Source organism: Mirounga angustirostris, unplaced genomic scaffold (genome assembly GCF_029215605.1).
Source record: "Mirounga angustirostris isolate CCGP_5_RB_7025 unplaced genomic scaffold, mMirAng1.0.hap1 SCAF_8, whole genome shotgun sequence".
Classification (NCBI taxonomy): Eukaryota; Metazoa; Chordata; class Mammalia; order Carnivora; family Phocidae; genus Mirounga; species Mirounga angustirostris.
The window spans coordinates 32328610-32434906 of record NW_026991716.1 but is presented as its reverse complement, the minus strand read 5'-3'; the positions used below and the strand labels follow the sequence as shown (position 1 = coordinate 32434906).

Here is a 106297-nt window from a genome sequence, read left to right as displayed (position 1 = left end):
ATACATAAGAAAAAAAAAAAAAGGAAGAAAATAAAATTTGTGGAGCATACATAAGAAAAAAAAAAGGAAGAAAATAAAATATACAATTGAAGCAGTCCCACAGATGATCCAGGTGTCATCATTGGTGGTGAAAGACTTCAAAATGACTATTACAAATAATCTAAGAAAGTGGAGTAAAAGATGGACAAAATGAATGAAAAAATGAGTAAAATGAGTATTTCAAAAGAGAATTATATATATATTTTAAAGATTTTATTTATTTATTTGAGAGAGAGAGCATTTGAGTGAGAGATGAGAGAGAGCATGAGCAGGGGGAGGAGCAGAGGGAGAAGCAGACTCCCCGCTGAGCAGGTCCCTGGGATCATGACCTAAGCCAAAGGCAGACACTTAACCGAATGAGCCAGCCAGGTGCCCCTCAAAAGAGAATTATAACTGATAGGAAAAGAATGAAATGGACATTCTAAGACTGGAAAATGAACACTCATTGGACATGTTTAACAACAGACTGGACATAGCACAAGATAGGACTATATCACTCAAAGATAGTAAACACAAGGTATTCAAGATGAAGTACATGAGAAAAACAGAAGAGAACATTGAAGACATGTAACACATAGTCACATGGCCTAATATATGTGTTATAGTAGTCCAAGAAAGAGAGAAGAGAATGGGGGAAGTAACATTTGAAGACGTAATGACTCAGAATTTGCCCAAACATGAAAGATAACAACTTAAAAGATTCAAGAAGGTCAGCAAAGGGCGCCTGGGTGGCTCAGTTGGTTGGGCGACTGCCTTTGGCTCGGGTCATGATCCTGGAGTCCTGGGATCGAGTCCCACGTCGGGCTCCCTGCTCAGCGGGGAGTCTGCTTCTCCCTCTGACCCTCCCCCCTCTCATGTGCTCTCTCTCTCTCTCATTCTCTCTCTCAAATAAATAAATAAAATCTTTAAAAAAAAAAAAAAGGTCAGCAAACTCTGAGCAAAATAGAAAGAAAACCAAGCACAGGCGTATCATAGTCAAATTGCTGAAAACCAAAGATGAACAGAAAATCGTAAAAGCAGCCAGAGAAAAGAGACACATACTTGTAGCAGTACAACAATAACACTTACTGCTGACTTTTTAACAGAACCCATGGAAAGCCAGAAGACCAAAGGATGATCTCTTTTAAGTTTTGAAGGCAATGAAAAATCTGCAGACCTAAAATTCTGTTCCCAGTGAAAATATCCTCCAAAAATGAAAATGAAATAAAGATTTTATTAGACGAATAAATTGAGACAATTCATTACCTTCACTCTACAAAAAATATTAAAGTTCTTGAGGCTGGGACACCTGGCTGGCTCAGTTGGTAGAGTATGCAACTCTTGATCTCGGGGTCATGAGTTCCAAACCCTATGTTGGGTGTAGAGATTAGTTAAAAATAAAATCTTAAAAAAGATAGAAAAGAGAAAGTTCTTTAGGCTGAAGGCAAATTACTGCAGGGGGAAGCTCAGAGCTATAAAAAGGAATGAAGAGCATTGGAAGGGCTATATATGTGGATACATATAAAAGAATATTGCTTGTGATTGTTTAAAGCAATAATAACTATATCATGTGCAGTTTATCACATGTAAAAGTATGCTATATAACTACAAAAATACAAAAGACAAGATGGTAAATGGAGGTAAGCTATTCACAAAGTGGTAAAGAACTAATTTAAGGTAGATTATAATAAGTTAAAGATGCATATTATTATGTCCAGGAAACTATTAAAATAATAATGCAAAAAAGATATAATTAAAAATTAATAGAGAAGAGGGGCACCTGGGTGGCTCAGTCAGTTGGGTGTCTCACTCTTGGTTTCTGCTCAGGTCATGATCTCAGGGTCCTGGGATTGAGCCTCATGTCAGGTTCTGTGCTCAGCAGGGAATCTGCTTGAGGATTCTCTCCCTCTCCCTCTGCACCTCCCCACTCTCACATTCTCTCGAGCACTCTCTCTCTCTCTAAAAAAAAAATAATAAATCTTTTAAAAAATTAATAGAGAAGATAAATGGGATAATAAAAATACTTGATTAATCCAAAGGATCACTGGAATAAGAAAACAAAGAATGTATGGGACAAGAAGAAAAGAAATACCACAATGGTAGTCAAACTCAACTATATCCTTAACTAAATAAACTAAGTATTCTAATTAAGATACAGACTTTTTTGAATGGATACTTTAAAAAACCCAACTATATATATATATATTTATGAGAGACACACTGTAAATATAAATATGCAAATATATACACAGTAGAAGGATCGAAAAAACATAACAAGCAAATAGTAACCAAAAGAAAGCTGGGGTGACAATGTTAATGTCAGACAGAGTATAAGACAGAAAGTATTCCTAAAGGTTAAAGGGGGCCATTGCGCAGTGATGAAAGATGAAAGGGTCAATGAAACAGAACAACATAACAATCCTAATTTTGTGTGCACTTAATAACAGTTTCAAAATACATAAAGCTGGCTCAGTCGGTAGAGCATGTGACTCTTGATCTCCAGATTGTGAGTTCATGCCCCACTTTGGATGTAGAGCTTACTTAAAAATAAAATTAAAAATAAACAAAATATGGGATGCCTGGGTGGCTCAGTCGGTTAAGCATCTGCCTTCAGCTCAGGTCATGATCTCAGGGTCCTGAGATTGAGTCTGGCATCCAATATCCAGTTCCTTGCTCAGCAGGGAGCCTGCTTCTCCCTCTGCCTGCCACTCCCCCTGCTTGTGTACTCTCTCTCTCTCTGACAAATAAATAGATAAAATCTTAAAATAAATAAACAAAATATATAAAGCAAAATGACAAAAATAAGAGGGGAAATAGGCAAATCTCAGAGCACAGTTGGAGATTTTTAACACAATTCTCTCAGCACAGAAAGGATTCTGAAGTCCTTGTATTTTTCAGGAAGAGGATAGAGATGGTGATTAACACCATATTTCAGATTAAATATGTATAGCAATATTTTAAGGGTAACCACTAAAATAAAGTATGTAATCTTCAAACCAGTAAAGGGAAAAATGGGGGAGGAGGGACTCAATCAAAAAGGAGGGGAAAAGGAAAAGAGAAAAGAAAGGAGAAAAACATTTTTTAAACAACCAATATGTGGTGGGACACCAAGAAAAATCTTGAGTTTTGCTATTCTTTTCTTGAGTAAATCTCAAGTTCCCAGCATACAGTAGGTGCTCAGAATATGTTTACTCAGGATGTTAAGCTTATTTATTCATTCACATACCCAATCTTTTTTTCTCTTATTCATCCATGCATGCATGGATCAAACATTCAAGATAGTCCTTGCCCTCAAAGTATTTCTAATCTGAATGGGAATAAATAGAATAATAAATTACAACACTACAATGTGATATGTACAAACCAAAACTTTAAAAAAAAGAAAGGAGTAGATACAGAGGGAGGAAGGAGGAGAGAGACCAGGTTTTCCAGATTCCCATTCTTTTGGCTGCAGCCCATATTTTATATCACAACACAATACACATACACACATATAACTGAGACAAAAGTTCCAAGAGATAATAGTTTCCCTCTTGTTATCTGATATTCGTCAATATTTTCTGTTCTATTTCTCTGAGTGTATGTGTGTTTTAATGGTCATGACCCATCACATTTATTTCATGACTCACTATCTTGATCAAGATCCATGGTCAGAAAAACTGTCCTTGTGGTAGCTAAGCCTGAACTGAGTTCTACTTTGCTGTTTAATTTTAAGGTAGTAAAAATAGGGGCACCTGGGTGGCTCAGTCAGTTAGGTGTCTGCCTTCAGCTTGGGTCATGATCTCAGGGTCCTGGAATAGAGGCCGACCTTAGGCTCCCTGCTCAGTGGGGAGTCTGCTTCTCCCTCTTCCTCTGCCCCTAACCCGGCTCATGCTCACTCTCTCTCTCACTCTCTCTCAAATAAAATCTTTTTAAAAATAAAAAAAAAATAAAACTACAATCTAGGGCTATTGTTTTAAAAAAAAATAAAATGGTAAAAATAGTTACATAGTTCAAAAAATAAGAACTACTCAAAAAGTTAAGTCAGTGAAAAATCTTGCTCCTAGCCCTGTTCCACACTCCCATTCCCAAATTCCTTTTTTCTTACCCCACCCAGATAACCACTATTATTACTTTCTTTTGTGTGCTTCCAGGTCCTTCTAATATGTCTTTATGCAAAAACAGCAAGTATGGCTATTTTTTATGCAAATAGGTGTAAGTATGAATATTTGAACATACAGTCTTACGTTCCCCTTTTCTTGCCCAAATGGTAATTAAATATGTTGGACAACTTTCTTTTTTTAAAAAAAACTATCTTGGAGATTTCTAATATCAATACTGTTCTGAAGGAGGGTTTTTTTGTTTGACTAATTTTTTTGTGCTGGACTTCAGGTCAGTTTTTATTTTAAACAGCTTTATTGAGCCGTAACTGACATACAATAAGTGACACATTTTTTAAGTGCCCAATTTGATGTTTTGACCTGTATATACACCCACGAAACCATCACCACAATCAAGATACGCATATTGGTCACTCCAAAAAACTTCCTCATGCCCATTTGTAAGCCCATGTTCCTGGCCCTCCCCTACCAAGTCTCCACTCCCAGACAACCACTGAACTGCTGCCACCATGCATTGGTTCTTATTTTCTAGACTTTGCATAAATGGAATAATACAATATGTGCTTTTTCTGGCAAGGTGGGTGAGCTGGCTTCTTTCACTCAGCATAATAACTTTAAGATTCATGCATGTTGCCGCATGAACCAAGGATTCATCTCTTTTTATTGTTAGTTTTCCATTGCACAGATAACTCACATTCTGTCTATCCATTCATCTGCTTACGGACATGAGTTGTTTCCAATTGGGGCTATTACAAATAAGGTTGCTATAAACAATAATGCAGAAGTCTTTGTATGAACATATAGTTTCACTTCCCTTAGGAATAGAGTGGCTGAGTCATATGGTAAGTGTGTGATTAACATTTTAAGAATTTTCCAAAATGTTTGTACTATTTTATATTTCCACCAGCAGTGTATGAGAATTCAGTTGCTCCCTATCCTCATCAACACTAGTTACGTTCAGTCTTTTTAATTTAAGACTTTCTAATAGCTATCTAGTTACATCTCACTGTGCTTTTAATTTGCTTTTCTCTAATGACCAATAATGTTGAAAATTCTTTCATATGCTTGTTTTATATTCATGTATCTTTTAGTTTTATTGATTTGCTCTATGGTTTTTCTGTTTTTTATTTCATTGATTTCTACTCTGATCTTTATTTCTTTTCTTTGCTTATTTGGGGTCTCATTTGCCCTTCTTTTATTAGATTCTTTTTTTTTAATATTTTATTTATTTATTTGACAGAGAGAGACACAGCGAGAGAGGGAACACAAGCAAGGGGAGTGGGAGAGGGAGAAGCGGGCTTCCCGCGGAGCAGGGAGCCCGATGCGGGGCTCGATCCCAGGACCCTGGGACCATGACCTGAGCCGAAGGCAGACGCCCAACGACTGAGCCACCCAGGCGCCCCCTTTTATTAGATTCTTAATGTGGAAGCTGAGGTCATTGATTTGAGACCTTTCTTCTTTTTAATACTGGTGTTAGAATGCTATAAATTTCCATCGGCATACTGCTTTTGCAACATTCCACAAATTTTAATATGTTATGTTTTTATTCAGTTCAAAATACTTTATGATTTCACTCTTGATTTCTCCTTTGACCCTGGATTATTTAGAAGTATGTTATTTAGTTTCCAGATATTTGGGGGATTTTCTAGATACCTTTGTTTATTTCTAACTTAATTCCTTTGTGGTGAGAGAACATACTTTGCATGTTTTGATTCCTTTAAAATTCTTTGAGACTTGTTCTATGATACAAAACAGGTCCATCTTGGCAAATGGTCCAAGTGCACTTAAAAAGAATGTGTATTCTGCTGTTGTTGGGAAGACTATTTTATAAATGTCAATAAGGTCAAGTTGGTTGATGGTGTTGTTCAAATCTTCTAAATCATTACTGATTTCCTGTCCACTTATTCTATCAATATTAAGAGAGGGGTATTGAAAACTCCAACTACTGGGGCACCTGGCTGGCTCAGTTGGAAGAGCATTTGACTCTTGATCTCAGAGTTGTAAGTTCAAGCCCCACGTTGGATGTAGAGATTACTTAAAGTAATATAAATAAAATCTTAAAAAAAAAGAAAAAGAAAACTCTGACTATAATTATAGGTTGGTCTATTCCTCTGCATTCTGTTAATTTTGTTTAACATGTATTTTGACGCTCTGTTCTTAGGGGCTTAATATTTAGCTTTGTTTGTTATGTCTTCTTGATGAATGGACCCATTCATTCCTTATGAAATGGCGCTCTTTGTGCCTGGTGATATTTTTGCTCTGTAATTTACTTTGTCTAATATTATTATTGCCATTACAGCTTTCTTTAGAATAGTGTTACCATGGTAAATCTTTTCTCTATCCTTATATTTTTAACATATTTGTATACTTAAATTTTTAAAGTGGATTTTTTGTCGGTGGCATATAATTTGGTCTTGTTCTTTCCTCTGTCTGAAAATCTTACATCTTTATTTGGGATATCTAGACTATTTGCATTTAATGTGATTATTGATATGGTTAGGTTTGAGTCTATAATCTTGCTATTTGTTTTTATTTGTATCATTTGTTCTTTTTTTCCCCCATTTTTCCTTTTTTCTGCTTTCTTCTGGATTAAGTGAATATTTTTATTGATTAAATTTTATCCTTTTTGTTGGGCTGTTAGCTACAACTCTTTGTTGGGTTGTTTTAGAAGTTGCCGTAGGGTTTATAGTATGCATATTTAACTTATCACAGTCTACCTTCAAGTAATACTGTGACTTCATCTATAAGAACCTTACAACTATGTACTTCCATATCTTCCCTTCCAGGCTTCGTGCATTTTACTTCCATGTATGTTGGAAGCCCCCAAATATATTGCTATTATTTTTACTTTAAACAGTCACTTATCTTTAAGAAGATTTAAATAAGAAAAAAAAAATTACCATTTACCCACATTGCATTCTATTGTTCTTCATTCCTAGGTATAGATCCATATTTCCACCTGGAATTGTTTTTCTTCTGCTTGAAGGATTTCCTTGAACACTTCTTGTCATGCAGGTCTTTCAGATTTTTTATGTCCGAAGAAGTCTGCATTTCATCTTTGTGGTTGAAAGACAGTGTTACTGGGCACCTGGGTGGCTCAGTTGGTTAAGCGACTGCCTTCAGCTCAGGTCATGATCCCAGGGTCCTGGGATCGAGTCCCGCATCGGGCTCACTGCTCTGCGGGGAGCCTGCTTCTCCCTCTCCCACTCCCCCTGCTTGTGTTCCCTCTCTCACTGTGTCTCTCTCTGTCAAATAAATAAATAAAATCTTTAAAAAAAAAAAAAAGACAGTGTTACTAAGTAGAACCTAGGTTTGACAGTATTTTAAAGAGGTTGTTCCACTCTTTTGTGGCTTGAATGTTTTCTAAAGAGAAATCTGCTGTCATCTTTTCCTTGTTTCCCTGTATTTAATGTGTCTTTATCTCCCACTGCTTTTAAGATTTGTTCTTTTGTTTGTTTGTTTTCAAGGACTACCAGAACTTTTATTTTTGCTTTGTTTTATTAAGGATTTGTTCTTTATTGCTGGTTTTAAGCAATTTGATTATAATGTGCTTTGGAATAGTTTTTATGTTCTTTTTTTTTAAAGATTTTATTTTTAAGTAATCTCTACACCCACTGTGGGCTTGAACTCACATCGCAGAGATCAAGAGTCACATGCTCTACCAACTGAGCCAGCCAGGCATCCCTGGTGTAGTTTTCTTCATGTTTTTTTCTGCTTGTGGTTCATTGAGCTTCAGGGATCTTTTGGTTTATAGTTTTCATCAAATTTATAAAATTTTTGCCATTCTTCTTCAAATATTTACTGTCCCTCTCCCTTCTTCTCCAGGAATTCCACTAACATGTGTTATTAGTCCACTTGAAGTCATCCTATAACAAACTGATACTCTGGATTTCTGGTTTTGGTTTTCCCCTTTTCTATTTATTTTCTTTATTCTTTCTTTCTGTGTTTCATTTTGGATAGCTTCTGTAGTTATATCTTTGGGTTCACAGTTTTTTTTTTTTTTCTTCTACAATGTTTACTCAGCTGTTAATCCCATACAGCAAATTTTTTCATCTCAGATATTGTTGTTTTCTTTTCTAGAATTTCAATGTTGGTCTTTTTCATATCTTCCACATCTCTACTTAACATATTTAACATTTCCTCTAGTGTCTTAAGCATACTGAATATAGTTATAGTTGTTTTTGTGTTCTTTTCCACTAATCCTATCAAGGAACTTTCTGGTTTGGTGTCAGTTGGTTGATTTTCCTTCTCATTAAGGGTCATATTTTTCTGCCTCTTTGCATATGAATTAACTTTTATTGGATAGTGGACTAATCATGTTAGATATTGTAAATTTTACCTTTTGGGACATGAGATGTAATTGTATTCCTCTAAATATTCTTGAGCTTTGTTCTGGGATGTGGTTAAATGACTCAGAAACATTTTGATCACTTTAAGTATTACTTATTTATGCTTTGTTAGGTGAGACCAGAGCAGCATTTAGTCTAGGGCTAATTTTCCCCCTAATATGAGACAAAGTCTTTCTAAATATACCCAATGCTCTGAACATCGGATTTAACATAGTCAAAGGAGCCCCGTGCTTTAATTAATTTCTGTTATTTTATAAATCTGCAGATGGAGACTTTTTTGAGCTCATGATATAAGTTTGTTAAAATAAAGTTTTTCATTATAAGCATAATACTTTTATTTTATTTTTAAAAAGATTTTATTTATTTATTTGACAGAGAGAGACACAGCGAGAGAGGGAACACAAGCAGGGGGAGCGGGAGAGGGATAAGCAGGCTTCCCACAGAGCAGGAGCCCGATGCGGGGCTTGATTCCAGGACCCTGGGATCATGACTTGAGTCGAAGGCAGACACTTAATGACTGAGCCACCCAGGTGCCCCCATATAATACTTACTTTTAAACAAAAATCTACAAAATACTGAAAAGCAGGAAAAAAAAAAATCCTTTGGACTTCTACTCCCTAGAGATAAATTCTGTTAACATTCCGGGGTGCTTCCTTTGCTTTACTAGAGAGCTTGGGCATTCTCATGGTAATGGAAGGATTCTCCCCTCCCAAAGTTATAGAACTTTCTAAAATCTCAGCAAATTAGGGAGTACTTTGATTAAATCTAAAAGAGAATAACCCATGCTAACATGCATTTCTTGTTCTCAGGTTGGCTGATTGATAAACAACCTGAGAAGTGCTGCTGGCTACCCACACCTGGCCCCAGCCCTCCAGGCAGCTCCCAGGCCTGCAAGTTTGTTTCTAGCTCCCTTTCTTCAGATTTAATAAGCTCGAGGAACTACTAGCCAGTAGACAGACACTATGACCATGACCATTCTCTGACTCTCTTTTTTAGGAAGCCTTGGGTCATGTCTGCCCCTCCAGTCTCAGGGCAAGTTGTCCTGGGCCAACCAGGGATGTCAGCAGTTTATCTCCAGATTTTTTTCACTTAGGGAACATTTGAGTGCTTGCCAATTGCTGAGCCTTATGCTTGTCTGGGTTTTTACAGAATGACTCTCTGCTCTGGAGGAAATCATAGGCGAAAGGAGAAGACAGCATATAACCCAAGGACTGTAACGCTAGATACTCTCATACCGTGTTTGAAATTGCTGCTGGGCAAAGCATGAGGCAGGACTCTAAGTCGCCCTCTGCTGGGAGCATCGGGAAAGAATTTTAGTTTGGGCCGGTTGGTTGGTTTCTGTTTTTTACAAGAACACCAAGCATACTTCACTGGTACAAAAGTACAGCCATTACAAGGCCCATTAAGTAGGAACATACATTAGCAGTGGTAGAGTTAGTGTTATATACAAATACAGCTTTTCTCTTTTGTAGCCTTGGCAATAACCATAGGGATGTAAAACAACATTTTGCAGCAGTAAGTTAGGAAACTGAGGAGCACCCACCAGTGGTTTTGAGCACATTAACAAAAACACACAAGAATGCATTCAACAACTTCAGTGAAAAATGTCTAGGACAGAACTGTAAATTCAATTCAGTACTAAGAAGCAAACACTAGAACTCGGTATTACTTCCAAAAGAGCTCACTCAAGTAGTATTGCATACTGTTCTAAGTGACAAAAATGTGCTACGTAAACTAATTTACAGATACAATGACTATACAGTACCTTTTTTTTTTTTAAGATTTTATATATTTATTTGACAGAGAGAGTGATAATGAGAGCAGGAACACAAGCAGGGGAAATGGGAGAGGGAGAAGCAGGCTTCCCGCGGAGCAGGGAGCCCGATGCGGGGCTCGATCCCAGGGCTCTGGGATCATGACCTGAGCCGAAGGCAGACGCTTAACGACTGAGCCACCCAGGCACCCCTATACAGTACCTTTTAAATCTGCAATTTAGGTTTCAGATTTTCCATGAAAAATTAACTGTACTGAAATTCTATAGATTGTACTTAAGCAACTCAGCTATGAGAGTTTACAAGCAAAGAGAAATACTGCCATCCAGATTATTAATTACAGTTTAACAATAACCTCAACATCAGCAGCCACTGTCGTTACTATTATCTGACTTGTTTGGGCATCTTCTAGTCTCACTTCCTTCATGGTTCACAAACTCATCATGGGAATAGGAGCTCAGCATGGGAATCCATGATTAGACTGCACATGTCAACTTAAAAGTCATACACAGGGAGCACCTGGGTGGTACAGTCAATTGATCGTCTGACTCTCGATTTGGCTCAGGTCATGATCCCTGAGTGGGGCTCTGTGCTGAGTCGGGCTCTGTGCTCAACGCAGAGTCTGCTTGTCCCTCTCCCTCTGTTCCTATCCCCCACTCCCAATCGCTCTCTCTCTCATAAATAAATACAATCTTTAAAAAAAAAAATCACACACAGGATTACATTGCAGCAGCTATTCCAAATGTCTGGGTTTTTTGTGTGTTTTGTTGCTGTTGTTTAGTTTTTATTTCATAATCATAAACTTAACTCTATAATCCAGCTAGACTTGGAGGGGAGTAAGGAAAATATGGAACCCATAGAACTGCAGTGAGAGCACAAAGATTATAGGATATTTCAAGCAGATGGGGGTGAAGGGTGCTCTCCTGAGCTACAGAAGGAATGGTCTGGTAGTTCAGAGAAAACACAAGTCAAATGTATTAGATTTGTCCACAGTCTGCAATGGTGATCTTCTTGCTGGTCTTGCCATTCCTGGACCCAAAGCTCTCCATGGCTTCCACAATATTCATGCCCTCTTCCACCTTGCCAAAGATCACGCACCTGCCAACCAACCACTCAGTGTTGGCAGTGCAGATGAAAAACTGGGAAGCGTTTGTGTGGGGTCCAGCATTTGCCATGGACAAGATGCCAGGACCCATGTGCTTCGGGATGAAATTCTCATCATCAAATTTTCCCCCATATATGGACTCGCTGCCAGTGCCATGATGGCACGTGAAGTCACCACCCTGGCACGTAAATCCTGTGAAAGCAGGAAACTTTATAACCAAATCCTTTCTCCCCAGTGCTCAGAGCATGAAAGTTCTCTGCTGTCTTTGGAACTTTGTCCCCCGACAGCTCAAAGGAGACGGGGCCCAAGGGCTCGCCCTCACCAGTGATGTCAAGGAACACCATGGTGGGGTTGACGGAGGCCGGCTGGTGTGGGTGGCTCCGGGGCAGTGGCGTCTACAGGGCCCCAAACGTCTCTTTTAAGTTAAAGCACTCATTACACTCATTAATACCTAACCTATCAATAAAATTTTACTACCAACCTTTTAAATCTGGAATTTTAGAACTATTATTTATAAAACCTGGTTTACAAACAGTACCTTTTGCAGAAGAGACAAGGAGACTGAATATAAACTATATCAACACGTAAGAGAACGCCACTATGCCCTCGTGGCCAGAAAATTGCTTTTTTTTTCTAAAAGGAAGATAGTCATTATTTTTTGGACTTTCAAATCTTAATTTATGGAACTACAAGCATCGCTGCTTTCAGAAGTTTATAGAAAGATTCTTTAAAAAAAACTTAAACATTAAAGTTGAAATACTCATCCAATCTTAGTAATTCACTTTTCGGTAAGAAATAGAATTCTTCATAGCAAATGCCCCAGAGTTGTCTCACTCAATTACCAAGGACGTTAAAAACCAAATTGTTGGTTAAATCGGCAAAATATTTTTGTAGCCTTACCGAACACCTGTACCCGTAGCTTTATTCTCTGTATTCTCTTTTTAAATCATTTTTTTAAGATTTTATTTATTTATTTGAGAGAGAGAGAATGAGAGAGAGTACATGAGAGGGGGGAGGGTCAGAGGGAGAAGCAGGCTCCCCACCGAGCAGGGAGCCCGATGCAGGACTCGATCCCAGGACTCCAGGATCATGACCTGAGCCAAAGGCAGTCGCCCAACCGACTGAGCCACCCAGGCGCCCCTATTCTCTGTATTCTCAATAGGCACCACACTTATGTAAGTAACCGCAGATCACATCTGACAGATACTAACACCAAGCTTATATATTGTACTGAAAAAAGCCTAAAGGGACATGTGTGCTTATTATAGGTGGACTCTCCGATGCACATAAAAGCAGATCTAGTTAATGCCCTTTGAGAACAGAAGAGTTCTCTCTTAACTTTTTGTTTATAATGATACCTTTTTTTTTTTTAAAGATTTTATTTATTTATTTGAGAGAGAGAGAATGAGAGACAGAGAGCATGAGAGGAAGGAGGGTCAGAGGGAGAAGCAGACTCCCCGCCGAGCAGGGAGCCCGATGCGGGACTCGATCCCGGGACTCCAGGATCATGACCTGAGCTGAAGGCAGTCGCTTAACCAACTGAGCCACCCAGGCGCCCCACCTTTTTTTTTTTTTTAAGATTTATTTATTTAAGAGCGATCGCAAGCAGGGGAGGGGCACAGAGAGGGAGAGAGAATCCCCAGCAGACACCACACTCAGCTCAGAGCCTGACGTGGGGCTCAATCTCAGCACCCTGAGATCAGAACCTGAGCCAAAACCAAGAGTCTGACACGCAACCGACCAGGCCCCCCAGGCACCCCATGTAATGATATTCTTTTAAAAAATTCTGTAACATTGATGGTAAAGGAAGTCCATCAATTCCATTTCATGTAGTGCATCTGCAGATTACTGCATGGCAGATACATTGCAGGCTAAAAGGGAAATTCCTGTGATATGGGAAGCAGTGGTTCAAAACACATGCAAGAACTGGGATCGTTTTAATGTTCCAAAAGTCCTGTTACAGCGGAGGAGTGAAATACACACAGGTCATGAACATCAAAACTAAGGTTGTGGTTCAGCTGTTCGGTTTGGGCATGCAGGGATCTGGTGTAGGGACGGAAGCTTACAGAGAAGAGGTAGTCCTCTTGCAGAGTCCCTGAGCAAAAATATGCCTGCAGCTGTCCCTTCAAGAAGGGCTTCTGCTTTGTAACGGCCCATCACTCCCCAGTAACGGGGATCACCTGTAATCTGAAGCAAGTCCGACATGAGGCAGTGTATGTAATCAATCTGTGGATAGACTTCCCAAGCTCCCAGTAGGTTAACGTGGGCACAGGTGCCTCCAGATACCTGACGTTGTTTCTGCCTACATGACCGCAAAACAGGGTGGTTGTGTCCTCTTCTGAGTCACAATTAGCTTGTGAAATGGCAAAATTGTCCCCACTTATTTCAGGCATTCCATGAACTAACTTTGGTCCCAGTTAATATATCGAACTAACCTGTGCAATGGCTTCACCGTATGTATTTGGGCATTGGGAGGGGTGTCAACCCCTTCCGTAATATTAGGCACCCTCTCTCTCTAAGCTTATCTTTATCCTCTGTAGAAGCCAAATATGGATCAAATGTTTCAAATAATGTTGAATGTGGTTTCATAGAGCCTTCATGCTACGTAATCAAATGCCATTTTGGAGCTAAATCTGAGCCAGCAGATTAATTCAGACAGGTGTATTTTTCTTTTACTAGAAAAGAAGGGCTTAAACTATGGAAAGAGCCAAGATGTCCATCAACAGATGAATGGATAAAGAAGATGTGGTGTATATATATACAGTGGAATATTATGCAGCCATAAAAAAAGAAATCTTGCCATTTGCAACGACATGGATGGAACTAGAGAGTATTATGCTAAGCAAAATAAGTCAATCAGAGAAAGACAAGTATCATATGATCTGATATGAGGAATTTGAGAAACAAGACAGAGGATCATAGGGGAAGGGAAGAAAAAATGAAACAAGATGAAACCAGAGAGTGAGACAAACCATAAGAGACTCTTAATCTCAGGAAATAAACTGAGGGTTGCTGGAGTGGTGGGGGGTGGGAGGGATGGGGTGGCTGGGTGATGGACATTGGGGAGGGTATGTGCTATGGTGAATGCTGTGAATTGTGTAAGACTGTTGAATCACAGACCTGTACCTCTGAAACAAATAATACATTATATGTTAAAAAAAAAAAAAAAGAAGAAGATAGTAGGAAGGGAGAAATGAAGGGGGGAAATCGGAGGGGGAGATGAACCATGAGAGACTATGGACTCTGAGAAACAAACTGAGGGTTTTAGAGGGGAGGGGTGTGGGGGGATGGGTTGGCCTGGTGATGGGTATTAAGGAGGGCATGTATTGCATGGAGCACTGGGTATTATACGAAAACAATGAATCATGGAACACTACATCAAAAACTAATGATGTAATGTATGGTGACTAACATAACATAATAAAATAAAATTAAAAAAAGAAAAGGAAAAGAAGGGCTTTAACTACGTGTTGTAAATTCTCATGGAAAAACACAAGCCCATAGTATCTGGCAACTTTTGCCCCGAGACTGAATTCCTTTCAGGGGTCCAAACAAAGGGACATATTGAAATACTGGTGTCTGGATTGAGAAAGTAAATAACTTGAATGACTTGAATGAACACATCTTTTTGCAAGTCAGATGGTTTCCCATTATTTGATTTTGACAAAATTGAATAAGGACCTCCTGGAATCATCAGTTGATAAATGATTACAATAATCCGAGAATTATATTACTATAGCAAAACCCTTTCTATTCCCATCTACTTGTTTTATATGGGCCAGTTTTCTTGGCCACTACTAAAAAAAATAGAAATGGAATGACACAGGACTCTGAGAAAAATCACCTACCATTCTACTGAGATGCATTTGCAATAAAATTTCATTTATCAAAAAATGATGCTATACATTATTTTGATTAATCCTGCAATAAGAATACTTGTAACAACAGGTAAGAAAGTTTTTAGAAGATTATGATCTCAGGAAATTTTTTTTTTTAAGATTTTATTTATTTATTTGCAGAGAGAGACACAGTGAGAGAGGGAACACAAGCAGGGGGAGCGGGAGAGGGAGAAGCAGGCTTCCCACTGGGACCCTGGGATCACCACCTGAGCCGAAGGCAGACGCTTAATGACCGAGCCACCCAGGCACCCATAAAATGTTTTTAAATTAAATATCGGGGTGCCTGGGTGGCTCAGTAGGTCAAGTGTCCAACTCTTGGTTTCAGGTCAGGTCATGATCGCAAGGTTGTGGGATCGATCCTGCATCGGGCTCTGCACTCAGTGCAGAGTCTGCTTCAGATTCTCTCTTCCTCTCCCTCTTGCTCATGCTCTCTCTCTCTCTCTCAAATAAATAAATAAAATATTTAAAAATGTTTTAAAATTAAATTTCAATGTAAACGCACATTTATGTGGTAGAGAAGTATGATAGGATGATCAATAAAGACTTTTTTTCTCCATTGTAAATCATTTGGATTTTATTTCCAATTCCAGTACTTTGCAGTTATTTTCTTGCCCAGGTGAGGTTTTATTCCTGTTTCATACCTCCTTTTTTTTTAAATTTAAATTCAATTAATTAACATATAGTTTTTTATTAGTTTAAGAAGTGGAGTTCAGTGATTCATCAGTCTTATATAATACCCAGTGTTCATTACATCACGTGCCCTCCTTAATGCCTATCACCCAGTTGCCCCATCCTCCCACCCACCACCACTCCAGCAACCCAGTTTGTTCCCTATAGCTAAGAGTCTCTTATGGTTTGTGTCCCTCTCTGATTACATCTTGTTTTATTTTCCCCTCCCTTCCCCTATGATCCTCGGCCTTGTTTCTTAAATTCTGCCTATGAGTGATATCATATGATAATTGTTTCTCTGATTGACTTATTTCACTTGGCATAATACCCTCTAGTTCCAGCCACATCGTTGCAAACGGCAAGATTTCATTTTTTTGATGGCTGAGTAGTATACCATTGTGTATATATATATACCACATCTTCTTTATCCATTCACCTGTTGATGGACATCTGGGCTCTTTCCATAGTTTGGCTATTGTGGACATTGCTGCTATAAACATCGGGGTGCAGGTACCCCTTCAGATCACTGCATTTGTATCTTTGGGGTAAATACCCAGTAGTGCAATTGCTGGGTCATAGGGTAGCTCGATTTTCAACTTTCAGTAAAGACTTTAAAGCATAACATTATATCACTTGAGGATAAATTTCTGTGACAGTAAAATGGACTAGAAACACAAGTTCAAGGAGAAAAAGGAGTAATGTAAACTTTCATGTAGTTAACAAAGTGATTTTAGTTTTTTTTTTTACATATATTAATGGATGATGGTGGGTATCAAATTGGCATTCGAAGCTGATGTAACACTTTTATTTCAAAGTGTCAATTTCCTTCCCAGTTTGTGTGCTTTTATTTAATTTTATTGCCTAGTGACCCTGGCTGGTATTTCCAGTACACTACTGAATAGAAGCAGTGAGAATGGACATCCTTGTCTTATCCCTGATTTAGGGGGAAGGCATTCAATCTCTTACCATTAAATATGATGTTAGCTGTCGGGTTTTCATAGATGCCCTTTGTCAGATTGATGAAGTACACGTTTGCTTCTAGTTCGTCGAATGTTTTGCATGGCGGTAGTTTAAAAGTTATTTCAGCAGGTAAGGGAGCAAAATGTTGGAAGTTTCAAGTTCAAGCTCCTTAGATGCTCTAGCCCTGCTATAGTCCTGCACATAGAAGAGGCCCAACAAACACGTGAGGAGCCAACTCTCTCCCATCCACCCCCTTGCATTTTATTCTCCAGTGGTTCTGTGGTGTCTATGCCCTCCCCCACCCCACTCCCCAGTACCATGCTGTCTTATCTGGCTGGCGTTTCCTTTCCACTCTCTTCTATTCCCAGCTCCCACCTCTTCATGCTTCCCAACGCTGTCCAGGTGTCATCTCATTCAGGAGAAACATCCTTCCTCAGATCCTGAGCTAAGTGGGCCTCTTTTTTGTGCTCCCGTGGTACCTTGCGCTTCTACCATTATGCACTGTGTGAACTATTTATCTATATGTCCATCCCCCACTAAATGAGATAGGTGATATGGTGTGTGGCCAAGAGTGTGGATTCAAGAGTTGGATGGCCCGGATTCAAAACCCTGCCTCTTACTAGCTTGGGTGACCTTGGTTGTGCCTCTGTTTCCTCATCTGTCAGAGATGATGATAATAGCACCAGTTTGGTAGTGTTGTTTGACAGCTGAGGGACAACAGTGTCTAGTAAACAGTAATTATTATATGAGTTAGCTATTGAGTCCCATAAGGCAAAGCGTTGGTTTTTTCCCTCCTCTGCTTCTCACAGCCCTGGCCTGCAGCTGGACGCTCAATAAATGTTTGTCACGAGGGTGAGCATGGTGGGAAGTATCTGAAAGAAGGAAAAGTAAAATGGATTCAACATTGCGCAGCAGGTAGAAATCAGAATTCAAGTGCATAAGCCATTTCTGTGTATTTCCTACCACTGTTTTTGCTCTGACCCTAGGATTGCCAAGCTGGAGAAATTAAATCCCTGACATTATGTATTTCCTCTACCTGGGGTCCCATGAGAGCCGGGGAGGTTTATGCACTGCTCAGAAAATAGGGAAAATACTTTTGATCTTCAGTCCATTATTTTTCTTGTCCAAGTCTGCACAGCCCCTTGAACATATTTAGTATAGCAGAGCATCTTGGCCTGGCCTCCACCTCATGAAGTTTATAATTTGCCTTAAAATATTTTGGGATTCCCCCCTGGAATCAAGGTAAGATTGATCCTCTAGATCATTCTACAGATAGATCCTCTAGGTGAGGATGTTCTTCTGGTACTTACAGAACCTTAGAGAGGATTCGATGTGTCCTTGTTTTGGCAACTCATCTAGAGGGGATGTGCTATGAACTTTTTAAACCATTCCCCTAGTGTTGGGCTCCTGTGGTTTTGTATTTTTTTTTAAATTGGCAATTTTCAAGAGACGAATCCACCTTTTCCAAAATAAAATACTTGGGCATATTAAAACTTCTGGCAAAGACCGGATAACATCTGTAGGTGCTCGTTACTTATACTTACACCCAGGTGCAGCTTGCACTCTAATCTGTGATTCCTGTGTCAGGAGGGGCTTGCGAACATTCTAATTGGAAGGTGGCTTTGACAAAGGGGTTCAGAGTCATTGATTACCGCAAATTCTGCCCACGGCCACTTTTTTTTTTTTTAAATAACATCCATTACACAAATTAATAGGCAACTCATTTCACGAGTTTCTGATGACACCTCGTGTTGATCAGGATTGGAACAGCATAATGAATTATAAAGGAGACTCCGTCTCTGGTTCCCTGATGCTGACTCTGTGGGTGACGGAGTCCTGCCTCTGTGATCTGTTACCCCACCTTGAGTAAAGCAGTAAAGCATTCACGCAGTGGCCAGAGTATCCAAAAGGACAGAGAGACCTCAAAGAACTTACAGAGTCATAGGAGTTGTTTTGTGCCTGCCTGCTAATGAATGCTTAACAAAGGTTGTTGGGTGGGGGGGAGGGCAGATTTTAGTCTGCAACATTTTTCTTCATATTCTGGGAGTGAGGATGCGGAGCAGGCAACTCCTCATCACTTCAAACTTCTCTGGCGGGTATGGTTACCAACAAAAAAGAACACACAGTTGGACATGATCAGCTCATTTCAGTTTGCAACATCTTGCTGTCTCCCCAAGCACTTGCAGGGAGCAGAGCAAGGGCTCTACCTGCCTCTGGAACCACCAACTTCTGTCACCTCCTCATTGCTAGAGAATCTCCTCTCCCCTCCAACTTTCCTGCTGTGGGCAGAGGACCCAAAAGGACAGAGTTGAGACCTCAAAGAACTTACTTAGTTTCCCATTCCACCAAGTCAAGGGTTTTATTCTTTTCCCTACCCTCCCCAACCCTTCACTCCAGCACAATTTCCTTGTGAAGCTTAAGCTTTTATAGAAAGAAAAAAGAAAAAGCCAGAAAGGGGGTTATCTCCGAGCAGCTTCTGTTCTCAAGCCTCTGCAGGGGCCAGGGAGGCCAAAAGGCTGACTTACTTGCTTGGAAAGTGCTAGCCACTTTGGGTGTATCCTCTAGACTGCCCAGACAGGCTGTGCTGGATATTCTGTTTGCCCCTCCAGATGAGCCCTCCACCCTTCTCCACCCTCTCTGTGCCCTGGGAGGCTGGCTTGCACGGACTGCATCACCCAGGCACTCTTGTCTTCTAACTTCCAGTTGGTTCAGTCAGTGGGAGGTGCTAGCCTGAGAGGATGAGGAGTAAGAAGTTGGGCATTGAATGCCCTGCTGGGCAGTGGTTATCCTTTTACCAAAGGGTACAGCTGCCCTCCGGCAGATCTTTCTTATCACTACAATTCTGATATGGATTGAATTGTGTCCCCCCCCAAAAAGAAGATATATTGGCATCTTAACCCCCAGTACCTCAGAAAGTGATCTTATTTGGAGATGGGATCTTTACAGAGGTTAAAGTTAAAGAGGAGTTAGAAGTTAAGAGATCGTTAGAATAAGTCCTAATCCAGTGTGACTGATGTCCTTACGAAAAGGGGAAATTTGGACACAGACTGAGACACACATAGAAGGAAGAAAATATAAAGAGACACAGAATCCTCTACAAGCCAAGGATAGAGGACAGATCCTTCCCTCAGAGTCCCCAGAAGGAACCAACCCTGCTGACACCTGGATTTCTAGCCTCCAGAACGATGAGACAATACATTTCTGTTAAGCACCCAATTTGTGGTACTTTGTTATGGCAGCCCTAAGCAGACTAATATATAAGGGATTATTGGGTTCTGGTTAACACCTCCACCCCTTGTCCCTTCAGGCCTAGGGGTGGTGAAGACTCCCACTGTTGCTAGTCCTCGGATGCCTCACCATTCCCTCTTGGTTTCCCTTAACCCTACCCACACCTCAATCCTTTCATTCAATTCTCTTCAATTCTTCTGTTGAACGTGCCATGTGATTCCTGAAACTCCAGCCTAGAATATAATTATTTTCCCAATATACTTCACAAAACTATATAAAATTCTGTCGGGGTTCTCCAATTATGCAGACATCTACTGGGAATCTGCAAAATTAAGCATCTGATATATTTTCACTTTGTTCTGTTGTCCTCTTCATCTCACAAGACAAAGGGGAAGCTATAAAGGGAAATGATATTTTGAATTTAATTCAGATCAACACTTTGGACAAACTGTAGGAGTTTGTGGTAACCAAAGTAGGGAATGTTGGGTTTGATGAAATGTGTGTCCTAAACTCTAGGTGATCACATTTCAAAAACTTCAAAGAAGCATTAGGGAAGATCCCAGGGAAGTCTTAATAAATTAGCTCACGGGGAATGGGATGTTTTCAGAAATTAAATTCTGACACTGCTCCTGAACAGTTCTCCAAATAATTCTACTTTTAAAAGAATTTGAGAAACACAGTTGTGCAAAAGGGGTATGCATGCAAGAATGCTGCCACTTGAAGAGGAAGGGTGAAATCCAGAATAGGACAAGCCCTGTGAAATTGGGGATGAGAGCGTGGGGAGAGATTTTTAAAGTTACATTTAAAGCAAGAAGCACAAAAAAGGCACAGGCTTTTTTTTTAATTTTTTCAAGTTTTTTTTTTTTAATTCCAGTTCATTAACATACAGTGTTATATCAGTTTCAGGTGTAGAATTCAGTGGTTCATCACTTACATACAACACCCAGTGCTCTTCACAAGTGCCCTTCTTATTACCCATCACCCACCTAATCCATCCCCCTGCCCACCTCCCCTTCAGTAACCTTGTTTGTTCTCTATAGTTAAGAGTCTGTTTCCTGGTTTGCCTTTCTTTTTTTTTCCCCCTATGTTAATCTGTTTTGTTTCTTAAAGGCATAGGCTTTAGAAAGGGGGGAAACAAACTAGCTCATATGAACAACTATACAGATTTTAGAAAAAGTGTGGAGAACTGAACATGCTGAGAGAATGGGGAAAAAAAAGGGAGAAAGGGTCAATTCAGGGAACTCAATCCAGTGAACTTGACATTGACTCTGGAAAAATTCTCAAATGAGCTATTAAACAGTAAGCTCTTAGAGAAAGAAGCAGTATCAGTCAGAGCCAGAATAGATGTGACAAAATCATGCTAAGTTAAACTTATTTCCTTTTTGATGAATCTGCAGTAACCCACTTGGGTGTTAGCACAGCTTCACGTTGTCCCACTGTGTTTTCTCTCTCTCGTCCAGAATTTCTCATAAACTGCACATCATTTATTCTTTGATCAGACAATATTTAAGCACCTCCTAAGTGCTGGATACTATGCTAGGCACTGAGGACACCTCAAGGAAAATCCAAACAGGGTCCCTACCCTCATAGAGTTCACTTTCTGTTGGAAGAGTACTTTGCCAATTCTGGGACTTTTCATCAGCCACCACAGCTCTCCTGTCTTTTCTAAATCACACGAGGTTTTCCTGAGCTAGTAGAATCCTCAGGCTCCAGGGCCTCACTATCTGTCCCAACTCTCCTTTTGTTCTCAAGTAGAGTGGGGAGGAAACTGGGATGCAGTTTTCCTTGGCCAACAGGTGCTGTCCTCTTTTGCAATATGTCCAGAAATGCTATCATTCAGGTTCCATGCAACAGATATTAATTATCTAAATATCAAATTTGGCCAACCTGCATTTCTAGCCTCAGGTTCCACTGGATCCACTTCAGTCATTACCAGCTCCGCCCCCACCCTTAAGTTTCCAAATCTGTGCCTTTTTGCTCAACTGATTTTCTCATTCAGGAATGCCTAACATCTTTCTCCACCTATGGGAACCCTACACATTTCCCAAGACCCAGTTCAAAAGCTGCCTCCTCCCTGGCTGAATTTAATTACTTACTTTGCTCAATAAAATCCCGCCCAATCCCCCATGCTTCACGTGTGCAGTACTATTATACTTTCATTTTCCTTTCTTAAGTCAATGAATTACTTGTCTGTCTTCCCCATAGAGTTTAACTTCTTTTAGGGAAAGGGTCTTCAAAGCTTACACCCTGTTCAGCTTTAGTACTTTACAACAGGGGTTGGCAAACTAAGGCCTGAGCCAAGAATTATTGAAATAGTTGAAAAAGATCAACAGAAGAATAGTATTTCATGACACGTGAAAATTACATGAAATGCAAATTTCAGGGACCATAAATAAAGCTTTATTGGAACACAACCCCTATTTTCTATTTTCCTTTTGAGCTCCAGGGGCAGAGCTGAAGAGCTGAGAGAAATCTTATGGCCCACAAGCCTTGATGTTTACTATATGGCCCTTTACATAAAAACTTTGCTAACCTTGCTTTACAATATGGGTTTGATGATTGAATCATTGGATCAGGACACCCAAGATTGGGTACACATACACTCCAACTTTTAGTTTCTTTGTATAGTGGAGGTAATATTTTGCTTTAAGTTGTCATAAATATCAAATGAGATAATGCACTTCGAAAAGTATAAAAACATCCTACAAGACAACTATATTCATCACGTACTGAAAAGATGATAAAGTGGTAAAATGAAAATACACTGTTTTTATTCTCCCCCTTCCTTCCTTTAGAGCCTTCATATAAACGTGAAATTTTTTTTTTAAAGATTTTATTTATTTATTTGAGACAAAGAGAATGAGAGAAACAGCACATGAGAGGGGGGAGGGTTAGAGGGAGAAGCAGGCTCCCTGCCGAGCAGGGAGCCCGATGCAGGACTCGATCCCGGGACTCCAGGATCATGACCTGAGCCGAAGGCAGTCGCTTAACCAACTGAGCCACCCAGGCGCCCTTAAGCGTGAAATTTTAAGAGAAAATTCAGTTATAAGGTTTTTTAAAAAAATTGTTTCATTTATTTAAGGTTTTCACTTTTAGAGTGAGGATAAGGTCACAGGCTCCTTCTTTCCAGGCTTTCCTTTGTGCTGCTCCAACTTTCTTTTCTTTCTCACTTGTAATTTTCCCCGCCCGCCCTCATTTTCTTTCTATAGTATCTGAACTGACCCCCACAAGAGCTCAGCAAAGAAACTAGGACATGCCTGATTAAATCCACTTTACAGACCAGGAAACTGAGGCGGGCTCCTGTTGGCTGCGGAGCACTGACTCAGCACACAGGCAACCCTCAAAGCCACGCTCTTCTCCTTTCCTTAGGCGCAAGAGCCCTGCAGAGAGAACGAACCTGACCGCGCCAGGCTTCCAAGCTGGTTCTCAGCACCTCTTTAGCATTCACACTCGGCGTTCTTTCCTCCTCCCATCCCCCGATTCTATACAGCCCCCCCTCTCCTGGCGAGCAGGTGGTAGGCTCCGCGCTCAACGCGCAGGCGCGCGCCGTCGTGGGGCGGGGGCGGGGCGGGAACTGGGGGGCGGGGTGTGCGCGGGCTTGGTTTTGGGCCGCGGCGGGAGCGGGAGTCAGCGCCACTCGAGTGCGCAGGCGCCTGGCGGTTACCGGTCTCGCCATGGAGCGGAAAGGTGAGCGGTGGAGCGGCCTCCGCCACGAGGGGCAACGGCCGGCGGGGCGAGGCCCGGGTCAGCGCTGGAGCTTCGCCTAACCGCCGCAGTCCGGTCCCCGGGCGTCCGGCGCCCCCCCCCCCGAGGTGGCGCCGCCCCTCACCCCCCGCTTCTGGGCTGCGGGTCCGCGCCCCTCAGCCCGGGCGTCCTTCCGCGCCGGCAGTCATCGCCCCTTGTTCCCCGCCAGGCCGGCCCGCGCCTTGGGGCCGCTGCAGGGCCTGGCGCTCGGCGAACCAGACAGACCCCCGCCCGCCGGCCCCCTGACGCGGCCCGAGCCCCCGCCGGCGCACCCCGCCTGGGCGCTGCTCTGCGCCCCGTGGGCCGCCCGCCGCCCGGCCGGCCGCCGCGCCCCGGAGCCGCCCCTCCGGCAGGCCCCGCACCCGGGCCTCGCGCCCCTGCTGGGTCTCCACCCTCACCTTGGTTGCCTCCTTTCCTCCACATTCGCCCTTCATCCATCCCTCTCTCCTGCAGTGCTTGCGCTCCAGGCCCGAAAGAAAAGGACCAAGGCCAAGAAGGACAAAGCCCAAAGGAAGTGAGTCTTGTACCCCAACATCCCATTCTTTGGATTTCCTCCCGCACCTCCTCTCCTCCGGTTTCACCTCCTGAGCGTGCGCCGGGTTTGGGCACCGCGCGGCCCCGGCCACATGGCCTCGGAGTGGCCTTGGAGGGTCGCACTCAGTGAAGCATGTGGAACGGAGCCGAGGTTGCCGAGGGCCAGGCCTGGGTCTAGCAGCCCCGGGCCTGCTGGAAAGGGCTGTTGGCGGAGGACCAGCGCCCGTCCGGTACATTAGCTCCCCAACTCCGGAGAGGAGGCACCCCTCCCCGAGTCTGGGCCTCCGGGCGGAGCTGGTAGATCATTATCAGTTCGTGGACTGTTGGTCTCTTCCATACCTGCTTCCCCGAGTCCGAAGTGGACTCCTGCGTCGGCACGGTAGGCCGGCAGGGAGTTCTCAGATGAATTTTCCGCAGTTGGCTCTGCCAGCCCACACGCTCCCGTTTATAAAGGAGGGCACGGAGCTTTCCCCGGGGTTAGTCAACTTCCTGAGCCTGCTCGGCGCGTCGCCTGCCCTGCAGTGTGCGGGCAGACCACGGTGTATGCAGCCGGCTTCTGCTACTGCTTCTCTTCTCTCGAAACCTCAAGTCCTCGCGCTCGGTGCACAGACCTTGGGAGCGGGCCTCTCGGTAGTGACGGGAGAGTTCTTGAGCCCCCACCGTTGGCGATTCTGGTTTGCTGTGTTCAGTGCCACATGTCCGGCTTTATCAGCAGGATGCATAACCGTGGTTTAGCGCTACTGTGGGAAACACAAAAGTTGGTCGCATCTTAGAAACGCCCAGTAGAGGGCTTCTGCCAGTGAGGCTTAGTCTAAAGAACTTTTAGCTCCGGCTAACGTTTAATTGCACAGTGTCTTGGAAGTTGTCTTTTAGGCAATTTGTATTGAGAAAAAGAAACGCATTATTTTCTTGACACTTTCCCATTTACTTGATATGTGGAGTTGCATGCAGCTTCATTCTTCTTAGGCTGATAAAACGAGCATTTCTGAGGTTTTCTTAGGTTACTTTTCTGAATGATATTACCAGATGTGGTGTGTCTGTCTCGTTTTTGGTGGCTATCTAATGTTTGAGAAGAGCACATAATGACTTCTATCAGTAGAGCTAAAGTGGTAGGTGACCTCACGTCTTGCTCCATTTCCATCGGCTGTCTTATGAAGTTTTTTTATTTTGTAAAGTGCTTGGTAACCTACGCATTTAAATGTGAGTTTATCTATGTGTTTGTGTGTGTGTTTGCCTCTTGATTATCCATGTATGGATTATTTCAAAACCAGTTTTTAATCCCAGATTGGCTTAACGGAAACAGCCGAGGAGCTAACCTGGTTCTTGTCTGCAGTGGGAATTTAAAGGTTACTCTTTTTTTGTATGTGCCTTAGTTTTGTTATTCCCTGTGGAGCTGATATGACTGTGTTATAAAACGTTATCTTTTCTGCTGATGTAGGGAGATGGTAATTTTATTATTTACTGTATTCTGTCCTGGTCTCTCCACATGGAAATTAATTTTGTATCAACCTGAGTAGCCTATAACTTGGGAAGAAAATATATATAGGTGATCTTATTTATTTATTTATTTATTTAGTTTTAAATAGGCTCCACACCCTATGTGAGGCTTGAACTCACAACCCTGAGATCAAGAGTCAGATGCTCTACGGACTGAGCCAGCCAGGCACCCCGATCATATATTTTTATTTTTTATTTTTAAAAAAAATTTGTTTTTAAAGATTTTATTTATTTATTTATTTGACAGCACAAGCAGGGGGAGCAGGAGAGGGAGAAGCAGGCTCCCCTCCAAGCAGGGAGCCTGATGCGGGGCCTGATCCCAGGACCCTGGGATCATGACCTGAACCGAAGGCAGTCGCTTAACCAACTGAGCCACCCAGGCACCCCGGATCATATATTTTTAGCACTAGCGATTCATTACTTTGGATTATCTATTTAGACCATGTGCTTTATTTCTAAAGCGGAATATATGTGCTTTGGATTATCTGTTACTCCTTCACTCCCTGCTGGATAATTTGTATTCATTATTTACATACTTGCACAAAAGCAAATGAATAGCACAAGATAATCTAGCAGTTATTTTACTATTTGATCTTGTACAACTTTAACTCTTGAACTTTTATGTAAATGAGCCACCCTCATTTACTTGTGGTTTCAGAGGTGCTTTATTTTTGTTTTTGTCTTCAGTTAATAGTTTTTCTTGACAATTTTACCTTTCTTTTTTTTGTTTCTCCAGACTCCTTTTAAGTAGCTGAAATGTCTAATTAACTTGGTTAGAGTACTGTGTGAGAAGTTCAAGCCCCACCTGACTCAGGTAACTTGACTCTGCTCCATGACTCCTGACTGCACTCCTGATTTCCAGTCGTTTTGCAAAGGCATGCTGCTAGTTACCAGATTAGTCAGGGAGAAGGTCTGAAGAAGCATGCCATAAAATTTGGTCTTCGGAGTGAGTCAGATCTGGTTTGAATTGCGATTTTGCCACTTTTAGCAATCTGACCTTGGATAATTTAGGTAAGGAAATGGTCCTATATATTATGACTAGTTAGCTTAGTCATGATGAAAACTGATTAAGAAGTTACAAAAATTAACCATTTAAATGAAAAATTTTGGAAACTTTTGGAAGTACACGTCTTAGTAATTTAGTCATGGTATAGTAGAGGTGGAAAGGATTTCAGTCCCCTAATTTTGTAGATCTTAAAACTAGAACCTACATACATGAAATATGTCCATGGAGCTGGAGCTGGTTGTAGCAGGGTCAAAACTGGGATCCAGGGCTCCTGCCTTCCAGCTCAGTGCTCTCTAGTATTTGTTTCCTTTGGGTTCTTTTGCTGTGCTGAAAGATTTGACTTTGGGGATTTTTAATTGTCTTATTTGAAGAATTTTGTCTCCACTTCACTTTTTCAGACACTGTACTCTTATTTACTAACATTAACTAGTGGATGATAATCTCTGTTTTACTTTACAGATAAAGAAATTGAGATTTTCCAGATTACTCCCATAGAAAATTGTAAAGCTACGATTCAACCCCGGGTACAATAGACCCCAAAGCCCTTGGTACTAACCATTGCTGTCACCCAAATGACAGTTCTTCTGATGTGTCTGAGGACAAACAAGGTAGAAACTGAGCAGACTGGGGCTTCTGCTAAGGTACCTCAGGATGCCTGGGTTAAAATTTAAGTACCCTTTCATGGCCCACTGGCTATATCTCTAAAAGGGCACAAATCTCTTTCTTTCTTTCGTCATTCAGTTTTCAATATATGTATCAGTAGGTGTGTGCCTTTATGTTTGTCATAAGCTTTTATAATTTAACACTATGTTTGCTTTTGACGTTATTTCTATGGAACATGATTCCAGAATGGATTTCATATCTAATAATTTTGTTACTTAGCTTAGGAAGTTAGTTGGGACAGTAATTTTTACTTTCTTTGAAGTTAAAGAACTTTATAAATTTGGTAGTAAAATTATTTGCACTGGAAAAGTGATTTTGCTCATTTTAGCACTCCCTGATCTATGGAGTTAAAGGAAAGATGGCTTTATTTCCTAATTTTCCAAAAAAATTGTTGTATTGAAAATTTAGAAGAAAAGATAGTTGAAAATTTCTAACATTTTTATCCAGTAGAGAGTAGAGTACATAAACTTGAATTTTTTAATTAAATGGTATTGGATGCTTTTTACACTTAACAGTGTACCTTGGAAATTGATTCTGTATCAGTTCCTTATAGTGTAGCCTTACTATTTTTTTAGTATGCCTTTTTCACTAAGGCTTAGAAATAGTTCCGTAGCAGGGCACCTGAGTGGCTTAGCTGGTTAAGCATCCAACTCTTGATCTCAGCTCAGGTCTTGCAGGTCTTGATCTCAGGGTCATGAGTTCAAGCCCCGCATTGGGCTCCACACTGGGCATGGGACCTACTTAAAAAAAAAAAAAGAATGGTTCCATATCAGGACACAGTGAGTAGCTTCATCTAGCATTCCATCATTCCATTAATTGGATGTATCATAATTAATATTTTAGTTCCTATTAAGCATATATATACACACATATATATAGTTCCTATTAAGCATATCTATATATACATCCAAAAGTGGAATCATTGGGTATACTTTTTCCCCAGCTAACATTATCATGCATGTTTTTCATAGCATTAAATATTCCATATCCTTTTCAGTGTTCAGTGTATGTTGTTTCCAGTTTTTCACAATTCACAGCTAAGATGAATAAGTTTTTGGATAACCATTGCTCACATCAGTGATTATTTACTTAGGATAAATTCTTAGAAGTGATATTACTGGTATGTACATTTTAAAGGTTTTTAAATTTGGGGCACCTGGGTGGCTCAGTCATTAAGTGTCTGCCTTTGGCTCAGGTCATAATCCTGGGGTCCTGTGATCGAGCCCCACATCGGACTCCCTGCTCAGTGGGGAGTCTGCTTCTCCCTCTCCCTCTGACCTCCCCCCCCCGCTTGTGCACGCACTTGCTCACTCTCAAATGAATAAATAAAAATAAAGGTTTTTACATTCATGTTGTCAAAGTTTTCTACAGAGACATTAACTAGTTTAATTAGGAATTAACTAGTTGCATTTTCCTATTCATTAAACAGATAATTTTTGAACACCTTTCATATCCCAGCAGTTTTCCATCCTGTGATACATCAGTGAAGGAAAAACATCTTTGTCCTTGGGAACTTTATTTTCAGGGGGATGGAGGGCAGAGAATAAACGCACATAGTAAGTACATTATGTGGTGTGTTGGGCGATAAATTGAAAAAATAGAGGAAGATAAGGGGAACTGAGAAGTGGGGATGGGGGTGCAATTTTAAATAGGGTGATTGAAGCCATATTGAGAAAGTAACACTTGAAGGAGGGGAATGATGGAGGACTGCTCCAGTCATAGTGTTGGAAGTGGGAATATTCTTGCACATCCTGCTTGGCCACCAGAACTGGGCAGTGTTACTTTAAAACCTTCCCGAATTTGGTAATCTATAATTTTAATTTTTTTGTGTTGATCTATAATCTATATACCTATAGATAGGTAATCTATAATTTTAATTTCTTTTGTTACCAATAAGGTCAGCCATTTGTGGGATGTGTTTATTGGCCTGCTCCTGGCTTTTACCCATTTTTATATTGGATTGTTGATCATTTTCATGATATTAAGAGCTATTTATTAAGAATATACCTTTGTCGGGCACCTGGGTGGCTCAGTCGTTAAGCGCCTGCCTTCGGCTCGGGTCGTGGTCCCAGGGTCCTGGGATCGAGCCCCACATCGGGCTCCCTGCTCCGCGGGGAGCCTGCTTCTCCCTCTCCCCCTGCTTGTGTTCCCTCTCTCGCTGTCTCTCTCTCTCTCTGTTGAAAAATAAATAAAATCTTTTAAAAATAAATAAATAAATAAATAAATAAATAAATAAATAAAAGAATATACCTTTGTCATGTGGCAGATTTGTATTTCTCAAGCCTTTCTGATTTCATTTATAATGTGTTTTGACGAATTGATTTTTTTTAAATGTGGCAAATCTGTCTTTTCCTTTGCTTTTTATCTTTGAAATTTTCAGTGTCAGTTGTCATCTTTAAAAAAGCTTTATATTTGTGATTCCATTCAAGTGTGCAGTTGCACAATTGCATTCCTAGAATTGGGGTTGTCAGAAATACTTTCTCGTCCTCTTTTCTTCCTCAGTAAGTTTATGTTAGTGAATTCTGTTCACATGTCTTTCTGCTGCAGTGCGGCCCCATTACTGTGTTCCTCTAGGTTACCTGAAACCACCGACTTACAGAAGTGCTGAAGTGGTGGTAGGTACTTAGGAACTCCTTTATCAACAATGAAGAAAAGACAGGCTAGTCAACTAGATTCAGGTTTTACTATAGTTTTACACCTGGCGAGATAACTGTGACACTCTTTCTCCCTCCCCCCCACCCCCCCAATCTTAGGGAGACTTTTTGCTCCATGCTTCCCAGATCTTCTCTGTTACTGATGCTAGTTTAGGGGCTAATTTTATTCTTATATTGGCTAACGTATTATTTTAATGCTTCTCTTACTGTAACTGAATTAATTCCAAGCAAGTAAGAAAATTCAGCCAAGAGGTTTTTTTGAATTCTTCGTTTCCGGTACAATGCAAATAATGATTTAGTTAAGGAGAGATAGATAACTAGATGTATTTAAAATCTTGCAGGTTTTTTTCATTGAATTTGAGACACTATCAGTTTTAAATTACACCATCTTATATGTACCATGTAGAGAAAATACTACCAATTAAACTGATACACCATTTGCTGTAAGATGTGTCTTGATTTCAGAGATGTGGGAATGGTGGGAGACCCTTTTTGTGTTTGAATTTGTGAAATGCAGTAATTCCAGTGATGTGTGGAATTGGCAGCATTTTGTCTTTTTAAGCGTTATTGTGGAAAACTTCAAATATATACAAAAGAGAAAATGGCAAAATAAACTTGTGTATCCATCTCAACTTCAACAATTATGGTTAATGTTTCATCTTTATTTCCTGCTTCTACTCCCCTCCATCTTTTTTTTAAAGCACACCGCAGACATCATATCATTATGTAAGAAATGGACTCTTTAATTTTCTAAACATAGCTACAGTACTATTATCACACTTAGAGATTTTTGAACCAAGACCTTAATATCAAATATCCAATCAGGGTTCAAATTTCCCTGCTAATTTTAAGTTTGTTTGAATCAGGATTCATAAGGTCATTATATGGCTAGTGTTTGAAAAGTCTCTCTGGTCTTTTTTTTTTTTTTTTTTTTTTTAAGGTTTATTTATTTATTTATTTGACAGAGAGAGAGAGACACAGTGAGAGAGGGAACACAAGCAGGGGGGGTGGGAGAGGGAGAAGCAAGGCCTCCCGCCGAGCAGGGAGCCCGATGTGGGGCTCGATCCCAGGACCCTGGGATCATGACCTGAGCCGAAGGCAGACGCTTAACGACTGAGCCACCCAGGCGCCCCTCTGGTCTTTTTATCTATAGGTTCTTCAGTCAGATTACGGAGTTTTTTCCCTGCAAATTTGTTTTTGCTAGACTGCTTCATAGGTGGTGGTGTATACTTCTACCAGGAGACACCTACTGTCGAGTTAAATTTTTGTGATGTTAGTGGCCACTGAGCATTGCCTAGATGCATTTTATTTAGGGTTGCAAAGTGGTAATATTCTGTTCTTTAATTTATTAATTGTTCTATAAAGAGAAACGTTACCTCATCTCTTTGGTTACCCAGAGAGACATTTCATATATGTAAGACACAGGATAAATACTTTCCAGTTTTCATATAATGAATTAGATTCCTAGCATCCTCCAAAATGACCAATAAAGATTTAATACAGACTCACAGATATAAACATATTTGTGTTTCAGTCCTTTGTAGTTGGGTTTTTTTTTTTCCATAGTACAGCTTTATGGAGGTATTATATACCATGAAATTTGCCTGTTTAATGTGTATAATTCAGTGGTTTTTAATATGCTCACAGAGTTGTGCCACCATCACCGTGATCTAATAAGTTTGAAACATTTTCATCACCCCGAAAAGAAACCCTGTACCCATTAGCAGTCACTCCTCATAACCCCCCAACAGTACCCCACCTCTAATCCTAGGCAATGACTAATCCACTTTTTTGTCTGTCTGGACATTTCATATAATGGAATCATACAGTAAGTGGTCTTTTGTGACTGGCTCTTTACCTTAGCATAATGTTTTCAATATTCATGCATTTTGTAGCATGTATAGTCTTTTTTTGTTTGGTTTTTTTTTTAGATTTTATTTATTTATTTGACAGAGAGCACAAGTAGGCAGAGAGGCAGGCAGAGAGAGAGGGAGAAGCAGGCTCTCCGCTGAGCAGGGAGCCTGATGTGGGGCTTGATCCCAGGACCCTGCCAAAGGCAGCCGCTCAACCGACTGAGCCACCCAGGCACCCTGTATAGTTATTTTTATTGATTGCTCCATCTTTGGCCAGTTGGAGTCCCTTCACAGTGGCCTGGCCCCAAAGTCCGTTTGACTTAATCTGAGGCATCTTTTATGGCTTTTTTTGCTCTCTGGTATGACAGTTTTTCCAGACTTACCTTGTGCATTTTCTGCCCAGATCAGGAAATAGGCCTTTCTCTCTAAGAAGCTTTTTAGTGGGAAATGGCATCTCAGGATCACAATCTAGGCACTTAAAGTGCTTATTCCTGCTGAGTTAGTCATTGTTTCTAGGCCTTGTCTGTGATTGGAGCTAGGCAGTCAGTTGTGTTTTTCCTTTTTAAAAAAAATCATGAGTTCGTGTTATACTTAAAAATCAAATTAGGGGCACCTGGGTGGCACAGTCATTAAGCGTCTGCCTTCGGCTCAGGTCATGATCCCAGGGTCCTGGGATCGAGCCCCTCGTCGGGCTCCCTGCCCTGCAGGAAGCCTGCTTCAGCCTCTGCCCACTCCCCCTGCTTGTGTTCCCTCTCTGGCTGTCTTTCTGTCAAATAAAATCTTAAAAAAAAAAAAAAAAAAAACAACAACAAATTAAATGGGCAACCCTATGGGAACCCCTCTCACTCTTGAGAGCTTTTTCTTTTTTTTTTTTTCTTTTTAAAGATTTTATTTATTTATTTGAGACAGAGAGAATGAGATATAGAGAGCATGAAAGGGAGGAGGGTCAGAGGGAGAAGCAGACTCCCTGCCGAGCAGGGAGCCCGATGCGGGACTCGATCCCGGGACTCCAGGATCATGACCTGAGCCGAAGGCAGTCGTTTAACCAACTGAGCCACCCAGGCGCCCGAGCTTTTTCTTTATCTTCACTTGATAAACTTCATCGCTTTACTCACAAAAAAAAAGGGAAAAAAAAATCAAATGACATCAGGGACTTTTTCTTAACCTTTGATTTTTCATCTCCCGTCTCCCATACTGGAAACCCCTTATTCTCAACAGCACCAACATGATTACTTGTTTTCCTTTTCCCACAGTATAAATACAGAATAGTCTCAGAATGATAATGCGAACACTACCACCAACATATGATTATCCAAGAAAGCTAATGATTTTTTTGTTGTCTTTAAACCTTAGGATATATTTCCCTAGGGATGTAGAGTCAAATTACTGAGTTTTGAAGTTACTTGGGCTAGTTTCTTGCTGTGTAATTATGTTACCCCCTGGTTAGCACAGATTCAGTTGTCATTTTGCTTTCATTTTACATCATCTTTGGCATTTTTCAAGATTCCAAATCTTACAGAATTTGGGTCACCTGTGTTTTTAATTTAAAGTGAATATTGTATGTAATTTGTGATTGTGTTGGTTTGTTTTTAGAATGTGGCTTATAAAGCATCCTCTGAGTAAGCCAAAAGGGAATAGTGATTATTAGAATGTGTGGAGTGGGCCTCCTCCTTTGTATCTGAAGAAGAAAAGACTTCTTAGCTCTCCCTCATTGTCCTGTGAGAAGATGAGTCCAGTGTAATCAGATCTTCAGATTTTTCAAGAGACCCTGGAAATCTTTGTTTTCCTGTAATTCTCCATATTATTTGGTGTTCACAACTATTTTGATTTTTTTTTCTTTTTCAACCATTGTAAACAAAAGTTTAGGGGCAGGATTTGGCTTACGGTCTGCAGTTTGTAATCTCTGCCATAGATTTTGAACAGGGTGAGGGTTAGGCATTAATAGCCTAATTAATTGGTTTAATACTATCTCAAGTACCCTTTCCTAAAGTTACAGTAAACACAGTTGTGGAAAAGCCCTGTGGTTCTGTGTACCTCTTACTGGAGAATTAACTTTGGGAATTTGGAAAAAAACATGAGATCAGCTATGAAGACTGGCGTATCCGGTCTTTCAACTCTTTTGACAAAGAATGATTTCAGAAAGTTATCAGAAGCCACAAAATAAGTTAAATATACTTTTTCATTTTCAGAGAAGTAGTACTGGACACAAAAGTCAGTTGGCAGGAGCTAGATAAATAAAAATCACGTTCATTTGTACCATGACAAACCTTCAGTTGTATAGATGAAGATTAAAGTCGGGGGTAATTTGTTGCTATTGGGTAATAAGTTTATTGGTGGCTTAAATGCCTTGGACAATATGGATAGGTATTTTAGGATAGCTTCTCAAGAAGTTTGAGAACCTTTAACATATGTTTTTTAAAGATTTTGGTTTTTTTAAAGTAATCTCTACACCCAACGTGTGGCTCAGACTTACAACCCTGAGATCAAGAGTTGCACGCCCAACTGACTGAGCCAGCCAGACGCCCCTTAAATACATATTTTAACTACCATATAAGAATTGTCACCAGTAGTGATGAACAGACATCAGTGCCATGAAGTATTTATTTATTTAAGAGAGAGAATGAGAGAGAGAGAGAGCATGAGATGGGGGAGGGTCAGAGGGAGAAGCAGACTCCCCGCTGAGCAGGGAGCCCGATGCGGGACTCGATCCCGGGACTCCAGGATCATGACCTGAGCCAAAGGCAGTCACTTAACCAACTGAGCCACCCAGGCGCCCCAGTGCCATGAAGTTTGAATCACCTTTGTATATTTGATTTATTCAAATTCTAAATTCTTAGTTCTGAGTGGCTAGGCATTTTTAAAAAGGCTGCCAGTACTTTTGGGGGTGATTTTGTGAACTTTTGTTTCTTGAAATACCAACGTAGTCTTATTTTTTTTTTTTTAAGGTTTTATTTATTTATTTATTTGAGAGAGAGAGAGAGAGAGAGAAACAGCATGAGAGAGTATAGGGTCAGAGGGAGAAGCAGGCTCCTCCCCGCTGAGCCGGGAGCCTGATGTGGGACTCGATCCCAGGACTCCGGGATCATGACCTGAGCCGAAGGCAGTCGCCAACCAACTGAGCCCCCAACAGTAGTCTTATTTTGTAACTGATTATAAATGTAATTTATGGCAACTGTATCTTCTCGTTGACTTTGTTTTTAATTATGGTGCTGCTCCAGTTTGTGAATGTTCTTGAATGTCCTTTTAACCAAGGAGTTTGATCCAAGATGTCAGGTTCTTTCTACACATGAGCTTGGTGGCAAGCTCCCTTGATACTCCTTTTCTCTTCTACAACTCTGTATGCCTTTGAGAATAGATTTAACAGGAACTATTTTGCATTTTTCTTTGCTAATAGTAACAATGTAATGTAATTAAATTAGTTAACTTGTGCTCATGTTTCTAGGTGGAAGGTTAGTATAGGTATATGCTTATATGCTGTTTACCAAAAAGAGCTTGTCCTTTTTAATCACACAGCCCCAGGTTCCTGCTTTTCTCCAGCACCATTGCTGGGTGAACTTGGACAATGTCATTTGACTTCCCTGAGTCTGACGTGGCTTATCTGTAGATGGTGAGATCCTGAGGGTGAATTTGCATGTGAGTGCCTAGGCTAGTTTAGCGTTAAGCCAGAGTAAGGTACTGGTTACTCCCTTCTTCGTGCTTTCTTCCTTACCTTAGATGGGTTTACCTTTGACTTTTATGTGACATTTCTTATTATTATTCATGTATGAAACTAATTAATGGTTTTAACTTACCTGTTGGTGTTTCCTCTATATGAATCTGTACATGTAAAGTCTGATTTGGGGTATAATTGCCTAAAGGTAAGGGATAATTTACATTTAATTAACACCTGATAAATTTAGGCACTCAAACTTTTATTTTGATGGTGCCAAACCCTAGCTCCAGTTTAGGATTACTGAGTTGAGATTACTACTTGAGTATGTCTCAGAAGTTAAGTTTAGCTTGTCAGTTTGCAAAAGAAAGAAATACCTGTCAGGAAAAATATATATGGAAAAGTAGTGCAGTGGGAGAATTTGAGTACTTACTGAGCTCTACTGTGTGTAGGTGCTGGAACTTAAAATAGTATCTTACTAAATTTTTGCATCAGATCAGGTAACTTCAGAAGAGATGCAAAGATGATTTCAAGCACGGTCAGCTCTTCCCCTCAAGGGGCTTATGATCTTTTAAGGGAGGTGAGTATACAGATATGATTTTCTCTTTATCTGTATTAGTTTTCTAGGGTTACTGTAATAAAGTACCACAAACTGGGTGGCTTAACCCACAGAAATTTATTGTCTCACAGTTCTGGGGGCTGCAAGTCCGAAATCAAGATATCAGCAGGGTTGGTTCCTTCTGAGGGCTGAGAAGAAAGACTGTTTCAGGCTTCTGCCCTTGTCTTCCAGATGGCCATCTTTTCCCTGTGTCTGTGCATCATCTTCCCTCTGTGTGTGTGTCTCAGTTTGTGTCCAGATTTTCCCCTTTTATAAGGACACTAGTAATTGGATTAGGGTTCATCCCAATGACCTCATCTTAACTTGTTCACCTCTATAAAGGTCCTGTCTCCAAATAAAGGCACTTTCTGAGATACTGGAGGCTAAGACTCCAGTGTGTCTTTTCGTGGGGGCAGAGCGGGGGGGCGGCAATACAGTTCAACCCGTAACACAGTCTCTAGACTGCATTAGGAGATCCTACAACTCTTTGTTCCCCACAGTCAAAAGAAATGAAGACTTAAGTTTACAAGTATGCAACCTAGAGTTGCTAGGGTGCTTTGTCTAAGTCAGCTTTTAGTTTGTCTTTTGAAGCCAGAGCTAAATCATTTCTAAGACCCAAAACCCATCATCTTCAAATCAGTTCTTCCTCCTGGATTTCAGTTTTATTTTGAATCATTCCAGATTAAACTCCAGCATCTCTCATCTCTTTACTCAAATGTCACAACCCTATTTAAAATAACATCAGTATGGGGCGCCTGGGTGGCTCTGTCGTTAGGCGTCTACCTTCGGCTCAGGTCATGATCCCAGGGTCCTGGGATCCAGCCCCGCATCGGGCTCCCTGCTCAGCGGGAAGCCTACTTCTCCCTCTCCCACTCCCCCTGCTTGTGTTCCCTCTCTCACTGTGTCTCTCTCTGTCAGATAAATAAATAAAATCTTTAAAAAATAAAATAAAGTAACATTAGTGTACTCTGTCCCCTTACCTTAATTTTTCTTCATAGCCCTTCTTGTAGCCTGACATTATAGAACTTGTATCTCCTTGAGAGACACTGAGGTAGGACTTTGATGGGACTTTGCTGTCCCAGCTTTAGCTACTCACTGGCAAAAACTCAAGAACCAGATAGATTCAGATTATTTAGGGCTGTTTTTTGTAACCTCATGCTCAAATGTAAACATGATGAAGACCCTAGACTGTTTTTTTTTTTTTTTTTTGCTCCTGGCTGCATTTCTGGTGCCTAGAAAAGTGCCTGACACAAATACTTAGTAAAAATTGACTAATGAACAGATAATTGCTTATTCCTTTTCCCTTATTTCCTACGTGCAGTGCTACAATTTATGTATCAGGCCCTGTACTAAGCATAGGATAAGCATAATCTCTATAAGGTAGATTTTTATGCTGTCCTCTTTTTACACACTGGGCAGCAGAAGGACAAAGAGCTTCCTGAACTAGCAGTTTATCCAAAATCATGGAGCTCTGGTAAACTATAGAGCCGGGATCAAACCTAAGTCTCATGGCATCAGAGGCCTTGCTTGTAACTACTGCCTTTGCAATGTCTCCTGTATCTTTGCTTTCTGGTCCTGCTACCTTTTACCACCTTCTTGACAAAGGAATTTTTCTAAAGCGCTGTTTTTATAGGGTTACTTTGCTGCTTACATGTCTTGATGACTTCCACATAGAGTAATTCAGTGCTTGACATTTAAGGCGCTTCACAGTCTCCTTCAGTTTGGGGACTGGTTTAGGGTGAGGGAGGTGTCATGGACAATCAAAGGATGGTGAGCAGTAGCTAGGGATGAAAGAGAAGATACATGCCTCGTTATGTATTCCTTTTCTAAGCATTTGGGATACAGGCATTGAGCAAAATAAAGTTTGTCCTCATGAGACTTACATTCTGGGAGTGTGGAAAGGAAGACAAGAAAATGTCAAGTGCTGAAGAAAAATATAGCAGGGTAAGGGGGTGGAGGGAGGGCTTGCAGCCACCTGCTCTTTTATATAGGAGTGTCAAGAAAGTTCTGGAAAGGCAACACTAAACACAGAACTAGAGAGATGTGGTCAGAGAAGATGGGTTTGGGGGCCAGTGGAAAATTGGATCATGAAAGGCCTTGTAAGGCTGTTGTGAAAACATCTGTTTCGAGTCTAGTAGTTGCCTGGTATTGGTGCTTATTTAAAAATCAGTTGTGTTTTTGTTTTCTGTGTATAATTAAGTCTAAAATGCTGCCTATGGAAATCTAGGCTGCTGAGATTGGGAGATCACAGAGTGCCATCTAGTGGCTGTTTATCATAAATGTGGGTGAGCCTTCCAGACTGAGAAGACTCTACAGTAGTTTGTTTTGCCGGCTCAGTCATAGAAGTGGAAAATGTGGCTGCCTGAAGAAAACCTTTGTTTATGAACTATATGAGAGTAAGTTACAGACATTGTCCCTCGTACCCCTAAATACTTCCATGTATTGCCTTAGAACAAGGACATTCCGTTATATAACCAGAATTATTAAAATAAATAAAACATTGATACATTATTATTTAATATGGATTTTATTCAGTTTTGCCAACTGTCCCAATGTCTTTATAGAAAAACAGATTTTTTTCTGGCTTAGTATCTAATCTAGGATCATTCATTGCATTTAGTTTTTATGTCTCTTAAATCTAGAACAGTTCCATAGCCTGCCTTTGTCTTTTCCTGACATTGATAGAGTAAAGTACTGGTTACTCCCTTCTTCATGCTTTCTTCCTTACCTTACATGGGTTTTCCTTTGACTTTTATGTGACATTTCTTATTATTCATGTATCAAACTAATTAATGGTTTTAACTTACCTGTTGGTGTTGACATTGATATTTTTGAAGAAAATAGGCCATTTATTTTCTAGAATGTCTTTCATTCGTGTTTGTCTGTTTCCTCATGATTCAGGTTTTGTGTGTTGGTACCACCTAAGTAAATTGTATCTTCCTTGGTGCATCACATCATATCTGTCCCAGTATTGGTGGTGTTACCTTTGATTGCTTAATTAAGGTGGTGACTCCTCAGTTTCTCCAGCATAATGTTATGTTTCTCTCCTTTGCAAATCGTAAATTCTCTGTGGGGAGATACTTTGACCTGTGTAAATAACTTTTTCCTCATTGATATTTCACTGTTTTAGTTTCTATTGTTGATTCTTGCCTGAATCAGTTATTATTATGACAGTTGCAAATGGTGATTACCTAATTCTCCCATTTTCTGCTATAGTTATTGGTCAGCATTCTGTTAGAAAAAAACTTTCCCCTTTTCCCATTCATCATCATAGTCCTAATCATTGGTATGAACTTAGGGAGTCTGTTTTATTCAGTGAGTTTTAATCCATTACTCTCATTATTTGATGCTCATGTTCTTTCACATTTGGCCAGTGTGAGCCCCTTCAAGCTGGCACCTTGTCTTTCGAGGAGTCTTCTGCATTCTTTGAGCACTGTACTTTCTAGCACAACAGAATGTTCCAGGTTCATCTTGTACTTTGCCTGCTCCAACCCTGGGATCAATTCTTTCTCTAAGGAGCCCTGGTTCCTTCCTTTTAGTAAAGACTGGTGTTTAGAAACCAAGATTTGGGTATCATTTTAAGGTCCAAAAAATTGTATGTTGGACAGTATGTTGGCATAGTAGGAGGTTTCTATGACATCACAGTCCTTTATTTCCAGTGAAAATCTTAGGTGGCAGAACCTATGATAACCTCCTCACGCCTGTTCTTTTGCATTACCGTACACTGAGTAGGCTATTGGAGCTATGGTAATTAATGTTGTAGTAAAGCTCCATATTTCTATTCTTGAAACAATAACATTGTAGAATTTGTGATTAATAAGTCCCCTAAAATATTGAATACATGAAGACTCATTTAAATAATTAGTTCTCCCTAAATTAATACACAAATGTCCTATCTAATAACAATATTCTGTTAAGAACTGAAGCAGAGGGGTGCCTGAGTGGCTCAGTCGTTAAGCGTCTGCCTTCGGCTCAGGTCGTGATCCCAGGATCCTGGGATCAAGCCCCACATTGGCTCCCTGCTCAGCCAGGAGCCTGCTTCTCCCTCTCCCACTCACCCTGCTTGTGTTTCCACTCTAGCTGTCTCTGTGTCAAATAAATAAATAAATCTTAAAAAAAAAAAAAAGAAAAAAGAACTGAAGCAGATTTTAAATTTTATGGAAAAATACAAATGTAAAAGTAATAAAAATTGTGAAAAGTATAATAATAAGGATGGGATGGGAACTGTCCAGATATTTTAAATGCTGTAAAGTTATAATAATTAAAATTGCTTGATACTTATACTTGAATAAACAAGACAGTGGAACAGAATAGAGAATCCAAAAAGCAGTAAAGGCATGGGAATTTAACACCATAAAAGTTGTATTTCAAATGAATTCAGAAAAAAATGGATTCCAACTACTGTTGGAAGAACTGGGATTTAAAAAAAATATTCTCGTCCTGTTCTTAACACAATTAATTAGAGGTGGAGCAAAGATTTAAACATTAAAAAAGAAACTATGAACATATAAGAAAAATGTGAAAATTAAAAGTGAAATAATCTTGGAGGAAGGCAGGCCTCCTCATAAGCATGACCAAAAGCTGTATCTAAAGATTGAAATATTTTATAAGAATAAAAGATGTATACATGACAAAAAGGAAAAAAAGGAGAGTCAAACCAAAAAACACTGGGGAAAAAGTACTTTTCAGCCTGTGCTCAAAGTGTGATGTTCATTTGGCATGCCGTTAGGTTCATTTGTTAGTGTTTGCATTCCATTTTGGGTTCTCCACACATCGTAGTTGGTTTTATTTTTATTTTAGGAGCCAAAGGACACATTACTGTGGTTCTGAAGAGTCAGAGCTATAGGAAAAGATATACTCAGAAGTGCACTTCCTCCTCATCCCGGCTACCCCCTTCCCCTCTTTTTCCACCTCTTTCCCACTTGCCCATTGTTGCTTTAGTTTCTCTATTATTCTTCCTGTGTTTCACTTTGCACAAATGAGCAGGTGCATGTATTTTTTTTTTAATATCCTCTTCTTTCTTCCGTGGAAGGTAGCATACTATAGCTACTCCTTTGCATTATGCTTTTTCCATTTAGCCATATGTCGTGGTTATCTATTACCCTGTATCAGTTCATAAAGAACTTCCTAAGCCCTTTTTTTTTTTCCTTTTTTGCAGCTGCGTAATGCTCAATTGTATGCACGTACCTCACTGTATTCACCAACTCCCATGTGTGGGCATTTAGGTTGTTTTCAGTATTTTGCAATTACAAACAAGGCTACAGTGAATAGTCTCCTGCAGACGTATTTCCAGTTTGTTGAAGGTGTATCTTTCAGGGTAGATTCCTAGAAGTGGAATTGCTGAGTTTGGAAGCCACGTAGATTTACCATTAAGTATTACCAGATTTCCTTTCAGCAGGATTGTGCTGTGTGCATTCTCACTAGCAGTGTATCAGAGTGCTCATCCTTCAACAGCTTCACCAACAGAATGTGTTGTTATTTTTTGGCAGTCTGATAGGTGAGAAATGGTATCTCGGTATTTAATTTACATTTCTCTTTCAGTGAGTTTGACCTTTTTTTTAATATGTGTGGAGCATCGTTTTTACCTCTTTTTGTGAATTGTCTGATCTCCATTCAGCTTTTTTTTTTTAAGCCTGTAGCAAAGTTGAAAAAAAATGGTATGATAACCTGTAATTGTCTTCTCCTGTGTTCACTGCTGACATTTTGCCATATTTTCTTCCATCTTTCTATATCAAAGTACACAATTTGATGACTTTTGGCAGCTGTATGCATCCATGAAACCACCACCATAATCAAAGTACAAAGAATTTCGTTGTGCCCAGAAGTTTCCTCATGCTCCTTTGTAGTCCATTCCTTCCTATACCGCTGGCCCCAGGCAATGACTGATTATTCTCTGACACTATACATCAATTTACATTTTCTAGAGTTTTATGTAAATGTAAATACACAGCATGTGTTCTTTTGTATTTGGCTTCTTTTCATTCAGCATAATGATTTTGAGATGCATCCATGTTTCGTGTGTATCAGTAGCTTATTTCTTTTTATTGCTGCATAATGTTCCAGTGTATGGATTTACCACAATTTGTTTATCCATTCACCTTTTGATGATCATCTGGGTAGTTTCCAGTTTCTAGCCTTTATGAAATAAAGCTGTCTACATGGTAATTTTGTTGCTGAACCATTTGAAAGTTGCAGGTCTCATGACACATTATCTGTAAATACTTCAAGATACATCTAAGAATGACATTTCTTTTAATAAATGCAGTAATGTTATTATACTAATATTGATCACACCTAAGAAAGTGAATATTCAATATCTTCTAATACTCTGACCATATTTAGATTTTCCTGTTATCTCAAATATGTCTTTTACACCTTTTTTTGGATCTAGAATTTAGTCAGGGTTCAAGCATTACATTTGGCTATGTCTCTTCAGCTTTAGTTATGTCTAGATTCTACATAAGGAGATACTCCAGGTTCCCTATGCTTTCCCTTCCCCAGACTGGAATCATCCATTGCTCCAAAGAACCCCCTTGTGTTTTTTAGTGAGTAATTATATTTGGAAACCAAGGTCTAGGTGCTGGTCCTGCTCATTGCTATTAGGGTTCTGTTGTTTCTAGGCCTTTTCTTTTCAGTGGGCGTAGAGGGTAGAGCTAGGAAATATATTTAAATATATATTTTAATAATATATATATATTTCATGGTACTTCCAATTCCAGTGTACTATGGATTTTCTTTACTTTCACTCATTCTATATTGGTATATCCCTTCTTTGTTCTCAATGAATTTGTATTATTCCTTTTTCTTTCCTCCAGTTATACACAAGTACTTTCAAGATTATGTGTCACTGTCAACTGCAAGGTTTCTTTGTAGTTCGTTAGGTCCTAACAATATATCCCACTTAAGTAAGGATGTATAGACAACTGTCCAAAATTAATTGAATTAACTTTTTCCTGTGTTTTATTAATTTAATATTCAGTAACATTTTTTTTCCATCTGTTTACATCCAATTTTAAGGTTTGCTTTTTTCATCATTTTTTTCTTTCACTTCAGTAATTAAATTACTGTACATGGTTCAGGAAGTCAGTTCCCATCCATTTCCCCTTTTCCCTGTCCCCCCACCCCCCACCTAAAGGTGACCATTTCATTCATTTCTTTTTTTTTTTTTTTTTTTAAGATTTTATTTTAGAGAGAATGTGTGCACATGGGGGGAGGGGCAGAGGGCAAGAATCTCAAGCAGACTCCACACTGAATGGGGAGCCTGACGCCGGGCTTGATCTCACAACCCTGAGATCATGACCTAAGGCAAAACCAAGAGTCAGATGCTTCATGGACTGAGCCACCCAGTGGCTTTTCTAATTTATCCCTTTTTGTAAAAACTAGCAAATATATATGTATTATTTCTCCATCTATCTTATACATAAAGTAATAAACATACATTCTTTTGCACTGTGCTTTTTTTTTTCTCCTTAACAGTATATTTTGGAAGTCACTTCATATCAGTTCTTAGAGATCATCATTCTTTTTATGGATTCCCAAGTTTTTTCAAATTCTTACTTTACTTCAAAGAAACCCGAGCTGGAAATTAGAGTCGATACATATGGGTGTGATGGTTGCAAGAAAGGTGACTAGGAACAGGAGTCAGTACACCTATATGCAAGAAATGGCCTGTTCACTTGCATGTTTTAGGTTATAATAACTATTTACAGTATATATATGATTCCCTTCTTTACCCAGTGTTTTCACTTAACACAACTACCAGTGTGATCAACTTGAATTATAGGGCTTTTACCATCCTTTGAGATTCTGTGTTTCCCCGTCAGGTTGGCAAAGAACAAAAATATATGGTATTGAAAAGGAAATGAAGAGACACAGTCCTACGTTGCTAATGGGAGTGTAAATTGATATAGCATCTATGAAAGCCCATCGGCAGTATTATCAAAAAGTAATTTGCACATACCCTTTGACCTGACATTTCCTCTTCTAGGAATTTGTTAAACTGATATACATGTGTAAAAAAGTATTAAATACAAGATTTAAAAGTTTGTGACGGTAGAGGGAAATGTCCACAGAAAGCATACTTTTTAAGAATTAGGGTATATCCTGCTTCCATTAAAAATGAAGCACCTGCATCCCTACTTCAGGAATTATTCTAAAATGTTACTGAATGAAAAAAAGACTGCTTTGAACATTGTATTGTATGCTAACAATAGTTAAGAATATGTGTATATGTGCCTATATACCCATACATACATTTATTGTATAGAATGATATAGGAGAAACTAGCTTATCCCTTTGGAGAAGGGAAAAGCGGGATGGGGAAGCTGGAGTAAGAGAAAGATTTATTTTTTACAGTGAGTAACAAAAGATCCAAAGTAAATAAGTGGCTGAAACAAGATTATTTCTTCCCAAGGTAAAACTCTGGGGATCTGTCTCTAGCTGTTTACAGTGGCTCTGCTCCACGAAGTGTCGTGGACCCACAAACTCCTAGCTCACTTGTCCTGCCATCCTGGATTTTGGCGTTTGTGCTTAGGGGCCAAGGGAGCATCTTGTTTCAGTCATGGGAAGGGGCATAGGGTACTTACCAGTTTCTTGAGGGGAGTTTCCCTCTACGTGGCCCATTCTGCAAGGGAGACTGGGAAATGTGTCTCTCTCTGGTAGTCCATGTGTCCAGCTTAAAAACATAGTACTAGGAGAGCCTGGGTGGCTCGGTTAAGCCGCTGCCTTCGGCTCAGGTCATGATCCCGGGGTCCTGGGATCGAGCCCTGCATCGGGCTCCCTGCTCAGCGGGAAGCCTGCTTCTCCCTCTCCCTCTGCCTGCCTCTCTGCCTACTTGTTCTCTCTCTCTCTCTGTCAAATAAATGAATAAAATCTTTAAAAAAAACCAAAATAAAACATAGTACTACTGTAGAAGAATGAAATGGAAAGTGGTATAGCAGTCTGTGCCATAATATATCCTATCGTAATAGTTTGAAGTTTTGTTGTGTAAGCAATCTAAGTTGGTCTGATAACCTAAACCTTTTTTTTTCCAGTCTGAAGATTATTAAGCCACATGGCAAAATAGTTAACTAGTATAATAAAGCTTTTAGTTTACCCTGAAAATCCAGAATTACATTAGTTCCTTTGAATGGCTCCTGCTCGAATTCATTTGAGATCATAGAGGGATTTCAAGAGACTAAAGGACACTAAACTAAACTTTAGATTTCTAAAAAGTATTAGGTATGGAAATGTTTTCAAGTAGGTTTTATTAAAAGGAACCCCTGAGGTCATAGAAATTAGGCAGACTTCCAAATTTATGAATTTTTCCTAACTAAATTATGGGAAATCGTTCTGCGACGTATCCTCATGAAGGTGTGCACTTTAGCTGACCCACATTTTTGCTCCTACTTGTTTTTGTAGTTAGCATCCCATTCTTTGTGCTCTTTCAAGTGCCCTTGGAAATTAAGTGCTTGTCTCCAGATCTCCTGTTATTGCTTCCTTTGTCTCTCTTGCTGCTCTTCTTGCTCTATTACAGGACCTTTCTTTATGAAGAGCTATTAGTTTGCCACCGTTGGCCAGATGGCAAGAACTCTGAATAAGCAAGGAGAATCTCAATTCCTTGGCTTTGTATTAATCCAGGGATAGCTTTAATTTCTATTAAAAACAGAAGGAAGGGAATACCATGGCTTATTTTAAAGTCCACTCTGTTGAGGTGTAATTTACAAACAATAAAATTAACCCATTTTCAAAGTTCAGTATATTTTGACAAACATATGCTTTATGTAATCACTCCCTCCCCATCCTGACCCTGGGCCAGGTCTTCCTTATGTTACTGTAGATTAGTTTGGTCAACAAACTGAGATCAACGGAATCATGCAGGATGTATTCTTTAGTGTCTGTCTTCTTTTGATTAGCATAATGATTTTGAGATTCACCCATGTTTGTTGCCTGTATTAATAGTTTGTTCCTTTTTATTGCTGAATACTAATCTATTCTATGACTATACCTCAGTTTTTAATCTTTTCTCCATTGGTGGCCATTTGTGTTATTTTCTGTTTGGGCCTATTATGAATCAAGTTTCTATGAATTTGTGTATAAATCTTTGAACATATCTTTTCATTTCACTAGGATTGGACTTAGAAACATCAAAAGTGTTTTCTTAACTCAACAAGAAAACATTCCTTTTCATGGAAATCAGTAGATAAAATGAAACCTTTTGTAAAATTGAAGGATGATTAAGATTTATTAACAGGGCCCAAAGAAATAAGTATATTCAATTCAGTAAACTTGTGAATGCCTATGAAATGTTAGGGAGTATGTAAAACAAAAATGGATAAGACACAGCCCCTGTCCTTGTGAAAATTACAGCCTAATTTCAGATTGGTTGAGGGCAAAGAAAAATTAATATATTTACACAGATATTCTACCTGCTGACTAACTGGTTAACCAGGTGTCAGAAAAAAACAGTTTTCATTGGGGCGCCTGGGTGGCTCAGTCAGTTTAGCGTCAGACTCTTAAGTTCAGCTCAGGTCATGATCTCAGGGTCATGAGATCAAGCCCTGAGTTGGGCCTGTGCTGAGTGTAGAGCCTGCTTGAGATTCTCTCTTTCTCTCTCTCTAAAGAAAACACACAAAAAACGTGTTTTTAATAATTGAACAACTATCTGCTTTATAAAAGGAAATCTCTTCTTTGACACTCTGGTGGCTTACATAAATGGAATTCATAGTTTACATAAATAGAATTCATAGCTATACCTGTACTAGATTTTTATAAGCCACAAGAAAATAATTTATTAGTTTATAGTTGTACTATGTCAAGAAAGTGGATTTAATGCTTTCCTGTGTACCCCATTTTTTTTTAAATGTTTGAAGTTGTTAATCACAGAAACCTAAATTTCCAATAAAGTAGAAATAACAATGCATCTGTGTGGAATATTAATGTTTTTAAACATAATGACTATAAAATGTTGAATAAAATACATATAAAGCATAAGAAAACAGTTTGATTCTATCCTAATCCTTTTTCTCTATTATGAGAAATTTCAAAAATCTAGAAAAGTTGAAAGACTAGCATAGTAAATACTTTGTATATTTATCCATCTAGGTGTATTAGTTAGATATATATAAATACTTTTTTTTGACTGAACTGTTTGAAAGTAAGTTGCAGAATCTATGACACCATATCCCCAAATACTTTAGCTTGCTTCTCCTAAGAATAAGGATGTTCTTTTATGTATTTGTCTTGGCTGTGGTAATGGTATTATGGTTAACAGTAATTCCTTAATATCATGTCACAGCCAGTTTATAGTCATACTTCCCCAGTTGCCTTATAAATGTTTGCTGTTTAAGTCATGATTAAAACAAGGTTCACATATTTTGGGTGTGTACGTTTACCTCTTTTCATCTAAAACAGTCCCCCTGCCCACAACCACCCCAATAACTGATTTTTTTTTTTTTCCCACGAGATCAGGCCAGTTGTCTTGGAAAATATCCCACATTCTGGATTTGTTTAACTTGTTCCACTCTCCCTTGTATTTCCTTAAAACTGGAAGTTCAGACTAAAAGATTGATTAGGTTTCAGTTAAACATTTTGATGAGAGTAGTCAAGATGATGCTGTATATTTCATATTGAATCATTATTTGTAATGAGAAGTTTGACCATGTGGTTATTGGAATCTAGTTTTTGAATAATTTTTAAGGTAAAACCTTGTTACAGTGCAAATCCCCTTTGATTAATTAGAAAATGTTAATATTTGTGAATATATTGAACCTGATGGCTCTTTCTGTCCCCCAAATGGGAGAACAAGTTTTGATTTTGTTGCATGCTTTCTTCTCCTGGACTGCTATTTTCAGTAGTGCATAAAGAACTAGACAGGAAGTAATAGGCTTTATTTCTGGATCAGCGATGCAATTTTGTTCTGTATTCCCATGTACTTTGGTAAAATACTCAAAATAACTTTTCTTCATTATGTATATACCTATTACATAAAGCAGTGGTGGAGCTTAATATCCTTGTGTTTTGAATTAGACTGAAACAAGGAGGCTTGGTCTTTTTGGTATCACTAATTTGAAAAGTAGATGTGTGTGCAGCTTTAAAGTTGGTATTTTTGTTGTTTAAAACCTATTGCTTCTTCCCCAATGTCTATCACCCAGCCACTTCATCCCTCCCACCCCCCACCACTCCAGCAACCCCATAGACATTGGGGAGGGGGTGTGCTATGGTGAGCGCTGTGAATTGTGCAAGACTGTTGAATCACAGATCTGTACCTCTGAAACAATACATTATATGTTTAAAAAAAAGAAGAAGAAGATAGGAGGGGAAGAATGAAGGGGGGGAAATTGGAGGGGGAGATGAACCATGAGAGACGATGGACTTTGAAAAACAAACAGGGTTCTAGAGGGGAGGGGGATGGGAGGATGGGTTAGCCTGGTGATGGGTATTAAAGAGGGCACGTTCTGCACGGAGACTGGGTGTTATACGCAAATAATGAATCATGGAACACTACATCAAAAACTAATGATGTAATGTATGGTGATTAATATAACAATAAAAATAAATAAAACCTATTGCTGCTTTTAAATCTGATCCCTCTTTGAAGAGGGGAGATTTTAATGTGGTTTGTGAGTTGAAATTTCTTTTTTTTTTTTTTTTAAGAGTTTATTTGACAGAGAGAGACACAGCGAGAGAGGGAACACAAGCAGGGGGGAGTGAGAGAGGGAGAAGTAGGCTTCCCGCGGGGCTCCATCCCAGGACCCTGGGACCATGACCTGAGCCGAAGGCAGATGCTTAACGACTGAGCCACCCAGGCGCCCCTGAGTTGAAATTTCTAAACTGTATTCTTTTGGAGTGCAGAAACTGTCCTAGATGGGAGCTGTCACTTGCCTTTTTGATAAGGTTTTAGGCGATGTGTAATAATTCAAAGTCGGGATATTTTAAGGTTATTGTACCAGCAAATAATTGCACAGCCATGAATGAGTTGACTGTTTCCAAATCAAATAATAAAGGGGAGGAAAATCATATAATAAGTTCAGACTTTTTTTCTTCCTGTTCTTTTTCTACTTTCAGTGAACAACTATGCTTCCTTGAGAGAAGCAACAGAATTAATTGTGTTTGCTGGCATGTCGGTGTATGATAAGCATTAGGCACAAATAGATGAGCACAGCTGAGCAACTTCATAAAAGCTCCATCTCTCTCTCAGTGTCAGAGTGCTTTTCATGTACATTATTACACAAGAAGCTTTACTGAACTCATATTTTTTTTAAATGGCAAGCAACAAAATAAGACCCTTTATTTATTGACAGGGATAGGGATAGAATCAGTGCATCATGGCTTTAAGTATCCTAATAAGTGATGATTCAACTATGACCAAAAATGCCACTCTAAAAAGGAAAAAAAAAAAAACCAACTTCCATCTAACAAATATTTTCTAAGTCCAGATAGTATTTTTATCTCATAGTATCCTATCTTAAAATAAATTGTACTTAGGTTAAATGCAGGTACCTTTCTCCCAGAACTTTTAAGTTGCATTCCTCAGACTTGCTGCCAGTGTTTGTTAATATCAAACTATCACAGAGAAAAGCTCTAGCCAAAGAGACTATCTGAATTTTTCTACTTGAAATAATAGTATTTATTGCCAGACACTATCCTAAGCCTTTTATAAGTACTACTAACTCATTTAATGCTCATAGCAACCTTATAAACTTAGTGCTTTTGTTTTTATGACTTTATAGGTAAGGAAACAGAGACAGAGAGGTTAATTGCCTAAGATGACACAGGGAATAAATAGCAAAGCCAGGATTTGACTGTAGACAAGTTATGCTGCACTCCATGCTCTTACACTCTGTGTTATAATGCCTTCATGAGATACGATATATGTTTGGCATTGAGGTTCTGGAAGAAGGGGGACAGCAGGGCACATATGTGTCTGCAGAATCAAAGGTCTTATGGTCAATTCATATAGAGGAAAATCTGTTTTCTTTTTCTACATAATCGGAATTGCCATGAATTCCCTGCTTATTGTCCCTTAATCTTATTGGGACTACGAAGATATAAGAATAATGCTAAACTCCTTTCCTTTTGGCAGGTGCTTGGTATAGAATGTTTCTGTTACCATTTTTGTTTTCTTTTGGAAAATCTGGACTGGAGCTGGAGGTCAGAGGGCTCTAAGAGGGAGGTCTTAGGGAAACAGACAGGAAGGTATGCTTGAGACACCGGAAGGATGTGACCGTATGATAAATTAGCTTTTTAAAAGAAGATAGTAATATATATACTTTAGAAGTTTGTTGCACAGAAACATTTTTAAAAATAGTAAACATTTAAAATGGAATGTATTGGTTAAAGGGTACAAATAGATAATCCTTTCAGCAATTATAATTTTTATGTTAAATGCACCAGTTGGCAATCAAATTTTACATGAATCGTGATTTAAACAGCCAGTAAACTTACTTAGCCCTCTCTTGTTGGATGTTTAGGTTTCTAGTTTGTTCCATAAGGAATTATGTCTCTTGGTATTAAAAAAAATAGAATGGAAGCCCTTTGAATAAAAGCTATACAGTCTTCTCTCCTACTCTTTCCCCAGTTGTGGGCCTGCTTCCTTAAAGCAACTATTTTGACCTGTTTCTTTGTAGTTGGGTGTTCTGTTTTATTGAGATATAATTGATATGTAACATAATTTATTTCATATTCTTTTGTTTAGTGCATATCTCCATCATGCTTATTGCTATTTCTTGATTGATTGGCTTTAGCTATTACCATCAATTTGTGCTATGATTAAAGAAGATTTAATTCACTTATCCCACCTCCACTCTCCCCTTTCCTACAACAGAGTTGTACAGTCTTACCAATCTAAATTTAGAACATTTTTTCCACCTGCCACCTCCCCCCACCAAAAACAAACAAACAAACTCATTAGCATTATACCCTTCCATTATACTCCTTACCATTATACCCTTACCCCAGATTCTGGCAACTAACCTACTTTCTGTCTGTGAATTTGCCTATTCTGGACATTTCATGTAAAGGAAATAATATAATATGTGGTCTTTTGTGGCTGACTCCTTTCACTTAGTATATAATGTTTTTAAGATTCATGTTGCAGGATATGTCCGTACTTCATTTATTTTTTATGGCTGAATAATAATTCCATCACATGATAAACTACCTTTTTATTTATCCACTCATCAGTTGATGGACATTTGGGTTGTTTCCACTTTTGGACTGTTATGATTAATGCTGTTGTGAACCATTGTGTACAATTTCTTTGTGTGGGCACATGTTTTCATTTCTGTTGGATGTATACCAAAAGTAGAATTATTGGGTCAATGGTAATTCTAATATTTCACATTTTGAGAAACTGACAAACTGTTTTCCAAAGTGTTTGCATTATTTCACATTTCCATGAGCAATGTATGAGTGTTCCAGTTTCTCCACATGCTCACGAACACTTGTTATTGTCTTTTTGATACTAGCCTTCCTAACAGGTGTGAGGTGTTATCTCATGGTTTTGATTTGCATTTCCCTGATGTTGAGCACCTTTTCATGTATCTGTTGGCCATTGGTATGCTCTTCTTTGGGAGAATGTTCAGATCTTCTGCCCATTTTTAAATTGAATTTTGTTTTTTCCCTATTGAGTTGTATGAATTCTTTAATAGTTTGGATATTAGCCCCTTATCAGATAAATGATTTCAAATTTTTCCTCCCATTCAATAGCTTACCTTTGATTTTCCTTCTCTGCAGTAGCTTTTTAGTGTATAATGTAGTCTCACTTACTTATTTTTAAAAAGCTTTTGTTGTATTTGCTTTGGGTGTCAAATTGAAAAAATCATCAAGACCTTTGTCAAGGAATTTACCACCTATGTTTTCTTTTAGGAGCTTCACTGTTTCTGGTCTTAATGTTTAAGTGTTTAATCCATTTGTGTATGGTGTAAGATAGTGGTCCAGTTTCATTCTTTCCCAGCACCATTTATTGAAGAGACTGTCCTTTCCCCATTGTATATTCATGGCTCCATTGTCATGAATTATTGACCATATATGCATGGATTTATTTCTGTGTCCTGTATTCTCTTCCATTGATCTGTCTGTTTTCTAGTACCATACTGGTTTTTGTTTTTGTTTTGAGAGAGTGAGAGAGAGAGAGCGAGCAGGGGGAGCAGAGGGAGAAGGAGAGAGAATCTTAAGCAAACTCCATACTCAGTGAAGAGCCCAACGTGGGACTTGATCTCACAACCCTGAGATCATGACCTGAGCCAAAATCAAGAGTTGGACGCTTAACCAACTGAGTAACCCAGGCATCCCTAGTATGATACTGTTTGACTGCTATAGCTTTGTAATGTAGTTTAAAATCAGGGAGCATGATACCTCCAGCTTTGTTCTTCTTTCTCAAGATTGTTTGGTTATTTAGGTTTTTTTATGGTTCTGTGCAATTTGTAGGATTATTTGTTCTATTTCTTTGAAAAATGCTATTGGAATTTTCATGGGAATTACATTGAATGTGCACATTGCTATAAGTAGTATGGACATTTTAATAATTGATTCTTCCAGTCCATGAGCGTGGACGGTCTTTCCATTTATTTGTGTGTTTTTCATTTTCTTTCATTAATGTTTTATAATATACAGGTGTTTCACCTCCTTGGTTTATTCCTAGGTATTTGATTCTTTTTGATACAGTTGTAAATGGCATTATTTTCTTAATTTCTCTTTCTGATAGTTCATTAGTATATAGGAACACAACCAATTTTTTTTTTTTAAAGATTTTATTTATTTGATGGAGAGAGACACAGCGAGAGAGGGAATACAAGCAGGGAGAGTGGGAGGGGGAGAAGCAGGCTTTCCGTGGAGTGGGGAGCCCGATGTGGGGCTCAATCCCAGGACCCTGGGATCATGACCTGAGCTGAAAGCAGACACTTAACGACTGAGCCACCCAGGGGCCCCGAAACACAACCAATTTTTGTGTGTTGATTTTGTATTCTGCAGCTGAACTGAATCTATTAGTTCTAGCAGTTTTTTGGTGGAGTCTTTAGGTTTTTCTGTATATAATATCATGTCATCTGCAAATAGTGACAGTTTACTTATTCTTTTCCAGTTTGGATGCCTTTTATTTCTTTTCTTGCCTAATTGCTCTGGCTAGGACTTCCAGTACTGTGTTGAATAGAAGCAGTGAGGTGAGCATCCTTGTCTTATTCCCGGTCTTAGAGAAAAGGCTTTCTCACTGTTGAATACAGTGTCACTGTGGGCTGTGTCATATATGGCCTTTATTATGTTAAGGTATTTTCTCTTTATACCTACTTTGCTGAGAGTTTGTATCATAAATGGATGTTGAATTTTGTTAAATCTTTTTCTTTATCAAGATGATCATATGATTTTTAGCCTTCATTTTGTTAATGTGTGTCATTTTGACTGATTTGCGAATGTTGAACCATCCTTGCATCCCCGGAGTAAGTCCCACTTGATTGTAGGAATGATCCTTTATTGTTGAATTTGGTTTGCTAATATTTTGTTGAGGATTTTTGCATTTATGTTTATCGGGGATATTAGCCTATAATTTTCCTTTCTTATGGTATCCTTGTCTGGTTTTGTTACCAGAGTAAGTCTGGCCTCATAAAATGAATTCAGAAGAGTTCCCCCCTCTTCTGTTTTTTGGAAGAATTCGAGAAGAATTGGTATTGCCTTTGACTTTTTGGTAGTATTTACCAGTGAACCCATTTGGTTTTTGTTTGTTGGGAGTTTTTTTTTTTTTTTCTTTTAAAGATTTTATTTATTTATTTGACAGAGAGAGACACAGCGAGAGAGGGAACACAAGCAGGGGGAGTGGGAGAGGGAGAGGCAGGCTTCCCGCTGAGCAGGGAGCCTGATGTGGGACTCGATCCCAGGAACCTGAGATCATGACCTGAGCCGAAGGCAGACGCTTAATGACTGAGCCACCCAGGCGCCCTGTTGGGAGATTTTTGATTACTAATTCAGTCTCCTTTCTAGTTATTGGTCTATTCAGGTTTTCTATTTCTTCATGATTCAGTATTGGTAGGTTGTACATTTCTAGCAATTTATCAGTTTCTTCTAGGTTTTCCAGTTTATTAGTATATAATTGTTCATAGTAGTTTCTTATGATCTTTTGTATTTTTGTAGCACAGTTGTAACATCTCCTCTTTCATTTCTGATTTTGAGTCCTCTTTCTTTTTTTTCTTAGTCTATTAAAAGTCATGTCAGTTTTGTTTCTTTTCAAAGAATCAGCCCTTAGTTTCATTGATTTTCTTTGTTGTCTTTTTAGTCTCTATATATTTCTGCCCTAGTTTTTGTTATTTCCTTCCATGTACTAACTTTGGGCTTTGTTTTTCTTTTTCTAGTTCCTTGAAGTGTAAAGTTACGTTGTTTGTGACTTTTCTTGTTTCTTAAGGTAGGCATTTATCACTGTGACCTTCCCTCTTAGAAGTACTTTTGCTGCATCCCACAAATTTTGGTACATTTCAATTTTCATTTGTCTCAAGGTATTTTTTATTTCTCTTCGGTTTCTTTGATTCAGTGGTTGTTCAGTAGCATGTTTAATCTCTATTTTCTAGTTTTCTTCTTGTAATTTATTTCTAGTTTCATACCATTGTGCTCAGAAAAGATGCTTGATATGATTTCAGGCTTTTTAAGTTTATTAATTTTTTTTTAAAATATATAATCTATTTTGAAGAATGTTGCGTGTATACTTGAGAAGAGTGTGTATTTTGTTGCCTTTGGGTGGGATATTCTGTATGTACCTGTTAAGTCCATCTGGTCTAATGAGTGATCTGTCCATTGATGTAAGTGGGATATTAAAATTCCCTATTATTATTGGTGTTTTTTTCTCCCTTGAAGTCTGTTAATATATTTAGGTGCTCCTATGTTAGGTGCATAAATATTTACAAATGTTATATCCTCTTGTTGGATTGACCCTTTATCATTTTATAATGCCATCTTTGTCTCTTATTATAGTCTTTGTTTTAAAGTCTGTTTTTTTCTGATAAAAGTGTAGCTACTCCAGCTTTCTTTTGGTTTCCATTTGCATGGAATACCTTTCCATACTTTCACTTCAGTCTGTATGTGTTCTTACATCTGAAGTGAGTCTCTTGTAGGCCACATATAGATGGGTCTTGTCTTTTTTATCCATTCAGCCATTGTGTCTTTTGATTGGAGCATTTACTCCATTTACATTTAAAGTAATTATTAGTAGGTATGTGCTTATTATGAATTGTTTACTGTCTGTTTTTGTAGTTCTCTCTGTTCTTTTCTTGCTGTCTTTGTGATTTGATGACTTTTTTTTAGTGGTATAATTATATATTCCTTTCTCCTTACCTTGTTTGTCTTCACTATAGATTTTTGTTTTGTGGTTACCATGAGGCTTACATATAACAACTTATGTCTAGTAATCTATTTTAAGTTACTGGCAGCTTAAGTTTGAGCCCATTCTAAAGCTTAAATTTTTACTCTCCCACCCCCATGTTTTATGTTTTTGATGTCACATTTTATTATGTATCCCTTAACTAATCAGTGCAATCAGAGTTATTTTTACTGCTTTTGTCTTTTAACTTCCATCTAGCTTTATAGGTGATTAGTCTATTTTCTTTACAATATATTTACCTTTCCAGTGAGATATATTTTTTCATATGTTTTCTTGTTACCAATTGGTGCCTTTTCTTTTCAGCTTAAAGAAGTCCCTTTAACATTTCTTGTAAGGCTGGTTTAATTGTGATGAAATTTAGCTTTTGCTTATCTGGAAAACTATCTTTCCTTCAATATTGAATGATAACTGCTGGATAGGGTACTCTTGGCTGGAAGTTTTTTTCAGTACTTTGAGTATATTGTGCTACTTCTTTCTGGCCTGCAGAGTTTCTGCTGAACAGTCTGCTCATAGTTTTATGAGGCTTCTTTTGCACATAATGAGTTATTTTTCTCCTGCTGTTTTTAATTTTCTTGTCTTTGACTTTTGAGATTTTTTTTTAAAGATTTTATTTATTTGAGAGAGAGCATGAGAAGGGGAGCACCAGCTGGGTGAGGAGCAGAGGGTGAAGTAGACTCCCTACTCACTGAGTAGGGATCCTGACACAGGGCTCGATCCCAGGACCCTGGGATCGTGACCTGAGCTGAAGACAGATGCTTAACTGACTGAGCCACCCAGGCGCCCCAGCTTTTGAGGTTTTAATTATGTGTCTTGGTGTGGCTCTCTTTGGATTCATCTTTTTTGGAACTCTGGGCTTCCTAGATCTGGATGTCTGTTTCCTCCCCCAGGTTAGGGAAGTTTTCAGCCATTATTTCTTCAAACAAGATATCTGCCTTTTTTTCTCTCTTTTCACCTTCTGGAACCCCTATAATGCAAATGTTAATCCCTTTGATGTTGTCCTATAAGCCCCTTAGGCTATCTTCACTTTTTTTTTCCTGCTCTGATTCACTGTATTACCTTTGAGTTGAAGGATACTTTCTTCTGCTTCATCTAGTCTGCCTGTTGCATCTAGTGTATTTTTCAGTTCAGTTATTGTATTCTTCAGCTTCGTGACTTCTATTTGGTACTTTCTAGTATTTCCTATCTCTTTTAAAGTTCTCACTGCGTTCATCCATTTTTCTCCCAAGGTTGGTGAGCATCTTTATGACCATTGTTTTGAACTTATCTCTGTTTCATTAAGCTTTATTTTTCTGAGGTTTTTATCTTGTTCTTTCATTTGGAACATATTCCTCTGTTTCATCATTTTGCTTGGCTCTCTGTTGGTTGGTTGGAAACAGCCATCTCTCCAAGTTTTGAAGGAGTGGCCTCATGGAGGATATGAACCTTGTTGTTTAACCCTGCCCCAACTCTTTGTTGTCTTTTAAACCTTTGTGGTTGTCCAAGCAGCCTATTATAATCTTAATAGATCCCAGTAGTTGAGGATATGCCAAACAATTTTTAATAGCTCCCAGTAGTTGAGGATAACCCTAAGGGGAGGATTTAAGCACCTAGAATCAGGCTCTTTGAAAGCCAGACCTTCAGGCAGCAACTTCTAAATGTGTGCAGATGTATACATTTCCTTGGGACCACAAGCATAAGCCTCACTGGCCAGGCATCTGGCAGTGTCCCCTGGGCAGCAGTTGAAAAATCAGACCTCCAGATGAGTGTATAATCTCTTTTCTGGGAGGTACTGACAAGCTGGAGCATGGCAGAAGAGTGCCAAGAGGTGTCCACAGCTGTCCTTGAGAGCAGCTGTATAGTCTACTACATGTTTGCCAAACCTGAAACCTACCTCTCAGACTAAAGCTCCAGGACAAGCCAAGTGTCCTTCACAGAAAGACTGGGGGTTGTGCCTGATACGCAGTCTGCACAGTGCCCTGGAGGTAGCTTCCTGCCAGGAGCCATCTCTTTGATCCATGGGACCCAGGAATGCAAGCCCCACTGGCCACCGGAACCAGGTGATGATGGAGCATCCTCTGGGTGGCAGCTGCAAAAACCAGGGCGCGAATTGCATATAAAATTCCCCTCTAGGAGGTAGTGGTGCTCCAGAGCATGGCAGGAGAGTGCAAAGGTGTAATGCCCATCCTCTGTGAAGTCTCTGGGAAGGACGAGTCAGACCCTAGATTCATGTTTAATTATGTTGGTTTTGAAAGTAGAAAATCAATAATCTACTAATGACTTATGTTACTTTAACTATTAGGTCTGTAATTATATATACTTTTTTGTTTGGCTTCTGGTGGTTTTCTGGAATTTTTTTTATTTTCGCCTTTGTGTCATCTCCTCTTATCATGTATCTCCAATGTTTCAAGTATACTTTCTTGTCTGTGTTTTCCCTGAGACCTCCCTCTTAGAGCCCTCCAGCCTCTGACCGTAGATTAATCTCAGAGTAAATGCATTTCCAGTATAGTTAACATACCCAGTGTCATTAGTTTCAGGTGTACGATACAGTGATACAGCAATTCCATACATGACCCATTGTTCATCACAAGTGCACTCCTTAGTCCCCATAGATTTTCTTTATAATTGTTCTCTTGGAACTTTTTTTTTTCCCTGTCATCTGTTTTAGATTCACTGTTTACCTGGATCTCATGTCTTCTATCTTTAACCTTTTGTTTCCTGCCCTCAAGTAATTTCTTCAGAAAAGGTGAATGATAGATAAGTTCTATATCCCTCCATATTTAAAAGACTTTGCCCTCAGGGCGCCTGGGTGGCTCAGTCGTTAAGCAGCTGCCTTCGGCTCAGGTCATGATCCCAGGGTTCTGGGATCGAGCCCCACATTGGGCTCCCTGCTTCGTGGGAAGCCTTCTTCTCCCTCTTCCATTCCCCCTGCTTGTGTTCCCTCTCTCACTGTGTCTCTCTCTGTCAAATAAATAAATAAAATCTTTTAAAAATAAATAAAAAATAAAAGACTCTGCTCTCAAATGCTACTCAGAGCTAGATTGGGTTAAAAAAAAAAAAAAAGGTTATTTTCCTCAGAATTTAGAAGTCATTGTCTCATGGTCTTTTCATTTCCTGGATTTCTAATGAGACATTTGATGCCAGTGTGATTATTGCTCTTTTAAACTTTTTTCCCCCTAGATGCTGTTAGGCTCTTAATACTGGATTCTAAAATTTCCCTAATAATATATCTATATGTAGGTGAAAGTAATCCTGTTTAGCACCAGGAGGGCCATTTTGATTTAAATGGAAATTCCATTTAATCCCCAGACATTTCTTTTTTTGTTTTTTATTTATTTATTTTTAAATATTTTATTTATTTATTTCACAGAGAGATAGTGAGAGCAGGAACACAAGCAGGGGGAGTGGGAGAGGGAGAAGCAGGCTTCCCGCCGAGCAGGGAGCCCGATGTGGGGCTCGATCCCAGGACCCTGGGATCATGACCCAAGCCGAAGGCAGACGCTTAACGACTGAGCCACCCAGGTGCCCCTCCCCAGACATTTCTTGTATTCCTTTAATAATACCCTCCCCTCCGAATCGAAAACTCTTGTTCTGCAACTCCCATTATTCAGATGTTGGACCTTCTGAATTGATTGTCTTTGTCTCTTACCTCTTTTTGGTGCATATGTCATCTCCATAGGTGATTTTTCCCCCCACACTTAGAAGACTGTTTATATTACAAAGCTTCTTTCCCACATTACTTATCTTTTAGAGCACCTTATTCCATTTGGAAGTCAATATCATTTAAGATATTAAATCTCTCTATTCACATAAATTATGGTTGACCCTTAAAAAACAAAGGGGTTTGGGATGCCAACTCCAACACTGAAAAATCCATATGTGTTTTGACTCCCCAAAAATTCAACTACTAAAAGCTTACTGAAGCCTCACCTTGCCAGTTACATAGTTGACTAACACGTATTTTGTATGTTGTATGTGTTGTATACTGTATTCTTTTAATAGAGTAAGCTGGAGAAAGGAAAATGTTACTAAGAAAACTATAAGGAAGAGAAAATACATTTACAGGACTATACTGTATTTATCATAAAAAATTTGCATATACGTAGTCCCATGTAGTTCAAACGCATGTTGTTCAAGGGTCAACTGAGGGGGGTTTTTTTTGGTTTTTTTTTTTTTAAAGATTTTATTTATTTATTTGAGAGAGAGAATGAGAGAGAGAGAGCATGAGAGGGAGGAAGGTCAGAGGGAGAAGCAGACCCCCTGCCGAGCAGGGAGCCCGATGCGGGACTCGATCCCGGGACTCCAGGATCATGACCTGAGCCGAAGGCAGACGCTTAACTAACTGAGCCACCCAGGCACCCTCAACTGAGGTTTTTGTTTGTTTGTTTTTAAGATTTTTATCTGTTTATTTGAGAGAGAAAGAAAACGAGCAGGGAGGAAGGGCAGAGGAGGGGAGAGAGAGAAGCAGACTCCCTGCTGAGCAGGGAGCCTGATGTGAGGCTCGATCCCAGGACCTGGAGATCATGATCTGAGCCAAAAGCAGATGCTTAACCAACTGAGCCACTTGGGCACTCCCAACTGTAGTTTTAAAGATTGTGTTTTTCCTGGGGCACCTGGGTGGCTTAGTCAGGTGCCCGACTCTTGGTTTCGGCTCAGGTCATGATCTCAGGGTCCTGAGATCAAACCCTGTGTCGGGCTCCCAGCTCAGCAGAGTCTGCTTCCCCTCTCTCTCCCTCTGTCCCTCCCCCCACCCCCACCTAACCCCCTGCTCGTGCATTGTGCTCTTGCACACTCGCTCTCTCTCAGAATGAATGAATGAATGAATGAATGAATGAATGAATGAAAACCTTTTTTAAAAAAATTGTCTTCTTCCTGAACGCACTTCTCTCAGATCAGTTTTCCAATTATTTATCTTGGTCTCTATCTTTGGGGGTTGGAGGCTTTCCTCAAATGTTTACTAATACTTGGTCAGCTTGTCATATTTATGAGATGAGCCGTGAGAGAACTGATTGAAAGCTTTGTGTCCCCAGCAAGGATTTTTCTTTAAGGTGAATAAGTAGAGAGTCATCCGTGATGCTGGGCACCAGAATCTGGAGAACTTTACTCTGGAGTACCAGCATCCACACTGATAGTGTTTGTTATTCCATTTGTGTTCATTTTCTTTAGAGAATAGCCCTACAGGATAAATGCCCGGCTGTCTACTGTGCTCTGTTAGGGTGTCAGTGTTATCTTACAAACCTTCAGTTAATTTTTCTTTATCCCTCATCTCATACCTGCATTCCATCATACCTATGTATCACAGGTTGGCTGTCTCCCTCCACCACTGTAACTCACCCTACCTTTGTCCTTCTGGGTTACCAGGACATTGCACTTTCTGTCTCCACATTGTTTTAGATTTATAACCTTATGCCTTTATTTTAGTTTTGTTGACTTGGAGCAGGAAGATGATATAAATAGTTGTGCAATCCGTCATCTTAAAGTTTGTTTCTAGTTTTTGGCTATAATAAATGCTGTGATAACCATCATTATGTCCAAATCTTTGTGCATATCTTAATTTTTTCCACAAATTTTTAAAGCTTTTTAGATTTTAAAATAGGGGCGCCTGCGTGGCTCAGTCGTTGGGCGTCTGCCTTTGGCTAGGGTCGTGGTCCCAGGGTCCTGGGATTGAGCCCCGCATGGGGCTCCCTGCTCGGCGGGGAGCCTGCTTCTCCCTCTCCCACTCCCCCTGCTTGTGTTCCCTCTCTCACTGTCTCTCTGTCAAATAAATAAATAAAATCTTTTAAAATTGCAGATTCACAGGAAGTTGCAAAGGTAATATAGGGAGGTTCCAGTTTGTCCCAATAGGTTGCTTCTTATGTAACTATTAACAAAACTAGGAAGTTGACATTGGTATATAAAGTGTGTGTTTATCTTAATTTATAGGATAAATATTTAGAAGTGAAATAATTTAAAATTGTTGTGATTATTGTCTAATTATGTTCATGTATGTGTCTTATTTAGAATGCTTGTTGTTGTAAGTACCCAAATTCAAACTCACTTAGGCTATATCCAGAGGGATTAATAGGTAGGAAGTTGTCTGTGGACCCTGGAGATAGATTCAGTGCCTATTTTTCTCCACCACTAAGCCAATAAATATCTTAGCTTTATTTTTCTTTATTTTGACTTCATTCTCAGAATTCTCTGCCAGCTTGGCAGCAGTAATCATTTTGGACAACTCCTTGGTCCTTATTGCTTAAGATTTCAGAAATAGAGCTCCCAGCATCCATCATTTCCCCCTCAAAAGGATCCTAGATCTTGCTTGGATCATGCATCCACCCCTGTAGGGAGATAGGGTGGATAGGGCCATATGATTGCAGCCTTGGCAAATAGTAGAGGGTAATTTCCTGAAAGGAAGTGATGCTGGACAGATGAAGCAGAGTATGAAAGTAGCAATCTTGTCCCTGCACTCTTACCAACCTAACAATGAGTTGTATCTTTTTAATTTTATTTATTTTTTAAATGATGTGAGTATTTCATGAGTAACAGCTTTTGTTTTATAATTGGTATATTCATGGTTACAAATTTTTCTCAAGTGAAACTATCACAGATTTTAACATGTAATATGGGGTGAGGGGCAGAGGGAGAAGCAGACTCCCCACTGAGCAGGGAGCCTGATGCAGGGCTCAATCCTGGAACTCAGGGATCATGACCTGAGCCGAAGGCAGACGCTTAACCAACTGAGCCACTCAGGCGCCCCTACTTTGAAATTTTAAATTTCATTTCTTCTTTAAATCAAGATCTAAGATATTTTTATTGTGTTCTATGGTATGCCCAATTTGGGGATCTTTTTTTGGATGTGTTTGGGAAACTAAATATGAAGTTACACATAGAAGTATATCAGTTTAATGTATTAAATTATCATACAGTTGATGACCATGTGTACCCCTCCTTGATCGTATCCTTGTATTGTAGCTCCACTGTAAAATTTATAGTTACCCTGAATTTGTTTTTTTATCTTGTTTTAATTACTTTTTTCTCAGCTTTTTTTGAGATATAATTGACATATAATATTGTGTAAATTTAAAGTGTAAAACATATTTACTTGATACATTTGTATTGCAGTATTATTGCCATTATAGCATTAGCTAACATCTGTTGTGTCACATAATTATCATTTCTTCTAGTGGTGGGAACAATTAAGATCTAGTCTCCGGGCACCTGGCTGGCTCAGTCCTAGAGCATGGGAATCTTAATCTCAGGGCCATGAGTTCAAGCCCCATGCTGGGCTAGTTTACTTTAAAAGAAAAAAAAAAAAAAGAGCAAAAGGGTACTTAAATGTTTTAAATTAAAAAAATATATATATATATATATATATATTTTTTTTTTTTTTTTTTTTAAAGATCTTGTCTCAAGGTGCCTGGGTGACTCAGTTGGTTAAGCTTCCAACTCTTGATTTTGGCTCAGGTCATGATCAGGGTCATGGGATTGAGCCCTGTGTCAGGCTCGGCACAGAGTCTGTTTGAGATTCTCTCCCTCTCCCTCTGCTCCTCGTCCCACTCATGCTCGCTTGCTCTCTCTCAAATAATAAATCTTTTAAAAAGAAAAAAGATCTAGTCTCTTAGAAAGTTTAATGTTTGGGGACACCTGGCTGGCTCAGTCAGAGCATGCAACTCTTGATCTCGGGGTGATGAGTTCAAATCCCACATTGGCTGTAGATGTTACATGAATAATAAACTTTTTTTTTTTTTAGATTTATTTATTTATTTATTTGACAGAGAGACACAGCGAGAGAGGGAACACAAGCAGAGGGAGTGGAAGAGGGAGAAGCAGGCCTCCTGCTGAGCAGGGAGCCTGATGCGGGGCTCGGTCCCAGGACCCTGGGGTCATGACCTGAGCCGAAGGCAGACGCTTAACGACTGAGCCACCCAGGCGCCCCCCCCCCTTTTTTTTAAAGAAAGTTTAATGTGTGTAATACAGTTTTGTTGTCTGTAATCACTCTAGTGTGTATTAGATCTTTACTAGTTGCAGTTCTGTATTTCTTTATATTTTAACTATATATTGGCCATTTTGTGTGTGTTTTAAATTTGGTAAAAGTGATGTATATATTCTGCATCTTGCTATTTTCACTCCATCTTGTTTGTGCAATTCATTCATGCTGTTTTATGCATGTAATTCATTCATTTTTTTGGATATAATATTTCATTATATCAAAATACCATGACTTATCCATTCTTCTTTTAAAAAAATATTTATTTATTTGACAGAGAGAGACACAGCGAGAGAGGGAACACAAGCAGGGGGAGTGGGAGAGGGAGAGGCAGGCTTCCTGTGGAGCAGGGAGTCGGATGAGGGGCTCGATCCCAGGATGCTGGGATCATGACCTGAGCCAAAGGCAGACACTTAACGGCTGAGCCACCCAGGCGCTCCTATCCATTCTCTTCTTGATGGAGATTTAGTTTCCTGCTTTGGGTTATTACGAACAGTGCTGCTGTAAACATGGTCACATATGCTTCTTCTAGGGTGCTCATAGCAGTGTGACTCATAATAGCCAAAAAATGGGAACAACGCAAATGTCCATCAGTTGATGAATGGATAAATGAAATGTGGTCTAGCCATATAATGGAGTATTATTCATAAAAAGTAATGATGTACTGATACATCCCACAACATGGGTGAACCTAGGAAAACGTTATGCTATGTGAAAGAAGTCAGTTAGAAAAGACCATATATTGAGTGGATCCACTTACATGAAATGTCCAGAAAAGTCAGATTCATAGAGACAGAAAGTAGATTAGTGGTTACCAGAGTCTAAAGGAAGAGTAGAATGGTGAGTTACTGCTAATGGGATTGGGTTTTTTGTCGGAGTGATGAAAATTTTCTAAATTTAGATTGTGGTGAGATTGTACAACTCTGTGAATATACTAAAACCACTGAATTATATGCTTTAGATTGGTGAACTTATGGCATGTGAATTATATCTCTCTAAAGAAGTTAAAAATAGGGGCGCCTGGGTGGCTCAGTTGGTTAAGCAACTGCCTTCAGCTCAGGTCATGATCCCGGAGTCCCGGGATCAAGTCCCGCATCAGGCTCCCTGCTCAGCGGGGAGTCTGCTTCTCCCTCTGACCCTCCTCCCTCTCATGCTTCTCTGTCTCTCATTCTCTCTCTCGCAAATAAATAAAATCTTAAAAAAAAAAAAGAAGTTAAAAATAATTTCTGGGACAGTGTTTTTCAAACCAACCCACTGGTAGGTTATAAACCAATTTAGTGGGTTAGTAATAGACTTTGTAAAAAAAAAAAAAGCGGGGAGCAGTGGGAAGCTCATGTAGCTAATGTTAATATATAAATCCATGAAATGTATAAGTGAAAACTCACAAGTAGCATATTCTTTATGGCAATTATGAATATATAGTATTTGCTCACAAAAGACAGTAAATTTTTGTTTGGCACTTTGGTTTTACTATTTATTTGGGTGATTCGAGATTGGGGTAAAGGATGGTTAGGAATGAGGATTATACCAGAAATGGAATCTGAATTGAAAAGATCCTTGAAGTAAGGGGGAACACCCTGACTAATATGGTTTTTATCATTTGTCTGTTCTTACTCCTTCTGTGTCAAGTCTGGCTTGGAAATATGAGAGGAGCAAAACCGTCAAACTTCTCCACTACTTTCTGCCTTCCTCACAGATTTTTGCCTTCGCTTCATTCTGTACCCTAGCCAAGTATATTGCTCTTTCTAACAGTACTGCTGTTTGGATCAGGTTATCTCTTTTGAAATCATACTGCTATTAAAATTTGATCCATTGTCCATTTCAGCTAATATGAGATTTTGTAGATGTACTGGGTTAAATTTTATATGCTTTGAGAGTTTTAAAGCTCTTCAAAGTGCTGACATAATTTTTTTCTTCTGCACACGAATAGCAAAATTTGAGACCTGAAGTGTAGGTATGAGGAATTTAAAAGCACAGACTGAAACTATTTTAGAACTCCCCTTTTTTGTTCTAGGAGGAATGGGTTTTAGTTCCTAATATTAATAAGCTGAAATTTCTTTCTGTAGTATTACTCTTTATTCTTAACACCCATCATCAATGAAAGTTTCAGTGATTCTGAATTCTTTAATCATATCACCATATTGTCCTCATTATCTAATAGTAACTGTCTCTGTTTCCTCAAAATTTTTCTTTTGTTTTTGTCTTTTTATGACAGAGACTTTTTTCAGTTGTCTGATACTCCATGATGGACATCATTTACAAAAGTATGGCATTAGTAAAACATGGGTAGTTTGAGAAAGCCAAGATGATACAGGATCAGAAGGAAACATAAAACTATTAACTAGTATCCTTAAGGGAAAAGACAGTGCGTCATTGAAACTACGCAGGAGTCTGTGAAAAAGGAACATTCAGGAGCAAAAATGGGGTGCCTGGCTGGCTCAATTGGTAAAAATAGGATTTTTGATCTTAGGGTTTTGAGTTAAAGCCCCATGTTGGGCATAGAGTTTATTTTTTTAAAAAGTGTAGGAAATAAAAATATGGTAGAAATGTAATAGACAACACAAGTTAGATAAATCTAGAAAGTAGAACAACAACAAAATCTAAGGAGATAGAAAATGTAAGAAAATTAATGTGGTGAGTCAGAGGGTCCAGCGTCTGAAAAAACATGCTCCAGAGAGAATAGACAAAACGAAGAGGATTAAATTTACATTGAAATACAGGAAATTTTCTCAGAACTAAATGAATCTCTGTCTTGCAAGTAATTACACAGAAAGTACTTCGCAAGCTGGATTTTTTAAAAGCCATTCAGGAAATTTCAGAACATGGGGATTAAAGAGAAACTCCTTAAAAAACAAACAAAAAACACCGAGGGAGGAAAACAAGTCCTGTTTGGAGACTCAAGAAATCAGAAGGCATTGGTTGGACTTGTCAACAGCACCACTGAAAGCTAGAAGGCAACAGAGCATTTATTTTATACCCAGACCAGCAATCAAGGGTGAGGATAAAATAATAAGAGAGATCTTAAACTTAACCTCCCATACGCTCATTCTCCAGAAGTTACTGATAAATGTGCACTATGAAATGAAGGAGTAAATCAAGAGAGGAAGACTGGGGGACTGAAGGGACGGGACATCCACCACAGAGAGATGACTTCATATTAAGACATTATATATTTGAAATTAAAACTTAAATGTAAATTTAGTATAATTTTAAAATGACATTTAAAAGTTAAAAAATAGGATTTACCCCCCCCCCCCCAGCCTTAAGTAATCTTTCTCTATTGTTTTTAGAGAAGGAGAGTTTCTTCTGTCCCAACATATGTCAGGGTAGAGACTTGTATTTCACATTGTGACTTGCAATTCGTAACTCTTGAATCTGGAATCCTTTAACTGGGAATTCTACTTATACTAAAATACTCTTCACAAATATTTGCTTCCAAGAATGTCCAAATCTTTTAAAAATAATTTTTTAACATTATGAATCCCATGATATTTGTAGGATTCTAATATTTCAGCATTTTTATGTCTGGTTTTCCTACTTATATTTCACTGCTTTTCAAAAGTTTCACAATTGTAGTTCTCATAGTTCTCATAAAATTGTAATTTTATTTTATTTTTTGTAATTTTAATTGTAAAAGGCACAAGTTTGAAATCAGAGAATCTGTTTTAGAAATTCATCTTAATCTTAAATTTAGGAATATTCATTCAGACTCATTATTTCTACCTAGGAAAGTGGGCCAGTTAGTTCTTTACTAAATAAGTTTTCCAAAGACCGGTTTTCACTAAAAATGAACACATTTTGAATCATGTGGTTGATAGCTACTTTTGTATTCCTGGAAGACAAAAAAGTACCAAGAATTGAGGCAGGTTGGAAAGGTCACCAAAAATCTAAATCTGAATCATTAGTTATGCTTGCCAAGGTATTTCTTATGTCTCAATAGCCCATATAACTGGTTTTGCTATTAAAATTTTTTTTAAGTTAAATTGTATTTTTGAAAATCTGATGAAACAATGATGAAAAGGTAAAATATTGAAAAAATAGAAATTAAAATTCCTTTTCCTGCAACTACTAAAAGGAATGTTGTATACCCTGCTTATTTTGCTTAAAACTATAATTTATAAAGCAGGCAACTAATAGGTGTCAAACCTGAATACAAATCCAAGTCTTTCTGCCTCTGACCTTCATAGTGCACAAAAATTTTGATACAACTAATTGATGGCATGTAGGGAAAGGATTTAGTAAAAATTTTTTATTCATTATAAAATGAGAAACCCATTTTTACCTATCAAATAAGCTAAGTTTCCCAAACCTGTTAGTACTGAAGTACCAAAAGCCCATATATGGCAGGAAATGTAACACAGCTCTTTAGAAAAGTCATACTTACATAATAATTCTAAAAACTGTTCATGGCCACAGGCTAGAAGGAAATAGTTTAAAATATTAATTTGTGCAGAATAGAAGTGTTTTAAAACAAAATAATTATTTTCCAAATTTTCTATATTTAACATGTTGTTTTTATAAATAAGGAGAATGTTTCTATCCTTACCTGGTGGTTTAACTTCAGGGAAATAATTCTGAATGCAGAATAAAGATTATCCAAAAATACTCATCAGCTTTATTTTTAGTGGTAAAAAATTAGAAACAAGTTAAATGTCCATCTGAGCAGAATGTGCCAAAGTAAGTGGTGATACATCTAAGGAAAATATGTAAGATTTAAGAGATTGCATAGGAATGAGGAGAAAACTTTATAATAGGAAAAGCAGGATAACAATTTGTTTATATAGTATGTGATTACAGATACATATTTTCATAAAAATATAGGAAAATACTGAAAGAAAATATAATAGTTTATCAGCAATTTTGTTTGGATATTGAGTTTCAAGTAATTTTTTTCCCTTTGTACTTTTATGTATTTCCCAGATTTTATTTAATCATGTACTGATTTTTATTTATTTAGTTAGTTACTTACTTATTTTTTAGTATTCTTTTCCTGGGGCATCTGGATGGTTGGTTAAGCGTCCAACTCTTGGTTTCGGCTTAGGTGATGATCTCAGGGTTGTGAGATCCAGCCCTGCGTCAGGCTCAATACAGAGTCTGCTTGAGATTCTCTCTCCCTCTCCCTCTGCCCCTCTCACTCATGCGTACTCGCTCTCTCCCTCTCTCTCTCAAATCTTTTTTTAAAAAAATACTTTCCTAACATAAGATAAAGTGATAGCTAATATTTTCTTAGGCTACTTTATCTGTTAAGTGGGGAGACATTTTGATAATGACATTTTCTTAATGTCCTATTTTATTCTGCCCATATGGAATGAACATGTTTGTATTATTTCTTAGATCTGAAACTCAGCACCGAGGCTCTGCTCCCCACTCTGAAAGTGATCTACCAGAGCAGGAAGAGGAGATTCTGGGGTCTGATGATGATGAGCAGGAAGATCCCAATGATTATTGTAAAGGTAAGGCTTTGGAGATACCAAGTAAGACATGATTCATGTATATATGTATAATATATATATATTATCTCAATACAACACTTATTCACTTGAATATTTGGTCTGTGAGTGTAAGCTGTTTTGATGTTTTCTGCTTTTTGCATCCTTTACTTGAAGTATAAGAAATAGTATTCCCTGGGGAGGGTAGGTGCTCTGGTAAGCGCTGTGAATTGTGCAAGACTGTTGAATCTCAGATCTGTACCTCTGAAACAAATAATGCAATATATGTTAAGAAAAAAAAAAGAAGAAGGTAGCGGGAGGGGAAGAATGAAGCAGGGGAAATCGGAGGGGTAGACGAACCATGAGAGACGATGGACTCTGAAAAACAAACTGAGGGTTCTAGAGGGGAGGGGCGTGGGAGGATGGGTTAGCCTGGTGGTGGGTATTGAGGAGGGCACATTCTGCATGGAGCACTGGGTGTTATGCACAAACAATGAGTCATGGAACACTTCATCTAAAACTAATGATGTAATGTATGGGGATTAACATAAGAATAAAAAAATTAAAAAATTAAAAAAAAGAAATAGTATTCCCTCTCACTTCAATTTAATTTAGTAAACCTTGGTTTTATATTAATCTGTTTTTACCCTTTTTCTACTTAAAAATGATAGTGCATATTTACCGTAGAAAATTTCAGAAATACATTAAACAAAAAGAAAATAAAAGCCATCTGTAACACTGTATCATCCAGAAGTAACCAGTGATATTTGGTATATAGACTCTTCAGAAAACCTTTCATTACTTTTTTCTCATAGTGATGATTGCTAAGATAAGTTAAACAGGAATTATAGATACTTAATATTAATAGCAAGTGATACCAGAATGTATCTTACGATCTGGAAGAACCTGGTTTGTATTATTCTCAGCAAGCAAAGATGTAAAAATACCTTGATTCCTGCCACTGTTGGCAGCCTTTTCAGGCTTTCCTTGTTTTTGTTTTGTTGTGTTGTGTTTTAGAAAACAAACTATTTTCCTTTTTTTTTTAAGTTAAATAAATGGAATTCATTTATCTCCCTCATAAAAATACATCCTGAGACTGCAACTATAAACAGATTTTATTTATAAACATTTGTATGTTTAGATAAATCTATTAAATTATTGAGGGGCAAGAATAATTGTGATACATAACCTTATTTTTGTTTGAGAATGACTTATTTTGGGATGCCTGGGTGGCTCAGTCAATTAAGCATCTGCCTTCGGCTCAGGTCATGATCCCAAGACCCTGGAATCGAGTCCTGTATCAGGCTCCTTGCTCATCGGGAGCCTGCTTCTCCCTCTGCCTGCCGCTCCTGCTGCTTGTGCACGCACTCTCTCTCTCTCTCTCTCTTTCTCTCTCTTTCTCTCTCACACACACACACAAATAAATAAAATCTTAAAAAAAAAAAACTTAATTTTTTAAGTAACTTGGTTGTTCAACAAAACATCACTTGCTTGCTCTAAATCATTCTCTAAGATTTTTTTTTTAAGATTTACTTATTTTTAAAAATGAAGATTTATTTAGAGAGAACACGAGCACACACGCACGCAGGGGGTGAGGCAGGGGCAGAGGGAGAGAGAATCTCCAGCGGACTTGCTGCTGAGCGCAGAGCCCAACGCAGGGCTCTATCTCACAACCCCGAGATCATGACTGAGCTGAAATCAAGAATTGGGTGCTTAACCAACTGAGCCACCCAGGGGCCCCTAAGATTTTTTTCATGACATGAGTTCAGTAATAACTGTGTGGCTTACTTAAAATTTTTTTCTGTTCAATTGATTTTGTAGAAGAAACCATTTTTATTTGATAAATGGTGTATAGATGTTGAAAAATGGAATGTGAGATATCTTTTCTTACTACTTAAGTGACTGTTTCCTTCCTGTTGTTTCTTCCAGGAGGTTATCATCTTGTGAAAATCGGAGATCTATTCAATGGGAGATATCATGTGATCCGAAAGTTGGGCTGGGGACACTTTTCAACAGTGTGGTTATCATGGGATATTCAGTAAGTTGTAGTGGTCCTGCAAAAGAATTAGTTAGGCAGTGCCTAAGGGTTTTCATCTGATTTTCCAGAGATGATCTAGCCTTCAGTCTAGCTCTAGACCAATTTCTTGATCAGAATTTTGTTGTTGATAATCTTAATCTTTATGTTCTTAAGCAAATTTGTCTTTCCTTTGGGGAAGAAGCGCCTCAGAGACAAAAGATTGATTAAATTAGTATCCATAAGGCACTTGGAACTCGGAAATTCAAAACATTACAAATATTCAATGGAAGTATGGTATGTAAATTCATAGGGTGTTTTTGAGTTTTTTTAATTGGAGTAAAGTTTTAGATGATGTCTTATACCAACCTGTGTGAAATTATTTTCTTGTAGTTTGTTCTGGTAAGAGATTTGCTCAACCATACAGTCTAAAATTTTTCCTACATAAAAATCACAGGTAATTAACATGGGATGTTTACCTACAAGTGTACTGTCTTTGATGAGACAGTAATTGAGATCTATGCACTTTGTTTTTTATCAGTTTGGTTTCATCCCAAGTATTTCTTCTGGCCTCTTCTAAACTTTTAACCTTTTAGCTTTTGACATGCAGATATACAGGACACTTCTGGTTTGATAAGGTTTTCCCCCTGTATTTATTACCATTTCATGGTTTTACTTGGATTCAGAGAGGCATTCAGAAGGTAGACTTTAACTCGGAGAAAATGTGTGCTGACTGAGATTACCCTAGAACAGATTTTCTTCCTCCTATAAATGAAATCTGGCCAGTTAGTACGGTTAACAGGTACACATGATTGCATAGAAATAGCCTATGTTTAAGAACAGGGAAACATGGAATAAATATTTGTACTTTTGTCACTGCCTCCCAGTTATCACTAAATTTTACCTTCCTAAAGTGAGGATAGGGCATTAGTCTTAACTGCCTGTGTTTGTTTCTTAGGGGAAAGAAGTTTGTGGCAATGAAAGTAGTTAAAAGTGCTGAACATTATACTGAAACAGCACTAGATGAAATCCGGTTGCTGAAATCAGTGAGTATTAATTAGATCATGTGTGTGAACGGAAAAACATCATAAGTTTTACTGAATTAAGACATACCAAATGTAGACTCTTTAGCATGACTAATTTTTATTGTAAAGTTCCAGTATCCTTAAAGAGATAGAGGAAGATGACAGTATTTTTTTTTAAAAAAAGGTTTTGTGTATGTATGCATGTATTTGTCAGAGAGAGAGCACAAAGCAGGGAGAGGGGCAGGTAGGGGGAGAAGCAGGCTTCCTGCCGAGCAAGGAGCCCGATGTGGGACTTGATCCCAGGACCCTGGGATCATGACCTGAGCCGAAGGCAGATGCTTAACTGAGCCACCTAGGCGCCCTAGAAGATGACAATATTTATAAATTCTGTGCTTGTGGTAGGGGAAGTGGTGGATTCCCATCATAAACACTAAAAAAACCTTTCAAATAAGTGAAAATATTTATCGAGCATGTTTTATGTACCAGATAGCACAAAAAATGTTTTACTTTCCTACTATGGTTAAAAGTAAAGTTGTCTGACAATAGCCAAAATATCCAGATATCCATTAACAGTTGAATGGATAAAGAAAATGCGAGATAGATAGATGGCTATAATGGAATATTACACAGCCATCAAAAAGAGTGAAATCTTGCCATTTGCAGTGACATGGATGGAACTAAAGGGTATTATGCTAAGCAGAATAAATCAGAGAAAGACAAATACCATATGATTTTAAGAAACAAAACAGATGAGCATAGGGGAAGGGAAGGAAAAATCAAATAAGATAAAAACAGAGGGTGGCAAACCATAAGAGGAAACAAACTGAGGGCTGCTGGAGGGGAGGTGGGTGGGGAGATGGGGTAACTGGGTGGTGGGCATTAAGGAGGGCTTAATGAGCCTCCTTGATGTAATGAGCACTGGGTGTTATATGCAACTGATGAATCACTAAACTCTACTTCTGAAACTAATGAAAAAAAGTAAAGTGTGAATAAGCATATAACATCTTTTTTATGCTTTAAAATATTATAAAAATATATAACAAAATAAACACTGTTTAATTCCTTTTTTATATCTTAAAACTTAAATTTTAGAAAAACTTTTTGTTTTGTTAAAAATTAGGAAGTTATGGTAGGAGGAGCTTAAACTTAGAGTAAGAAAACCTGGGCTTTAAGACCAGCCCTAGTCCAGTGTATCCTCCAGCTCATCACTCCATTTCTTCTGAGCCCTTGAGTTTTCATTTGTAAAGTGAGGATGTTAGACCAGGAGAGCTCTTAAGAAAGTAATTTTCAGGGGCGCCTGGGTGGCTCAGTTGGTTAAGCGACTGCCTTCGGCTCAGGTCATGATCCTGGAGTCCTGGGATCGAGTCCCGCATCGGGCTCCCTGCTCGGCAGGGAGTCTGCTTCTCCCTCTGACCCTCCTCCCTCTCATTCTCTCTGTCTCAAATAAATAAATAAAATCTTAAAAAAAAAAAAAATAATAATTTTCAGAGTGCCAGTCGGACAAGATAGGAGCCTATGCCAAAAGTTAAATCAATACTGCTTGCTTCCTTTGTTGAGAAGGTTTTTTATGGAGGGAAAAAAAGTTTAGCTGAGTAAACAGTGCGATGAATGTTGGTTCAGTGGTTGTTTTGCATCCTATAAAAGCTCCTTAATTCCTCATGGTCTGGTAACCAGCAATTAATTTGAGAGTCACACTTTTAGTAGAAAAATGGTTGAATTAGAGCAATAGTCTTTGTCAGTTGTATTTCCTTTTGTGCACTGTTTATTTCTTTGCCTATTTGAGCTATTAAAATTTTAGTATGTTTTTCTCATAGATGTGTGTGAGCTCTTTCTTGGGAGTAATTAATCCTTTGTTACATATGCTGTAGGTTTTCCCTCCCCCACTATTTGGCTTATTTCTACACTTTCCCTGTTGCTAAATACTGTCTCTTTCCCACTGTAGGTTCGTAATTCAGACCCTAATGATCCAAATAGAGAAATGGTCGTTCAACTACTAGATGACTTTAAAATATCAGGAGTTAATGGAACACGTATCCTTTTAAGAAGTGTTTGAAAATCACGAAATAACCTTATCTCCAAGAGAGGAAACCAGATTTATATAAATAGCATTTGGCTCTTTTCTCAAGGCAAAGTATAATGAAACTACTTTGGGTTATTGTAAACTTCTGAACACTAAGATGTGTATAGTGTTTATCTTTATATGTTGTGACTTGTCAGGGGATTGCTTTAGGCTTTTTCCCCTTTCCAGGCAAATTAAACCAAAGTCAAAAGAAAATCTTTTTTTTTTTAATTAGCCTTGTATTAGTAAAGGTTCTGTGATTTTTATCAATTAGCACAGAAATTTTAATGGAAGTAATTTTTCATGATAAACACTGGATAAAGAAAAATTTAACACAATGTGTTACCTACCATCCTTCAACATTGAAGAGGCTGTGCATATAGATTATGCTTAGAATCTAAACAGGTGTGATTGTGTTCTGTTAAGATGAAAAAACTGACTTGTTTAATGTTTTTATCTGGATTTTTAGAATTTCTAGAGTTGAAAGGAACCTTACCTGATTTTTTTCATAAGTTAATACCAAAGTGACATGTGGTGAACTGATTAAGAGGTTGTTGCAACAGCCTTGCTCATGAAGGCTTATCAGACTTTTCAGAATAAAAGATGAAGTAAAATCTCACTTGGATTGGAGAGTCTAAAACTACCTGTTTATAAACTATTTAAAAATGTAAAAGGAAAGACATTTCATCTCTCACTCTACTTCTGCATATTTAGCTTCTCTTAACACACACTGTTAATTGCCAGTTATCTCTTTCTAAGGAGGTGGGCTATGTATGGTTCTGGCATCATGTGGACTATGGTAAGAGATTTGAATGGGGGAGAGAGAACAGGTGATGATGTGAAAAGTTTTTATCTGTCATTCTGAATTTAGTTGCGAGTTATTTCCTTGGAGAAGTACAAATCACATATCCCTGATGTCGGAAGAAAACTGCTTCAAGAATCATCCATTTTAAAAGCGTCTTGTGACTATTGTGGTCACTTTGTAGGTGGCTTACCCTGTGTGTATATAATAAGGCTAATAACCAAGACATAAAAACATACATAGGATGCCATTAGATTCTGTTTCCCTGTTGTTTGATCTTGTAATGTTTGTCAGGCCAACTCTCTCTGCTAATTTGGGAAAGTTACAAATAAAACTAGAAATATTCTAAATAATCTCCTCAGTAATGCTTGAGTACCTTTATTTGACTCTAATGAAGAAGGGTGTTGTTGTTTTTTTTTAACTATTGAAATCTTAGTGGGTTTGAATTTCAAGTTCCAAGGTATTTTCCAAATATTACCAGCTGGTTTCTCTGTAGTTTTATCCACTGAGTTCCTCTTTGCCCTAAGCCCATTTCTCTCTGCTCTTCCTCCTACTTGTCTCCCAACTGTCTTGGCTGCTGCATTATTTGCTGCTACTAGAGATTGAAAAGGATAAAAGTCAGAGCACTGAGTTAAGGGTTAATGGGTTATGCTATTCTCTTCTCACAACATAAGTATGTCTGCATGGAGCCATGTATCTGTATTTTTCTTTGTATCTGAGCATCTCCATACTGTCCTTCTCATACTGAAATATAAGGGGCCCTGAACTAGAAAGTTATGTAGACTTCAGTATACTTCACTATAGTTGGTTCATTCTACTTCTATAGGTGGTAAGGGGCGAGGAGTGATTAAAGAAGGACAGCTGTTCTATATATACTATTGACATTAGCCAGTGAGTATTCTTTTCGGCCATCTATGTGACCTACTATGTCTTTAGGATACTTCTTATTTCTAGTATGTATTTTACCTCTTTTCCTAGCTCCTCTTACTCATAATGTGCTCTAATGTGACCCTTATTAGTGTTCAGCCCTTTGTGTTTTTTCTTTACACCATCTCCCCAAGAAAATTTTTTCATGTATCCTTTTATCCAATTCTTTTTGTTTGTTAAGCTGCTAAATGTTTGGTCATTTTTATATCACTGCTTACAGATTAAAATACCATTGTCAAATTGTAATGCTTCTCTCAACAAATCAAAGATTGAAACTAGGAACATAATAGAATAACTTAAAAATTCTGTTTTCTGGGTGTGTTGTTTTTTTTTTTTAAGCAATCTGCATTTTTAAAAATCCTGTTTTGGTATATTTCATGTATACAAAAGTAGAATAGTTTAGTGAATCTCCACAGACCCATTACACATTTTAGGATCTTGTTTAATCTTGTTTTGTCTACCTCCTGCTAATTTTGTGGGCAACCTTAGATATATTATTTTGCCCATAATTCTTTCAGATTGTATCTCCAAAAGACAAGGACTTTAAAATATAACCTCAGGGTGCCTGGGTGGCTCAGTCATTACGCGGCTGCCTTCAGCTCAGGTCATGGTCCCAGGGTCCTGGGATCGAGCCCCGCATCAGGCTCCCTGCTCGGCAGGAAACCTGCTTCTCCCTCTCCCACTCCCCCTGCTTGTGTTCCCTCTCTCGCTATGTATCTATCTGTCAAATAAATAAAATCTTTTAAAAAAATAAAATAAAATACAACCTCAATACAATTACCGTACCTAAAAAAAATTGGGACCAGTTTTTAGTCATCCAGTATCTAATCTGATAGTGTTTCAGTCTCCAAATGTCGCATACTTCTTTCAATTTTTCATTCTTACTTGGGTGTTTTATAGGTATATAGATGTATATATTTTCTGTGTCTCTACTTTTTAATATATGGACTATAGCTGTAACTGCTTAATTTCCTTGTCTGCTAATTCTGACATCTATGTCACTTCTGGTTTAGTTTTGAATGATTGATTATTGTAATTTTCAACTATGTTTTCCTGCATCTTTCCTGCCTGTAATCTTTGATAGATACATTGTGATTTTTCATTTGGCTGCTGGATATTTTGTATTCCCATAAGTCTTGAGTTTTGTTCTGGGATGCAGGTATATCACATGGAAACAGTTTGATCCTTTTCAGATTTTACATTTATGATTTATTAGATAGATCCAGGGCAGTGTTCAGTTGAGGACTAATTATTGCCTGTACCAACGCAAGACCTTCCTGAATAATCTACCCAGACACCCCATGACTATGAATTCTTCTACTCTTTATGTTTTTTTAATTGAGATAAAATTGACGTAGAACGTTGCATTAGTTTTGGGTGTACACATATAAATGATCTGAAAAATGTGTACATTGCAAATGGTTACCACAGTAAGTTAACATCCATCACCACTCATAGTTACAGGTTTTCTTCTTGTGATGCGAACTTTTAAGATCTACTTTCTGAGCAATTATCAAATATACAGTTGGTATTGTTAACTATAGTCACCATTCTGTACATTATATCCCCAAGACTTACTCATCTTAAACTAGAAGCTTATGCACACACACATCTTTAACCATTCTTCCATCGGTGGACTGTGTCTTGGCTGTTGTAAATGATACTGTAATGAGCATGGGGATGCTGGTAACTTAATAAATTTGGGATAACTATTTCATTTCTTTCAGATAAATACTCAGAAGTGGAATTACTAGATTATATGGTAGTTCTATTTTTAATCTTTTGAGGAATGTTTGATACTATTTTCCATAGTTTTCTGCACCAACTTATGTTCCCACCAACAGCACACAAGGGTTCCCTTTTCTCCACAGCCTCACCAACACTTGTTATCTCTTGTCTTTTTTGATAGTAACCATTCTAACAGGTATGAGGTGATTGTTGTGGTTTTGATTTCTATTTCCCTGATGATTAGTGATGTTGAACACCTTTTCATGTCCCTGTTGGCCATCTGTATGTCTTTGGAAAAATGTCTATTTACATCCTCTGCTCATTTTTTAATGAAATTTTTTCTATTGAGTTGTGCAAATTCCTTATATATTAACCCCTTATCAGATACATAGTTTGCAGATACTTTCTCCTATTCAGTACATTGCCTTTTCATTTTGTTAATGGTTTCTTTTGGTGTGCAGAACAGTTTTAGTTTGATTTAGTCCTATTTGTTCATTTCCGCTTTTGTTGCTTTTGCTTTCTTTTGGTGTCAGATCCAAAACATCATTGCCAAGACCAGTGCCAAGGAGCTTACTGCCTATTGCCTATTGCCTATGTTTTTGTCTAGGAGTTTTATGGTTTCAGGTCTTAACATTCAAGTCTCCATTTTGAGTTGATTTTTCTATGTGGTGTAAGATAGTGGTCAAGTTTCATTCTTTTGCATGTGGCTGACTAGCTTTCCCAGCACCATTTATTGAAGAGACTTGTTCTTTCCCCAGTGTATATTTATGGTTCCTTTGTCATAAATGAATTGACTATATGATGGGTTTATTTCTGGTCCACGACTATGACTTTGAATTTGTCTAGCCTTTTTGATGAGAACAGACATTGTTGGAGCCCTTTGGGAACACTGGCCACTATTCCCTCTAATCCCCTCAGATGATATTTTCCCCCTGCCTCCTTGTGTTTCCTTGTATACTTACGTTGGTTAGTACTCTGCTAAATTCTTGAGGGGATCCCTTTGCAGATCTCCAAAATTCTGTTTTTCTGTAGCTGCCTTGGTCTCCCAAGACTCTTAACTCCTCTTAAACTCAAGGAATCTGGAAAGTCTCAAGGCAGTAACATGGGGGCAATCATAGGATTTAGCTGATTTGTTTCTCTTTTCTCAAGGACCACTGCCTTTATTGCCTGATGTCAGGGTCAATAAATCTGTTGTTTTATGTATTTTGTCTGCTTTTGTTGTTGTCATTTTAAGCACGAGAGTAAATGCATGCCCTGTTAACTCCATCTTGACAGAAGCAGAAGTTCCTAGGTACGTTTAACTTTGAGAAATTGCCAGCCAGTTTTCCAAAGTGGTTGTACCATTTTACACTTATTAGCAAATATGAGAGTTCTAATTGCTCCATATCCTCCCCTACGTTTGGTCATGTTAGTCTTTTTATTTTAGTCTAGTGAATTTGAAACGCTATCTTATTAAAATTTTGATTGTGTTTCCCTGAGGTAGTATGTCCCTTTAATCTTCTTTAATTTAGAACATGGCCTTCCTTTAATGGCATTGACTTTTTTTTTTTTTAAAGAATCCAGAGCAGATATTTTGTCTCTTAATTTGGATTTGTCTAGTGGTTTCCTGAAAATTAAATCCAGGTTAATGATTTTTGTCAAGTATACTACATGGATGATGTTCTGTTCTTCTCAGTGTATTACATCAGAGGGTACCTGACATTAGTATGTGCTTTATCATTAGTGGGTAATAAGTTGGATCACTAGATTAAGGCACAGTCTTCCAGATTTCCCTGTTTAGAAGTACCTTTTTCCTTTCATAATTAATAAGCAGTCTGGGGTGATACTGTGACATTGTGATTTTATTCCCAACAATCTAACACAGTAGTTATGGTGTTCATTGATTCTTACTTGAATCCATTATTACTATAGTAAGTATAAAATGGTGATTTTCTGTTTCTGTCTTTCTTTGTATATCTATTACTTGACTTTTTCTTTAAAAAGGATATTTCCAGGGGCACCTGGATGGCTCAGTCTCAGGGTCATGATTCTGAGCCCCATGTTGGGTGTAGAGATGACTTAAATTAAGATTAAAATCTTTAAAAAATTAAAAAGATTTTCCTATCCACACACATACTTTTTAAAGTATCTGTTTGGACTCATTCAGTTTTTATTTTTTATAAGTTAATTCATAACTTCATTTTTAAAAATGTTTTCAACTTGGCCAGTAGCATCCTCTCCAAACTGTTCCTCTTGATGTGTTCCATTACTGTTCACACAGCACGGTTTCTAGGTTCATCTGGAATTTGGCCATTTCTTCAAGGAGTCCAGGTTTTCCTTTAGTGGCGAATCTTATTTAAAGGAAAAGCCTGGAGGCACCTGGGTGGCTCAGTCGTTAAGTGTCTTCCTTTGGCTCAGGTCATGATCCCAGGGTCCTGGGATTGAGCCCCGCATCGGGCTCCCTGCTCCGCGGGAAGCCTGCTTCTCCCTCTCCCACTGCCCCTGCTTTTGTTCCCTCTCTCACTGTGTTTCTCTCTGTCAAATAAGTAAAATCTTAAAAAAAAAAAAAAAAAAAAAAAAAGGAAAAGTCTGGGCACTAGGTCATTATTACATTATGTATATCTCAACTTTCCCCCTATGTAGTAATTTCTGGAGGTGCAAGGTAGCAGCATACTACTAAAATCCCAGCTGCCCTGCACACTCGTAGGCTCATAGAGTTATTCCTGCTTATGGTGATTGGGATGTTGATACAGAAAGAGAACACACGGTGGCACTAGAATCAAGATTAGTTTTGTAAACTACAGAGCATAAAGCAAGTCATTTTCCTTTTTTTTTTTTTTTTTTAAGATTTTATTTATTTATTTGAGACAGAGAGAATGAGAGACAGAGAGCACATGAGAGGGGGGAGGGTCAGAGGCAGAAGCAGGCTCCCTGCCGAGGAGGGAGCCCGATGCGGGACTCGATCCAGGGACTCCAGGATCATGACCTGAGCCGAAGGCAGTCGCTTAACCAACTGAGCCACCCAGGCGCCCTCATTTTCCTATTTTTAAAAAATGTTGGCCTTCACATTTTTTTAGGTTAAGTTTTGGTACATTATGTCCTGTAGTTAAAGCAGAAGTTATTTTTTTCTTGCTTTGAGACCATGAGAGTAGGAGTTGTTACCCTGATCATTAGTTTTGCATCAGGGAAAAGTAATCAACAACTTAAGGCTAGTGCTTTCACTAATTGAATGTGCAGGTTTCACTTTTCTTTTACTACTGTTTAATGTGCATAGTTTTATCAGTAAACCAGCACCTCCGAATTTTCCATTTCTTGGATGTTTTCAGTAACTTAAGCATTCTTTAACCTTTGGAATTCAGAATATTGACAGCTAGTTATTTTTTTAGTCATACTGTATAACTTTTTATAGTGAAAGAATAATACAGTAAATTTCATTGGGGTAGAACACATTTTATCTTGCCTCTTCTCTTGTGCCTCCTTTTTCCTTCCTTAACAAACTCCTAGATATCTGCATGGTGTTTGAAGTTTTGGGGCATCATCTGCTGAAGTGGATCATCAAGTCCAATTATCAAGGGCTTCCACTGCCTTGTGTCAAAAAAATTATCCAGCAAGTATGTATCCTAATATTTTCTCTGTGGTGATTGTTTTATATTCTTAAAATGTCAGGAGTTTCCTGTATCAAATAGAATTTTTTTTTTTAACTAGAGATTTTTTTAATTGCTAAAATTAGGTGTTTTATTCAGCCCCTAGTGTTCATTCTGTCTTTAAGTGTTTTAGCAATAACCATTTTTCCCAGATTCATCTCCTGTAATAATCATTAGAGGGGAAGATGTGTTCAGTGACTGGTGTTGGAAATTTGGAGCCCTTATCTGGAAGTTCTCGTTACAAATATTGATTATTAATAGAGAATTGCTATGTCAAATTATTACTGTCTCTTTATAGAACATTATGCAAGGGTATTTTCTAATATTCTAAATAGCTTTCAATATACAGTAAAGTTTACTCTCAGGAAAATATACTTCAAAGAGCAAATAATTTGTTTGGATAATGTGTTTTAGTGGAAAGAGCTCTAAACTGGGAATCAAGAGACCTCAGTTCTTTATCAACAAGGAAATTTGAATTAAGAGACACTAAATCTCTTTCATCACCTATATTTCCACATTTAAAGAGCATATTGACTTTTATTATCGGCCTTTATGTTCTTCATTAAATATCTCCAAATACAGTTAGCTTTTTAACTTTTTATTATAGGTAAACTCTTGCCTTTGCTCATAGTTTACAAGTAATCTTTCTGGGGAAGTTTCTTTGTGCCTTATCAAAAGTGCTTTATTCTCTGTTGAAAACTACCATATTGTTTTTATATTTTTATTTTGTAAAATGTTATATTGTGATTTTCTCCTTCTCCAGAAAGACTTGTATTCTGTGTTTGCAAATCTACTGCTCTATTCCCATCCAGGTGTTACAGGGTCTGGATTATTTACACACTAAGTGCCGTATCATCCACACTGACATTAAACCAGAAAACATCTTGTTGTCAGTGAATGAGCAGTATATCCGAAGACTGGCTGCAGAAGCAACAGAATGGCAGCGATCTGGAGCTCCTCCACCTTCTGGATCTGCAGGTATGTTTTCTTTGAGGACTTTGGTCTCATTAGAAGTTAAGAGAAGTTCCAGGGCACCTGGGTGGCTCGGTTGGTTAAATGTCCGACTCTTGATTTCAGCTCAGGTCACGATCTCAGGGTCCTGGGATCAAGCCCTGTATCTGGCTCCCTGCTCGCTCTCTCAAATAAATAAATCTTTAAAAAACAAAAAAACCTGAGAAGTTCCTATTTTTATTCTATTACCAGGCAGTTAAGTAAAGCATACTCACTCATTTAACAATAAGATATAGTAAGTATTTATGTGTAAGAAATAGTCTCAGGCTTCAAGACTTTTTTAATCTTCAGTATTGCTCTCCTGTAGAAAGAAGTCTAGAAATTGTGTCTTCTGGGTACAGATATTTTGTATACTATAAAAGCTGATTTATGTTCTTGTTTTAAAATATTTTCTCTTGTGATTCAATGGCCATCTTTGATGTGTTTACCTCTTACCATGATCATACGTACATGCTTGCTTATAGATCAGTGTGATCTGTGCAGGGGCAAGATAACTTTGCTATCAAGAACTTGAGTTTAAGCACTGGAGTGGACAGAGCTGGTTTGAATCCTGGCTGCATCATTGGCTGGGTGTTTTTGAGCAAGTGCCTTGACTTCCTTTTCCCTCATGCAGGAGTTCTTGGGATTAGTTCCATGTTAAAGCAGTTAATAGATTGCCACATAGTATTATGTGCTACATAAATGATGGCTATGATTATGATTTTTTTGCCATTTGGGGTATAGATTATAATTTAGTAGTTTTATTATATTTGAGGAACTTTTTTTTTTTTTTTTTTTTTTGAGGGACTTTCTTGATCCTCAAGTTGAAATGTCAATTATCATAGGCTTCCTTTAAAAAGGAAGACTAAAGAAGCGGGGGAAATGAGAAGTTGTTTAATGGGCATAGAGTTTCATTTTTCCAAAGTGAAAACATTCTAGAAATATTACACAACAATGTGAATATAAATAACACTGTTGAACTGTACACTTAAGAATGGTTCAGAGGGGGGGCGCCTGGGTGGCTCAGTCGGTTGAGCAACTGCCTTCGGCTCAGGTCGTGATCCCAGGGTCCTGGGATCGAGTCCCACATCAGGCTCCCTGCTCTGCGGGGAGCCTGCTTCTCCCTCTCCCACTCCCCCTGCTTGTGTTCCCTCTCTCGCTGTGTCTCTCTCTGTCAAATAAATAAATAAAATCTTTAAAAAAAAAAAAAAAAGAATGGTTCAGAGGGAAATTTCACCTTGTGTGGGTTTTACCACAATTAAAAAAAATTTTTTTTATGGAAGATTCTACCTCCTGCCTAATCTATGCTATGCTATGATACAAATTACTGTATAACTCTTAATGCCATGCTCCTTTTAAAATTGACCAGTGCCACAGGGAAGAATTAAGAGATGGGGGTTCTTGGGTTGTTGCCTATCATTTTCTATTTTAAGCATACATGGGAATGAGATTTTTGCAGCATTAATAGTGGAAACCAGAAATTGGGGACTTGGCTCCTTGCATATATGGATTTCATCTGGAGAAGAATTTCGTTTATTTAAATTTATTTTATGTTTGCCAACTTTTATATGCATTATTCTTTTTTAAAAGATGGTACTTCTACCAAAGTTGCTTTTAAAAACAGTAGTTTTCTCTATAACATAAACTTATATGGCTGCTGAATGCCAGGATTCTTACTTGGTTTTCTTTTCTTTTCAGTCAGTACTGCGCCCCAGCCTAAACCAGTAAGTATAAGGTTTCTATGTTTAATTCTGATCTGTGGGCAATAGGCAGGGATTCTTCTGTTAGGGATCACAGTTTGTGTAGAGTTTGAAAACCAAAGAAAAAAATATTCCTGCGCTTCTATATTTTCTCCTATAAATGCCCATGCATCTTTAACAAGTTTGTACTGGTGAGGCTTCTCTAAACTTGAGTGTGTCTGAGAATACACCAGCCCCACAGAAGGCTCAGAGGACCAAAATTTATTGTTTGTTTCTATTTGGTTTCATAAGAGTATCCACATTGTTTAAGTTAATGAGAAACTTAAGTGCTATCTTAGGAAAAGAATGAAATTTAATTAGGAAATATTAAAGTTAACAGTTATCTCCAACTGGGGGTAATGGATTAGCCACCTGAAGGCTTTATCTGTTTGTAATCTCCGCCCAGGCTGACAAAATGTCAAAGAATAAGAAGAAGAAATTGAAGAAGAAGCAGAAGCGCCAGGCAGAATTACTAGAGAAGCGAATGCAGGAAATTGAGGAAATGGAGAAAGAGTCGGGCCCTGGGCAAAAAAGACCAAACAAGCAAGAAGAATCAGAGAGTCCTGTTGAAAGACCCTTGAAAGAGAACCCACCTAATAAAATGACCCAAGAAAAACTTGGTATAAATAGAGCATACACAAAAATTTACTTTAACATTAATTTATCATTGTTCTATAATATAGTGGTTTCATGCATACAACACATCTCTGGGGGTGTCCTTATACAGTAAGAGTACAGAACATTCATAAATGTCAGGCAGGTACTAGTCAAATAATTTCTGACTTTTCTATGAAAATGCAACGTAGACTTCATTTTGCACTTGAGTAAGGATAAGAAGATCTTTATCCTTCCATAAATAGGTCTTAGATGTTCAATCATGTTTTTATGTCACCCTGTATAAGTTCTAGAAAACGTTTTTAACCTTGTGGAGAAATTTTTTTGTTCTTTCACTCATACACATACACATACATCCTTTTTGTCTGTTTGTTCCTTAGAAGAGTCAAGTACCATTGACCAGGATCAAACACTTATGGAACGTGGTGTAGAGGGTGGTGCAGCAGAAATTAATTGCAATGGAGTAATTGAAATCATTAATTATACTGAAAACAGTAATAAAGAAACATTGAGGCTTAAAGAGGATCTACATAATGCTAATGCCTGTGATGTCCAGAATTTGAAGCAGGAACCTAGTTTCCTGAGCTCCCAAAATGGAGATAGCAGCACATCTCAAGAAACAGACTCTTGTACACCTATAACCTCTGAGGTGTCAGAGACCATGATGTGCCAGGCTTCACCAAATGTAGACCAGTCGTTCAGTGAACAGGACATCAGCCAACTTCAAGAAAGCATTCGGGCAGAGATACCCTGTGAAGATGAGCAAGAGCAAGAACAAAATGGACCATTGGACAACAAAGGTACTTAAACAGACCTACTTCCCCAGTAGTCCTTCCCTGAATAGCATATTCATGAATTTCTAGTCTAAATCTACCATTGTTTTTATAAATAAAGCTTCATAGCAGGTTCCCAAGTTACCTTCAATGTGTAAATTTTTAGCTAATTTTTTGAATTGTATTGGTCATGTAGTGGGTGCACAGCATTTCACTTGCCCTAAAGGCAGAAGTAGGTTTTATTGTGTAAACTGAAGGTATTGCTGTGTTCTTTTTTTTTTTTTTTTTTGTACTCTTTTGTCTTACAAAATTTAATGAAGTTTGCCAGTCGGAGGCCTGGGTATATTGCTTCAGAGAGTTTTATTAATCTTTGGGTATTTCTGTGTTCACTAAACAGTCTTATTAATGATATCCTTTGTCTATAGGAAAATCCACTGCTGGAAATTTTCTTGTTAATCCCCTTGAGCCAAAAAATGCAGAAAAGCTCCAAGTGAAGATTGCTGATCTTGGAAATGCCTGTTGGGTGGTAAGTTAAACTTAGCTTAGTGCTGTGTTATGAAGTGACTAGGAATGAATGAAAAGTTGAACTTTAATTGTGCTAAGGAAGAAATCATCTGCCGGTCTATACCTAGATTGCCAGTTAACATCTTTCAATATTTTTTCACTTTTTCCTTAATCTTCTATTATAGAAAAGTTCAAATATACTTAGAAAAGTAGAGAGAGTGGTATAATAAAACAGCCCCCACTCCCACTCTAGGTACCTATCACCCAGATTCAGTAATGTTAACTCCTGGCCAATCTTGTCTTATCTGTATCCTAATTCACTTTCATACTCAATGATGCTTATGTTCATACTTCCCTGTTATTTTCAAAATTGGTATCTAACTTATTAATTGTAAACTTTTAACTCATTTAACATATTTTGGACACTTTTCTTTGTCAACCAGAAAGTTTTATCAAATTCAGTTGGTTATATAGTATTCCCTAATGTACTTAGTTTTTATACATTTTTGATAGCTCTTCGTGATGAGCATCTTTGCTCATGAATCTTTGTGTGGTGTCCTTAGGACATGACCTAAACATAGAATTCCTAAGTCAAGAGTTGGGTTCTTTTTTAAAATGGATTTTTGATGTATAGTGTCCTGTTAATACTGTTGCTTACCTAGCTAAGAATTTGGGGGAGGGCATTATTAATGGACACCTCAAAAATCTACAGTAGAATGATTTGCACATAAATGACACTACTCGGAGTCATATACTTTGTAAACAGGAATGTTGAAGATTGCTGAAGCAAAAACTATGCGTTATCGAAACTCCACTTTAATAGGTTTTACATTTATTTTTATACTTCAAATTCTCTATTCCGTATGGCATCCTGTACCTAATGGTTTATACCTTAGAAGGATCTCACTTCTAGGATATTGTGATAACCTTTTAGGGAAAAAAATGAAGTCAGAGCTTAGCACTGACTGGTAGGAATGGGGAAAAACTTTTCAAGTAATTAGAATTACTCTACCGTACCATGGTCTCGTCTAGGCCAGCCAGTCTTCACCTGGATGACTGCAGTAGCCTACTCAACTCTCTCCCTTCAGCTGCCCGTGCCCCCTACACACTGTTGTCAACACAGCTATCAGAGTGATCCTTTTAAATGTGAGTCGCAGTGACTTCCCTCAAAATGAATGCCAAAGTCTTTACCATGTCCCACACACCACCAAGCAAATAGTGTCCTCCTTCTGCCTGGAATTCTCTTCCCAAGATAATGTGTACAACTCACTCATTTTCTTCAAGTTCCTATTCAGCTGTCATCAGGGAGATCTTTCCCTGAACACCTAACATAATTAGCAAACCACCACTCTCCAAACCCATGCACCTTTATTATATGCATTCATGTATTGTCTCTTTCTTCCTCTCCCCCCTCAATTTTTTTTTCTCCGTAGCACTTATCACAGTCTGATACTGTATAGTCGTTTGCTTACTATCCCTAAATGTATGTCCCATCACAACAAATTTTTTTGTTCACTGCTGTACCTACAGTACTTAGAACCTGGTACCTAGGAGGTGCTCAATAAATATTTAAGTAAATGAATTGTGAGAAACTCATTGGCTCTGTCACAGATATCACATGGTACAAACATCAAATGCTTCAAGCTTCTGGGCCTTTGTGTTTAGAACACCTTCCTCCATTATTTTCTTACCCAGTTGGCACACTTTTCTTTATTCTGCTACAATTTTTCATGTCACTTTTACTACCACAATTACTCTCTTTTTGTCCTCATGTCTATTTTATTTATTTATTTATTTATTTATTTATTATTTATTTTTTAAGATTTTATTTATTTATTTGACGGAGAGAGAGCACAGGTAGGCAGACAGGCAGGCAGTGGGAGAGGGAGAAGCAGGCTCCCTGCTGAGCACAGAGCCTGATGTGGGGCTCGATCCCAGGACACTGGGATCATGACCTGAGCCGAAGGCAGACGCCTAACCAACCGAGCCACCCAGGGGCCTCTCTTCTCTTTTTAAAAAATGTGCCCTATGCTAAAATGACTTTACCTTGTTTTCATTCATTCACTCCTTCAGCCAACATAGGCACATGCTCTGACCTTGGTACGAGGACACAGTGTGAACTAGACATCAGTGTCTTGTCCTGCTGGGTCCTGGTCAGGACTAAATGTCACATCTTACTGATCTCTGCAGCAGAACAGCATCTGGCATTCAGTAATAAAATTGTATATGATTTTCAGATTGCTTGATTTTTTAAAGTATTACATTCTTGTCAGTTATGCATGTATATAGTTTATGTTGATTCAAAAATCTGTCCCCTCCCTTTGCCAATTTTTTTACTCCCCACACATCAGTATTTACCTTCATATTGCTAATAAATAACTTGGCTATACTGCTCCCAATTTTTTTTTTCCAATTTTAGGCATTTTACTACAGGATTTACGTATCATCACTGCATCCATCCCCCATGTTCCCAATTTAATGATTTTGGCTACTTAATCATTCCGTATTTGCATTATTGGGACCCAGTGCTATCTTGAGCATAAATTGTACTGATTCTTTTTCTGTTTCTGCCTAACACTGTTTCATTTGCTTAGTCATCTTTGTACTATTTATTAATTAATTCAATCCCACGCTTTCACCCAGTGGTATAAATACGTATACTTTAATGCATACAGCTACCTTGAGTACTCTTTCAATTTCTTCCCGAAGAGCTCTATCTGGAACCTGGAATCTTCTAACCTGCGTTCGCCTGTTGGATCGCCCCGGAGGCCTGCGGCGTCACTGCCGTTCAGATTTCCTTTCATCATCATCCTGGAGATTATGTTTACTCTCTCTTTATATCCCCTACTTTCTGTCTCTGATCTTCTTTCTTGGTTTACTGTAAAATGATTGTTTTCTTTGTTTGTGGTTTTTGTTTTGTTTTGTTTTTTGTTTTGGAGTATATACAACTTGTAGTAGCTTCCTAAGAAGGAGTGTGTGAGGCTGGGAGGGGGCACCTTGCATGTCTGCTAATGTCTCTGTCTTACTTTCACACTCAGTTGGTTGCATGCAAAGTTTTAGGTTGAAAACAATTTTCCTTAAGAATGTTTGTCATGGCTCTATTATCTTCTAGTTCCCTGACTTGTTGCTGCTAAAGACCAGTGCCATTCTGATTCTTGATCCCTTGTATGCAGCCTTTTCCCCTGTGAAAGTCTCTAGGATCATTATTTCACAGTGCTATGCCTCACTTGAGTCTGTTTTTATCCATTAGATTAAGGACTTGGTGTGCACTTTTTTTTTTAAGTTTATTTATTTATTTAAGCAATCTCTACACCCAACATGTGGCTTGAACTCACAACCTCAAGATCAAAAGTCAAGCTCTTGCATCTGAACCAGCCAGGCACCCCTGGTGTGCACTTTTAATTTTGAAACTCTAGTTCTTTGGTTTTGACTTTTTCTTTGTTGTTTGGTTGGTTGGTTTTTTGTTTTATTTCCTTTCTGTCCTCTAGCTCTGAAATCTCATTATTCAAATGTTAGACCTCCTGTGCAGGTATTATCTTACCTGTCTCCTATTTTCTGTCATTTTCTTTTTGCTTTATTTTCTGGGCTATTTCTTGACTAGTTATTATAAGCTTTATTTTTTCTCATTTCTCATTTTTACTTTTCAAGAGTTTTTTGGTTCTCTGATTATCTCTCAGAGGCTATAATTTACTATCTCATTTTTGACATTTTTTCTTCCTATGTGATGTCAGTTGCCTTCTTTCTGCAGGAAAATGGGGTTCAACATGCAGTTACATAGTCACTTAACTTCCCTGTTTTCAGAATGGTACTCTCCCCTCAATTATGTGGCGCATCCTTCAGAGACCCAAGCTGTTAGATTGCATCATGCCCTGTGTTCTGGAGCCCTGTTTCTTTAAAAGATGTTGTTGTTGTAAGATTTTATTTATTTATTTTAGAGAGCACGCTAGAGAGCATAAAGCGGGGGGAGAGGGACAAGCAGACTCCCCACTGACCTGGGGCTCGATCTCAGGGTTGTGAGATTGTGACCTGACTCGAAACCAAATCAGATGCTTAACTGATTGAGCCACCCAGGCATGCCATCTTTAAAAGATGTTTAAAGCAGTGTTTCTGGGTTAAATCCCATCCTCACTTGGCAGTGATACCCGACACTGCCAAACCCCAAGCCCTGAGGCAAGGAGTACTATGGTTTACATCCCAGCGCTTCCCAGCTTTTTACCAGTGGCGTATTCAGTTTTCCTGAATCCACTAAGATGTTTACGAGTGATCTGTTTTTCAACTTGTAAATTTTATTGCTCTAACTTCTTTGTCATTCTGTGTCAGTTTATGCTTTAAAAATTAACACTGAATTCTTACTAAGGTGGAGTTTTAGGAGTGAGTGTGTGTTTGTATCTGATCCACCTTCTTTACTTTTAGGATGTGTGTGTTTGTATCTGATCCACCTTCTTTACTTTTGCTGATTCTTGACCTCATCATTTACAGCATCTTTTTAAGGCAGTAGTGAGGCACAAGGAGTAAAGACAACTCCCTTGAACAGCATATCCATTTTTCTAAATGTATGACAGAAAAGGATGCCTGGACCCAGGTGCGTGTGTGTGTGTGTGTGTGTGTGTGTGTGTGTAGGCTTTCCCACACCAAGCAATTCTTGGACACTAGTCTGAGAATTCAACTCAATTCTGACATTATCACCTGGAGAAAAATAAGATTCCACAGATAAAGGGCTCAGTCCCACAAGACCTCCCTCCACTTCAGATGCCAGTTGTAAGCCCAAGTTACCTTTGCTTCTGACCAACCAGCTATAAATTGGAGGTTCCAACAACCCCCTCCAATTCAGGATGCCGATCACATGTCCAGATTATCACCTGTACTTCTGACCAACTGGCTATAAATCAGATTCCACAGCCCTTTCCTTGGGTCTGATTGATTTGCTAGAATGGCTAACAAAGCTCGGAAAAGCCCGTTTAATCACTACATTGCTGATTTATTACAAAGGATATTAAAGGGTACAAATCAATAGCCAGAGAAAGAGATACATAGGGTGAGGTCTCAAAGGAACTTGTCCTCATGGAGCTTGCAAGGGCCTGCCCCAGTTTCATGTGGAAGCATTCTGGTTCCCCAGTGTGGAAGCTTCCCAAACCCCCTCCTTTTGCGTTTTTATGGAGGCTTCATTACATAGGCATGATTGATTAACTCACTGACCATTAGTGATTATTCAATCTCTAGTCCCTCACCCCTCCCCTCCCCAGAAATCAGAGAGTAGGAATTTTCAGTCCCACCCTCTGTTCATGGTTAGTTCCTATAGCAACCAGCCCCCATCCTTAGGTGCTTTTCAGAGTCAGCTCATTAACATAAACTCGGTTGTGGTAGAAAGGGGCTTATGAATAATAAGACACCCTAAGTTTTACCTTTACAGCTCTGAAGGATTTTCAGGAACCAAGGACAAGAGACCATATATACAAATATACTCCCTCATTTGCTCTTACTGCTCCAGAAATTCCAAGATTCCAGGGGTTTAGGGAGTTGTAGCCAAGAAGAGCGGATAAAGACCAAATACATATGTATATAGAAATGCATTTTGAATGACTCATACACCTGAATGTTGTATATGTGTTACAGTATCAGAATCCCCTGCAGTATATTTTCACTTCAAACTAAATTTCTGAGCCCATTGTTTTCCTGTAAATCCACTTCCCTAAGTCTCTCACTCTCTGTTTTTGTCAGCAAACAGCTAACCCACTAGGCCTCTGCCACGGAGTTCCTTTTGGCTGTTCCTACCATCTCCCACATATAGCCATTGAATTTTTAAATTCTGCTTATTCTTTCTTGGCTCTCCTTGAGTTTACTCTTCCCTCTCCTATTTCCACAGTCAGTGTTCAGATTTTCATTCCTGGCCACCAACCAGAAAATGACTGGAATGATGTCCTCAGATGTCTTGTCGTTCTTCCTACAGCACACACTTCTGTGCATTAACATGGAGTGGTGCCGAATGAAATCCAGACTGTTTATCCTAGCAACTAGCTGTATGTGGCTTTAGCAGATGTCTTCTGGCCTTTGTTGGTGATGCTCTCTCTACCAGGAGTACAAAAGTGGCGCTTTTTGATCAGTCTTTGTCCCTTTGGAGCTCTGGTCAACACTGGTTTTCTACCTGAAGCTTTCTCTGCCTAATATCTCCTCTTCACAAATGTTCTTCCTTGGGGCGCCTGGCTGCTCAGTTGGAGGAAGATGCGACTCTTGATCTTGGGGTCATGAGTTTAAGCCCCACCTTGGGTATAGAGATCACTTAAATAAAACTTTAAAAACAAACAGAAACAGATGATCGTCCTTGTTTTTGAATTCCAGTAGGATTAGAGAATCATCCTCCACACTTTTTTGTTACACGTTTCTTAATATTATCTGGATTTTGTTTTGTGTCCATGACTCATTCTAAGCTTTTTTCTGCAATATTTTTTATTATGGCCAACTTCAAACCTATACCCAGGTAGAGAAAATAGAACCCTGAAACCCTGTGTCATTATACTAAGCGCCACCCAGTTATTGTCAACTCATTGCCAGTCTGTTTTCATCTATACCCCCCACTCTGCCACCCACTCCAGATTATCTTGAACTATATCCCAAGTATCTTATTTTCATTCCTAAATATGGCTTTCTAAAAGATGATTCTTTCAGGTAACCATGACACTGTCGCTATACCTAAAAAGTTGGCAATTCTCCAGTATCAAGTATTCAGTCTATTTTACCAGTTACCTTGTAAATATTCTTTTGTTTGTTTGAAACAGGATCCAAATAAAATCCATGAATGCAAAACTGGGTACTGTGTCTCTTAAATTGCTTTTATTATAGTTTTCCCTTTTCTTCCCATACAGTTTTTGTGTTAAAGAGATTCCGATTGTTTTGCTGATTGCATTCCCATGGTACTTAACATGGTCTCTGTTTCCCCAAGAATCATGTTTGAGTTTTTTGGAGGAGTGAGGGGGATGGAGGAGAATGGGGCCAAGAATTCTTTATAGATGGTGCTTCTAAGTTTCTTGAAACTTGAAGCCTAATCTTTTATTTCTTCATAATGAGCACATAACAAAGAAAGTTTGAATTGAACGTAGATTGGTGTCATTTATTTGTTGACGCGCTTAATAACTATAGACAAATGACCAGTTTAATTTTTGCTTGGGGTAATAGTTTTCCATTTCTTAAAAAGTGATTGTTATTCCCTAATCCATGTGTCTATATTAAGGTTAAATTTATATGTTTGCAAAAGTAATTTGGAGTAGACCGCCTATTAAAGCAAAGTACTGTTTGGAGCTAATAGCATCAAACTGATACTTTTAGGACACGAGCTAAATGAAGACTGGTTTGAGGCAAACTTAAGAGACCTATTTTAATCTTTTTTTTCATGATTTGTTACTTTTTGGAGTAAGTGATTTTAAAATGCTGTTTCCTTCTCCGTTTACTCAGCACAAACATTTCACTGAAGATATCCAAACAAGGCAGTATCGCTCCTTGGAGGTTCTGATGGGATCTGGCTATAACACCCCTGCTGACATCTGGAGCACAGCGTGCATGGTAATGTCTGTCCCCCTTGACCTCCGCTGTGCGCTCGTTTCAGTGGACCAGCAAATTCACACACAGGACAGGGGATTTCCCGCGAGGTGCCACTGGCACTCTAAATCTTATGTCTGCAGAGGTAGGAACTCGAAAGCGAGTTAAAAACAGCTGGCATTCTGTGGCACCTGGGTGGCTCAGTCAGTCAAGCGTCCGACTCTTTGATTTCGGCTCAGGCCATGACCTCAGGGTTGTGAGATCAAGCCCCCGAGTTGGGCTCCATTCTGGGCGTGGAGCCTGCTTGAATTCTCTCTCTGTCTCAAAAACAAAAACATCTGGCATTCCATTTTGCTGTGCCAAATGGCTGTTGGTTGAAGGCACCGAGTGTTTCTTAGTACAGGCTTCAGTGGAGGGGATTAAGATAGCTGCTCTAAGGTGATGCCACTTTTGATTTGGAGATTACCAGTACCCTTGCCCTTTCAGCTCTGCTCTGTTTTCAGATTAGGGAAACCCCTGGAAACTACTTCACTCTGTATAGTTTGACAGTTCCTCAGGCATCTTTGCACCTCAAAAGATGTGAAAGAGTCTTAAATTGCTGCTTTGTCCCTGTCAAACAAGTACTCAAGTAGTCAGATTTAGTTGATATTGAACGGTTTCCCACAAGTAGCCTTTGTTGGAATGTGTTATATTGTTTCCTGAAATGGAGTGTACTCTTCAATTTGTAATTGTGTGTTTCTTTACTCGTTTCTCTCCCCCTAGGTTGTAAGTCCCATGCTGACAGGAACCATGGCTGTGAACTATAGCTAAGTGTCTGGGTCAGGGCCTGGCACAATCTGAGCGGGTGCTTACAGGGCAATTCTAATGCTAACTACCCAGAGTTTTGGCAGACTTCACAGGTTAAGGGCATAGTTTCCCAGGAGCCCCCTCCCTTCAGACACCAGCTGCAAACTCTGGAGTCCATAGGCCACGTGCATTTCTGACCCCCTGGCTCCAAGGGGAGGTTCCATTATCCTTTCGGATTCAGTAACTTACTAGAATGACTCACAGAACTTGGGAAAGTGTTAAACTGCTGTTGCAGTTTTGTCATAAATCAAAGAGTTGGATGCTTAACTGACTGAGCCACCCAGGTGCCACAGAATGCCAGATGTTTTTAACTAGCTTTTTAATTTCCTCCCTCATCCCTCCTTCTCTACCCCCAACACCTGGCCACCACTGATCTTTTTATTGTCTTCATAGCTTTGCCTTTTTCAGAATGTCATAGAGTTGGAATCATAAAGTATGTAGACTTTTCAATTGGCTTCTTTCACTTCATAATATTCATTTAAGGTTTATCTATGTCTTTTCATGACTTGATAGCTCTTTTGCATTTTGCATATCAACCAGTCAAATGAAAGCATGCATAGGGTGAGGCCTAAGAGGGTCACAAAGGTGAAGCTTCTGTGTCCCTAGGACATGTCACTTTCCCAGCACATCAGTATGTACCACCAGCCAGGGAAGTTCACAGGGGCTTCAGGTGCCAATTTTTAATTGAGGTTTCATCACTTAGGTATGATTGAATGAATTGTTGATCGTGTGGTTGAGCTCAGTCTCCAGCCCCCTCTCCTTCCCTGGAGGTTAGGATAACACTGGCTCAAAGCCCCAATCCTCACACAGTTGGGTCTTGTCCAATTAGAGGCATATCCAGCCCTCTTAAAACTATCTAGGGAGCCCACCATGAGTCACCTCATCGGTGTAATGATAAGGCGGTAGGGGTCCAACGTGAATGACAAAAGACATCATCACTTGGAAATGCCAAGCTTTTAGAGTCTTCCTCTCAGGAAACAGGAACAAAGACCAAACAAATTCTTTATTATATAGCAGTACTTAATAAATTTTGGTGGACCATCAAGTGAGTAAACTAAACCAGAAACCTATTAAACTGTCATTTCAGTTAACATTTTTCACAGTCAACTTGGGGGAAAACTTGAGAAACTACAAACTAGAAACCCCAGCCTATTTTAGGTCATAGATTACTTGAGACCCACATTCCTAAAAAACTTTGTCTTCCAGAGGTAATAGAGTTAAAACCGTGTTAATATGGCATGACCTTGTAAATCACTGTATTATGGCATATCAACAGTCTGTTAAGATGGTGGACTGTGTGGAATGTAAGGTTTGGTACTGTGTGCACAAGATGAAAGAACATTGGAATAAAATCTAAATTCTTTCTTGCCATACTTTAAAGCTTTGTATTTTGAGGAATTAGATTTGCTAGAGAAAATAAGCGATGGAGATGCCACCAACTACAAAATATAACTAGTTTATAGATGACATCTGATTTATTATGATGTGGTTCTTAGTAGTGGGTTAATTGTTTGGGGGCAGTAGGTCCTGCTTGCTATTTAGTATATTAATACTAAGGCAAAAAGATAAAAGGGGAATTAACTTTGTCCCCTGTTTGGACCAGCTCACATGTAGGAATTTTCTTGACTGAGGGAGGGAAAGCACTTCTCTCGCATGAGACAATATCATGAAAATTCGAACCCCCCTTTGTTCCCTTAAGTTTCTCTTATTTTGCTAATAGACATAGAAATGTTGCTTTCCATTTAGCCATAACCAGAAATAAAAATAAATCTGGAATATCAGAAGTGTCTGGAAAGATGGATCATCCTGCATCCAATGCAATTAATTGATGGAAAGATTGGAGCCCTTTCTGAGAGAGAGAGAGATTGCCTGCCACCTTAGTGATTGAGACTACCAAGTTAGATGGCAGTTATAAAAAGGGAGGGTTCTATGAAGACCATTTTAGAGTGGATAAAGAATAGATCTTTTTAAATCCTCCATTCTATAGATTTTAACAAATGTGTAATGACTTGTATCTAACCACTGTAGTATCATACAGAATAGTTTCACTGCCCTAAAAATCCTCCAAACTCTGCTTATTCATCCCTCCTTCTCTACCCCCAACACCTGGCCACCACTGATCTTTTTATTGTCTTCATAGCTTTGCCTTTTTCAGAATGTCATAGAGTTGGAATCATAAAGTATGTAGACTTTTCAATTGGCTTCTTTCACTTCATAATATTCATTTAAGGTTTGTCTATGTCTTTTCATGACTTGATAGCTCTTTTGCATTTTTAGCACTAAATAATACTGTGTTGTCTGGATATATACCAGCACACTGGATTTCATAACTGATGTTGCCTCTGGTTGTCAGCATGACCCTGCCTGTGGCAGAACAGGCTCTTTGGTCAGTGAGGCCAGCACAGAAGGAAGTGGGAATCAGGAACCCTGGATTCTAGGATGGGCTTTCTTGCCTGTCAGTTTGGGTTACAGTTTTCTCATCTATAAAGGGAAGGGTGTTCAACTAAGTGTTCTGTTTGTGACTAGAGCTTCTAGTTTTCACTTCTGACATTGTGATTGTTTGGTTTGGTTTGTGTTTTTCTGCTGTTATCTTACTTACAAAATTGTAACTACTAGCAACTATCATATATGTTCCAAAAAATAAAGTTCTCTCAGAGAACTTGAGGTAACTAGTTATAAGTGTGTAGGTGAAAAAATTTAGAAAATAATTAAAATCTTAGAAAATTTTCTTTATTTTCTCGAATTTTAATTTCAGTGTTTTTACTGAACTCCCACTATGAGGCTTTCAAAAAGTACTGGTTTCAGAAGAGATTAACAAATTCTGATGAATGAGAATCACAGTTTGTTTCTTTTCTGCTTTGGGACTATAAGCCTCAGGACGATTAGAGGGTAGAGCAAGTACCCCTTCAGTTCCGTAATGAACTGCTAGAATATAAAACCAGCTAGGCCTGGTCCGGGATAGTACCGTTCAGGTAATATAGTTTTGAGAAAAGCTGTCCTCTCGTGAAATTGCAGAAGCTGACTCTGGCCAGCCACTGAGACCTAAACCTAGGACTGAATTAGAGAGTCTGCTCCAGAATCCACCCCACAGTTCCTGAAATTGGACCATTGACTTAATCAAAATTGACCTGTGACTGGCACTTGATTAACAACTGTACTTTTATACCAATATGGGCCTTTATAAAATTGCTGTTACATTACTTTTTTTAAACCCGTTTTTTAATCAGTGAAAGATTAATATAGCCCTGTCACTCAGATGCTGTCTTTCCATAATGCTTGGCACGTATTCTAAAGGAAATCACTTTTTCATTGTTCTTGAACACTGTTTACAAGAGGTTTTCGTGTAGAAGACATGTGCCTTTCTTTTCCTGGTAGGTGAATGCCAAACCTGCCAGTCACATAAAGCATGAATGGCTCTTGACTGCATTTACACTTAATCTTTTTCTGATTTTCCTATAGACCTAGGAATTGGGGATTCTACTGGGACAGTTTAGGGAGTGCTTCCCAAAGCAAAACTTAAAAATATACTTTTTGCGAAATAATTAAGTCATAGGTAGAGAAGATGTCTGTCTGAGTTTTTTGGTTTTGATTTTGTGTACAGAATCTTAATTTCTAGCCATGTAAAATTGTAACAAGAAAATAGGACCTGCTCTTCTCACAAATAATTTAATAACTTAGAATCACCTTAATATCCACATGTGGCCCTCGCTAAGCAAAAAGAGAAATTCAGGAGAGCTGAATTGCTGATAGGGGGATGGAGTGGAAGAATCCATATGTTGATGTTAACAGTTTTTGCTGTTTTCCTGCTCCATTTTACTAAGAAACAGGTGTGGAAGGAAAACTCCTTAGGAATAATCGCAGACATTTTTTTAAATGATCATCTGCAGCTTTTTCAAAGAAGAAAAAAATTACTTCATATTGAGCCACATAGTAAGCAGTAAGCTTCCCAAAGGCTGCTTTTTTGGTTTTTTTGCTTTGTTTTGTTTTAATGCTTTCATGTGCTGTCCTCTTTTTCTTAGGCCTTTGAACTGGCCACAGGCGACTATTTGTTTGAACCTCATTCAGGGGAAGAGTACACTCGAGATGAAGGTGAGTCTCCTTAACCGAGGATCTCTGTGCGTGGCAGTTACACTTTCCACGTGTGGCTAACACGGTTTGTTAGTACTGAAGAGCTTAGTCTTTTTAGTGTGCTAAGAATATATAAATCCCAGAAAAGATAGAAATATAGAATGTTTTTTATTAAGTATTAGATACACTAGATATTTTATAATAGCTATTAAAAGAACTATATGAGGATTAGAGAAAAGCCACAGTTGGTTAAACGAAAACTTGTATTTGCCGGGTAATTTCTTCTGAAACCTCTGGTTATCTTCCTTTCTATATAGATCAGTGCTTCATTCTTTACCCACTTTGAATTACCTGTTCATCAGCTTGTTGCTCAGTTAGGCCTGCAACTTTATTTGGAAGTCAGTAATTTTATATGCAGACTACTTGAGTGGTGTTTGTGAATGCAGGCACTATATCCTGTTTGTCTATATAAATTCTACAATTTTTAGCATTCTTTTTTCCCTTTCTAAAAATTAAAACCATACTTTTTTCTTTGTAAATGATACTAACATTTAGAATTCCATTTTAAAACCGTGTTATTGGGTCTCCTGGGTGGCTCAGTCGGTGAAGTGTCTGCCTTCGGCTCAGGTCATGATCCCAGGGTCCTGGGATCGAACCCCCGCATCAGGCTCCCTGCTCCGTGGGGAGCCTGCTTCTCCCTCTGCCCCTCCCCCTGCTCGTGTTCTCTCGCGCTCTCTCTCTGTGTCTCTCTCTCTCCGATAAATTAAAAATCTTTAAAAAAATAAAACAGTGTTATTGATTTATGTTTTGTGATAGCTGATGGGAAAGGCCCAAGCTGCCAGTTGCTCCATCTGAGAGGCTGTGAAAGCACACAACTGAATATGTGATTTTTTTTTTTATTATGGTGATGTCCAAATAACTTAGATAATAATGTGAATGAAAGAACAATTAAATGTTTTACCTTCTTTATTATTATACAGTTTCGGCAGGTTTTGCTTTCAGGATTAATGGGGATTGCTTTGAGAGAGCACTAGCAATATACCCTCCCAATGTGGAAAATATGTCCTTTACTCTCTGTGCTTTCCTCAGTTCTTAGGGGAATCAGGTTTTGTGCTCTGTGGAACCAAGAATACTCTCCATTTCTTAAACCCTGGTCCCTTGGGATATTAACAGGCAATGTTGTTAGGGCCTGCTGATATTCCTAACACATACTGTTTGGAAAAAGTTACGCTAATTCCGATCACCAAATGCCTATTTCGGTGGGTACAGTTTGGATGTGTTTTCTATATAAGCCCTTTTAAGAATATATGTAATTACTATCTGTGTATACACTTAATTTTCCCTAACCTCTGCTGCTTTTTTTGCCAGTTACAAGTTTGGGGCTTTGAACTTTCTTAGAAATGCCCTACTATAACTGTTTGAGCAAGTAATTGATTTTTTTCTCTTTACTTTCCTAGACTCCCTGTAAATAGTGTGTGGTACAGAACACATATAGCAGCTGGAATTATACTCTGTAGGGTCTTATGCTACCAAAGTGTATATAAAAAGTCCCAAGTAAGGGGCAAGGGAGAATTGTCTATTCTAGATATTTAGATCCAAATTTTATTTCCTCCTATACTAGTCAGCACTAATAGTCCTTAGATGAAACTTCAGACTACTGCAGTTTGGCCCATAAGAGCAGGAAAAAAGCAAGCCCTTATCCCCTAGCTTAGTATATGCATAGTTTGTTATAAGTCATGGTAGGGCTGGGGCCCACCTAAGAAGCATTTTTTCTGATGTTGTTGATGTTCTACAGCTCTAACTCGGAATAATACTTGATAATTTTGCCTATCAGGTATATCAGTCCTATGATTAATTGATAAGCCAGAGGCAGGCTGCTGGAATTAAATGTAAAATAACACATTCAAGAGAAAAATAATTGGGGCGCCTGGGTGGCTCAGACAGTTAAGCGTCTGCCGTCGGCTCGGGTCATGATCCCAGGGTCCTGGGATCGAGCCCCGCATCGGGCTCCCTGCTCTGCAGGAAGCCTGCTTCTCTCTCTCCCACTCCTCCTGCTTGTGTTCCCTCTCTCACTGTGTCTCTCTCTGTCAAATAAATAAATTAAATCTTTAGGAAAAAAAAAAAGAAAAATAATTCCTTGGTATAGGAAAAATATTAAAAGAACCAATATTTCACTTGGAAGTTTACAGTAAGATAAACTGTAGTCTCATTTCTACAAAGACATTTATTTGCAGGTTTTGCCTAAAATGGGCAAAAATTTCATGGTGGCCAAGTCTTGTTAGAAAACCATAAATTCAGTCAAAACTGCCGGAAGATTGTAGTGACTTGATGAACGTAAAGTTGTTTTAAAATGACAGCACTGAGTCCTTTACTTGAGAAACAGATAGGACCTGAGACCGTCACAAATTCCCAGATATATTAATGTCTCTGGCATATTATTATTATTCCCCTGTAAGATGATATTATTGGAAAGGTTATAGTCATTCCTTTTGACCTTAACGATTCTATAACTACAGGATTAAAGTCATTTATAAAGCTCTTTTGTGGCTGACAGCCATCACTTTTTAAAATTTCTTCCTATTCTTAGTTGCTGTCACCTGCAGAGTAAAAAGCTAGTAGAGTTGCCTGTGAATATGGATGCTGCCTGGTCCCAGGCTCCCCGCGTGGTGCACACTTCGCTGGCAGTGCTCATAGTCCGTATTCATGCAGTGACCGTTACAAGGCACTGCTATGATATGGGTATCTTTTAGTGGCCTACAGAAGTCAAGTAACTGTATTTTAAAATGTCTGTGCCAATTTCTACTTTAAAAGTGTGATTTATTTTAAAACAAACACACAGCTCTCAACTACACACGATAAGATGTGGGTTCATTTTGAGTTCTGGTTACCCCTATACCTTCAAGTAGGCCATTTATTCTCTCTGAGGTTCTGTTTTCTCATCATTAAAATGGGGTATCTGTTAATTTTGACCTGTTCTACAGGGTGATTGTAAAAACTCAAATAATTGTATGTGAGTGCTTTAATTGTTGTGAACTTTGTTATATATAAAGTGATATTATTACTACTTGAAGCCCAGAGCAGTACCATAAATAAATAACAGTCTCTAAAGCATATTGGTACAGTTTTTTACCTTATCTGAAAAACCCACCTGAATCTAGATGTATAGACAAAATAGAAGTAAAGATATAGATAAGCCTCCAAACTCTAGAGTGGGACTTGCCAGCTACTATCAGGTGACCAACCACCTGAAATAATTCTTGACCTTCTCAGTCTCCCCTGGAGTATCCTTGGTTATATTTGTAGTTACTCTTAAACAGCTAGGCCTGAAAAAGCTATTCATTAAAAAAAAAAAAAAAACTTCTACAGCTTGTCCTTGATCCTGTTCTTCTTACCCTTCTATTTTAGACCACATTGCGCACATTATAGAGCTGATAGGCAGAATTCCAAGACGCTTTGCCCTCAGTGGGAAATATTCACAGGACTTCTTCAACCGCAGAGGTAGTATTATTAACACGAGTTTTCATCTAGGCCCCAGGGATACAACTTCAGGAAGCAGAGCATTCACACCAAGATTGTTTTTAGTTATCACTCAAGTCCCACTGGAGTGGGCGCCTGTTTTTTTTATGGTTTTCTGGATTCTCCATTAGATGGATAGAGTCCTCTTCCTATTTAGGACAGAAAGCAAGGCTGAAATGTTTTACAAAGAGGTGTGCATGCTACTCTTTCTGCCATTGTCTAGAACTGCATTTGTTACTCCTGTTATGTATGTCTTTTTTTTCCCCTCTCCTGAAATGTTTGAAACATACAGATCACATTGCATTGATCATAGAACTTCTGGGGAAGGTGCCTCGCAAGCTCATTGTGGCAGGAAAATATTCCAAGGAATTTTTCACCAAAAAAGGTAAAATGAATGTGTTTGTTCCCAGCCATTAAGGGGGCAAAGTGTTTAAAAGTGAAGAGGTAAGTACAGCCAGGTACATGTTCCCAACACCTACAGAAGAATGGTCCTGCCTTAGATGCTGAGCTGTAACAGAGAGGTGAAATAGTGTGGTCTAAAGCAGAGACTGGAACCACACTGTCTGGGTTCAAATCCCAGCTGCTACACAACCTCAGTCTGCTGATTTCTACATGGGGATTTTAAGTGTTTACTTCACACTAAATAAGTTGCTGTGTATATAGTACCTGGCACATAATTGGTTGATTACTCCTACTTCTGAAAAATGGGCAGATTTTTGCTATCATTTGATCTAAGAACTGCCTCTGTCAAAGGGCAAGTAGTTTAGTTTAAGCTTCCTAAGGGCAGGACTCACTCATCTTGTAGCCCAGTGACACCTAATATAGTCACTTAAGCACATCAGTCCTACAAATTAACTTTACCCTTTGCAGTTTTATAAGTTTATGTTATCACCGATTAGTGAAAGAAACAAAGATAATACTCTCACCTGAAATTTTGACTCGATAATATATGTTGGCATAGTTAAGTGTGTATTTAAAAGCTGAAATTTGAAAACCTGACCTAGGAGGGACTAGAAAGGAGGGACCTTTTTTCCCTGTTAGCCATGGTTCCCTTTTTCCTCACGACCTCTACACTTGACAGCAAGCATCCTCAGAAGCATTTCTTAATGTTTCTTTTTGGCAGGAAGATAGTGAAGTGTTTCATAGGAGTTCCTCCTTGTGCAAAGACCAATTAATGGCATGTATATACCAAGTGGGTAATTAATCAGGCACTCGCTGCCCACAGAAAGAGACTTCAAATAAGTGTTGTGTAAGTTAAAATGGTTATGTCAAAGAAGCAAGAATTAGAATGACATTTTAGAATAGTACAAAGTGTTGATGTAGCTATATCTGAAAGCTGTATGGGGTTTGTTGTTTTAGTCTTGTTGCTTTTATACAGGTTGGACATGGTCTTAGCTCTTTATTTTTAAATTACTGCCTTATTTGGAAGCAACATTTACTAGAATGTTAAGCCAAAAAAAAAAAAAAAAAAAACCCAAATTGTTCTTGGTACGTGATGATAAACTGTCTTTGAACACCACATGAGACCATGTTGCATATATAGGCATTTAATATTCATTTTAGTGAATACCTAGTTCCTGCTAGGCCTATCCAATTTGACTGGGACAAAATATCCTAGAATGGTGGAGCAAACAAATTAAGATTTTAGGCCCTCATGGAAAATGGAGACACTTCCAAGGAATGTATTAAAGAAGAGCTTTGTGAATAGAAAAGGATTAGATTCTGATGGCAAAATTTGGTTCTTTATAGAGCACCTGGATTAGTTCCTGGATTTCCACAAAAGGATCTTGTTACTTGTCAATGTCAGTCAGTTTCTTTTGTATTGTCTTTACCTAGGTGACCTGAAGCACATCACGAAACTGAAACCCTGGGGCCTTTTTGAGGTTCTAGTGGAGAAGTATGAGTGGTCTCAGGAAGAGGCAGCTGGCTTCACGGATTTCTTACTGCCCATGTTGGAGCTGATACCCGAGAAGAGAGCCACTGCTGCCGATTGTCTCCGGCACCCTTGGCTCAACTCCTAAGCCTCAGCCCAGCGCTGCAGCAGAGATCACGTGCTGACCCTCGCCCCTCCCTGCCAAGCATTTCCCTCTTCCCTTTTCAGGGTGAAGCTCTTCCTTCAAGGGTTTCCCAGGTTTTTTGTTATTGTGGGTTTTTTGTTTTGTTTTGTTTTTTTAATCCAACACGTTCATTTGGGTTTGCTTACTTGACCCTGTGGAGATTCCCCCACAGCCATTGGGCATCCTAGGTGAATTTGGCCTTGATTGGGCTCTGCCAAAGACTAATATACTAAGTTGTGAAACAGCCTCTCACCCTGTACCCTTGTCTTTCCATTAAAACACGCTTTGAATTATAAGCATCCTTTTTAAAAAGAGCTATAAAGATGATGAGCTCATCCTTTTATTCATTGACTCTAAGAGTCAAATTTTCTAGTGCATCTCCTATTGCCAGCATAAGGATGAAAAGCGGAAGGGGTGTTACTTCTGTGTACAGCAGAGACATTAAATTTGCTGTATCCAGGCTGCATCATCTTCCTGGATTGTTTCTGTTGTTCTCTATGTTCACATTTTGTCCCATGACTTTGAAGTGACTATCTTTTTAAATGAGCTGTATCAACACCAAATTTGGATACCATTTTATCACTGTTCAAAGCACTATCAAATTCCTTTCATCGTCCCATAACCCTTAAGATCCTTGAATCTTTGGTCTGATTTTTGGTGGAAACAAGACAACGGAACCATTGACTAGTGATTTCTTCAGAACTAGATGTTCTGCAAAAACAGTCCTTTCCTGTGTATCTTCTGTCACCCTAACTGCAGAGTTATTTTGATTGGCTGTTTTGGTTTTTGTTGTTTTAATCCCTGGCTGGCACTTTACTCATTGCACTTGAGTTTACTGCCCCATAACTAAAGAATTCAGGATGACTCCAGAAAGGAGATCTGGGTTTCAGAGATTTCCCCTCTAAGAAGAAAATTTCCTAGAATTCCCAGTTCTTTTCCAGTCAGTCCCCTACTTCTATTTACAGCTTTTTCTTTACCTTGTCCAAAATTTAACCTTGAAGCAGTTTTCCTCTGTGGCTTTACCATTCTCATTTTCTCAGAGGCTTCAGGTCTTAAATGAAATCCCAGCATAGAAGAGCCAAGGGAAAGGGTTGGGGGGATGGCACTTTTGGGGGGGGTGGTTTTAGGTGGGGGGTTGGTTGTTTTAACATTAGCCATTCTCTGCTGCTATTTCTTTGTATAATGTAAGTTTTTAACTGCAATTTTGAGATAATTGAGATGTACTTGAGGCTTTTTTTTTTTTAATGAGGAAAGGCTTTGTGAATCTTATTTTAGAAGGGGCCTCTCATAGACCTGCCCTAGACATTACATATTCCTCCAGTCATATTGAAAAGCAAAAGAGGGGCAGGTTTGGGGTCACAGCCACTTGTTCAGCACGGACCAAGTGGGCCTTGGGGATTACAGCATTCTGCGGAGACGGCTCCAGGACTGATCTACAGAAAGCCAAGGAAGTGCAACTTGAGGCTCTACTAGCCAAGCTGCTGATGAGACTTTCAGGTAGCCGACTCTCTGTATGGGAGATTGGAGTCCACAGATTCTGCCATTTTTTCCACCAACAACAGCAAAGGAAAAAGTGGTGCAATTATGCAATCCATTTAACTCATAAACACAGAACCCTGTTGGCCAGCCATTCATCGGATCCTTGATTGGGTAGTCCTGAAATCAGACATGTTCCTGTAGAAAGAATTTTAAGTGAGGCTGTCTATGCACCTATCAAGAATAAAGAAAATAGATTGTATCCAACAACGGCAGGGAAAATCCTTTGGCAATTCTAATCCACTTTGGCTTTTCAGTTATATATATATATATCTAAAGCAATAGCAGACTAGAACTGAATTCTTGTCTACACTGTAAAATAACAATTGTGCAATTACAGGAATTCTGGTGACGATATTAAAATGAAATAACCAAAACACAAATAGAAGGCCCCATTTTAACAACTGATGTGAGAAGAAATTTTAATAGAGAATCTTATAACTTCTTTCTGGAAATGTTTTCCCACCAAATAAGGGCTTTCCCCCCTATGATTTAAGGAGCCAGATGAATTAGAAGCCGTAGAAAGAGGCAGCTACAGAATTTGGTCTTCAAGTACCCCATGTACCTTTATTGAACTTAATCATAATACTGTCAAATTGCCACGATCTCACTAAAGGATTTCTATCGCTGTCAGTTACAACCCCAAATGCATTTTTATTCTTTCTACTGGGTTCATTGTCTGTTTTCTTTATAAGTGCAGTACAATAAACAAATTATTTAATAACCTATATGTCTCCAGAGCATTTCTGTTCCTTTGTTGCCCAAGTTGATCTGACCCAAGCTTCAGAATGGAGGGAAGGATTGGTTGAGTATGCTTTTTGAATTTAAATATGCAGTGAAACTGGCTGGCTGGAACACAAGCCACCACTTTATGGCATTTGTAGCTTTGCTTCTGTCCTTTAAATTGGGGGTAGGTGAGAATAACAGCACATTTCTTAGG

The 106297-nt window shown here is 38.7% G+C and overlaps 1 protein-coding gene and 2 pseudogenes across 2 annotated transcripts; 1 reads left to right on the top strand and 2 right to left on the bottom strand.

The window, feature by feature from the left end:
- Positions 1 to 11216: 11216 nt before the first annotated feature.
- On the bottom strand, positions 11217 to 11688 carry LOC123837272 (peptidyl-prolyl cis-trans isomerase A-like; annotated as a pseudogene).
- A 1355-nt stretch (positions 11689 to 13043) lies between these two features.
- On the bottom strand, positions 13044 to 23776 carry LOC123837271 (suppressor of cytokine signaling 5-like; annotated as a pseudogene).
- SRPK1 (SRSF protein kinase 1) lies at positions 23673 to 106085 on the top strand. 2 transcript variants are annotated; one of them, XM_045866781.3, is made up of 16 exons: positions 23675 to 23787; positions 24298 to 24358; positions 68911 to 69029; positions 70935 to 71043; positions 71978 to 72065; positions 73987 to 74074; positions 81044 to 81150; positions 81996 to 82161; positions 83872 to 83897; positions 84319 to 84532; positions 84908 to 85327; positions 85726 to 85826; positions 93251 to 93358; positions 98200 to 98269; positions 102057 to 102149; positions 103601 to 106085. In XM_045866781.3, exons 1-16 carry the CDS (start codon positions 23775 to 23777, stop codon positions 103783 to 103785), a joined length of 1968 nt encoding a protein of 655 aa, XP_045722737.1. In that variant the 5' UTR covers positions 23675 to 23774; the 3' UTR covers positions 103786 to 106085. The 2 variants fall into 2 exon arrangements, with proteins under 2 accessions (XP_045722738.1, XP_045722737.1); XM_045866782.3 differs by lacking the exons at positions 102057 to 102149; positions 103601 to 106085 and adding an exon at positions 101654 to 102036 and having other exon boundaries at positions 23673 to 23787.
- Positions 106086 to 106297: the final 212 nt, after the last annotated feature.

Excerpts from the sequence above, each read along its gene's own strand:
- SRPK1 (XM_045866781.3), top strand. Across the intron at positions 81,151-81,995 it reads TCAAAAAAATTATCCAGCAA|GTGTTACAGGGTCTGGATTA; the intron begins GTATGTATCCTA and ends ATTCCCATCCAG. Across the intron at positions 102,150-103,600 it reads GGAATTTTTCACCAAAAAAG|GTGACCTGAAGCACATCACG; the intron begins GTAAAATGAATG and ends GTCTTTACCTAG.